The following is a 138,973-nucleotide window of genomic DNA, read 5'->3' on the forward strand; positions in this document are numbered from 1 at the left end:
TGTGCATGCATTCCATGGTTCTGCATTCTGCAGTCACAGAATCCTTCCTTCCTTCCTTCCTTCCTTCCTTCCTTCCTTCCTTCCTTCCTTCCTTCCTTCCTTCCTTCCTTCCTTCCTTCCTTCCTTCCTCTCTTCCCTGTTTCTCCTTCTGGCTACTAATCCTACTGGCTGTGTTCTGACTCCACCTGTCACCAGCTCTGGCTTTATCTACTCTTGACCTCCCTGCCTTCCACCCTACCAGTTCCAGTGGGCATCAGTCAGCTCTGCTCCTGCACTCAGAGGAAGGTCCAGTCTCTCCTATTTCCCCTCAGATACCCTTCCAATGACAATAGGATTGTGTCTAACAAAATATCCAGGAGGCAGGGATAAGTGTTTTTGAAACCCTCTTTTAACACACAATCAGGAGGGGAAGGAGGAGATGTTGCATCTCCTTTTCCTCTCCTCCCAAAGAGAGTACACATGAAATGAGCAGCAAGCAGCAACTGGAAACATGCAGGATCTGAGATTCCCACCCTGCACAGTGCTGCTTCAGGGGTGGGGAAGCCTAGGAGAAAAAGGGAGAGTTTGGAAGGTGAAGGTATCCACCTATACCTACATCTATCTTCTTCCCTGAAGATGTGGCCACCAGGTAGATCCCTCCTTTTCTGGTTTCTCCTTCTTCATGCTTGACACCACACCTTCTGACTATCCCCAGATCATTCTGAACTATCCCAGCCCGACTCAACTGCAACCCACATTCCTCCAATTGAACCCAATATGGTCCAGGATTTGGACCTCATTTGAATCCAGTGCACAACCCAAATACATATACCAGGCATGTCCAACAGGTAGATCGTGATCTACCAGTAGATCACTGGACATCTATGGTAGATCACTGGTAGATCACTGGCTCCCCCCAAAGCAGCTCAACAACTTTAGCTCCCCTAAAAAAAAGCTCAACATTTTTGCCCTGCACCCCCCAAAAATGTGGCTTCCTCCTCCCTAAAAGAAGGTCAACAACTTTGACCTGAACCCCCCAAAACAGGGCTTTCCTCCTCCCTAAAAAGCTCAACAACCTTGACCTGAACCCCCCAAAAGGGGGTAGATCACTGCCAGTTTTTAACTCTCTGAGTAGATTGCAGTCTCTTGGGAGTTGGCCACCCCTGACATATACCATTTCCATTCCCCAAGCTTTGCAACTGATCTTTTAAGATCTCAGGAATACTCAATGAATGGACGGCAGGTAAAAAAGAACAGCCTCTGAGAATAATGTGTGTAATCATACACATAAAAATGTGTGTAATAATGCACATGATATCCAATAATTGTTTCCATTCTTAGTAGAACTGGAAAAAAAATATTTGCTTCTTGTTGAGCTCAAGCAGCGAGGCAGCGAGACAGAAATGAAAAAAGACCTGTGCAGAAAAGCTTGGAATAGATATTTTCATTTGAAAATTTTCAAATTTTCATTTGATTCCTCATTATAAAATGAGCTTCATGTGGTGGATCTGGTCCTGACAGACATGGACTCAAGTGCCACCTCTACCTAGTGGTGTTGGGCAAGTCAGCTTATGGAACAGCTGGAGTTCAGTAGTCGAGCACCTGCTTTGCATGCAAAAGGTTCCAGATTCAATACCTGGTCTTGAAAGACTTGGTCTGAAAGCTTGGAGAGCCACTGCTATTCAGTGTAGGTGAGAGTTGGGGAACATGTGGCACCCCATGTGTTGTTGGACTACAACTCCCATCATCCCTTATCACTGGCCATGCTGAGAAAGGGTGATGGGAATTGTAGTCCAACATCATAGGTTGCCATCCCTGCTTGATAGGCAATACCGGGTTAGACAGACCAATGGTCTGACTCAGTTTAAAGCAGCTTCCTGTGTCTGAGTTTCCCACTGTAGCTTGATGCCAAGGCTACTTTCAGAGGTGTACCAGGGAGTAAGAACTAAGAAATGCCCCCAAACACAGAAGAGCCAGCTATTGATACTCCAAATCTCAGCCCAAACAAGAAAAACTTTATAGCTCCTACATGGGGAGGGCTGTAGGTCAGTGGTAGAGCTTTGAATGCAGGTCATGAATAAATAAATAAAAACAGCCCCCTCAAAAATTCATCAGCCATGTGAAAGAAGATACATTAAAACACATAAAGCCCTGGGTCCAGTCAGAGAGCCAAATAACCTTTTCCATCTGAAATCATTCCATGTGGCAGGAGTTAAGTTATTCTTTTGAATATTTTGCATTTACCTATCTAAAAGTACATAATGGTCCCTCCCAAGTAACAATCAACACTCATGCATTTCCAGAGTACACACAAAAGCCCCAGAACAGAACGTTGGCGGATTTCCTGGTGCTTACTCTTTAACCAAGGAGCTGCATTTTCTGTGGTCTACAGTTTATTTTCTTAAGCATTATTGATGTTCAATTATCACAGCACAAGATGTCATTTTCCTCTACAGGTTGTTGTTGTTGGGAAAGCCTGTTGGGGTCATCACAAAGCACTATGGAGGTCAAAGTTGAACTCAGTTGCATTGTACTCCAGATTTACCTCACTTCAGCAAATAATCTGCTGAAACGTACAGTTGTGCTGAGTAGACCCATTGAAATCAATGGGCAAAATAGTTGCAGCCATTGATTTCAGTGGGTCAATGCTTCATAGGACTTAGTTGGATAAAACCAAGTGTTATTTGGGGGGGGGGGACGACTGTTTTTAAAATTCTGGATAAGAAGCAGCAGAACTCCCACTACTTTTGTAATCGGATTTTAGCAGCAAAACTGTAATTTAAAATAAAAACCTATTGATGCTAAATTATTGATATGATTATTTAAATGGTTCTAATGATAGCTGGAAGTTTTTTTAACAGTGAAAGATGATGAATTTATACAAAGGAAGAGTCTGAGTGCTTCAGATGAAACTGTAATGAGTACAGCCAAGATCCTTTTATAATGCTACCTCCTCCATTGAAATACTCTTCTCAGAGCTGCTAATGCGTCTTGGAAAAACAGCTCTCAGTAACCAGGTGATCACTCAGGAGTGACAGGGGATGAAATTACTATGTCATTTTAGGGGTGGGGATCAGGAGTGGGCAGAATTGTTTGCTTAAAACCAGCACTTTTTTTCTAAAAAAATGTTTAGGGGGTACTCTCATTTTCCTACTCATATTGAAACACTGCCCCTCAATGAGGCCAAACTTAGATTCACAAAATGTTTAGGGCTATGCGTCCCCCTGCCCCCCCTCCCACAGAAAAAAGCACTGCTTAAAATGGGTAGGTACCCGTGGGCCAGATGCGGCCCAATCGCCTTCTCAATCCAGTCCACGAATCAGCGTGTTTTTACATGAGTAGAATGTGTGCTCCGTCCGCCATCTTGGATGCGGTTTAGATAGGATTTTTTCTACTTACGAATTTTTAGATAGGGTTGCTTCTACTTACGAATTTTTGCTCCCAATGCATTCCTATGGGATTCGACTTACAATTTTTTTCGACTTACGAATGTGCATTTGTAACGCATTAAATTCGCAAGTAGAGGTACCACTGTATTTGGCGTATGGTAGGGGTGGCCAACTCCCAGGAGACTGTGATCTACTCATAGTTAAAAACTGGCAGTGATCTACTCCCTTTTTGGGGGGTTCAGGCAGGTCAAAGTTGAGCTTTTTTAGGAAGGAGGAAGGCCCATTTTGGGGGGCTTCAGGTCAAAGTTGTTGAGTTTTTTCAGGGAGGAGGTAAATTTTTGAGCTTTTTTTAGGGGAGCCACAGTTGTTCAGCTTCTTTGGAGGGAGCCAATGATCTATCAGTGATCTACCACAGACGTTCAGTGATCTACCGGTAGATCATGATCTACCTGTTGGACATGCCTGGCATATGGGAGTGTACACTTCCCTCAATAAAGATCTCTTTGTTACTCAAATGTAAGAGCTTCTGTCTGAGTGTTTTGAGTGGGAGCCAGGATACTTTCCAGTAGAGGACCATCTTCTGCAAAGTAGGATACATGGCTCTGTCCCCCAACACCTCACTGCCACCACCCAGCATCTGCCACCTGATGCAGCCGCCTCACTCTGCCTAATGTTAGGGCCAGCTGCAATTTCTGTCTGCTACATAACTGTTAAAAGCAAATGTCCATTCACCAAAGAAAGCAGCAATCCTAACTTCACTTACATTAGTTATATCTTTTCGTGCCTTGCCTGTGTACCAATCTGATTCATGCATTCAAGCCTTTGGGAGGAAGCAAAGCTAGCTATTCAAGTTCTACATCTGGAGTGAGAGCCAGGACAGCTGATCTCACTCTTCTGTGGGATATTTTATACTTTGGTTTTGCTATGGCCATTTCCTTCTCACAAGCTTTCACTGCAACCTTTCATTGGACTTTTCTCTTGATCCTCATTTGTGCCCTGTAAGATCTGAAAGCAATTAAAATGGAATTGAGTCACCTGTGCCCTGGGAGGTACAGGTAAATCATTGACAGGTACCACAGAGAGGCTTTGCCAGCCACGCATTGACATCACTGGGGAACCCATTGATCCGGAACTGAAGGAATCATTCCCACCTCTTCTGGAACATGTTAAAAGGAATGTGAACACCAAGGCACTCATTCATTGAACAGTAAAGTCCCTTCATTAACTCAGAGTTCACGCACGTGGACTGTACGTTCTAATTTTTATTGTTTCCAAAAGGCATATATATTACTTTCAGCCTAGGTACCCAATGCATGGCCAGAATGTCTCTGGCGGTATAATTAGATTATTATTTACCAGCCATGGTAGGTAACCACCAGAAGCAGTTTGCTGGGTGTGGCAGAGGGTGGTAGCAGTAAACGTAAAATTCATTTCACTTAAAATAACCTGTGATTAAGCCAAAGTAAAAGATTGGAATGCTGTTAAAATTAGACTGGTCATTTCTCCTGAATGGCTGTACCTGGGGAGAGGGAGGGGTTCCTTGCCTGCCTGGGTATTGCTAGAACAGTTCTCCTGGATGAGGACACCTGCTTCCTGGCAGGTGGGTCACTGTTGCCTACCAAGGGGGAGAGGTAGAAGGCAAGGCAGTGGAGAAGATGGTGTGGTGCAGGCACATCAGCAGATTAGGACCCCAAGCTGTCTCTATGTCCCTTCACCACTCCCTACTGGTAGGCACTAGTGACCCACCTGTCATGGAGTTGGCACTGTGTCTTCCACCACCAAGCTGCTAGCATTTGATGGATGTATAAATATTTTCTTGGGCATTTTGAATGTTAACTGCACAGTGTGTTAAATGCACAACACGCACCCTTATGTGCCTGATCTTGTTCCTCTTAAAAAGAGGCAGTTCTTGTTATTTTTAATATATTATTGTGGATTACTACCTTTTTTTTTACTATTACTTATTATTTAAGTTTTCTATCCCACCCTCCCTCTTGAAGACAGCCAGTGTGGCATACCAGTTAAGAGTGTCATACTAGGAGACCAGGGTTCAAATCCCCCAGTTCTCTGGGTGACCTTGTGCCACCCACTGTCTCTCAACATAACTTATCTCACAGGGCTGTTATGAGGATATAAAACAAAGAGAGGGAGAATCAAATTCACCACCTTGAGCTCCTTGAAGAAAAAAGTGGGATATGAATGCAATCCATCCATCAAAGGAGCCTAGGACATCATACAGCAAAGCAGCATGACAAAATGATTAAAAATAAAATAATAAGTAAAAACATTAAAGGACCCTGACCGTTAGGTCCAGTCGTGACCGACTCTGGGGTTGCGCGCTCATCTCGCATTATTGGCCGAGGGAGCCGGCGTATAGCTTCCAGGTCATGTGGCCAGCATGACAAAGCCGCTTCTGGCAAACCAGAGCAGCACATGGAAACGCCATTTACCTTCCCGCTGTAGCGGTTCCTATTTATCTACTTGCATTTTGACGTGCTTTCGAACTGCTAGGTTGGCAGGAGCTGGGACCAAGCAACGGGAGCTCACAGGGATTCGAACCGCCGACCTTTTGATCAGCAAGCCCTAGGCTCAGTGGTTTAACCCAATCTAAAAACAAGCACATGTCCTCACAGTTAAGTGTGATTCCAAACATGCCAGTCTCTGGTTCTCTTTCTCACAAAGGTTCCCTGGATGTACGAGGGGCGTTCATTAAAGATTTCCCCTGACGTACATCCCGTGGACTGAAACAAACGAAACTGGGCACAGTTATTAGTCCTTTTTTACATAGCTACCAGCAAGAGCCAAACACTTCTCCCATTGCTTTATGAAGCTGTGGACACCTCGTCTGTAGATGTCGGCAGGTTGCGTCAGAAGCCACGACTTGACCTCAGAAATCAGCATTTTATCATCCGGAAAAAAGCTTGCCCTTCAATAATAATAATAATAATAATAATTTATTATTTATACCCCGCCCATCTGGCTGGGCTTCCCCAGCCACTCTGGGCGGCTTCCAACAGAAAAATGAAATAAAATAATCTATTAAACATTAAAAGCCTCCCTAAACAGGGCTGCCTTCAGATGTCTTCTAAAAATCTGGTAGCTGTTTTTCTCTTTGACATCTGATGCGAGGGCATTCCACAGGGCGGGTGCCACTACCGAGAAGGCCCTGTGCCTGGTTCCCTGCAACTTGGCTTCTCACAACGAGGGAACCGCCAGAAGGCCCTCAGTACTGGACCTCAGTGTCCAGGCAGAATGATGGGGGTGGAGATGCTCCTTCAGGTATACTGGACCGAGGCCATTTAGTGCTTTAAAGGTCAGCACCAACACTTTGAACTGTGCTCGGAAACGTACTGGGAGCCAATGTAGACCTTTAACGACTGGTGTTATGTGGTCTGGGCGGCCGCTCCCAGTCACCAGTCTAGCTGCCGCATTCTGGATTAGTTGTAGTTTCTGGGTCACCTTCAGAGGTAGCCCCACGTAGAGCGCATTGCAGTAGTCCAAGCGGGAGATAACTAGAGCATGCACCACTCTAGCGAGACAGACTGCAGGCAGGCAGGGTGTCAGCCTAGCCTGCGTACCAGATGGAGCTGATAGACAGCTGCCCTGGACACAGAATTGACCTGCGCTTCCATGGTCAGCTGTGAGTCCAGAATGACTCCCAGGCTGCACACCTGGTCCTTCAGGGGCACAGTTACCCCATTCAGGACCAGGGAGTCCTCCACACCTGCCCGCCTCCTGTCCCCCACAAACAGTACTTCTGTCTTGTCAGGATTCAACCTCAATCTGTTAGCCGCCATCCATCCTCCAACCGCCTCCAAACACTCACACAGGACCTTCACCGCCTTCACTGGTTCTGATTTGAAAGAGAGGTAGAGCTGGGTATCATCCGCATACTGATGAGCACCCAGCCCAAACCCCCTGATGATCCCTCCCAGCGGCTGCATGTAGATGTTAAAAAGCATGGGGGAGAGGACAAAACCCTGAGGCACCCCACAAGTGAGAGCCATGGGGTCCGAACACTCATCCCCCACCACCATTTTCTGAACACGGCCCAGGAGGAAGGAGTGGAACCACTGTATGACAGTGCCCCCAGCTCCCAACCCCTCTAGACGGTCCAGAAGGGTGTTATGGTCGATGGTGTCAAAAGCCACTGAGAGATCCAGCAGAACTAGGAAACAGCTCTCACCTTTGTCCCTAGCCCGCCGGAGATAATCAACCGACGATGCCAGCGCTTGACTACATCATACGATGGGGCATCCTCCCCATAAGTCCCTTTCATCTCATCAAACGTCTCCCATGGACTACACCATTTCAAGTGCAGGAACCTGATGACTGCTCTGCATTCAACTGGTTCCATTATCAGACGTTACTTCACGTTAGCACCTGTAGGAGAGAAAGTGTTAGGAGTTCAGAGCTACAAAAGCAATTTTACCTATGATAACCAGAAGTGAGTCAGGGGGAATAATGAACGACCCTCGTAATCACCTCAAGCTTTTGAAGGTGAGCATGCCCTTTTTTTAGTATACTCACTCTCACATTATAGAAGGTGTCTCCAGCTGCTCATTTCTGTGGTAACATATTGCCCTAAGTTTACATTACAAAGGGGATAACAGACCTGTTCATGACTATTAACATAAAAAGTTGGTATGGTCATTTTAACAGTCTTCTTCAAAGCTCAATCTTATGACTATAACAGTGTTTCTCAAACTTGGGTCGGCAGTTGTTGTTGGACTACAACTCCCATCATCCCTAGGTTGTAAGACCAGTGGTCAGGGATGATGAGAGTTGTAGTCCAACAACAGCTGGAGACTCAACTGTGAGAAACTGTGCATAGAATCACAAGGTTTAGGCATATGTAGTGGATTAAATCACAGCCATCTCCAGGTAGATCTGGGAAAGTCTTCTAGATGTAGTAAGAAGAATAATTTTATTATTTATACCCTGCCTATCTGGATGGGTTTCCCCAGGCACTCTGTAGAGGTGCCGCCACTCACTGTAAAAACAATACTGAATTAGATGGACCAAATGACCTAACTTTGCATCCTATGTTATTGCAAACAGTTAACTGCTGCATATGCAACAGCATAAAAATAACTACACTGTACTTACACAACTGCCATCTCAAATTGTGCTCCTTTAAGAAACTCTGCCAAATCTTCCTGAGACTCCACTCTACTTCCTAATTCATGAATTCCTCATAAGGGCACACAGAAGGATTTATAAATATTCAGAAAGCAATCATTTCTTCAGTGGTTAATTAAACAGAGCAGTTCATAGCTACCAAGACTATGTGTAATAATCTTTAAGACTCATTTACTGAATTTGCTGAAACCAAATGGTCATAATATCCATCTACCACAGGGGCCAGCAAACTTTTTCAGCAGGGGGCCGGTCCACTGTCCCTCAGACCTTGTGGGGGGCCAGACTATATTTTGAAAAAAATATATGAACGAATTCCTATGCCCCACAAATAACCCAGAGATGCATTTTAAATAAAAGGACACATTCTACTCATGTAAAAATACTAGGCAGGGACCACAAATAACCCAGAGATGCATTTTAAATAAAAGGACACATTCTACTCATGTAAAAACACGCTGATTCCTGGACCATCCGCAGGCCAGATTTAGAAGGCGATTGGGCCGCATCCGGCCCCCGGGCCTTAGTTTGGGGACCCCTGATCTACCAATTTATTTACTTAATTAGACTTACAGCCTGCCTTTTTTCATGGACTAGGAATGGGCAATGGTTCTAATGGCATTTTTTCCTGCCATGACCTTGTTTGGATCGCCCACATGCGGTTCCCAACTGTGGCCAGACATTTTGAGAATACCAAGACTTCCAGATCATAACGGCAGTAAGGGAAGGGCTATCACTCAGTGGTAACGCATCTGGCTTGCATGTATAAGGTCTTAGGTTCCATCCCCAGCATCTCCAAGCAGAGATTGGAAAAACTCCTGGACAGTTGCTGCCAGTTAGTGTACACAGTACTGAGCTAGATGATTCAATGGTACACGGCAGCTTCCTATGTTCTGCCAAATTCAGATGACAAAAGATTAATGGGTACCATCAACAGTGTGCTACATATCTACACAATTTCCCCCAGTGGTTTCATATACTAATTGATAGTTGTTTGAAGAACCACAACTCAGCAGTGGAGTGCATACTCAACTTACAGAAAGTTCCAAGTTCAATCCCCAGCATCTCTTACGGTATTTAAAAGGACCAGGGAGCAGGTGATTTGAAAAACCTCTGCCTGAGGGCATGGAGAGTTGTCAATCAGAACAGACAACACTCAGCCAGGACAGCTTTAAAGAAGCTTCCTATGTTCCTGTGTAATGGAAATGGGGCTGACCTTCTTAGAAACACTAGTAGCCCAAGATCATTTGCTACTTGAGCCCAAGCCAAAATTACCGGTACAGTATTATTAATTGCACTTATTAGATGCTTCCTTCTTTTCCTTCCTTCCTTCCTTCCTTCCTTCCTTCCTTCCTTCCTTCCTTCCTTCCTTCCTTCCTTCCTTCCTTCCTTCCTTCCTTCCTTCTTTCTTTCTTTGCATGATTTTTTATTAAGGTATTTTTGAGACAACAAAATCACCCCAGCCACTCCTCCCATTCTACATACAGAAACTAACCAGTATAGACGGGGCAGAAATTCAATTCAGTAGACATTTAAAGTCACATAAAAACAAAAACAAAGACAGACTTTCAGCAAAGTAAGCGGCTCACGTCTATGCCAAACAACAAAGCTTTAATAATAAAGAAAATTGTAGCAGAATATCATACTATTGGAGAGAAAGTAAAACATCATCATGAGGCAAGGAGCAAGAATGACAGTTGGTCTCTCTAACTGAACTGAACTAAACACCTGAAGGGAAGGACCGATTCTGGAGCACAACACAAAAGCCCCACCAGATGCCAGACATTCTACTGTTCGAATTAGGCTCCAGTGTTTTTCTAACAAAACAAAACAGTGTAGGAAGGGCTGGGAAAGACTCCTTGGTCTGAAACCCTGGAGCGCTGCTGCCAGTATGTATAGACTACACTAGATAGACCAAGAGTCTGAGTCCGCATAAGGCAGCTTCCTATGTGAAGTGTAGTTGGGATTGCATATATGACACTATGTACCAGGGTTGCCAGGTCAGAAGCATTCCAGACCCTAAGATTTCAGGGGCCAAACTCGAGACCTAGGGGCAGCACCATGTGATTCATCCTCTGCACTCCCTCCCACCATTGGGCCCTGGAGGCAGAGGTTATTTGGAAGAGGAGATGAGGGAGCATGGGAGGTTTGACCTTCACCCTGTCTCTAAGAGTCTAAGTAGTAATTTCCTGCTGGCTCCTGTCAGACTAAATGCAAACTAAATAGCCTTCTCTCTCTCTCTCTCTCTCTCTCTCTCTCTCTCCCCCCCCTTACAGATTCAAGCCTTATACCATGTGAAGGGGGCAAAGTAAAGCTGGAGACTTCAGGTCAGCCCTGGAAGTCTGGTAAGCCTACTATGTACCCTGGGATTCCACATAGTAGCTGTCCAAGAATGCCAGATACCATAGGTCCTCCTTTCCTCCAGCCAACATGAAAAGCAAAATTGTCTTCGTTACAAAGCAATCATCTTGAGTGTTTGTGGAAACTAACACTTTGCCTCAAAGATAAAGTCAGGGCCAGATGTAAGATACAGAATGTAGGATATACCTGAAAATATCCATCCTGTTTGTGCCATATGGTTCAGGAGGGCTCAAACTCTAGAGCAAGGCCTTGAGATGAATCATGAATCATATTCAAAGACAGCTTCAGGGGAAAAAAATATCCAATACAGTAATACCTTGGGTTACAGCTGCTTCACGTTGTGTCTTTTCGGGTTGTGCTCCGCAAAACCCAAAAGTACCAGAATGGGTTACTTCCAGCTTTCGGCGTGCGTGCGTGCGTGCGTGCGTGCATGCATGCATGCACAGAAGCGCTAAATTGCACTTTGTGCATGCGCAGAAGCACGGAATTGCGACCCGTGCGTGCGCAGGCATGGTTTGCGAACGCTGCTGGTTGCAAATGTGCATCTTGCACGGATCATGTTCGCAACCCGAGCGTCCACTGTATAGACAAAACATTTAAACAAGCTAAAGTGAAAATGCTGAGTCCCTGGAGTCAGTACACAGACAAAAGTGAATAAAAAGGCACACAGATAGAGTAAATAAAAAGTGCTGGTACTCACCATGAAGTTGTTACAGTAAGTGCCACTTTTAACCAGTGCTTCCCCCCCCCATAAAAGTGCCAGTACTGCGTACCCCTAAGGACCCCAGAAAAGAAAAGAAAAAGCACTGCAGGCAAACGATAAGCATTAGTAGCATTTGAGGACACATTCTAGGCAGGCAAAATTTAGGGAGGGTGAAAGCAGGGCTGGTGAGGGCATGTGACCTGGGGAGCATCTTGAGGGCCAGATACAGAGGTGTGAATGATTGCATTTGGTTCCCAGACCTGAGCTTTCCCATCCCTGTCTTGCAGAATAGTGGTATAAGTGACACCTGCCACAAAATGTTGCAGGGCATTCCCTGCAACCATTATAGACCAAGAAGAGCAGGAGGAAAAAGTAATCTTATTCCAAATTAAAGCCTCGATCCATACTGTATTGTCTACTTCTATCCTGAACCTGTTGTTATTCAATGTCTTTATAAATGACTTGAACAAAGGAGTTGAGGGGACGCTCATCAAATTTGCAGATGACACCAAACTGGGAGGGGTGGCTAATGTTGTAGAAGACAGAATCAGAATCAAAATGACCTTAACAGATTGGAGAACGGGGCCCAAGCTAACAAAATGAATTTCAATATAGACAAATGTAAAGTTCTTGCACTTGGGCAGGAAGAACCAGATGCACAAATATAGGATGGGGAAAACCTGGCTGACTAGCAGTACATGTGAAGAGGATCGAGGGGCTTGGTGGACCACAAACTTAACATGAGTAAACAGCAGCAGCAAAAAAAGAGCTAATGCTATTCTAGGCTGCATCAACAGAATCGGGACTCCACTCTGGATTTGTGTAGGTTTACTCCTTAGCCTTTTCTTCTCCTAAAGATATGCCCGCAAGGTTAGGGTTACCATATTTCAAGAAGTAAAAATCCAGACATTTTGCCATTTTTTAAAATTCCCCCCCCAATGGTAATTTCCCTGTCTATCATGCTCTGCAAGCTGCCCTGTCCCTCCTGCTTGCGGAAGGGACAGGGCAGTGGCATGAACAGGCAGAGCAGATGTGCAGAGAAGAAGCCTCTTTGCACACCAGCTCTCCAAAAGCCCTGTCTCTCCTGCTTGCATGCTCAGGGAAGAAGCTTCCCTGACCGTCAGCTCTGCTAGCTGCCCTGTCTTTCCTGCTTGCGCATGCTGAGCCACGTGTACCCAAGCCAAAGCCAGAGCTGCCTGAGCCCAAGCCTGAACCCGAACCACCAACGCACAAATACACACAAAAAAACACCCCATAACCCCCAAACCCTGACATTCACTTCTAAATTTAAAAATTTCCCAGTAGGCCCTCCCAAAAGAGGACATGTCCAGGATTTCCCAGACATATGGCAACGCCACGAAAGGTAGCAGAGGTTTAGGAGCATAGTTTTCCTTCTCCTAGATGGGCCACCTTCCCAGGCTGACAAGCCCCATCTGCTCCTCACTTCCCTCTACAACACGTGCAGAACTTGCTTTCTTGAGCGCTGTACCCACTATTGATCTCATTCGCTCCATCAGCCAGAGCCTGTCTCCACATGCCATAGGAGCCAACTCCTAGGGGCCATGGGGGCTTTGGCCCCCACAATAAAATATTTGAGGTGGCTGGGCCCCCACAAAATTGATGGGCATTCCCATTCAAATGGTGTGTGTGTGTGCACTGCGTCATGTGATTGATTATGCAGGGCGCGGCTTACCTGGAACTCCACAATATTACCTGGGACTGCCACATGCAGGGGAAGTCCCTAACTCACTAAGGGATTGAGACCCACCAGCTACCCTCACCTGGCTTAGCACAACATGTCTCCCATCAGAGGTACTACCTGTAAAATAGTGGGTAGACGACACAGCGATTCTTCAAAAGCAGCTCTTTATTTGGAAGCTGGAACAGAACTGAACTGAACTGCTGAGCCAGCCTGCTTTTATAGAAGGCTGGCTCAAACAATTTATCAAACATAATTCAAAGTTCCCTCCTAAAGTTCCCTCCTAAAACAACTGCTAAGGGCCTGAGGGAAAACTACAATACATAACACTACCTGTCCTGTAAACACCCCATGCACCCAAAATCCTTCAATTATCAGGTTGTTATAATTTTTGTCTGTTTGTTTTTCAAAAAAAAAGTCATAAGAGCCACAGGCTTTGTCGCTCTGGCTGAGGCCAATCCTTCAGAAAAACAAATCAATATTCCAATTATCACTGAGGTTAATCTGCACTCTGCAGGAAATTGGACTTACCGGTTGGTGACTAAGGATGGCTATAATGGCTCCAAGTACGCAAGACACTTCTGTGGTATCGTGGGTATGCATAATCTCAAAGCATCAGAAACCCTGAAAGAACAGAAATGGGACTGAAGTCTCTGTTGATTAAGATGTGCACAGAGGCAGTGGGGGCTGCTGCTTTTGGGAGAACTGGGCACTGCCCCACCAACTTCATCTTAGCCCCCCCCCTACAAAAAAGGGATACTCTAAACCTTATTTGCACAGTGGGTGGTATTTTTGGCAGTATTCTATCTACTCCTTAGTCTCAGTGTTTCCCTTTGTAAAGAGAATAGGAACAAACCAATAATTAGCTGGATTTGCCTGTCCTTGGCTCTAGCTCTAGCCTCCATGCCTTCCTCCCTACCAGTCCCAGTGTGCACCAGATCTGGAGCTGCTGAGCTCGGAGCTTTAGCTACGGGGACCTGTGAAAACCACAGCCCCTTCGAGTATAACCCAGTTTCCCCCTTTCCTCTTAATGTTCAGCTTTAATTGTTGGGGAAAACCTACATTTCTAGCACATTTGAATGCTCTAAATCATGAATGGATGTTGTTGGGACTCCAGCTTCCATGAGTCCCAGCAACATGGCCAGTGGTGAGGGATGATGAGAGTTGAGTTGCAGTAAAACCTTGGAAGGTCACAGGTTTCCCTGTCCTTGTGCTAAAACATTAATGAAATGCTAAGTACAATAATAACAGCACCAGGCAATATTTTGAAAGGCTATCACATGACCCAAGTTCATCTAATGGTATACAAGCATTAAAGTCAGTAAACAGGGGGGGGGGAGAGACTTGGTCAAACAGCCTCCATCAAGTTGACCAGGTATAATCCAACAGAAAATGCATTGCAGAACAGTAGTAAACATGACGTACATTGTCTATTTCCAGACACATTTATGAGATTTTGTTTTAAAGGTGAGATTGCTTTGCTGCCCTTTGGGTACACAATGAGCTACCCAGAGCCGCTCTATTCAACCAGTTGCGTGGGCTGAAACCAAGGAGACAGGGAATGCTCCATTACTACTGCTGATGACATAGTCAAGTGCAACAGAAAACAGCTAGGGAGAAATATGGATAATTAATAAAATCAGCAACGCCTACGAGCACTTAGGCCAAACTTTTCCAGAGTCAAGCAGCTAGACAGCACAGCTGTGGACCTCAGAAGCGTCCACCCTCCATAGGCAGGGAGAATTGACTGTGGCTCTACCCACCAGGAAGCCAGAAACCAAACTTCACACACTATTCTATAGGGGCAGCAAAACATATTAAAAAACCAAGGCCAGTATTAGGGACGGGGGAGAAGTTTTGTTCAGTTTGCATGTGAGCCTACCTAATTTGTTCTTTCTGACACAATAAGTGAATCATCTTTGGGAATTCACAATTCTCTGATTTTTGCAATGCAGTTGTCCAGCCAAGTAGTGTGCATAATGCATATACTAGGGTAAAAGTGTGCATAAAAGTGCAACAATTCGTTCTCTTAGGCCACAGGATCCCCATCAGTACTCACTTGACTTTATTATTGCTAACAGTAATGAAATCTAACATGTTCAACAGTTTGTGCCCAGAGGCTACTTTGAAGTGTCCCTAGTTGTCATAAACATCTGTGCTATAACAGGCATTTTTGTGGATGGGGGCTTTCCTCTGAGGCTCCCCACCCCCCCCCCAATAGTGGATGCCTTTGCATTTCATACTTATGGCAACAAATGAAATTAAATGGTAATTTCATTGCTGTTGCTATTGTTATTGCTGTTTCAATTGCCTTCAAAACAAGCATCTGAAGGCAATTTGCACCGGAAATAAATCAAAAGCAGCTAAAAACAAACACATCCAAAACAAGAATAAAACCATACAAAGTAGACATTCACAGTAAAGGGCCCACTTATTCAGCTGACAAAGTCTTTCAGAGCAAATATGTCTTCAATTGTTCCCGAAAAGTGCAAATAGTAGGTCCTGTCATAGCCATCTCTTTTCTACCCCACCTTCAAGATCAAAAGCTCTTTTAAAAAAAATGCTTCCTGTGACATGATGAGTTGGAAGCTATTTTGATCCAAGATTACTGCCTGGTGAGTATTTTGATGGAGAGAGGTGGATAAGCCCTAGCTTGTTTTAAAGAAGGACCCCTGGGAAATCTGCAAGCAAGCCTTACATAAGGTTGGTTTGTCTGCCCCCTCCGAAGCATCTTTGTCTGCCACTTTTTCCACACAGGTCATTCAACAGGCTAGTGTCTTAAGCAGAGATAGTAGAAGGGCCAAAGGCATTGAAATTCTTGTGATAATAGAGGGAGCTACTCTTGGGTCTGGGATTCATCTAATAATGGTGTGGCTAGACGGGTGATTAGAACAGGTTGACACCAACACATGACAGTGGTTTTAAAACACCTGTGCCCAGCGCAAAGTTGTTGGGGGGTGCAAAATTACAATACCTGGTGCTGCCTCAATATAGCTACACGCTTCCGTCACTGGGCTCCATTGAAAACAACTTCTCCATGCAGCATGCCCAACCTATGTCTCCATCCTGAAACACCTGCATATGATGAGTCAAATCCAGTCTGTCAATTTCTATGCAGTGGCAGCCAATTAAACACCACCACCTCCTGCACCAAAATTGCTCCCTTATCCTTCCTTAGGAACCCACCTGTGGCACCTCTGTTGTTGCCAGCAAGATGTTGCTACCGAATGTCTCAATCGGAGACCACCAAAGCATCTCTAGGAGCGCCTCAAGCTGGGGCTTGCTGATGAAAACACATCTCAGAAGTACATTACAGCTGCTCTTCATCTTGTTTCTGGAGGAGGATTCTGCTCTTCACAGTTTAGGACCAAAAGGGATTGTTCGGGCTGATCCACTGGCTGAGAGACCCCCTGTCAAGAGCACTTTAGCTCTCTTCCAGCTCACACCTCTGGGCAGTGGCTTCTGGCTACCCAAGGGCTGGGAGGAGCAAACACAAGGCTGAAGACTTTTGGGCTGAGGTGTCGTTTGTGGGGTCTTGTGGAGAGGGGGTTGCTGCTGCTGGGTTTTTGTGTCTTTATTTTAGATCTTGTTGCAATATATGTGGAAATTGTTCTGTTTGGTTTGTATTTTTTAATTGTTTAATTATTGTTTATGACTACTTTTGTTGTGTTGTAGTTATGTGCTGTATTTTTGTTTAAGCCACCTTGAGCATGGTTTGAACTGTGGAAAAGCAGCATACAAAAAAAATTTATGTATCTATGTATGTATTTCCCTGGGCGTTTTACTCTGGGATTTAGTTTTCTGAGAATGAGGTTACTGGAGAATGAATGGCATTGAGCAATATTTCTATTCATTTATCTAAAAACATCTAAATTCTGCTTAATGTTTCATAAATCTGCAAGTGGCGTACAGTCAAAAAGCAAAATACCATTAAAACAAAGGGTTGTAACCAACTAGAGTAAACCTACTGAAACCAATGGAACTACATTAGTCATTCACATTAACTTCAATGGGTCTACTCTGAATTGGAATAGCATTGGATGCCACCCAAAAACACAACCTAAAACCCAGTAAAACAGCAATATAAAAATGCATAAAAGCAAATGAATCAGAAATCCAGAGATTCAAATACAGTACATACATTTTATTTTATACAGTTATGCAGGTTGAGCAGAAGTGGAAATGAACAGCATTAGAACTGCAATGGATGTCTCAAAGTTCTCTCTAAAATAATCCTTTTACAGAGCCCAATTTGTCTCTCTTTTCAATCAATCAAAAACAGCCACTGGCTGCTTGCTCTGTTCTCTCTAACATTAGTACCATATTTGTTCCCTTTCAATGGCTAATTGGGGGAATAAGGATGAATCATTGCTGCTCATCACTTGGGCCTTCCTGGGTCATGTTGGTTTCCATTGACTTTCAAATCAGCTGAAAGTCAATGGCTATCCAAAATATTTTGTCTGAATTTTTAGCGATATATTGCTGCAGGTCACCAAACCCACTCACAAAAATATTAGATTTAAGAACCATCCAGGGAACCGCCCAGACCAAACACTCACACATGCTTACACCGTTCTAGTGCCATTTCATAAACAACAGTCACAGGCAGAGAAGAGGATAATTAAAACGACCTTCCAAAAAAAGGCTGCTAACTCAGATAGCTTTAAAAGGTTAGACAAATTCAAGGTTACCAAGCACAATACAGTAGCTATGGCAGAGGCAGAGGCAAAGGCAAAGGCACCATCTCCCAAAGAACATTGAGGAGACCCGACGCGATGTGCTGACATCGCACAACGTCCTGACATCACTCTGTGTCCATCTCTTCGTTCAGCCTCAACAATGGGAGGCCCTCTCAAAAAAGAAAAGAAAAAGAAGATCAGGGGGCCCAAAGAGCCTCTGCCCCCAGGAGCCAGTGCCTTTGGTCAGAGGTGTGGGTAATATTACCAGCCTCATATAACCAACATGCTTAAGTCTATTTAATGCAAGAAGGGATGCACTCGCGGAGGAAGGCGGGTGCGGGGGGTGCGGTGCGCACTGGGTGTCAGCCGTGAGGGCGGGTGGCATCGCCATGCCTCCCCCACCCCCCGCTCACTACGTAGGCAGTGGGGCATTAGGGACTATGCTGCCGCAGGCGGCTAGCAGCACTCTCCCCCCCCAATGCTCACCATGTGGGTGGCGGGTGGCTGGGGATGCTCGCCGTGCAGGGGGGTAGCCCTGCCCCCACGGGCCGGCTAGCCCCGCCCCCGCTGCTCCAGGTGCTTGGGGCAGGTAGCTCTTCCCCTGAAGGGATGAAACCAGGCTTAGCTATGTCCACTTCCCTTCACCTTGGGAGGAAATAGGTAATCAAGCCTGTTGTTGTACCTAGTGTACTCAGCCACATGGCTCTCACAAGCCTCTATTGAGTTCTATACCAATAATTTAAGAACTTTTATCACTTTGCAACTAGCTGAGTTTTACCTGCCTGTGCAACTTTTCTGAAACATGAACCTGACTTTTGAAGAGTATGTAAGTAAACCATTTTTTAAACTTACCAAATGTGGTCATTTTCCTATGCTGTGGGAAGAGGGAAACTTTGGAAAGAAACTTTTAAAAGGGATATTTTGGAGGGGCACATATTTTAAAGATCTAACAGCTTATATTTCCACCTTTTACTTTGCTGAATATTTTGTGATTTAAATCTCTGCTGGGGTTCTCTCACCAAAGATTATTTGCCCCAAATTTGGAATTCTCCTCCTCCCCCCCCCTTTCACGCCAATAAAAGAAACTATCCCATGGGTAGGCAAACTAAGGCCCGGAGGCTAGATCTGGCCCACCACCTTCTAAATCCGGCCTGCAGACGGTCCGGGAATCAGTGCGTTTTACATGAGTAGAATGTGTCCTTTTATTTAAAATGCATCTTTGGGTTATTTGTGGGGCAGAGGTCTGAGGGACAGTGGAACGGCCCCCTGCTGAAAAAGTTTGGTGACCTCTGAACTATGCCTTTGAATACCAGTTTCTGGGAACTGCAGGTGAGAAAAGTGCTGTTGCAATCAGGTCCTCCTTGCACACTTATCATAGGCATCTGGTTGGCCATTGCTGGAGTGGGATACTGTTCCAGGTGGGCCTTGGGCCTGATACAGGAGGGCTCTTCTTGTGTTCTTAAAATGGACAGGGGAAAGGGACATTGGGGTGTTCAAAATGCCATTTAAAAACAAAAAGCAAAAGAACACCCCATCTCTTCATTCTAAAGAAATTAATCTCCCTCCTATGCCTTTTCATTCCACTCCCATTCGGTTTGTGTAGCCAGAGTCGTAGGGTGGAACTACCTGTTATATCAGCAAAGGCTTGTTCCCAAACCAGTGGTTGGCTAAGAAAGCATAAAAGCAGTTATAGGGGTTGGGCACTGGAAAGGGTGATCCTGAAAGTGGCAGAATGGTGGAGGGATACTTAACCCTTTCAAATTTCTCTTTCACTCTCTCTTACACACAGGGAGAACATCCATTCTATGTGCCTTATCATCAGAAGTGTAGCAGAGAGACACACTTCTCTGTGGTGCTGAGATTGTGGAAGGCCCTCTCTAGGAATATCTGCTTGGCCACTTCTGAGCTTCCACTTAAGCAGCAAATTAGTAGGGCTGTGCTCCAACAGGCTTTAAGCTTTGGTGGTTGTGGTACACAGGGGAGTCTGGTCTATTAGGACAATCAGGGCACTGCCCCACCAACCTCAGCTGGCCCTCAGCCAGCCCCGTCCTACCTGCCTCCTTTTCTTACAACCAGTCCAGGAAGTTGCACCAATGTCAACTTCCTGTTCCCTGTTGAAAGCCAAGACCCAAATTTGGGGCAAGTACTCTTTGGTGAGAAAACCCCAGCAGAGATTTAGCATGGCAAAACAGGTAGGAAAGAAAAGTGTGGAAATGTAAGCTAGCAAAACCTTGAAAATGTGCCTTTCCAGTGAATTCCAAAGTACAGTGGTACCTTGGTTTTTGAGCATCTCAGAAGTACGGAAAACGTTTTGGTTTTCAAACGCTGAAAACCCGGAAGTAAATGCTTCCATTTTCGAATGCAGCTCGGTTTTTGAACAGCTTCCACTGAGGTACCACTGTATTTTTCTTAATTTTCTCTGTAAATTTGCAGACCGCCCTTTCCACCTTGGTTTACAAATGTTTCAGAAGTCAAACAGTGTTCCAGAATAATTACATTTGAAAACCGATGTACCACTGTATTCCACTTCCCTAGCACACAGACCACACGTGTGGTAAGTTATAAAATAGGTTACTTGGAAAACACTTCAAAGCTTCATGTGCTTTTTCCTACCAAGTTGCACAGGGAATAACACATTTCTTGGTTACAAAATGCTAAAAGTTCCTAAATTATTGGTTTAGGTTTTCAGACTCCATTCTTGTCTAGCACATTCTTTTGTGCTAGCCAGAGGCTGATTAAAGCCATGTTTCTAGAGGGAGCAGCTCAGAGCTCCTCACACAACACATTCAAATGTAGACTGAGTACAACAAAAGGTTTGCTTGCCCATTTCCTCCCAAGCTGAGGGGAAGTGACAGGAGAGCTTACTCTATGGCATTATCCCCTTCATGCTTTAGACCCATAGTTTCCAATGTGGGGCACATGCACCACAGGGGGGCAATTCGAGAATGAGTTATTAACAGTTAATGGCCTTTTAGGCTTCCTCCACGTGAATAGTTCACTTTATGAATAATAACAATTATAGTTCATGGGGGGAGGGGGCATCAGGATTCTAGAGATGCTTAGGTGGGACATGGCCAAAAAAGGTTAGAAACCACGCATGCTGGTTACCCTATACTCCCTGGTCTCAGTGTTACTTTTGTAGAACTTAGTAGGGAGAATGGGTGGCTCTGCCTGTCATTGACTCTGGCTACACCTACTTTTGGCATCCCTGCTTTCTGCCAAAACAGGCACAATGGGCACCAGCCACCACTATTATTTGTCTTCCTTTTCAATGTTTTATTGTGATTTTTAAGAAGTGGTTTTAAGCTTGCATTGAATTTAGTTTTTTAACTTGTTTTACTGACCACTTTGGATATGGTATGCAGAATAAAGGGACCCCTGACCATTAGGTCCAGTCATGACCGACTCTGGGGTTGCAGCGCTCATCTCGCTTTACTGGTTGAGGGAGCCGGTGTACAGCTTCCAGGTCATGTGGCTAGCATGTAAACTCTCAGCTCTTCTTGCTAAGAGGGAATAGATAGCTATAAAATCTGCCACTGTGAAGCTTACAAAAATAAAGTAATAATCATAATCATAATCCTTTTCCACAAACCTGTATTTGGGTTCACAACATATTACCAGGGAAATTATCCTGTGAGGGGAGTCCTTGTGCTGAATTTGTGATAGCACAATCAAGTCCTGTAGAGGTGGCAACCCTTGGCTGCGTAGGAGGAAATCCTTATTTCAATAGCGCTATCTGTGATATTTGGCAAGAGGGAAGCAAACTAAGAGGTAGAAAACAATATTATATTTGAAGCAGAAGTACACAAGGTATCCTTTAGAAGTGAGTACGCCAATTTATTTATCATGATGTGCTGTGTGAAAGACTCCTGCAATTCACACAATTATTTTGGTGCATCCTGGAATCATTCATAAAGACATCCAGCAATTACTTTGGCCAAGCAGTGATGACTCGCTAATTAAACCACATGGAAAGCCCTTCATTTGTAAAAAGCACAAGGCCATTGCCTCTGATCACAATACTTCAGTCAATAACAAAAACTACAAAGAAATTAAGCCTTTCATATGTGGGCTATTATTGAGACTGAACAAGGTGGATTAAGGGCTTCTTTTATGTGACCTAGTACTGGGCATCCTATTGTCACAAAATGTTAACAGCTTCCATGCTAGACCAGGCTGATGGTCCAACAGGTTTAACACTTTTCTCTCTTAGTAACCCCAGTACTGTATAAGCTTTCAGTAGGGAAAGCAAGAGCCTTTGTCCACTACTGACTCCCACCCAGCAACTGCTATATAGAGGTCTGCTGCTTCTGAACATGGAGATTCTGAGGCCAGCTCCCAAACTGTAGCTAAGTGGGTCATATGCAGGATTAAGCTTGAAAAGTGATATTTAATCATGTGCCAATCCTTTAGATTGTGTTGTTGTTGTTTAGTTGTTTAGTCGTGTCCGACTCTTCGTGACCCCATGGACCATAACACGCCAGGCACTCCTGTCTTGCACTGCCTCCCGCAGTTTGGTCAAACTCATGTTCGTAGCTTCGAGAACACTGTCCAACCATCTTGTCCTCTGTCGTCCCCTTCTCCTAGTGCCCTCAATCTTTCCCAACATCAGGGTCTTTTCCAAGGATTCTTCTCTTCTCATGAGGTGGCCAAAGTATTGGAGCCTCAGCTTCACAATCTGTCCTTCCAGGGAGCACTCAGGGCTGATTTCCTTAAGAATGGATAGGTTTGATCTTCTTGCAGTCCATGGGACTCTCAAGAGTCTCCTCCAGCACCATAATTCAAAAGCATAAATTGTGTACAAGGTGGCAAATGAACCCAACTTGGTGGCCAAAGGGGACAGGGAAATCAGGATATATATCCAGCTGCAAGTATCATTCTCCCCTGACCCAGAAACCACTTGCTGCTCTCGTAATGCTGTCTGCAAAATTGGGATAGTGTTGTGATGACAAGATGACTACTTTTAGACATTGCAGACGTCAAGAGGATATGCACTTAATTTGCACATTTTATGCCCACGGTTCCACCTAGCATGCAAAAAGGGAAACTTCTGTGAATTTCTGCTCTCATTGTCTTCTGGGTGACATTCTAGACTTTCCCTTTGGAAAGTAAACAGGGCCTCTCAAATAAGTTCCTCTCTAGAGGCAGGGGCTGCCCTCCTCCTAGACAGGACTGGAAGAGCAACCCCTTTACCCCCAAACTTCATGCAAGCAGAAACCTCTGTGAAGGAAAAACCTAGGTCACCTTCACACCATACATTTAAAGCACATTGCTTCCTATAAGAACCCTGGGAACTGTAGCTAAATATTCTGGGATTTGTAGCTTTGTGTAGGGTAGGCTACACTCGCCATGATTCTTTGAGAAGCCATGTGCTTTGAATGTGGGTGTTACCCCAGTGCAATAAGCACTTTTCCCAATAGGTAGAACAGAGGCAATTAAAGAAAGGTACAGTAACTTCCCCAAAGCTTTAGGTAGAAATGACTGAAAACTATGGGACAGGGAGAAACTGATCCAGGAGTCCCTATGTATCACCCACCCACCTACAATGTGTGGCGAGCCAGAAGCATGGGAAAAGGATCATTATTCACTGAAAACCAAAGTGTGGGTGGAATACCCTGCAGGAGACACTGACAACAGGAATTCAGTGGGAGAAACCTGTTTCTCCTGTGGCCACTGCAGAATGTTCCAGAACTTTGGAATGTGAAAAAGCAGTAACACCCCGGGGTGGGCCTTCAGTGGATGCAGATCCAACTGGTAAACCCTCCCTACAGCACATGCCTATCGAACTCCACATCTGCTAAAGAGAAAGCATCCAATATGGTGCCCCCCAGATGTTGTTGGACTACAGCTACCATCAGTCCAAGCAAGTATGGTCACTAGACAGGGTGATGAGAGTTTTAGTCCACATCTGGAGGGTATCAATAGCCTAGCAGCCAGGGCCTCCCACTCATGGGGCAGAGTGAGATTTCCCCAGAAGGGAGGTGTAGCAGTTGCTCCCCTGATGGATCTCCAGCTATAGCACTTTCCACATTGCATGGGAGGCTAAGGTTATGCAATCGTGTAGCCAGCAGGAGAGACCTTCTGCACTGTAGAGAAACAGTGAGCTGAGCTGGGCATGCAGGGGAGATCTACTGGAGAGGGTCATTCTCAAAAGGCAGCCTGCTGTCCAGGGGAAGTGACACCTTCAAACAGCCACAAGAGAACAGCTATTCACACTTTGCAAGATGCAGTACCTAGCAGCAGCACCTCTTGAACTTGTGCATCCTCTTTGCATTGTTTCACCATTATATCCAAACCTCCTTCTCTTGCTCACCAAGGAGGTTGAAAGCAGCTGATTAGGCTAACAGTTGCAAGCTTCTAGTTTAGGGTGGTTGTTGTTTTAAAGAACTTGATATAATTTCCCATCAATACATTTATTCTGTATATACAATAAAACACCAAAAAATAATAAAAAAAAATCATAGAATGAGTGGGGTTTTTTATTGAGATATCCCACAGCTGGAAAAAATGAAACATCCTAAATTACATTAAGTGACTTCCTTTCCCCTCCCTGCTCCCCCCAAAAAAAACCCTAAGAAAAAAAATCTTTACAAATTTACATTTTTTTACAATACAAAAAACTAATAGCTTGTTGCATATAAATATTACATTTGGTCTGCCAACGTCAAGTGGCATCAAAAATCCCTGAAGCATTTCATTTTAAAGGGACCTGAGATAGCAGATGTAAAGATATGAACACAGAGCACCCTCTGAAAACAAGATGAAAGCAAAACAGTATTAGTTTAAACCAATTTGTGTGCACCTTTTCTCTGCGGGGGGTGTTAACTGTGAAATACTTCACACTGTCAAGGACACAATATACAGGCATTAAGAGCTTTTAGATGACACTAAGATTCCATGTGTCTGAAGCTCAGTTTTTAAAACTAATAATCCTCAACAAAATTTGCTGTGATGTTTTAACAAAAAGGCAAAATAGGCCAGAAACACACACACACACACACACACACACACACACACATATCTACCTTGGAAATGGAAACATGCTTTCTGAATACCACTTAATTGTTAAAAAAGAAAAAGAAGTCTTGGCATGAGCTTGCCGATCAGCCTGGCAAAGCTTAAGACTACAAGTGTGTGTGTGTGTGCGTTTGGGGGGAGGAACAAACATATACTATAATCAAATACTGACAGCCACATTTCAAGCACTCCTACTCTCTTGCCTTGGGGAAGGAGGGAGGGGAAATAAGGAGGGCATGAAGTACAATCTTATAAAGACCGAGGCCTACTATTCTTAGTGTATACTTTAAATATTTGGGTGGAGAATGCCAAAATGGTATGGTGGGTATGCAGCAGGATTATTATAAAGTACCCATTTTGTTTAAAAACAAAGTCTGCTAATTACATACCCACATCCATGCATATACATGTATTCATAAAGCACCATCTGATATAATACTATAGGTTAAGGCTGTGACAGCGATTCTGCTGGAAAATAAGAGCACAATCCAGCAGAGAACTTTCCTACGCTTGTTCATTTAAAATAAAGAGGGTGTGCAAGGCAAACCTTATGAGCACTTCCTGTTCATTTTAATGGGCTTGCACAAGGGCTGATAAACATGCAGGGATCTGTAACACATGTATTTTGATGTGGGCCAACCTCTGATATACTGAGCTATACATGTCAAAGTGTTATTCTGTGTTTGAAGGGTCTTAAAAAATTCTAGAAACGCAGATTGATAATCACCATTGTGAAATTCTTTTAAAAATGTAAACATCTAGAGTAATATTAAAGGGGGGGGGAGATTCCTTGTAAATGTAGCCATTTAGAATACATCATTTTAAAGAACATAATGAAAACACCCAAGAGATTTCTAATAGAGCACCCTTAGGTGTTGAACAGTGCATTCTGCCCATAAATATTTAATTGTAGTTACAAATAGAAAAGTTATTCTATTTTGTAGCATATACTGTATTATGAAACCAGTATGCGCTAACTTTGCAATACAGAGAACTGCTTGCATTTGGTGTGTAAGTTAAGGTTGGTGAAATGTTCTTAGACTAAATCTAGTTTATCCTGCTTTGTGCCAATACATGATCAGCTGTGTTAGGTGAAGATAAATTACTCAGCTTAACCTTAGCCATGACCAACAGCTTTGTATGGTTTGGCTTAATGCTAAGAAATATTCTGCAACCAAGGGTTTCCAAGGCTGCCAAACAACAGAAGCAACATATGGTAGAGAATTAAGTTCCCTCCACAAAATGCAATAACACCTTAGCCTTTGATCCGGGGAAGGGGGGTATTGCTATTTTAGAATTTAAAGATTACATGTGCAATGAGAAGGAATAGGTTTATTTGAACAAGAAGTCAAGGTGGTTTGTGGGTCTTTGAAGGCTAGAACCTTTTGTTCCTATTATTAACAAATGGAAACCAGAAAATTTGTGATATGATAGAATGCAAAAAAAAAAAACCCAACTTCAGAAACCCTTTGCTTCTTGATGGTAGATGGAAGTGTTTGAGAGAGAGAGAGAGAGAGAGAGAGAGAGAGAGAGAGAGAGAGAGAGAGAGAGAATTGACTTAAAATTCAGTTGATATGACCATTTAAGATGTTGCCCAAACTTCAAAAGTTCAGCAAAGCATTAAATGCATTTCAGATAAACATTTCAGTATTGCTCTTGACTGGAACAGAAAGGTTTCATATATCATATGTAAAAATCCAAAGTTCTACCTCATCTTAAAGGAGGGAGGGTGAACCCGAAATCTGTGAAAATAGGTGTCCTGCATTTCCACATATACCACACTGGTTATTGCTAAAGATCATTGGTTACTGTTCTGTTTAGAATACCACTTCCAAAATGCATGTGGCAAATTGTGAAGGCAGCCTCAGGCAAACACTGAACAGCCTACAGCCAGGCACGATGGGCAATTCAGATAAAATGGAACAATTGTGTTTCACTGCAACAAAGTTTTCTGCAGTGAAACATAATCTAGTTTTGAATTTGAATGGCCAATTTAGAGAATACAGCTTTGGCCTCCTTGCAGAATCCCTTAAAGCAATTTTGCTCAGCTATTCAGTAGAATCCAGCACCATTTCCTTTCTAAATACTGTCCCTTTGGGAGGTTCATTGGTGAGCATAATTTGGCATAAATACAATGAAGATATTCAGTTATTGCCAGTTAGAATAACTGAGAGCAATACCAAGACACATAATGAGTTCACAGGACAAGATCCTAAGGCTTGCACAGTAAGAAACAAACAAAATTAAGAAGGGGCGATTTGGTGGTTTGTTCACTAAATTTCTACAATTTTGATCCTGAAACAGAATTGTAGATGGACCATTATACTGATTTAGTATGGCATTCTCTGGATTTTTCAAATCCCAAGCCTTTACAGTGAAAGTTCTTTTGTGGCGTTACACAAATTGAAGGGAAGCCCAAACTTCCGCATCTCCAAGGAGCTGCCTTCAATTGCGTGCATCTGATCCTCACTGAGGCTGCCAACAGCCTAGTGGGTTGATGTCCAGAAATTGAACATGTGGAGGATCCACAAGGCAAATGGTACAAAGGAACCAGCAGCACCTGAAAGGAGCAGGAAAAGGTGCAAGGAAGATAAGAATGGGGTAGAATGAAGTAGAGCCTTGGCAGTCCAAATCAGAGAGGTCCTGAGAGTGGTCTACTGAGGAATGGGTCCAATTTTGTTATTTCCAAGCCAATATTGCTACAGAGTCCTATACAATTTTAACTTTGGAAAGTAAACCCTGTCCAAATTAATTGCGTTTCAGGGTGGCCCACATCACCTGATATGCTCAAACAACAGATAAATGGGTACAATAAGGAATCCTCACTTGATAACTATCCCAACCACCAAACTAAATAAAACAACACCAGGTTATTTCTCACGTGCATAAGAAACCTCCATATCCTTTAGAATAGATGTTCTGTTGTTGCAGCACCATTGTAACCTAGTTTCTTGTCAGTAATGAACACATATCCTAAAAATATTTTCATCCTAGAAAAGTATTCTTGCTTTGCTATCATCTTCACAGTACATAATTAGTCCTAAATAAAAGAGAACACTGAAGGCATTTCTCCCAAATTGTAATGGTTGTTTCAAAGCACACAGCGCTCCTTAGGGCATAAGTCCCCACAGTAAATACTTGTAAACCAGTGAATACCTTCTCTGGGGACAGGATTTCAGTTCTTTAAAATAACACTATTTGTCCCCATTGTGGTTACAAGCAACCATGGTGACAGTATAGCTGGTCTATATAGTATAGCAGAAGGTATGCTTTTAAGCACACACCTGTCTCGTAGATCTGAAATACTACACTGAACCAAAAGATTCTATACTTGCACATACTGAGGCACAGCCTGCACACTCTCAGAAGCAAACTTGTATTAAAGGATTGTCCCACTAATTTCACTGAAGGGAGCAGACACACAGGATCAAAGCAGTTTTGAGAAAAGGATGCTCCAGGAACACTTCCAGGCTTTCAAGGGCAGAAAGGATCTGAATCAGGACAACTGTGTGTCTGACTCCTGGATTTGTAACCTGTGTGTATATAAATAAACGCTTGGTTTCTATATCACATAACTCAATAACATAATTCTTCTATTTTTGCCCTAATTGGCAAATGCCTTCCCATTTTACTGTTTTTAAAATCTATTTTTTATGCTAGATGATCCACAGCCACTTTTGTATGCATGTGTATATATGTATTTTATTACACGTTATATATAAATAATTATACAGTAATTCTGTGGAGATCCTGCAATGTTACTGACCAAGTGTGCCTAGCGAAAGAATTGCTTGCAGGCTAGATAGAAATAAAGTTATGAAATTTCACTCATTATTTTATTTGGCTTCCTGTTTCTCTTTCATATGCTCTGTCAACCCTTCTATTTTATCTCTGAGATGGTGAATTACACAAAATAGAAATATGAAACTCTTATTCAAGGGGGGGGGAGCACATTTCTGAAATTCACTTGCTACAGTGATGTGGGACAAACATGGTTCCCCAAGCCTAAATTTCCCTTACACTGATGCACTGTTCAACACTGTTACAAGCAGAGCCCTGTGCAAATTATTTCTCAGTATCAAACCAGATGGCATCACACCCAATGAGAAATCCATACATGCCAAAATTCACACGCAGATGTTCTGCATTTGTGGGGCTGTGTCCACTTCAACAGAAGGAGCTGATTAGCATGCACAAAAAAAAGTGAGTCTATCATGCCCTTCCACCAAAGTGAATAGGGACGCCCAGGGGGGGGGGGGGAGAGGGAAGGAGCTCAGTGGCTTGGAACTCCTTTGCCAATTAGCAATCTCTTAATCAAGGGTGTATGATTCCCCACCCTGGGAAGATTCAGAAGGTTGTCCATACTAAGTCGGCAAAGTTACTAAAGCATAAATAAGTTATGTTATAGTTGCAGGAATCAAATTAAAACATGTAAAGCATCGTGAGTATGATTGTCAGGTTGAAACCTGACAAATGGCTATTTTGTCATTTAATGACGGACTGTGCTAATGCCACGCGACCTACAGCAACCCCATAAATGAAGAAAAGGAAATGAATTCTCTCTGTAATGTTTCTATTATTTGCAAGTCTGGAGGCAGCTAAGCTACTAGAAAAACAGTGGCTGCGAAGGAGAGAAAATATCAATGCTGATGTTAACACCTTATTGGCAGTCTCAATTAATGCTATAACAATATGAGGGCATCAGAATGAATATAGAAGCAAGTTAACTTTTGTATTTGGCACCTGTGTGTCTATTCATAGTTCTCAAGTATCTCATTGTATATTATTATTAATGCATGCATCTGTTAATGCATGTCAAACGTTTGCTACGTATTTACAAGGCACCAAGCCCCACCCACCCCTTTCTCCCTCTCATTTTTAAAACATGAATTAAGAACCAACAAGAAAAGCATACCGAGATACCAAAGTATGAACATACTTCATGAAAGTTTGGCTTGGAAAGATTGAAATTATTCATATTATATGCACAATAGAGAAACTGTAAACATTTTATAGCTGCCTTTAAGATCGGTGAATTGTGCAAAAGTTATTACTGAATGTAAGGAATTCATGGCAGACAATTCAAAATCTCTGTAAGAAGGTGCTGTTTCTATAATGCACAAAACACACAAAACCAAAAAAAGAAAAACAAGGGGAGACATCAAAATCATGATTCCATTGCCACAGTCCTCCTGTGACAAACTCAAAGTGTAGTGTGGGAAAGTATTTCTGCAGATATAGAATGAATGGGCAAGGCTTCTTTTGGCCAAGAACATGTGGCAATCAGAAGTCTTTGAACATACATATGGGCAAAATGGAAAAAGCACCACAGAAAAATGTGAGCAGAGTCCCCACACAATTTGCGTTGTAGATTTTCTGGCAAAAATCCCTGCAGTAGAAGGCCTTAGATCGTCAAACACCATTGTTCACTTCCAGTTTCCCATTTGTCAATAATTCCATCCCATGAGATGGCTGACCCTGGCCTTTTCTGTCATTTTCCGCACCCTGCCTGACCTGGAAGTACCAAGGTTCAGGGGATCCTCAGTGTGCACAAAAGTGTCATTGTCTGAATCGTCATTATATAAAACGGTTCGCCTGCCCTCATTCCTAGTTTTAATCCGAGGTGGCCTGCTGAACCGCCCACCAAATGTGTTCTCGCTGAAGCGTCCCCCCAAAAGATTCTCAAATTCATCATCGGCAATTCGTGGGCGCTTGGCTCTGGAGGCTCCTCTGGAGGCTCCTCTCCCTCTCCCTCTTCTTCCTCCCCTGCCTCCTCTTCTTCCTCTGCCACAGCCTCTTCCCCTCCGGCTGCCTCGCCCCCCTCTGCTCCACCTACCCCATCGGCCCCATCTCCCTCTCTTTCCTGTCCCTCTACCCTGCCAATTTCTCTGCCCACTGGAGATGTTCCTTCGGATTTTTCTTTTCGGTTTCACTTGCACAGATTTGCTGTAATCATGGTCTCCATCTATGTAGTCCTGATCTGTTCTAGAGCTTGATTCAGAGTCAGAATCAGAGCCACATCCGCTTTCAGAACTTGAGCTTGATCGTGAATCTCCACTTTCTGAGGAGGATAAACCTGGCTTTTCTTTTTCTTCTCTCTTCTTCTTTTCACCAATGGGTTCATCCTCTTCTGATGCACTTGAGAGCTTCCGCTTGACTGTTGCTCGGGGCTCTCTCCCATCACCATTTGTCAGGGGCTTATCAGAAGGCTGATCTACAGAAATTCAAACAAATGTATTTGTCAATGATGCTGCTACAGAGCTAGATCTCAGTTTCCTGGAGAAAACAAAATATTTTTACTCATAGAACAAGCAGTCTTGTTTCAAAATTTCCCTGCCTACCAAGCTGAAAGTGGATTGTTCATTACACCTGCTCAAAAGCAAGCAATTTTAAACTGAAGCAAAGAGTTGGTTTTTAAACAAATACATGATTAAGTGCATTGCTGAATCAAGAGGCAGACACCTACCCATGAGATGCCCATGAGATTGGTACTGGGCCTCTGCAAGGCTGAGCCCACCACCCAGCAGATCACAAGGATAATGCAATGCTAGGGATGCCTCTGAGCCACAGTCGCAACAACAACAACCAATTTATTTATACCCCATCTTTTTCCCTGACAGGGACTCAAAGTGAGTTACAAAGAACAACCTCCTGCTTCTCCTCCTTTTTATCCTTGATTATGCCTGGCCTACATCCCCCGAAGGCCTTCATTTTGTAACCAATAACTAAACGTACGTTTGCTACATGACACCTATCCAATGGACCTTGGAACTGCCCACCATTTTCCTAAGCCAGTCTGTCAGGTATCTCCTACCAGTCCTCTTCAGATGTAAAAGGGCTACTTGAGAGACATGTGAGATACCTGACAACTGACGCTTATTGGTCAGAAGGAGTCAGGGGTCACTTGCCCAGGAGAGGGGAGAGAGACTTTATAAGGTTGAGTTTCACTTGCAGCTTGTTCCCTCCACTGTCAGGGATTTGGCTAGACTTGCTATGAAGATGGATTTTTAAGTAAATTAGAACCATTGTATTGTAGTGGCTAGTCTAGGATTAGTTTAGTTTGAAATCCACGGTACTCTGGCCTATCTTGTATTCTGTTTAACCTTCTGCTCGCTTTTCCTCTATCATTTCTTCATAACAAAGTTTTATAATTTGACCCCCAAAGTGTGTGTGATTGCCAAACCTCAGGGTTTCAGGATCCCCATGTGCCTAGATTCTTGAAATTCATGCCACTTGATGTTTAGGACTGGAGTTGTTAGTAACCAGCCTACTCTTCTGAGGTCAGAGAGTATGAGGGCTGCCTTTAGACTCAGAGCCACTCAGAAGGAAAGTTTGCAAAGTAATTGCTCTAGTGCATCCCAGATCCCCTCCCATCTGGACTGTTGAAGTAAGTGGGCGGGTGGTGGCAGCAGTTACTAGTAGCACTGCAGGGCTATTGTGTTGCAGTTGGGCAATGAAGGGGGTGTGAGAAGCTTCTATTCGCCTTCCCACCCTTCACCACACCCTAAACATGTGTGCTAGCTAATCAGTTTGTGGAAACCAGGAAAATGACATCTCTGCAAAGAGAGGATTAAAATAAAAAAGCTCAAAATTGCACAGCTGTTACAGACCACAAACCTTTCTAATGGTTTATTAGAGTAAGCACGGAACCAATCCACTACCCTGAACTAGCCCCCACCTGCCTGCCTGCCTACTTTACAACCATCAGACAATGGTGGCCCTGGCTGTCAGCCCCTTCTCCTTTATCTCAGCATTGTCTTGTAGAACTCAGCAGAGAGAAGAAGGATGGGGACAACTATAATTAACTGAGTCCACTTGTTATTGGCTCTGGCTCCACCTACTGCTGGCCTCCCTGCCAGCAGTCCCATTAAGCACAACCACCACTGTATTGATGTTAAAAATACCACACTTTGGGAGCTAGCCCATTAGGAATGTGCTCCCTCCCAGAGAGAACTCTGCCACATTGTTGCCCTGTGACTAGAAAAGGGAGAGGCACAGGGTGAATAGGCACACAATCTAACAGTACATTTGCTTCACAAAACACAAGAATCAGAATCACCCTGTAACCAAATAAAACCCTAGACCAGTGGTTTTCAAACAGTGTGCCATGGCATCCTGGGATGCCTTAAATAATTGTCAGAGGTGCCACAGGCAACACTGGCCTCTGCCCCTCTTTCCTTCCCTTCCTCTTCTGATGCCCTCTCACATCTCTGCTTCCCAAAGGCTTGCACAGCTGTTTGTCTCAGCAGCCCTGACTACAAGTTCCCCAGGTGAATGGTGCCTCTGGGGCTGGCCAGGGGGTCCTTCCCAGGCCCCTGTGAAGCAGTGGGAGGAGGTACCTCTCTTGGGAGTGGGAAGCTCAGAGACTAGAGGGGGCAGCAGCTATGGCTGCCCATAAGAGTTCCAAGGAGAGGGGAGAAGAAAGAGGCTGAGGGAACCCTCCACAAGCGAGGGGTGAGGGGCTGCCAGCTCTGCAGGCAAGGGGTGACATAACTGGGCCCCACAGAAATAATGTAGCTGGTCAAGGGAGCTGTGGACCCAAAAAGGTTGAAAACCTCTGACCTAGACACACACACCCAAAAGCAAGGGAGAGGGAGAGGGAGAGGGATATGTATATAGAGAGAGAATCTTTATTCCTCCAACTTCCCACCTTGTGTAACTGGTGTGGATTTATTTCTAACTAGCCTATTTTTCCCTGGTTCAGCATCATTTCCACTATGATTTTGGGTGTTCGAGCCAGATGAAGAAGGATGAGTGTCCATCTCTTCAGTAGCAACAGCAGAGCCAGCTGGTTCCTCAGTAGTATCTGAAAATTTAAACATGATGTCACAAGTTTCTCAATGGATGGAAAACATTAATGAAATTGAAAGTAGAAGCATTGCATTCATTTGCTTTAGTGGCATGTGAGTGTGTAGGCCTCAAATCCTTGATGACAGAGTGCATTCAGTGAAATTTCTTTGAGTTATGATCGCACTGCTTAGTGCAAAGTTCACTGGAGGTCACAGAAGATTGATTCCTTAAGACACCAGGCTTTTACTGATAGGAGTCGATTACTGACTTAGGAGAGGCTTCTGGCACACTAACACATTTCTCTAATGTAGGGGTGGGAAACTCGTGACTCTTCAGAATTTGTTTCACTCTCATCACCCCTAGGCAGCAAGGCCCAATGGTCATATGCATGAATTTACAAACATACGGTAAATATACACTTTCCAAATCCCTTAGTGGGGGGGGGGAGGAGGGAGAGAATCACATACATTTGGAATGAAAGAAGCAAAGATGGCAGTTGGACAGAAATGGGCAGTAACAGATATTGTGACTTGGTACGTGCTGTTTCATCTACATATTTTTGCATGTACAGGTGAAACTTGGAAAATTAGAGTATCGTCGAAAAGTGCATTTATTTCAGTAACGCAACTTAAAAGGTGAAACCAATATATGAGATAGATGCATGATATGCAAAGCAAGATATGTCAAGCCTTTATTTGTTGTAATTGTAATTATTTGTCATTAGGCGGGTAAATTATAAATGGAATGGAATGAAATGTAGTAGCGATGTTTATTTTTGTATTATTGTAACTATTTGTTTATTACTGTGGAATTTCCAAAAGAAAACATTTGTAAAAATTAAAATAAAAAATAATAAGTTGCATTACTGAAATAAATGCACTTTTCGACGATATTCTAATTTTCCGAGTTTCACCTGTAGGAAAACTATGAACATTCTTGAGGATGCTGAGGGCAGAACAGACTGGAGAAGAGATCTAGCACTCTGTGGCAAAGGGCAAAGTATGCAGTATAATTTGGGGGGGGGGGTGTATCAGCATCAAAGGAACATAAAGGGCAGAATGCTTTCCTCAGTGATTTAAAGATCAATTATAGCGTATGGGCAGGATGGTGTATCCTCTCTGTCTGCCTAGGCCCCTGGGGCTCAACTGGTACAGGCAAAAGCAAAGGGTCCTTATGGTGAAAGCAAGGTGGAAAAGTGGAGTGCAGAAGCGGAAAAGGCAATGGAAGGTTATTGCTTCGAAGTTCACTTACCATGAGATGAAACTGAAGAATTAGTCCTAGTTGAAGGCAGTGAGGTATTCAGGTTTGTTTTAGGCTGCATCGGTTGCTTTTGTTTTCCTTTGGGGCTATAAGCATGACAAAAAACAGCTATGCATTATTCTTAACAATGACCTCTGTGAAGTCTGAAAGGTCAGTTATGTCTACGTTGTGTCTTTCATTGCAACTCAGCATGCTTATAATTATATTGCATTTCCCCCACGAAAATCTGCTTTCACCCATTTTGTTGTGGTACATAAATTGCTGCACAGGCTGGATGTTGAGGCAGGGTGGACGGCAGTGGCATAAAACAAATGTACTACCAAATTTTTATTTATTTAAAACATTTTTTTATAGAATTGTAGAGTTGGAAAGGACCATGAGGGTCATCTAGTCCAACCCTCTGCAATGCAGGAATCTCAACTAGATCATACAGGACAGATGGCCATCCAACCCCCGCTTAAAACCCTCCAAGGAAGGACAGTCAGAGAGTTATGTTCCACTGTCGAACAGCTCTTACTGTCAAGAAAGTTCTTCCTGATGTTTAGTCAAAATTCCTTTCTTGTAACCTAAATCCCACCGCCCTCCCAGGGAAGTTTACACAACTTTTGAAATGCATGAAAATATAATTACAAGGCATGAACAGCGGTTAAAAATGTTACAGAGTGCAGCATGGCTTGTCCAAATGCAGACATGAATAAATGTGTCGTCAGAGGGTTTATTTATTTTAAAGGCCAAGGTGATGGGGCTTTATGTATCTCCCTGGGGAGGAGGTTCCAAAAGTATGGGGCTACTACTCAGAAAGCTGTATGCCTAGTAGTCCACACACAGTCCAGTAAACTCTCATTAAATGCACATCAATGTGTGATCATACATTTAGCAAGTATCAGAATTGTTACCTGGGTGACCTGCTGCTAGAGGAAGAACTGCTGCTGCTCCGCAGTTGTTTCTGGTACCGTAGCCGTGGCTTTCGCCTCTTCTGATATTGCACTGCTGACTTGTATTCAGAAATTATAGTTTTAATATGATTTTCAAATAAGGCAGATAGTCGGAGTGTCATACTGTAGATCTGGTAGGGGAGGAAAAGAGGGGCAGAATGATCACACCTGAGGGTGAATGTCTGTGCAGAAGACTAGCATGATTTAGGCTGAGGAGACCTGGATTCAAATCCCTGCTCAGTAACAAAGCTTGCTGGGTCTCTGGGCCAGTCACTACCTGTCAAAACGGGAGTCACAAAGCACCCCCAGCCTCCTTGGAGGGTGGAAATGATTAAAAAAATCAGTTGCTTTGTAGAGATGGCCATCTATTTTACAAAGTTAAGCAAAACCCCTGTGAATTTAACATAGAGGAGCAATTCTTTAACATAGAGGGTCAGCAATTCTTCAACATTCAACATGAGATGAAGAGTGATGTTTGGAGAGGCAGGCTGTGCAGCTGCTAAAAGTGAGGGGTACCAATAGCACTGCCGCTTGTCCAGCCAGTCCCTGCTCTCAGAGTTTCAGGATAGTTGGAGAAGCTCAGAACTTTCATACTCTGCAGCATAAACCTTGGGATTCCCAACCAAGGAGATGAATGTGTATTGGATATGGCACGATGGCGCATTTATAAGATAGTTGGCAGAGTCAGCCAAGTCTATCTGTTGGCAGTGCAGGGGACAAGTAGGAACATCTTTTCCACTGATACCATACATGCTCGGAGGCAGCTGCTTATTGGACAGTTACTATGAAACACATTCACACGATTACACACACAGCTTGAATCTAGAGTCTCTAGTAATCTTCCTTACATATACTGTATTAAAATATTATTATTAATAATAATCTGCCCTTTAATCTGAAGTTTCAGCAAGGTACACAATGTTTCATTAAAATACAACATAGCAAATACAATGTAAAACCTATAAAACTGATGACCCTCAAAAAAGCAGCAATCCAGCAGCGGATATACTTAAAACTAAGCATAAGAAATTCATATTGCATGTGGTTATTATGGTAAGAATGCTTTGTGCAAAACAACAAAGAACAGATCAAACATAAAATGAAGAAGAGTGGCAATGCACCTTGTTAAATTATGCTGTTACAGCTAAATGAACTGACAAAGCAAAGAGAAACAAAGCAACTATTTTAACTATGCATAAACCTTTTATTCGCCTATCGTGCGAAAAAACATAGGAAGCTACCTTGTAGCATATCAGGCTATTGGTTCATCTAACTGGCAATTCCCTCTTCCCTAGGCCCAGGCAGAGAAGTATTTCCCAGCCCTGCTATCCAATATCCTCATTGCGTCAAAGTGTGTTGGAGACTAAACCTGGAACAGACTGCATACTAAGCATGTGCTCAACCACTGAATTATGAACCAAACCATCCCTGGGTCTACTCAGGCTGCTGTCCGAGGACTACTGGGGTTACCGATGGCCCCAAAATTATGCACAAGCCACCAGAGAAGAAAGACCAAGGAATTTGCCTGGTACCCAAGTCAGCTTGTTTGTCAAACTAGATGATTGTTTCCTATACCGGTTGAGGGAGTTGGGTCTGTTTAGCCTGGGTAAGAGGAAACTGAGAGGATATGATGGTCATCTTCAGATATCTCAAAGATTGTAACATGGAAGCCTGTTTTCTCCTTCTCCAAAGGCTTGGACTCTCACCATGTGCATACTATCATGTGACCTGCATTAGAAGCCCATCAGGGCAACAGTCTTTAGTAAAGGCTTGTATTTTGGGACTATTATACTTTATTTGCATGTGTCAGGCTGGAGGCTTGCAGTCATAGGCACCACCACCACTTCTACATCTTACCCTTGATTTCTTATTAGGAGTGTATGCTTTGGAGTTGCAGAATATCAGACGAACATCTTTGTAGAACTCAAGGGGGTTCATGTAATTTCCTACTTCCAAAGTTTCTTTCACAGTGCTGAAGTCCATTGGAGTGTCCACTATATCACGATAATCCTACAAGCAACATTTTACATGTGTTAAGTGAGTAATATTGCCACATTACAGTGATATGGTTAGATATTGCACTTATTGAAGAATGGCTGCTTTCAAAGTTACGGTATTTCACAAAAACCAGCTATAAAACTTTTAACATTCTACAGACAATAAAACTTAAGGGATGGATGCACATTCAAAAGGCAGATTGCTTCAAGGCATGCATTCTCACTGTGATGATTTCTGAGGTGGAACTATTCTGAAGATACTACAAAGAAATAATCATGGAGTGAATGCATTTGCCGCTAGTCCATCTGCCAAATTTCACAGTGCTCTACAAGCAGGAAAGGAGAAAAGAGAAATATTGCATGGGGGAGGGGAAAGGAAATATTTTTACTATGTGGAATGTCCTTATGGGATATTACAGGAACTGATTTTTTTTATAAAAAAAACACCTAGAGATTTTAGTGCTAAAACTGGCAAAATTGAAATAGCAAACACAAGTACATCAGAGCTTTCCAAACTTTTCATGTTGGTGACATGCTTTTTAGACATGCATCATTTTGTGACACAGTAATTCAGTTTTACTAGCAAACCAGAGGTTAAACGGGAGGACTGCAGGGAGTGCTCACGTTACACCTACACACTGCAGCCAACACACTAACGTGTCACGACACACAGTTTGGAAAGCTCTGTAGTACATAGTCATACTTCAAATTAAGTAAGGGGCAGGACTGTTTATTTTACTGTGCAAGCTGTACAAGCACAGCTTCCAGAAGAAATACAGGATTCAGATACTAAGAACCTCAGGTTCTTTTCTTTTTTGTTTTTTTAAAAGCAAGCAATCACAGAGCTGGACATATGTGAGTAACGCCTAAGAAAACTGTGAATACCAAGAACATATGGAGGGCAGGGTTCCAGCACTTCACACAATTCTTTACTCCCCCTTTCTGAACAAAAGAAATGAAAGCAACTTACAGGGTAAGAAAAGAGATCAACAGGTTGTCGGAATGGCTCAGAATCTTCACGTTCGTAGATGAGGCTTAATAGCTGTTTGCACTTATCTTTCCAGGCATCAGCACGTGGCTTGGAAGGCTGCTTTTTTATCTGCTGCTTTATCTGAACCTTTTAAAAGGGGAACAACAGTAACGTATGTTTTATGACAAAATTCTCCCTCCATCTTGTTTAATTTATACCGATTCAGTTCCAGTTTGACAGAGGCAGGTGAAAGGTAACTCATTAGTGATTCATTCTGTATTGACAGATATATAGTTTTAAACTCTACATATAACTGGCTCTTTACAAACTGGCTGAAGAAGGGTGCTGTCAGATGCAGGTCAGTAGGAAAGACACAAGGCTCCATTGTCAGTGAAATTAACTCTTCATTTAAGGAAACGAACATGCCACTCAGCCTAGTGGTCTCAGCAACATTTCCCAGCAGGTCTTGCCCCTATGGAACAGTTGCCAGGACTAAAGGTCCCTGCCTTCCACCCTTTCTATAGCTCCTCCTCGCCCAGATGTTTCCCAAGCAGTCTCAAACTACGCCTGCACACTTCTGGTATCTGTTCTGCCCTCCTCATTCTGCACATTCTTGCAGACCAGGGGAAGGGGAGCTGGTCACAGCAGGTGAGGGAGAGTCCTTGGATGTTTTCAGCAGACCCTTGACCCCACCCCGCTTCAGCCTCCGAGTCTGAACTGCTCCGTCACCGGCTCTTCCTGCTCACTCTGTTGCCCCTTCAGCATTCAACCCTTCCTCTTCCTCTGACCTCCCCTCGGTATCCCTCCACTAGTTCCCTGGCTCTGATCCTTCCTTCCCCTTGGAGGTTCTCCACTACTCCTCATCAGCCAGCCAGTCCCTGACAGGTAACTAAGCAGCACTCACAGTTCTTTTCCCAGATGAGGTTCCTGGACCATCTGAATCAGCATACGTTTCTGTCACCTCTTCTTCATTTGCACTACTCAGGTCTTCGGCTTTCACTTTGTTATACATCTCCAGAATATCTGTGCAACTCTGATCCCTAAAGGGTAATATGATTATCAGCACTGGGGCCAACAGAGAGCTATGGACTTCTGGGACTGTAAAAGCAACATCATCCTTGCCCAGACGGATTAAAAATTAAGGGCTGATTTGTGTGTAATTGGCATACCATGCTCGCTGAACCAGCATGCCAGATACTATGCAACACCACTTTGAGTTTATAGCAGATGGTCAAATCATGTGGGAAGCAGGGCTTCTTCATGAAAAATTCCCATGGAGTCTGTCTCCATGGTCGGCAGGACAAAAGTGAAGGAAGAGGTGATGACAAAAGAAATTATTTGGTAGCATAAAGAAAGGGATGTGCAACACAGATGCACACAATGCAACTGCAACAGTTCAGGAAACACCTTGCTGATCAGAGAAGTTTTAGGGAAAGTATTTGGAAACTGTGGAAATGGTAGTTGGCAAGAAAAGTGACAGCTCACCCAATGTAGTGAAGTAAGACATCTGTTACTATTTTGGCTGCTTTAACTATAGGACTATCGGGCTCATTGAAAGTCCTAGCGTTATGTTCAATATATCGTACCTCCCACATTAGTGCTGATATTCTCCTGAAAAAGGAAGAGAACAAATTAATAAAATTAATAAAAACAAATTAATAAAAAAAGAAATATGTGCCATGCTCATCCTGTAACCTAAAACCATTTTTACAAAGCCTGCATGTGCTTTTCATAAACAATGAGTATAACTGTCATTAAAGGGAAGAAGAAAAATAAATATCTATGAAATCAGAACTGGGGGTTGGCAGGAGGCAGGGACTCTTGTGCTTGTTACCAATTGCTGAGTCAATCCAAGGCAATTAGAGGAGCAACTGTTCACTATTTTACTACTATAAATGTTGACACATTGAGATGAACCCAGCATGAGACTGTTGAACCTCTGTTATGGCTGCAACTCTCTGAAGTACCAATCTGGCAGAAGAACAAAATACAAGAAGCAGGGAAAACATCAACAATTCTTAAGAGCCAGGAAATAAAATCATGAGTGATTGGGAAACAGGGCAAAACTCACACATCCTGGCCTACATCAGAAAAATAGTTAACGGGAGAATCTTAGATGCTGCATGTAAGGTACAACTCTCCTGCAGCATTTTCCTGATTAAGCGGAGCGGGGGGGGGGGGTCACTAATGCTACAGCAGATACATTTTAGCAAAAGTTAGCAACTTTTTTTTTTTAGACAAGAGATACTAAACAATAGACAGTGGACAGAAATAATCAATCTGACCTGTAAAATCTGTTTTCAAGTCTTCTCCTTATTGTGGTGAGGTCAGTTGGGTAAGCAACAACAGTGCAATATAGAGGATAGGCACTAAGGTCCACTGGGACAGCAAAAGGGTTGGATATATCTTTTAAAAAAAGGTAGCAAAGAAAGCTGATTAAAGTCTACAAGCTCTGCCGGAAGTCAAATGGTGAAACTTAGAAGCTTAATTTTAAAATGACAGGCATATATAATAATAATAATCTTATTTATACCCCGCCCTCCCCAGTCAAAGCCAGGCTCAGAGAGGCTGACATCAATAAAATTACAATAAAACGTAAGAGAGAAAAAAAACAATTGATTAAAATGCGGATTAAAATGCAATTTAGATTTAAATTTTTTTTTTAATGCAGCCTCATTTTAAAATGGCCCAAATCAAAACATAAGGGAGGAAAAACATAGTGGTCAGACTGAGTCCAGCCCAAAGGCCAGGCGGAACAGCTCCGTCTTGCAGGCCCTGCGGAAAGATGTCATTCATATATGTGTGTGTGTGTGCTTTTTTAAAAACAACAACAACAACAACACCTGCCCAATAAGGTAATAAGATGATCAGCATAGTACTTAAAATTATTGTCGTCCTAACCACAGTATCACTTGAACAGCAGTGATGTCATGGAAAGTTCACAACCTTACAAACTGACAGCAACAGAATGTGTGCAAGAGCACGAGATGAAACCTGTAATGGATGCCTGATTAGAATGATACAGTGGTACCTTGGTTTAAGAACAGTCCTGTTTATGAACGATTCAGTTTACAAACTCCGCAAAACCAGAAGTAGTGTCTCGATTTGCAAACTTTACCTCGGTCTAAGAATGGAATCCGAACGGTGGAAGGGCACCAGCAGTGGGAGGCCTCATTAGGGAAAGTGTGCCTCAGTTTAAGAACAGTTTTGGTTTAAGAACAGACTTCTGGAACGGATTAAGTTCATAAACCGAGGTACAACTGTATATAATCAGGAAGAAGCGTCCATGGTTAGGTAGGGAGCGAGCATGGAAAAAGACAGAGACGTGCATGTTGGACAGAAAGAATCGGCTAGGGCAGTGAAATGAAAAGCAGGGACCTCGGGGAAGCATGGTGGATGGGGCAGAGGCCTAAGGTAAAGAGAGACCAAAGAAGCAAAAATGGATGTTGGCGGGGGCAGAGAAGAAAAACTCTGCATGGAGCATTAAATAAATTATTATTAATAATTGTTTACCGCCACCTGCCCTTCACCAGAAGGCCCCACAGTGGGTCACAACAATTTAAAATCCACTATTAAAATAGCTAAAACTAATTAGTCACAAGAGTAGGGTGGGCTCTGAAAACACATTATCTTAGGTGTCAAAGGCTAGGGGAGTGGTGTCTTCAGCATTTACTGAAAGCTGTACAGTGAAGAAGCCCGAGACTTCTCTGGCTTCTTATACAGCAAAGGGGCCACCACAGAGAACGCCCTGAAAAACAGTATTGCAGTTGCCCAAAGAGAGCCCTGGGAAACAAAGAAGCAGTGGTGCCAAAGTGCATGGGGTTGCGATGGGGACATGAATTTGAACTAAACAGGTAATAGAGATCTTCAGACACAAGTTCAGTTTGCTAGTATATCTGCTGCTGCACTTAAAAGCTGTATGCAAAGCAGTCAAACTAGTGTGCGTCTGTTGTAAGGTCCTTAATACCAAATACAGTGGTGCCTCACTAGACAAATTTAATTCGTTCTAGGACTCAATATGTCCTACGAAAAATTTGTCTAGCGAGTCGCGGTTTCCCATAGGAATGCACTGAAACTTAAACAATGCGTTCCTAAGGGCTCCGGGGGACTGGTGGCGGCATGGGACGGGGCTTCAGAGAAGGTCTCCGAAGCCCCGTCCGATGCCGGCTGTGTGCGAGGCGGCGGCGGGGAGAAGTGCTTCTCCCCGCCGCCGCCTCGCCTGCCTTCCCCGGCATGGAACGCGGCTTCGGAGGTCTCCGAAGCTGCGTCCAATGCCGGTTGTGCGCGGCGAGGCGGCGGGGGGAGAAGCTCTTCTCCCTGCCGCCGCCACCTCCCGCCTGCCTTCCCCGGCATGGGACACGGCTTCGGATGTTTCCGAAGCCGCGTCCCATTCCGACTGTGCGTGGCGAGGCGGCGGAGGGGGGAGAAGCGCTTCTCCCCGCCGCCGCCTTGCCTGCTCTCCCCCCACCCTGCCTGTCACACAGCGGGGATCGGACAGGCGGGGGGGGGTGCCATAGAAAATGTCGTCGTCTTGCGAGGCAACCTCCGATCGCAAAACCTATTCGTATAGCGAAAAATTCGTCTAACGGCATTCGTCTAGTGAGGCACCACTGTAAATGTTTACATACTTCCTTCTGGATTTTTGTTTACGCAAATCCTGGTTTCATATCAGCGACATGCCAGGAATCACTGTTATCAACATAATTTTTCCACTCCAGCTGGTGATTGCAAGAGTTCTGAAACTAAGAATAGTCCCTGCTCCCAATACCTTGTCCTCTTGTGTTATGTCTTTTAGTTTGAAAGCGTGAGGGCAAGAACTGTCTTATCATTGACATCTGCAAGCCACTCCAGGAGCATTCTTTAACTGAAGAGTGAGATAAGAATGCCTTAAAATAAGTAAACAGATATGCTAAGGGTGTTGCCATCTGTGTTTGTTGGTCCCTGGCATCATCTCCAAGTCTTCTTTCGAGGCCCACATACCTAAGGATAGAAGTTGATCAATACCACGAAGAACCCGCACACATTCTTCATCTCGCGAATGGGATCCCCATTCACCTTCCTGTGGTTTGTACAGCAAAGATGCCAGCTCCTCTGTTGTCACGGGAACGCCAGCCCCAACCTCCTCCGGATAAGCAGCTACAAAAAACCAGGGTCGGGGGGAGGGAGACAGACACAGAAAGACATACCCATTAGAGCCTCTGCCATTGTGCTTATTCACAAATTATTGATACCCAATGAAGGGGATGGGGGAACATATTTACTTCCTTCTGGAATTGGCTCCATGTCCCAGGGGCTCATCTTTTCTCTTTCATTATTGTCCCAGCTGTTAGAACAAAAATTGTATTTAAAGACATGAAACATACACAGATCTAGTGAAGAACAGTAGCAGTGGCCAGACAGCAGGGCCTCCATGACCAATTTCAGTGCCCAGAAATATTCATATGGGTGGAATGGAAGCAATCATTCAAGTAACTAGTATGAAGCTGATAAGGCATTTATTTCAACATTTTATCATACTGTGACTACTTGTGAAGTGACTGAAAGCTGCATCCAACCACGTGTTGCACGCAGCATTCAGCCATAAAGAGAATTAATTCTAAACCAATCACACAATGGTGTGTTATCAAGTGTTGCGACAAGATATAGTCTACATTTTTATTTTAAAGCATTGCTATTTTTTGCTTGAGAAGTCTCCAAGTAGTTTTATCAAAAACAAGCAACTGAATACTAATCCAAGTGAAACAACAAAAAACATTAAGTTTTAAATTCACACATATACAGACTACATCAATAAAAAGTTCTTTTTAAGTACTGTACAGTCATACCTCTAGGTACGAATGCTGTGGGTTGCGTGCAACAGGGGTTACGAACGCGCCAAACCCAGAAGTAACAGAATGGGTTACTTCCGGGTTTGGCGGTTCACAGATGCGCAAAAAAGCGTCAAATGACGACTTGTGCATGTGCAGAAGCACCGAATTGCGACCCGTGCGTGTGCAGAAGCACAGGTGCGGTTTGCGTACTGCTCATGTTGCAAATGGGGCTCTGGAACGCATCCTGTTCGCAACCAGAGGTACCAATGTATATAAAAGGTAAAGGACCCCTGACAGTTAAGTCTAGTCGCGAATGACTCTGGGGTTGCGCACTCATCTCGCTTTACTGGCTGAGGGAGCTGACGTTTGTCTGTCCACAGACAGTTTTTCCGGGTCATGCGGCCAGCATGACTAAGCCGCTTCTGGCGAAACCAGAGCACTGCACGGAAATGCCGTTTACCTTCCAGCCGGAGCGGTACCTATTTATCTACCTGCACTTTGACGTGCTTCTGAACTGCTAGGTGGGCAGGAGCTGGGACCGAACAACGGGAGATCACCCTGTCACGGGGATTTGAACCGCTGACCTTCTGATCAGCAAGCTCAAGGCTCAGTGGTTTACACCACGGCGCCAACCGGGTCCCTGTATATTCCTGCGTATAAGACTACTTTTTAACCCAGGAAAATCATCTCAAAATTTGGGGGTCGTTTTATATGCCGGGTCGTATTTCTTATACAGCGAGTGTATCCCAAACTCTATATTTTAACTGGAAAAGTTGGGAGTCGTCTTATATGCCCAGTCGTCTTCTACGCCGGAATATACGGTACACACACAAAACAGCAGAAGCATAAATGTCTTTAAATGTCTTGCAAAATAAAGAAGTCCAAAAGTGGATTACATTGGTGCCTCCAAAGCCTAAGGTTAATGGAACCACCACTAAAAAGGCCCCATCTGTGATTGACAAAGTAGAAGCCACTTGGAGAAAAGCTTCCAAAGGAAATTGCATGCTAAGAGGGGAGAAGTCCAGAAGCTACAAATTACCACCACCCTATAGTTATAGCATAATGATGTAAGAGGTTGCCTTATACCTGGGCCAGACAGCCCCAGATTGGCCCAAATCATCCCACCTAGAGCAACCCATGGCTATTGAAGGGAAGAGTGGTTAGGCACCAGGGAAGGAGGAGAGGCAGGCAGCCTCTGCCTCACTGCCATATATAACAAGCAAAAGCTTTGGGCTGTTTATCCCAAGGTGGCTCTTTGCACTAATGGAAACTATTTTTGCTCATGCAGTTAATGGAACCCAATTTTTGTCAACCCATCTCAATACCTCCTGTGCCATATCCCACACTTCCCCAGGAGGTCTCCCAACCCTTAAGAGCAGGTTTTTGGTGATATGGAAGGCTGTAGGAGGTAGAAGAGATGAGGAAAAACTAGGTGCCCCACCCTGTGTAAACTGGACACAACCTATTGCTTTTTTGTAAGCACTGTAGCTGACTGCTAAGTAGTTGCTAAGCGGTATAATGCTGCTGGCTCTTTGCTGTTGAGATATAATGTTTTGTCTTGTTTTGTTGCTGTTAAGTGTGTATTATGATTTTATGTTGCTAGCTGCCTTGTGGATCCTTATGGTTCAAGAGACAGGTACAGATACTGTATGTACATCATGATATCAATCAATGAGCATGTTTGCTTAATTCACTTAGAAATACAGGTTACAGAACTCAGCTTTTCTTGCAGCAGACTTTTAAAAAATGCATCAAAGTACACACAGCCCAAAGGGAACTGTACAGCCCAAATAGTCATTCTTACTGAACACTGTAGCACTGGAAGGAACTATCAGGATAATCGGACTGGAATGGTTGTTGACTCTCTACCGTTCCAAACCACCATGCATCATCTATTATGCTGCGGAATCTATCTCCTGCAACAGAAAAAGTTGGAATGAGCCAAGTGACATATGCAGAAAAGCACAAAAATGCTTATAGTGGTGTGCATTTTTAAGAGTGTTGTTTCTTTTTTCAATTTTTCTCATTAAAATATATACACTGCAATTAAAATATAGTGATTTACAAAATGTAAAAGATTACATCAAATAACAAACAAAAACTAAAATCAGAAAACATTTCATATGTTAAAATGGAGCTAGCACTCACCAATCTGCCAGTTCCTTTCTTTGGCTTCATTGTAAAACTGATGCAGCACAAGGAAATCAATAACATCTGGCATATCATGGTACCTGTGAAACAGAAGTGGAATAGCTCTTCAGAAGGAGGTAGTACAACCACAAACACAGCTTGAAGGTAATTATGATACTGATTCATATGTGTACTAGCAACTTTGTATTAATGTAACATTTTTATATGAAACAGTATTTTGGCAGCATTTTGTTTAAGTTGTCTGTTGCTGCTTCAGTTTTTTGTACATAGCTTAGAGATATTTTTAATATATTAAGCAGTACAGAAATTAAATAATCCATCCATCCATCAATCAAAGAAGCCAGGCTAAATATCGCAGGGTGATGGTGCACATTTTCCACCTTTTTGATAACATTTAAATCAGGGTCCCCAGACTACGGCCCCGGGGGCCAGATGCGGCCCAATTAGCCTGCCAATCCGGCCCGCGACGATCCCCGCCACCCGCCGCCCGCTCTTATGGCGCGCAGCGCGGCAGCGCTCTTCCGGGTTGGGAAAAAAGCGCCGAAAATCCTTTGTGCGCATGCGTATGGGCCTCTCCCGACCCGGAAGAAGTCATTTCTGGTGCACTTCCGGGTCGGGGGAGGCCCACGCGCATGCGCACAACGGATTTTCGGCGCTTTTCCCACCCTGGAAGCGCGCCGCCACGCCAGTAAGCGCCCGTGCGCACTCCCCCGCCCGCCGGCCCGCACAGGCGCGCGCTCCCCCGCCCTCCGGCCCACCGCGCGATCGGCGCGGTGGGAACCGGCCCAAACGCCGGTAAGTCTGGGGACCCCTGATTTAAATCATGTTCTGTGCTTCCCTGCCATGTGATCAAATACATTGTCCACATCTTGATGGCACAGGAAAATGCTCAAAGTGATGAGCATGCTTCTTTTCCTAAACATTATTAGGGAGACAAGCTTTTGGGGGGGTGGGGTGGGGAATGTGAGTTGGTGATGGACAAGCGCCCATTTAACCAGCCACTTACTTAATGGAAAATGATTCACCAGTCATTTTGCCTGAGGTTGGATAAAGAAAGGCAAGCTTCAAGCAGCAAAGTGTAGGTGGTCCAACTTCATACTTAATTCCCACAATCTTCACGAATTCTTGTTCCTGTTTGTCAAAACAGCACTAGAGGTCAAAGCTTAGTTGTGCGTGTACATTTTATTTGAAGCACATAGACAAAAGGGGGTTGTTTTAAACAAGTGTGAATTCCCAAATTGAGCACAAAAAACAAGCCCCCCCCAATGTCGCCACTTTTCATTTTATATTGACCCGTTTTTTATTCTGCATTAACCCATACATTCATGTCCACATTCTCACATGTACAGTGGTACCTCGACTTACGAATTTAATCTGTTCTGAACGGACCTTCGTAAGTCGAAAAAATCCTAAGTAGAAGCCTATGGGGGGGAATCGTAAGTGGAAAAAATCCTATTCGCACGGCATCCAAAATGGCAGACAAAGCTCCGTTCGTAACTCGAAACATCGAGGTACCACTATATGTTTATAACCTATCGCCTCCACACATCCATACTCCCTGTTACTACTTTGCATGTGTGTTGGTGGGATGGAGGGGAGAAGCTCAAGAATATGACGGCGGGGAGAAATTCAAGTTCACAAATGCAGGTGTGCGGTTTCTGATAATGCCCTCTACACAATGTGAAGTTGAATGTGAACTCCAAGCCAAGCCCCAAACTCCTGGATATCTGCTCTCTGCTTGTGACACAGCGTAATCTACACCAGGTGATTTAATCAGATAGATGCTTCTGCACAGGATTATTTTGCATCAAGTCTCCTCAAGTCTCTGTTGTTGGCAGAGTCTGTGACTCAGACAGGTAGAGTATATGATGTGCACATGGGAGATCCCAGGTTCAATCTCTGGCATCTCCAGGTAAGGTTGATTCCTTCCCCAAACCTTGGAGAGCTACTGTTGATTTGTGTAAGGCAAATCAATGCTCTAATTTTAATTAGTCAATGCTCTAATTTGGTATTAGGCAGGTTCACTGGGGTTCACTGGGTTTATTCAACCCAGTGATAAAAGACAACAATATAACTCTGAAGCTCCCCTTACCCTGAGTTCCATTTTATTCCATGGTTGTTTCTGCATGTTTACACTGTAGATCTTTGCCTTTCGAACTGCACGCACATAAGCTTCATGCCCTTGCCTAAAATAGATTACCTGAAAGGAAGAAAATTAAATGACATTCTGATTCACATACACCAAGCCTCAGCTTTCAGAACTTATCCTTAATTTGGAAATAAATATCCCAAAGTAAATAAATAATGATCTGCTTGGTTGATCCCAAACATGCATCATTTGTACATGCCGGGAGACACAATGGAACAGAAGAGCCCTCAAAGATGCAGAAAGATCAATGTATTAAGGTTCAATGTACGTATTTCAAGAAACAGGACTTCTGACTCTTCGGGGATTGCAAAAACAATCTTCTGTGCTACCTGACAGAGCAGACTTTGCCAACCTGATGTGGAAATTCCAGTAATTTTAAACTTGTCTTATTAAAACAATGTGTATAAAACTGTATTAAAATGAATTTTTAAAGATTTTTTAAAATAATTATTCCCAAGAGGTCTGAAGCATTTCTTCTGGGGATTATAGGGGCAGAGGTTCCAAAGGAAATAGTTACCGTATGTTGTTTATGTATGCTCCTACCGCAGCCAAAATCTTGTATGTGCAGAAATGGAAAGAAGAAGTCCCAATGAAAGAAGACTGGGCTTTAAAGTAAGGGGCTATGTAGAGATGGTGAAGTTGACAGCAAATATAAGAGATCAAAAAGATGAGAACTTTTGTCAAACTGTGGAGGTTCTTTTCAGGCTATCTGAGAATAAACCATAGCCAACTGAAATCACAAGCAGGATTTGAATAATAGGCAAGGGAAGGAGAATAAATAAATGACTGCAATATAAGTTATAATACAATAGAAAATAAATAGCAGCAGCTAAAGGCATACAGCAGGTACTGTACTGTATGGACAGACTGATGGGAAGTCAAAATGTAAGAAATTATTATATTGAAAGTGAATTTGTCAGCAGGGAAACTAATATAATTATTTTAAAAGATATATAATAAAATGAAATAAATTGCATAAAACAATAGCCAAGTACTTGCTGTTATCTTATATAGGCCTGAGCGTAACAGAAAAGTTAAAAAGTGAAGTGGCAAGGAGATGAGACAAGACAAGGTGGCTGGCTGAATCTAAGCAGAGAAGTATGAGGAAGACACCTTCCGTCAGCCCCAGTGCTTTGTCCTTGTTGGGAGCTGATCGATTGGTCTGACGAGGTTCATGAAGCTCCTTTTGCACGTCAACTTACTACAGCTGAAATAAAGAAGTTCATTGCCGAACTCATGCAAGTTCCACTGTGGCCCTGTCATGCTCAGTCTATGGAGAGGTGTGTGCAACAAGTCACAGAGGCAGCAGGCAGGGTTTATATACATGAGAGATGTGAGGGCTACATCAGAGGCCAAGTAGCAAGTTGGCAGCTCATGTCCAAGAACAAAGCAAAGCAAGACCTCATGAAACTTGTTTAAGTTTCTTATAAACTGATGTCATTCTTTTCTAACATTGCTTTATGTTGTACGCTTAGTAGGATATGCTTTATGCAGAAAAACTAAAAAATTTATAGCATTATCTGACATTTTCAGAAGGCAGAATTAAAATTAAGTTTTTTTTTCTAAAAGCAGTTTCTGTGCTACTGAATCAAATGGAGATTCGCCCAGCTAAATGTTGTCCAATCACAAAAAAAATATTAGCAGATTTTAATTCCTCACACCCCAAATTATATACAGTGGTACCTTGGTTTTTGAACATAATCCGTTCCGGAAGTGCATACTAGTTCTGAAATGTTTGAAAACTGAAAACGGAAAGCTGAAAGCCGAAGCCACAAACCCAGCCAGATGGGCAGGGTATAAATAATAATTTATTATTATTATTATTATTATCATTATCATCGTCATCAAAGTGGAAGCCTCAATATGGAAAACTCAAAACAGAAACTGCGTTTCCTGTTCAACTTCCGAGGCACGCTGGAAAACCAAGGCATTTACTTCTGGGTTTTCGGCATTCGAGTTCCGAAACGTTCGACTACGGAGGCGTTCGAAAACCGAGGTACCACTGTATTTAAGACACCTCACTGAAGATATTTTCAAAAATTAGGTTTCAACCCCTAAAATGACATGCCCTACTCCAGTTAAATGAACAAATAGCTACCTCATCCCCCATTTGTGGAACGAAGGGGGAACGCCGCGGTATGGTATCCAGTATCCAATGTGGAGCAAACCATTCTTCAGTGGGTTCACCATCCATCGAAAGCCGCCCACTAGGTTTCTTAAAACAAAAACATTACAGAGTTTAAACACAAGTAACTGATTTACCTTTCCCAAAAGGGGAGGGGGAGTGAAATTTTATTTAGTAAAGCCTATAGACCTTTTTCCTTGTCTGTTTGGGTTTTTTGCGTTTTTCTTCCTGTCCCTTCATATTTTTCATATTTTCATCTTCAGAACTGCTACACATTTTGCGAGTTGCCTGTCTCGTTTGTCTTTTCGGAGGCTGAAGGTTTATTCCGGCATCTGCAGTCCAGTCAGAATATTCACTGGATGAATCACTGAAAGATTCACACAACAAAATTCTTAGAAAACCCATTTTGTTCCTGGTGGGACATATTTTTAGGGCCACAAAGGGAAGATCAGAGCTTGTTGGTTGGGGGTGGGGAGGTGGAATTACTGATTACAGTGGTACCTCAGTTTACAAACTCAATTGGTTCCGGAAGTCTGTACTTAACCTGAAGTGAACTTGCCCATTGAAAGTAATGGAAAGTGGATTAATCCATTCCAGACAGTCCATGGAGTACTTAAACTGAAGCGTACTTAACCTGAAGTGAACTTTCCCATTGAGAGTAATGGAAAGTGGATTAATCTATTCCAGACGGGTCCACGGAGTACTCAACCTGAAGCATACTTAACCCGAGGTATGAGTGTAATTGGTTCTGGAAGTCCGTACTTAACCTGAAGCGTACTTAACCTGAAGTGAACTTTCCCATTGAAAGTAATGGAAAGTGGATTAATCCATTCCAAACAGGTCCGCGGAGTACTTAAACTGAAAATACTCAAACCGAAGCGTACTTAAACAGAGGTATGACTGTATACTGGATGAAAAACAAAAGGAAATAAAAACCCAACAACAGCCAAGTTAGGGTTTAGAATATATATAAACTAATACTATATTTCACAAATACCTTTCAAATTAATATATACCTATTTTTATAACCACCAAAATATAAAAGGAAGAAACTGATGTAGCTCTAGAGCACGGGTGTCAAACACAAGGCCCGGGGGCCAAATCCGGCCCGCCAGACCTCGTCATGTGGCCCGCCGAGCGCCCCAGCCAGCGGGACCCAGCAGCGGGACCTTGCTGCTGAAGTGCCGCGCCGACAAAGCGCCGACAAAGAGCTGGGGTCGGGGGGGGGTAGAAAGGCGGCCGGAGCAGCGCCGCACGGAGAGTCCCGAGCCTCTGGGACGCAGCAGTGCTCTGTAGCACTTTGAATCCTCCTCCTGCCACGGCTCGGCGCCTGGAAACGGCTGCTGCTGCTGCTGCTGCTGAAGCACAAACAAAGCACCCAGCAGCGCCGCGTGGAGGAGGAGGAGGATTCAAAGTGCTACAGAGCACTGCTGCGTCCCAGAGGCTCGGGACTCTCCGCACGGTGCTGCCGGGCACCGACCCAGCAAGCCTCCTCCTCTTGCCTCACCTCCTCCTCCTCCTGCCGCGGCTCAGCCTCACGAACGTGCAACTCTGAGGCTTTACGCACTTCTCCTAAAACGGACACCCACTGCCTCACGCTGCACAGGAAATGCTTTTTGCCCCTGGGTCCCTTCACGCACTTTTCTGGCGCTGAATCAAGGCGGCGACCCCCCCCTTCCCTTTCTTTCTTCCTCTCTCTCGTTCTTATTCTTTCTTTCCCTCTCCTTCCTTCCTTCTTTATCTCTGTCTTCTCTCCCTCTTTCTTTTTCTTTCCTTCTTTATTCCTTCTTTCCTACTCTTCTTTCTCTCACATCTTTCCTTCCTCTCTCCCTCCTGCTCCCTCTTTTCTTTCTTTCTTTCTTCCTTACTTCCTTCCGTCCTTCCCAACTTTCTTCCTCTCCCTCATTCTTATTCTTTCTTTCCCTCTACTTCCTTCCTTCTTTCTCCCTTTCCGTCTTCTCTCCCTCTTTCTTTTTCTTTCCTTCTTTATTCTCTTCCTTATTTCCTACTCTTCTTTCTCTCCCCTCTTTCCTTCCTCCCTTCCTCCCGCCCCTCCCCTCCCTCTCCCTCTCCTCAGAAACATAGGATGCTGCTTTATACTTCTGGCCCTTAAACCCTGGAACCAGGAGAGCAGCTCCAGTGAGTCAACCTCAGCCAGTCCCTTTGGTGAAGGGTGGTGGCTCACTGGCAGAACATCTGTCCTGCATGCAGAAGGACCCCAGCATCTCCAGGTACTAGTAGCTCTGCAAAGGTCCTGCATGAAACCCTAGCGAGCCTCCACCACCCAGTGCAGTTACCAAAAATCATTTTTCAATAAATTGTACAATAATTGTACATTTGAATATCTACTTGCCATTATTCTGACTATGTTTCTGCTTTCAGAGCTAGTTATTACTTACATTATTACAAAAAACAGTAATAATTGATTGCAGTGACAATAATTTATGATAATAAAGAGTGGACACATAGTCCTACAGATACAACCGGCCCTTTGAGGGTGACCAAACTGCTGATGCGGCCTCCGATGAATTTGAGTTTGACACCCCTGCTCTAGAGTATATGAAATCATTTGTAAATGGTGAACTCCATACGAAAGCAAACATAAAATCCTTCATTCATGACTAATATCAAAAGTGGTTTTATCAGGAACTAAGTATCATGAATACATTTGCACATGTCTGCCTGGCAGATCTACTGATATTAAAGGCCTATTCAATTTCTCAATGAGAGAAAAAGTAGTGTTTAATGAGTGCTGCCACTCTTCCTTCTTCCCAAACCATGGAAGACCCTCAACTCTATCTGTGCCACGTAGCATTGAGAAGAGAAATGGGGAGGACAGCAAATCCACCTCCAAATCTCTACCTAGCAGCGCTACTGTCCATGAGGCCTTTGAGCTTCATCAAGATAGAAAGGGTAGATAAACACCATCTGTTGGTTATTGCCACCTCCTTTTTGTTTTTTGCTCTGTTGTTATGGTGACCAAGGGACAGAAGTTTTTTGCTGTAGGTGTTTGTGGGCAACAATTTATATCAGTCAAGGTGACAGCATGCATAGTATGGAGAGTGGGGTTCAAAGGTGATAAGCTATTCAAAAGCCACAGAGTGAGTGCCAGTTGGCACATACTGTAGTAGGGTCCTCTTTGTGTTAGCGGCAGAGAGGAAGTAAATGGGCTGCCATAAATGAAAACTGTAGATTAAAAAACATAAGGGAAAACAAAGTTAAATAGATTCCCCTCCTTTAAACTATTTTAAAAGTTGTTGTTGTTGTTGTTGTTGTTGTTGTTCAGATCAACAAGGTAGACAAACCAGAGAAGAGAGAAGTTAGGGAAACCACTTTGCAGAGTGAACAAAAGGTAATATAGTTCTGTCTAGAACAGAGGACTCAGCCAACCCAACCTGGGAAGATCTGGGGAGCAGGATGGATCCTCCCCCCAGGAAGAGGAGGCAGAAGACTTGAAGGTCCTTGCCTATCCAGTCGAGTAGGAGGAGTCATCTTATTAACTGAATGTGCTTCAGTCCATTCTGGAAAACAACATTATCAAATGCTGCTGAGAGTGCAAAGAGAACGAGCAGGATTGCACTCCCCACATCTCTCTCCATATAAATGTTATCAAAAAGGATGGCCGAGTCCATACCATGACCATGTCTGAATGCATCCAAGTAATCAGCTTCCTTCAAGCATGCCTAAAGCTGGACTGCAACCACCTTCTGAAGCACCTTGCCAAGTAAGGGGATATTTGTCACTGGGTGATAATTGTTTAACATTTCTAGGTCCAGGGAGGTCTCCCCCACTTTACTTTTTACTGTATTTTCATACTACAACCAAAACAACAACAATAATATTGACAAGGCACAATGTTTACAGATAATGTTTACAGCTATGTTGAGTATATAATGGAGAGGTTTGTCAGTTTGGAAATGAAGATAAGATTTACCATTACAGCATAAAAGGGAGGAGATTACAACAGTGCCGTTGATTAATAGTAAGTACATTTATTCTGAGACAGTGTGGTGAATGTTATTTAGTTGTTTTATTTGTTAAATTATGTTATTTATAGTATAGAATGTTATTTATTTGTTAAATTTATTAAATGTAAGTATTCCACAATGTTACATGACCCGATGGGGGTTATATAACGAGTGTTCATTGGTGTGAATATATGCTATAAATGGCCACCAAACTATTTCAAATCCCCCCCCCCACTTTGAAAGGACCCTAATCACCCAGTTGTGGTATACTAGATATTCTGAAAGTGCTACATCCCATATTCTATCAAGCCACCCTTCATGGCGAATCCTCCTGATTTCCAGTGCCTCTCTATTTCTAAGTTGGCCACTGCCAGTCATAGAGCTACTAATATTGGATGTAATAAATGAGGACCTTTTGAAAGTGGAATCATTAAAAAGGGCTAAAGCAGGGTCAGGCGTTTTCTGTTGTTTCATAATATTCATAATAAATAGATATTTTATTGAATACAGTGATCCAAAAACAACACAAAACATCCACAAAACAACACTCTCACCACAACCCATCCAACATTCTGGAGAGATACTTGGACTGATTCTATTCAACTTAACTGGGATCCAATGCCATCTATGTATTGTTCTGAAGGTGGATTCTTGAATTATGCAGACATGGTTTTAAAAGGTGATCTAACCCATTTAGCATTCTATGCTTCATCCTGTAACTCCAGTCCCATGTCAGCCCCCGACACTCCCTTCAAACATAACATGTTACCAGTGCATTCCAAAATAAGTGCCTTATAAATACAAGATGTCACCACTTCTGAATTAGTGACTCCCTGTAAACCATGTTATTTTCAGAGCATGTTAGTGAATACCTAATTCAGACCCAAATTGCTGCTGAGCAAAAGATATGGCCCTTCATCATAAGATACCAAAGCTGTTCACAGAATAAAATATTTGAAACCTACTAGGACAGATATCATCCAAAAGTTGATACAGCTCCTCTTTTCTTAGTACAGTAGTTTATTATTTTTATAGGTACAGTATTGCATATTCTATACTCTTGCTCCCCCTACTGGCAAATTGATGGTATTTTTCTACATGTTTTAAAGTTTTCATGCCCCAATACCCATGTATAGGTGTTAAAGGAGAACTGTGAAATGCCAATGATTCAGTCCAGCTTCCCCTGGACCTGCATGGTTGCTTTAAGAAAGGCATTAGTTAGACCTGTAATCGTCATCTTATTAAGGTTTTGAAAAGGCAGTATTCTTAATCCAGAAGGGTCTGTGCAAAATTCTGCATCAACTCATGGAATAAACCGGTCTCTGAATGTGGACATTTTAAATGGCAGGCTTGATAATATGAGACAAGATGGAAAAAGCCCAACCCGCTACCCTACTTGTTAATCTCTATAATGTTTTACTAATTCTATTGCACTTACCTCCATGAATGTGTTTTTCTAAAAGGTTTTACCCTTTCTTGAACCAAGGCAATGAGATTTCGACTGGGAGCACTTGAAACAGGAAAAGGAACTTGAGCAGAACTAGCATTTTATTTGCTGCACCTCATCCAAACAGTGACACTGGTACATGTTTCCAAGACTACATTTATCTAACTACCTCTGCTGCTGCCCTATCCAAGTAGGAGCTTGCATAGGATAGCAGCAGGGAGGTTTTCTTAAGGAAGGGATGCACCACTGCCTCCTTCAAGGCAGGTGGCACCTCCCTACTCTCCAATGAAGCATTAATCACTACAGGGATCCACCCAGTCAATCTCCTATGGCTAGTTTTAAGAAGCCAATATGAGAAAGTGTAAAGGAGGCAAGTGGATGGTGGCAGCTCTTTAAGCAGTTTGTCCATATCCTCAGGATGCAGTAATCTAAACCAATCCAGTATAGATGGAACAGATGTTGCTCTATAAACTTCCATTGGACTTGGCATCCAAGTCTGTCTGAACCTGAGCAATTTTGTCTCCAAAGTATCTTTGCAAAGTTGTTACAGCACACCTCTGAAGGTGTCAGAGCATCCTTTATTGGCCAGATCATAAAATCCCATTCACTATTCCGAAAAGTTCTGCCAGACAGCGAATTGAAGGCGCAATGGTGGCAAAGGAGTAAGCTTTGTTTGCTCCCACCACTGCTACTTGGTAGGCATAATGGTGCTTCCTCACTCATGTTTAGTCAGGTTCGCACCAACTCATACATCAACTGTACTCTAGCCTCTACCCCTCCTGTTTCACCCCACACAAATCACTGGAATACCACGGTGATCTATGTGCTTGACAGCGAAGACCCTCAGGAGCAATTGTATCAATTGCTCTACGCATCTTACTGTTCCACAGTGAAACAAGAGCCTCAACAGGAGTGCCAGCCATATTTGCCAGAAAATCCTCCAAAAGCATTCAGGAATGCATCAGATTCCATCAGTATCCAAAGGCAGATCAACTCAATGAGTCCTTCAACCTTTGCAGAGTGGGAAAGCTACATTCAGCCCAAACCTTACCAGGAAATGATCCAGCCATGGCAAAAGACTCTTAGTGAGCCTGCCAATCAACAGAGACCCTCCCTGCTGCTACATGTAGGCAGGATATAATTTTCCATGCGTGTATATTAAAACTGTAACTGCTATGCTATCATTTATGCTATGATTGTTTAGGCATGTTACAGCAAACCAGCTTGTCTAATAAGGTAAAGGTAAAGGACCCCTGACAGTTAAGTCCAGTCACGAACAACTCTGGGGTTGCGACACTCATCTCACTTTACAAGCTAAAGGAGCTGGCATTTGTCTGCTCCACAGACAAATTTTTCCAGGTCATGTGGTCAGCATGACTAAGCCACCTCTGGTGCAACGGAACACTGAAACCAGAGCAGCGCACGGAAACACCATTTCCCGCTGGAGCGGTACCTATTTATCTACTTGTACTTTTGGGAGTACTTTCGAATTGCTAGGTTGGCAGGAGCTGCGACCGAGCAACGGGAGCTCACCCCGTCATGAGGATTCAAACCACCAACCTTCTGATCGGCAAGCCCAAGAGGCTCAGTGGTTTGGACCACGGTGCCACCCATGTCCCTTGTCTAATACAATGGTTTAATTGTGGACATGCCTCTCCACTGCTACATGGGCATAGGGCTAGGAGATATATTGATAATATTGTCCAATACCGGTTTCTAGACCGCAATACAATGACCCTTTAAAAATAATTGACGTGGCAATACATGGCAAATCACAGTTTGTGTGTGTGTGTGTGTGTGTGTGTCTGACTGAACTGACCACACGTCCTATCTTTACACTCCCCACCCACCCAATCTACATGCTCTTTTGCCCAGCCGCATGCCCAATCTTCACCCCCCACCTGCAGCAATCTCCAAAGACTGAGCCTTCGCCCGATCTTCACCCACCCTGCATAGTTCCATGTTTCAGACACTGTGATATATCACTAAATCACAATGTTTAGCTGGTGATATATCATGATGTTGAAAACCAGATATCACCCGGCCCTACATAAGTACCTGAGTAACTTCTCCCCCCTGGTTCAAACAAGCATACTGTGCCGTGTCCTATTTGAACCTGGGCTGCGCTTTACAAGTTGTAAGCCAGAAATAAGCCAAGGTTTATTATTGGTTTATTTCTGGCTTACTGCTTAGTTTGCATGAAACACACAAACTATGCTTTACATTCATACAATGTGACAGAGCATACTTGACTCATTTGAGCCAAGGTGGTGGTGGTGGTGGGGAGAATTGGGAGAAACTATTGTAATTAAAAACATGGTTTAAAATGTGCAATTGAGGCTTTACTCTAGAGACATGTCACTCTAGATACATGTGTGTTTAATTCTTGGGGCCATCAAATATGTTATATAAATTTATAAGTTATTTACTTTTTTCCTTTACATTTTTTACAGCTTGGCTGTTGATCTGCTGTGATTATCTGGTTCAGACTCTGCAGAGGATGAGACTAACAACAAGGGGAAGCAGGTAAACTAAAAGGAAGAAGTTAGCACTCACAAGTTTATTTGCTTTCAGTTTAGCAGAGAAAAATCTGTACTAATTTCTGTTACTTATACAAAATTCTGGTTGTTGAGCAGCAAAATGTTCCTATGTAGCCCTGTGCATATTGTGCCATCCTCGCATTAGGTGGCCTTGTATCAAGCACCACATTCATTGTGAAATATTCCCCTTTAAAACAGAGTAAGAGAAATTACCTAGAGCTGCTTTCACTTTGCCATGCAGCGACATTGTCGTCCACAGACACATCACTTGTGCCACCTGTGTCATCTTCCTAAGAGGGGAAGAAAAGAGAAAGCTTTGTCCATTTGCTCTATCAATTTGCTACAGTCAACAATTTGCTAGCAGAAAGACAAGTTCCCTCTCACATTGCACACCTTCTCCTGTAAAGTGTAAGTCTAACAGACACGGTCAATAACTAAACGGGGAAGGGCTGCAGCTCAGTGGTAAAGCATCTGTTTTTCATGCAGAAGGCCTCAACATCTTCAGGTAGGGCTGAGAGAGACTCCTGACTGAAATCCTGGAGAGCTGCTGTTGCCAGTCAGTGTAAGCAACACTGAGCTAGATGGACCGATGGCTACTTCTCTAACTGACTCAAAGGAGTGCAAAGAAAGCACCTGTGTCCGTCTTTTGTCACAAACTGTAAAATTCAAAGCTGACCGTTAAGCAAAGTTTTAGTTACTGCTTTTGACATACAGTGGGTGAGCAGAAAACTGCAAGGGAAAACATCTTCCTTCAACATCAAAGTGCAGAACTAGCAGAGTGCCAGACTCATAACAGCAGTCCTGCTAAGGGCAAACAGCCAGCATTTCTCCCTCCAGAATGTTTGCAGACCTGCAGATTGGACTCAAATAGCAATAAGGGGAGATAGCTGAATTAATAATTATACTTAGCATCTGTAAGCATTTTATAGCTGTGTTATAAGGATTACAGTTAGATAATGCAAGAGAAGAGCTGGAATTCTTAAAGCAACCCTATGAGGTCATACGATCACCCATATTCTCAGACAAGCATGCTTTGCATAAAGTCACCCAGTAAGTTCATGATAAAGGCAAGATTTGAATTGGGTGTTCCTGTTTCATAGCATCTTGGCCACTATGCTACACAAATTCCCTACCATAACGATTTGAGGGTGATCTATATAGCTGGTAGGGGTTTTCGTACTGACAAAACCAACCTGTTCACAGATCAGTGCCAGCTCCTAATTGTCCAACTGAATTTGTCTTGAACTCATTTCCAATCTTACTTCTGCTAATTGTGACAAAACTCTAACACCAGCATTTTGATCGTATTTGGTAATGGTTTCTGTTCTAAAGTTTAAAGTCCACTTTTCATTTTTAATGCTTTCCCCCACTAACACGATTTAATATAATAACCAGACACCTGACCTCAGAAGAGCTTTCAGAGTCTTCCTGAGTATGTGAGCTTCTTCTTACACCTTGTGAATGATGATCAAAGGTGGAGCGTGTTTGGTAAGCATGCTGACGCTTGCGCTGGTTTCTTCGCAAAGATCGCCCGCTGCCGGGTTGATAATCACACTTTCACAATACCAGGGAAAAACAGAAGACAGAAATTGAGATTATAGAGGAAAGTTTGCAGCATCAAACACCAAGATCAACCAAATCTATGCAATAATGTAGGGCTGGCTCATGCCTGTAATGCTGAACTACGGTTAAGCATTAAGTCCAAAACAGGTGAGCATTTTTATTCAAAACCTTGCTTGCAGTATTTGAAACATCTATTTTAGCCAGTAAAATGGATTGTTTCATTATTCCAGGCTTAAATGTTCATTGTGTAGATGAAGCTCTTTTCCTCACTGTACCCAAACCCAAACCACTAAGTGTTATGGGTGCATACTGCAGTATAAGCTATAATAAACCCACAACCAATGCAAATTAAACAACTGAGCTGAAAGCAGAAGTAGGGAACCTGTGCCCCCCCCCCAAAAAAATCTCAGACTCCAACTCCCATCAGAGGCCAGGGGTAATGGGATATTTATTCATTGGCAGGGAGGCTGTGAGTAGCACAGTGAACAGGACACCAGCAGAATCCTTAACCTGCCTCATGTGTTCAACACAAGTTACAAACACTTTAGATCTGTACAGAGGTGGGGGTGGGGTGGGGAGCAAGAAACTTTGGGGAAGAGACTGAATTCTTATAGACCAGGCATGTCCAACAGGTAGATCGTGATCTACGGATAGATCACTGGTAGATCACTGCCCCCCCCAAAGAAGCTCCCCTAAAAAAAGCTCAACAACTTTGACCTGAACCCAAAAGAAGGGGGGTGGATTACTGGCAGTTTTTAATTCTGTGAGTAGATCGCAGTCTCTTGGGAGTTGGCCACCCCTGTTATAGACTATACAGTGGCACCTTGATAGTCTAACAGCTTGGCTCCCGAACAAATCGGCTCCTGAACGCCGCAAACCTGGAAGTGAGTGTTCCGGTTTGTGAACGTTTTTTGGAACGTTTTTTGGAAAATGAATGTCCAACGCGGCTTCCGATTGAATGCAGGAAACTCCTTGCCGTGCCTTGGTTTTCGAACCGTTTCGGGAGTCAAACGGACTCCCGGAACAGATTAAATTCGAGAACCAAGGTACCACTGTACGGGGGAGGGGGGTGGAATCTGTTCTGATGCTGCCCTGAACACTTAGACAGGCAAAGATTTCTTTGGGGGGGGGGTGAGCACAAGTCTTCCCCTGGTGGCCCAAACTGTGGATGAGTGAGATTATATTTAAAACTGGTCTGATGTTTCTTCAGGCTTGAGGGCTGGGCTGACAGGACACTGATTCCCCAGTTGGAGGAGGAGTCAGCATGCAGCAGTCAACAACTAAGCATTCAACACCCTCTGTATCTGCCCTGTCTCATGCCCTACCTCCCACTACCTGCAACCACTATAATTGAGCCTCCTTGCTCTCCCAACCTAATCCCTTACTCTTAAAAAGGTAAAGGACCCCTGACAGTTAAGTCCAGTCACGAACGACTCTGGGGTTGCGACGCTCATCTCGCTTTACTGGCCAAGGGAGCAGACGTTTGTCCACAGACAATTTTTCTGGGTCATGTGGCCAGCATGACTAAACCACTTCTGGCAAAACCAGAGCGCACGGAAACACCGTTTACTTTCCTGCCAGAGTGGTACCTATTTATCTAATTGCACTTTGACATGCTTTCAAACTGCTAGGTTGGCAGGAGCTGGGACTGAGCAACGGGAGCTCACCCCGTCGCAGGGATTCAAACTGCCAACCTTCTGATCGGCAAGCCCTAGGCTCAGTGGTTTAGACCACAGCGCCACCTGCGTCCCCAATCTCTTACTCTCAATTTATTAATGTATATGAATATACATGGAGTTTATCCATTTATCTGTGTAGTCTGAGGACCTGAACCCACTTGCATCATTCTTCCTAAGAGATGAGGAGGCCCAACTGAGATACCCTCCTGTTCCCTGGCTCTCTCCTCAGAAGTCAAGTTCAAAGCTACACTGAGCTTATTCATCATTAAGCACCACCAGCCTCGTTCCCCTGCAATTTATGTGGAACTTTGCTCTTTTGCACAAGGTTGGATACTCCCTAAAAATCCTGGATGCCTGTGGTATTTCAGCCCTTCCTCCCAATAGCACTGCCCACCAAAGCATTAAGATCCTATATCTCTGCTTGGCTAGCTAGCTCTTAGCATGGAATACACAGGGTTTCTGAAAACAAGCAAAATTTCTCACCCTTTGTAACGTATGGGAAGGCTTTCTCTTCTTTTCAAGCGTATACAGATGAATTTCTAATTCGCCTTTTGCAGCTCGGCATTCCTCTTGAACTCTTAAGAAGATGGTAAGTTTGGGTTAATCTTTGAACCTTTAAACATGTTCTTAGATTTTCATCACCCTGGCTTCCAAGCTTTGGGGGGGGGGGCGGGTTCAGAATTTTTTCCCATCTATTGAAGCTAGTGTACTTCAATCTAGAATTCTATATGCACTCCTGCTATGTGTTCATTTCAACAGAGGGATTAGATCTGTATGTGCAAAAGGAAGACGCAACAGCCACCACTTAATTGAATGGGGAAACTGTTCTGGATGAGAAAATTTGATGCGCCAGCTAGAGCTTGCTCAGCCAGGATAGTTGGTGGAAAGTGTGGTCTTTATTTTGCACTTAAAGAACAGACAACGTCATTGCAGGGTGGCTAAAAATGTAATCCTGTGCAATTTCCTATGGCAGGCCACACTGAACACAGCAGAATTTATTCCTGAGTACAAATGTATAACATTCCATGCGCAAAACTACCATTTCTCAAAACTGCAAATATAATGGGATAAGAGAAAAATATTATGCTTTTAGGGACTTTTTAAGCAAATCAAAGGGTCTTTGATTAGAGCAGTGGTGGGAAACCTTTCCCAAATGGTGAGCTGGATCCTGAGCTCCCCCACCCCAGAAGGCCACTTTGACAGGTGATGAGGACTGCCCACCTATCAATCACCTGCCATCAGCATGACACCAAGCAGTCATTTTTTTTCCTTTGTAGCACAAACTGAGCTCAAGTTGTGCTTCAAGGAAAAACCCAATCCGAAGTCACCACTGATCAGCTGATAAGGCACTGTTCAAGCCTGGCTTTTGGCTGATTCCAACCAGCTTGCTGTTACTGCCAAGCAGCTGATCTGCAGCAACAGCAAGTCTCCCTTGCGAAAGAACAAGCAGTAGTGCACTTTAAGGCTCCAAACTGTTCACTGGCAGCTGCATCACAAGTGATGTCAGGTGTGGGGCAAGTGGGTGTGGTCGTGGAAAATGGCTTTGTGGAGCAAATTGAGACTTGTACTAGGTCTAATCAGGCCTGTGGGCTAGAGGTTCTTCATCTCCAGATTAGAGGGATCCTTACAGCAGTGTCTCTGGGAAGGGGTAATTTATCAAACCATGCCCCCTGCAATTCTACAAGGACACTGGAACAAAGGTGTATAGAGTGCTGTGTTTCCGCAACTGGTATATTCATGTTCCAAGTCCAGCAAAAGCAAGGGAACACTGGAGAAAGCAACACAGCTATGTAAACACTATACCTGGGGCCGTGTTGCTTAACCCACCAAACCACATCTCTCTCCTGCCTACGTCTGTCAATTTCAAGTATGAACTGGTGAAGAAACAGCCTTGATCTATGAAGTCGCTGTTGCAACATACTCCCTCAGTGAAGATGGAATAATTAAAGCTTGGTCACTCCCTTTCTAAAATAACCAAGAATTCAGATATTCTCTGTATGTGGTAGTGTATAATATAAACCTGCAGCAAGCCCTCTCGATACTGGGGAGTGCAGCGAAAACCTATTCCCCAAGCTAGGCAGAAATCAAAGCTGAGGCACGAAGGAGACGAAAACTGTGTTTCTATTAACATACATTCAAAAAGGATAAAGCTTGAAGGTTTCACTATTAAAGGCACAGTACTTATTTTCTCTCTGAAATGCTGTTTTAGGTTTAAACTTCACTTATAATTCTCTACAACAGAACTGTTTCTATTTAAATTATCTCCTCCTACAATTACTATTTGCTTTCCCTCTTCCTAAAGTATCTCTATCCTCTTTCTCAGTCTATTTCCTCCACCAGAGGAAATTAAACAGGCTTATCCTGCCAGACAGACCCCTAAGCAAACCTAGCTACTTTTGTAGCCAGGCCCTATCTGCCATGTAAACATTCAAATTATTTCTTCTCACACACTCCTGGTTGGCTGTTTCTCTTCCATGCCATGATTGGCTAAGGGTTTCCAAGATGATGACCCACTGGTATGTCCGTCATAGTTATAACTGAACCTCCTACTTTGGCTTGGGTTTAGAAAAGCTAAAGAAGAGAGTTGGTCATGACAGCAAAAAAGCAAGCAAATATACATACTCTGCTGATCTGTAACCTGGGTGAGTTCCTTAAAATGATTCCAGGAAGATCACAGCACAGACATGCATAAAGACAAAAACTGAAATAATTTTAAACATTGTTTTACCTGCTAACCCCAGGATGCAGCTCGTTCACCACCACTCTCCTACTCCATGCCATGAGATCCCTCTCCGTGGCCATCTGACTTCTAGGAGCATTGTGGTGCATCTGCCGAACACCTTCAATCTGACCACTCCGTCTGAGCCCAACATTTGGGGGGGAAGCTATATCCAAACTTGGACTTCTCAAAGCTACCAAAACAAACCACAAGGCTAATCAACTTCCCCCACCGTGTTTGTTGTATCAAAAGAAGACCAATGAACACTGAATCCTTCTACACTTGTCTAGAAGAATAACAGGAGATGACTCTTACTATTAGCAGGCTGCAATCTGTTTTGCAGAAGATTTGGAGTAGCTTCACTTCCATTAAGTCTTCTCTGATCTTGCTCTCGTTGTAGCTCCCTGATAATTCCATCAAGGATGCTCTCTTCTTGGTCATTAGTTTGCTGCCCAATCACCTGCTCCACAACTTCACCATCACCTTTGCAAGAAAAAGATCATCAAGTGAGCATTCCGAGATGTACAACAATACTTTATTAGAATGAATGCCAAAAGGTGTGCCATGGGAGACCCCGAAGCAGAAGGTTGCCATGTGCCCATCAAGAACCTTGTGCTAAGCAGTGAGCCCTCATGTTAGTACTGAACTGAACTCTTTTCCTTGACATACAGGTGAAAGAAGAGCCCCGTGCAACCAGAAGACTGCATTCTCCATTTTAAGTAAGAATTAAATGTAGGAACCGCTTGTTCATAACAAAAAAGTGATTGCCTGGCTAGGTGTTTATGTATGCACAATATTCATCTTGCCTGCAGGTTTAGGATCCTATCCAACGCAGAGCCTGGAGAGATCTCTTTGGAGGTCAAGGCTTGTGGTCCTGCAGATAAACCTTACTCCATCTGGACTGGAAGAATCTCACAGTAGTCTGAAAACAACCTGAAGAACCCTATCTCAGGGACAACTCACCTGTCCCCCCCCCACAATCCATCAAACCCTTCTTTCAGTTCCTGATTCCCACCCACCCCCAGGTCTCAAGAGCAAATGCAGCAACAGACCTGACAGGAAGTCCAAGGGACCAGAGGAGCACCTACTTGGCTCACAGTTCTATTGCTGCAAGTCTACATGGAAGGGTCTACTGGGGGGAGGGGGAGGCGATCCTGCTGCAAACAATGACCTAGCAGAGCAACGAACAGTGACTATAAGTCTTCTCTGAACCTGTACTGGGTTAACATATCATCATTGTCATCATCACCATTCCATTCCATAGTTAGAAACCATGACTCCAGCTCCAGCCTGGATCAGCACCAACTGGAAGCAGATCACACCTACAGATTCAATCTTTTACACCTTTGACCAGATCTCATTTGTGTTGTGTATTTGTTGATTTTTCCAAGTCTCTCTTGTATTGTGTAATTTTCTGGCCTCACTCTGCTAGATGATTAAACCTATCTATAAAGGTTAAAACGTAACGCACCTGATGAAATGGTATCTGGCCCACAGATACGCTACAATGTCTGTAGGTCTTTAAGGTGCCACTAGACACTGTTTTTCATTTTTCTTTATTTTATTCTAAAACAGACTAACACAGCTCCCACTCTGGAATTTGTTCCTAAAGGTATTATTGTCACACTTGTCCTAGGACAGTGCTACTCCAAGTGATAGTCTCTGGACTACTGCCAGTCCATGGGCCATCAGCTGCCAGTCCATGATGAGTTTCCTGCCCTCCTTACTGAATGTGTGGGTCTCCTGCAACAAGCAGCAGATCCTGCTGCCACTGCCACCTCTCTTTCTCCTTTTCACTGCTTCCCACCAACTTGAGCAGAGGTGAGTCTTTCATGGAGCACTAGGCCTTGCAGTCTTCCAGGCCTGACTGCCTGACTGGGCAGGTACAATGACAGTGACAGCTATTCTCTGACCAGTCAAGAGAGGGGTGAACGAGAAAGAGGAGAAGACCACCATCAGATCACCCTATAAGAGTTGTGGGGAGAGGAAGAAAAATATTATTTTGACTTCTTGGGGGGGGGGGGAGATTGGACTGCAGTCCCATGTGAGTTCACTTAAGCCCTGTATAACGAAGCTCCTACAGGCTGTTCTAATCTGAATCACAGGAACAGGAGTGTAGCCAGTGGTGGACCTACATTTTTGAGGCCTTGAAGCTTGAAATGTTGAGGGGGCCCTTCGCAACCAGCAACAAACCACTTCCTCACTAGGGTATTTCCACAACTGATCGGTTAAAAAAAATTAACTACTACATCTCAGATTTTGATTTAAATTGCTGTACTGAATTATCTCACATATAAAAAGTCACTGGTGTGAAAAAAAAATTCCTTTGCCTTTTAGTTTCCAAGCTACCTTAACACTCCACCTTTATAACATCTGAGCTACTGACTCAAACTTCAGGATTATTGAAATATATATAACAAAGAATTAATCAACTTGAGTTGTGTGACTCAAATTGGGTCTATTTTAAGCAATATGGGCTAAAGTCAGTACTAGGGCCCCTCCAAGATTAGGGGCCCTGAAGCTTAAGCTTCATTAGTTTCATAGGAGCGGATGCCCCCGAGTGTAGATGTAAACGGATCAGGATCCTGCCTCATGAGAGCCTTTTCTTTGGGAAATACTCAGCTGAATCCTGAACATCTCTGCACATTCATTCACAGAAGCTCCACTGCATTGGCTTGCTCCCAAATACAAGGAGTGTGCATGAGACCTTTCTTCCCCACTACTACCGGTAATCTTTGCAAGCATATCTATCAGATAAACAAGATCAGAATATTTTTCAAAATTACTTTTTTAAAAACATACATCTACACACACTTTCCCAGATTGATTGATTTATTATTCCTTTTCAATAGCTGGTAGTTAGATGTTGTGGGCCACCATGGATGGGGTAATGCAATGCAGATTTATCACAAATAATTCTAATTGTATCTGTATTATATCTGTTCTCTAAATCTACACTCTGGTGTTAACTTGCTTTCTATTGAAGTCCTTACGGAAAGTGACCACTCCCCCTTACTTCTGACTACATGCGACCCAGCAAATAAGATCTTGAAGCCTGGTAACTCAGATCAGGCCTCTGATAGTCCCCGCAATTTGTAGGGGTGATCGCCAAATTCCTGGACTCAAGACAAAATGTTACACTTAAGAACAACCCTTACTAACTCACATTCTATTAAGGTAGCAATAACAGCTTACTCCCAAGTAATAGACAACTGTGGTACAATAGCTAAGCCTGCATCTGTTACCCTCTCTAATCCCTCCCCTTGGTTTGACCAGGAATGCTATACAGAGAAAAGATTGCTCAGAATATCGTTCAGAGACCTTTGCAAAAAGGGTGACGATAAAACAAAAAAAAAACCCTATTTTACATGTAGGGAGTTATATGATGAACTTATTGCTAAGAAAAAGAAAGCATATCATCATAATAAATGGACACACTTAATAAATCAGTAAAAGTGAACGATCATAAAACCTTCTGGCAAATAACCTCTGGCTACCAGAGTACTAACTATCTTTTAATTGTACCTACCATTCCCTCCCAAACCTGGGTGGGCTACTATTTTAAAATGCTCAAAATCTCACCCTGCTTTCTTCCAAATGTTGATGAGCCTGTCCTCTCTACTATACCAAACTTGCCCCCAGTAAGCTCAGACAAAATTATGGAACTTATTGCAGAACTAAAACCTGGTAAGGCCCCTGGCTCTGATGGGATTTCTGCTGAGATTCTGGAAAAAAAAATGCAGCTGGGTGGGCATCACCACTTGCTAACCTTTTAACTCTTATATGGTTAACTTCTGTGGTTAACTTCTGTAATTATCCCAATTTATTTATTTATTTTAAAAAGGGTGATCCTGAGCAGCCGTGTAATTATCACCCTATTGGTCTCCTGTCCACTTTAAGTAAACTGTGTTCTAAACATTTACAGCGCTCTCTATTGGATTGGATTAAAAGGAATAGAATTATTGGTCTTTAACAGATCAGTTTTAAAAAACAGAAATCAACTAATGATCACTGTCTCTCACTTGCTTTCTAGCGGATAAGTATATGAAATCCGAAAGGATAAATTTATATGTATTCTTGCCCCACATCTATTTAATCTATTTTTGAATGATATGAAACAACATCTACTCGTTGTGAAGGACCACCCTCCTAGGTTAGGATCTAAGACAGTTCCTATACAGTGGTACTAAGAACTCCACAAACCCCAAAGTAGGTGTCCTGGGTTGCGAACATTGCAATCCGCTTTCGGGGCCACAGGAGGCCTATGTAGGGAATGCGCGCTTTGGGTTAAGAACGCTTCAGGTTAAGAACAGACTTCCGGAACGAATTAAGTTCGTAACCTGAGGTACCACTGTACATTTATATGCAATGACACTGTCCTCCTCTCCTGCAGGTGGCACTGTGGTCTAAACCACAGAACCTCTTGGGCTTGCCGATCAGGTCGGCAGTTCAAATCTTCAAGATGGAGTGAGCTCCTGTTGCTTTGTCCCAGCTCCTGCCAACCTAGCAGTTTGAAAGCATGCCAGTGTAAGTACATAAATTGGTACCACTGCGGCAGGAAGGTAAACAGCATTTCCGTGTGGTCTGGTTTCCATCACGGTGTTCCATTGCGCCAGAAGCGGTTTAGTCATGCTGGCCACACTACCCGGAAAGCTGTCTGTGAACAAACACCAGCTCCCTCGGCCTGAAAAAGATGAGCGCAGCACCCCACAGACACCTTTGATTGGACTTAACTGTCCAGGGGTCCTTTACTCTCTCTTTTTTTTTACTCCTCCTGCACCAGAGTTGGGCTCCAAAGTATCTAAAAGCATTCTTTCATTACTGTCAAGGAAATCACCTATCGATTACAGTAATTATTTTCAAAGAGTTGGCATCCATCTAAATTGTGTATTGGTGATCAAGAAATTGAACAAGTTAAAAGCTTTAAATACTTAGAGATTATCTTTTACAATCTAAAATAGGTGACCCTTTATGCTCTGGAGACCATTTGTGCTCTGCAGGACAAATGAAACAATTCTATTTTCCTGATGGTAAACAGAATGTGCCTGCAACGGTTAGGCATATAGAGAAAAAACTGTTTTGCAACTCCTTTATGGGATTCCCTTAAGGATAAATGACTTTAACAACAAAGTCGAGGGTGTAGAGGCATTCTTCCTCTGACAAATTCTAGGGGCTCCAAAATGTGCCTCCTATCTGGCTATGTGTTCAGAGTTAAGCCAGCATCTCCTAGAATCAAGGGGCTGGATTATGACTTTCAAATACTGGCTAAAAATTCATTTCAATACAGACCCGGAATGTTTACTAACTTCTTTATTGAGAGAAACACATAATTCTACATGGCTTTCTGATATTACTCTCAAACTCAGGCAAACAGGGATTGCAATAGATTCCGTTCTTTTATTGGGTGACTCACAAATCATCTCACTCATCAAGCAGAGGCTGCTAGACCATGTAATCCAAAAACTCTACCCCTCCCAGCCTTTTGTACGTTCACCTGCTTACTTAGAATTGCAGCCCCACCATGGAGTAATGCTTAATTACTTTTCTAATTTAGAAACTCCATCACATTGCAGAGCTTTTATGCTAGCTTGTCTAAATGCATTCCCCTCATCTGTATTGTTTGGAAGGTTTCAAAAAATAAAGGCTAGCTACAGCTACAACTTTATTTTGACATTTTTTATGTTGCTTAACATAGTTTCTAAATGGTGAACAATAAGGTCACAAAAAGAATGTATTAGAGACAAAATCTGCTAAAGTAAACCATAAAATCAGAAAAACCTTATTTAAATAATGTCTGATAAAATAAGGTTTTACTCCCCAAAACGTCTTCACTTAAAGTGAGCCCAAAATTGCATTCAGAAAGATTTACAGTGGCAAGCCTAACCATGTCTACACAGAAGTAAATCTTACTGAATTTAAAGGGGCTGGCTCGTGGGTAGGTGGGTTTAAGACTGCAGCTTTACTTCTGAGTAATAAAAAAAAACCCTTTGAAAATATTAAATTAGAGGAAGGACTGCTGGTCTGCATCATCAGGAGACCTATGTTATTACTAAGATTTTAATAGATTATTTCTAATGTATTATTTTCCCCCATGCAAGACAGAGAGGGACCCTCATTTCTTTACTTAACCCATATCATCAGCCTTACCCCAACCTGGTGCCATCAAGATGTTTTGGATTGCAATTTCCATCTGCTCCACCCAGCATATTTTGATAATCCAAACCACCTGAAGGCCAGCAGGATGATGAAGACTGCCATACCCAAACATAGAAACTTCATAATATGCATACTACATTTTAAGAAACACCTCTTTATTCATTTCAGACTCTGTAGTAGTAATAATAAAATAATAAATAAATAATAATAATAATAAATTATTTATACCCCGCCCAGGCTGGGTTTCCCCAGCCACTCTGGGCGGCTTCCAACAGAAAAATGAAATAAAATAATCTATTAAACATTAAAGGCCTCCCTAAACAGGACTGCCTGTTATATAAAGATCATGTACCGTTTGCCACATATCCCAGCTGAGGAATGAGTTGCTCATCGTTACAATTTTCCCGCCCTGGCACCAGTCGCTGGTATTTTGTGGGGTGAGGATTTCCATCCACATCAACCAAGAACGGGGGAGGCATGAGATGTGGGGCCTGTTGAGTTTGTTCATCTAGGACATAGTTATTCGCATCACGGATCAGAGGGCGGTAATCTGTGTGGAAGAACATCTGGTCTGGGATCTACATCAGAAACAAACTTAGAAATCAGTACAAATACACAAACATTTCTTAATTCTTCTCATACAATGCATACTCTGTTAACTGTCTTTCTGGCTAGAGATTATCTCTCAAATGGTAATTTTCACCTTGGTCCCATCAGAATATTCAGACTAGAGAAACAAACCTGCATGTGAACTATTTCTATGCACCACAAGAGTTTAGAATTAAGTGTCTTTTCTATGAGGTTTTCAATTTTTTTAAAGCAAGCACAGTTCTCACCCTTAGTACTACAAAGAAAAGCTTTAATGAAACATGAGGGTGGTATCCTTCAGAAACTACAGATATGAGATCCTAAGTGATCAACTCTTCAGGAGAAGGAGTTTAACAAACTTCTTTTTATAACCAATTCACTGCAAACTGTGTCATTTTCCAGTTTTCTTCCAAATTCAACACAAGGTTCTGGTTTTGACTCAGAGAACCTTTACAGAGTGCACATCTCCCTAACATACTTTCACATCCTTAAATATTATTAGGGCAGTCTTGCTCAAAAATTCTGCCATAATAGGGTAGGTTAAACCTCCTAGTGGGCAGAGCAGTTTCTTTAAATAGTGCCCATAACCTGTGAAATACACTGCCCCAGAGGAACACCCTTGGCTAAAACTTAATCATTTCTTAATCATTTTAAGTAATATTATTATTAATAATATTATTTATACCTCACCCATCTAGCTGGGTTTCCTCAGACACTCTGGGTGACTTCCAGCAAAATTTAAGAACATAATAAAATGTCAAACATTAAAAACTTCCCAATACAGGGGTTGCTTTTAGATGTCTTTTAAAAGTTGTGTAGTTCATTATCTCCCTGACATCTGATGGGAGGGTGTTCCACAAGGTGGATGCCACTGCCAAGAAGGCCCTCTACCTGGTACTTCACTTCTCGCTGTGAGGGAACCACCAGAAGACCATTGGCAGTGGAACCTCAGTGATCGATGGGGGTGGAGACACTCCTTCAGGTATACTGGGCTAAAGCCGTTTGGGGCTTCAAAGGTCAGTACCAACACTCTGAACTGTGCTTGTAAACATACTAGGAGTCACTAGCTGTTTATATATAATATATATATACTCTAGAAATCCTTCTTTCTTGTGAGTGCAAAGAAGCTGCGGTTTAAGACAAAGCATGATCATGTGCACACACACTTCTCACATTTTCTTAGCCTTTAAAAAAATCTGTCTCCTTTTCACACCATTATTAGCAGTTTATAAATCAAGGACTCAGTTCCTCCAGACATTATCAGTTAATCAGTCCTCAAACCAGCAGCTATACAATAAACCCCACTGAGTAGGATTACTCTAGAGTAATTAGTTCCAGTCTGAACGTCTCCCACAGAAGAACAGTACACACATTCCATTTGCAAAGCTAGGCACTTTTAACATCCCATTAACTTTAAGAGAGATTTAAGTATATCCTTACATTTTCCTTGCAATTCACAGGATTTTAAAAGTGATTCATTCTGGCTGGATGATGTCAAACACTGCTAAACACCGAAGGACATTAAGAGTCCACCAACTCACCTTTTCATAATTCTTATTGCATCCGAATCCAAACAATAGTAGGTGCCCATGGGAATCTGTACAGGCAAAGTGCTGACCATCAGGGGAGAATTTACAGTCAAACACTGCACCATGGCCTTGGCCCTCAATCTGTAAAACACACACAACACCCATTTGGATCTGCTTAACTTTTCTGGACAAATTTATAAGCTGAGTTTTCCTTTATTTTAGGGGTCTGTACCGACAACAAGATTTGGTTCTGACCCCGATTCAGCACTTCAAAAAAACAGCCATTCTCAGCTCAAAGCATTTCAGACACTGCCCAGTTCAGCCCAGGTTCAAATTCACTTTCGGGTAAAAAAAAAAAAAGGCTTTGTCGTCTTCCATTCAATTACATTGCTTGCAGATTTCATTCACAATTTTTGGCAGAAAATTGATGAAATTTGTAAGCAGAGCACCTCTTGCCAAATCTCAGGAGGTGAGCTACAACAGTTCCTACAAGGATAGCATTCAAAGTTTGAGGGAGGGTAAAAAAGAAATAATGAAGATGATGCTAGCAATTACTATGACAACAACTAAAGGCATACTATGGCTTGGCTGGAAATAAATAAGAATCACTTGACATACAATAAGTACATGCAAAAGTACACACAAAGGGACCCTAAGAATTTAAGACTGACAATGTATGAATAAAATCACTTGAGACAAACAGACCACTTAACTTAAAGAAACAGACCAGAACTGAGGGGGAGGGGAGGGTCCACTGACTGAAAGGAACAGGTAAGCAAGCACAGGAGTCAATGTAATCAGGAGCAAATTTATATCAACAGGAAAGAGAAAGAACTAGGATTCAAAAGTAAAGGGTGGGGAAAGGGAGGCACTGGGTTAAACTTAGGTTAAAAAACACCCCTTTGCTCTGAGTGTGCCACCAGAACTCTTTTAAAACATCCCTTCCACAAAGCACTTAGTTTTTGCCAGCACCTGGCAAAACCTTTGCTACTGATTACAAATTAGACCTGTTAATCACAGCAGAGCTCTCCCCCACCCCCTTCCCACCATGCATGGTTTTGTTATATTGTAAGTTTAAGGGACGTGGGTGGCACTGTGGTCTAAACCACTGAGCCTCTTGGGCTTTCCAATAAGAAGGTCGGCGGTTCAAATCCCCATGACAGGGTAAGCTCCTGTTGCCCGGTCCCAGCTCCTGCCAGCCTAGCAGTTTGAAAGCACACCCAAAAGTGCAAGTAGACAAATACAGTGGTACCTCTACTTACGAATTTAATGCGTTATGAACGCACATTCGTAAGTTGAAAAAAATTGTAAGTCAAATCCCACAGGAATGCATTGGGAGAAAAAATTCGTAAGTAGAAGCAACCCTAACTAAAAATTCATAAGTAGAAAAAATCCTATCTAAACCGCATCCAAGATGGCAGACGGAGCTCCATTCATAGAGTTATTCGTCAGTAGAGGTACCACTGTAGGTACCGCTCCAGTGGGAAGGTAAACGGCATTTCTGTGCGCTGCTCTGGTTTCAGTGTTCCGTTGCACCAGAAGCGGCTTAGTAATGCTGACCACATGACCCAGAAAAACTGTCTGCGGACAAACACTGGCTCCCTTGGCCTGTAAAGTGAGATGAGCGCCACAACCCCAGAGTCATTTGCGAGTGGACTTAACTGTCAGAGGTCCTTTACCTTTACCATTAAGCTTAAAGAGACATTACTTTTACTTTCAGCAAGATGTATTTTCACCAATGACACCGAGGGTGGGTTCTCTCTGCTTTGGTATGAGGTGCCTTATAAAGATCCTGCACCACCGCAGATAAATAAACACACAGTAATTCTCAGATCTGTGGCTCTTAATTATGGGGTCATGAGTTCCACCCCCATGTTGGGCAAAAGGTTTTCTATACTGCAGGGGGTTGTACTTCCAACTCTACAAGTCTATGATTCTAAGATCTGACCACTCATTCTGGCTGCCATACAGTACCATGTTAAAGTAATTGCGCATTTTTGCTCCTTTCTCAAGGTCCCAAATGAAAATATTCCCATCATGGCCTGCAGAAAGCATGATCCTTTGGTCAAATGGGTGAGCTTCCAAAACAAACACTTCATCATCATGGCCCTGCAACAAATGCAAAGAAAGTAGTATTTTAAGAAGTAATTACTGTTCCATATAAGCTTCATGTTACATCCCCCCACTCTGCTCACTACATACACACAGGTGACCAATGCCTCAATCTTATGAAGGTGGTCTACATGTTTCTGTGGTCTACCACCTCAGATTGAAGGCTTCAATGACAGAACATTCTTTCATACCAAAAAGGTGTGTCACCCAGACCATCAGATCCTTGTGAATTTTAAGGAATCCTATGTGTCCACCACTATGCTGTTGCTGAACTAATCCCTGGGTTGGGGGATTCTAATAGTATTGATGTTTTATTAGTTGTTTGCTATTGTGTATTTTATATTGTGCTTTGTAAACCACTTTGCATTTTTTTATGAAAACTGGTATATAAATGGAAAAATGAATACCCCTAATAGACACAAAACTAGCATGTCAGAAGGGTTTTAACATAGAAAACTACAATGTCAGGTAGAAGCCCATATTCAGGGACTTTTTAATATTTTGGAATTGAGAGAGAATGGAGGCACATCCACACTGACCTCCTGTTTAAAGACAAGGCAATTGTTTTAAACAGTGGGTAGGTAGTTGGAAATGCAAGCAACTCTGCTCAAATGGGAGCAATCCCAATTTGAAGTGGGGACAGGCTCCACAGATATTTGCTGCTGGGGAATGAAGGGCACACCAGCCTCCTGAGTGCAAGTGATAGCTCTACACCAGGGATGTCCAACAGGTCGATCGGGATCAACTGGTTGATCCCCGGGCGCTTCCGTTCGATCACTGTCAATCATGGGCTCCTTTTCCTTTGCTTTTGCCTAAGCACTTTGCCCCCTCGCCATGTCCTCCATTTTCGCTGGAACGGAAGACGGAGTTTTCGCTGTGAGGCAGATTGTTATCATAGCGATCTTTTGGTCAGCGACTAATCCCCTTTCCCCCTTACTTTTGCCAGAACCCCCTAAAACGGAACTGTCCTCCCTAAAAAAAGCTCAACAATTTTGACCTGAATCCCCCCATATTTTGTTTCTGTGAGTAGATCGCAGTTTCTTGGGAGTTGGACGTTCCTTCTCTACACAACCTAGAAGACAATTGTCCCACTTGCCTGCCCTCTGCTCCCAGTTCACCCAGGTCAGGATTTTGTTATTGGGAATAGTCACACAGGAACAAAGAAGACTGCTCTACTGTTCAACTTAACAATGGAGAATCTTACTGAGAATACTTGAACACAAGAGCAGCTTACTTTTTTGGCCAAGCAAGAATTCAGCTATCCCTGCTCTTCCTGGGATCAGACAGTGTGATATACCTGCCTGTCATAGCATTTTCCAACCCTGTGGGAAATGTTTGGACACAACAGCTATCTGGAAGGATATTCTAATATATATATATATATATATATATATATATATATATATATATATATGTGTGTGTGTGTGTGTGTGTGTGTGTGTGTGTGTGTGTGTGTAACTTAATGTTGGGGGGAGGAGGTTAGTCCCACTTATATTATGAAAATTATAATTGTATTATGAAACACAAGTAATCCCCTCCACAAACAGTAAGTGGTATCTTTTATTCATTCAATTGTAAACACGCTAACATTTTCTCAGAAGTGCCTCAGAAGGGTTCCTTCATTGAAGTTTTGGTAAAAAAAATAAATATATTTATAATTTCATTAGTTAATTGATCAGTTAGAAGGGAGATGGATAGTAAACAACAGGAAAATCTTATTTGATTAACCAACCAACCATCAATCAGTTAGAATGCAGGAAAAATGATAACAGCTTTCTTCTCCCATTAGGAAAATGAAGCTATTTATTTGATCTATTATTTTGTTTTCTATATATTTTTTTGACGTGCTTCTGATAAAGGACCACCAGTCCTTGGTCCGCACCACTCCTGGAATCATCTGATGTTGTTTGCAAGTTTCTCAGCTGTTCTCCACAAGCATGATCACAATCTTAATTCTTAAAGATGCCAAAGCTTAGTGCCAGACCCCAGTTCAGTGGCACACAACAGAGAGAGCACTAAATGCAGATCCTCTTAAAAAGCTAATCAACTGAAGGTCTAACTTACAGTTAGGTTGTGAAGAAGCTGCCCAGTAGAAGAGTTCCACACTTTCAAAAGGAAATTGTTGACTGCTGTAATAACAGTAGTATCATAACGATCCCAAGCTACCATAGTCACCTTCAACTTGGACACCTTGTCTTCCCCAGACACTTGGCTATTTCTGAGAAAATGTAGACGTTAAAGAAGAATCTAGTCAAATGAAACTTTAAGTACCAACTTAGAGCCAAACTAAATGTGACACTGGGAAATCTTTGATCAGATTGTTTTTTGAAGATGTTAAAAGCAGCCATGGGATACATTGTGGCTGTGATACTAGGAACTTACCCTTCCCCATCCACCGTTTGTGCAGCTGCCCCAGAGGAAGAAACTACAGGTTCCAAAAAGGTTACTATTCCCACCCACCTGTCAAAGTGGCCTGCCAGGTGGGAGTGAGGAGCTGAAGATTTGGCCCACATGCTAGATCCTGTTTCCCACCCCTTTTTTTAAACAAACAAACTCTTCCAGTTATACATCATACTTGGCCTTAATTTCCAGATGTTGGAAACTGATTATCATCACTAAACCATTGTCAGTAAAAAGCTGGCCAGATCAAAACAATAGAGTCACACCTCGGCTCCCAAACACCTCCATTTTGGAATGTTTTGGCTCCTAAAAGCAGAAAACTCAGAAGTAAATGCTTCAGTTTTCGAACATTTTTCAGAAGCTGAAGGTCCAACACAACTTCTGCTTGAGTGCAGGAAGCTGTTGCAGCCAATCTGAAGCCGTGCCTCGGTTGTCAAACATTTCAGAAGCCGAACCGACTTCCGGGATGGATTACATTCAATAACCGAGGTTTAACTGTACATGCAAACAGTAGTATAAAGGAATTAACTTATTTAAACCTAACATTTTTCAGCCGCAAGAGAATACATGTAGAAAATGCAAGTTCTGTGAGCATTACACATTCAATTTTTGCTGAATCTTGAGAGGAAACAAGAAATGTAGCATAAGTAGCTTATAAAATAACCAAATGCTCTCTGAAAAGATCTGCCTCTGATATTCCTGATAATTATCCTGTTTGGTTTAATGCTCAACACAGACTACAAAGTTCCTTTCTGTGGAAACTCTGTCAGATTCTAATGCAAAAAAGAGCTCCCTCCAGTGCAACTCAATGTATCTCAACCAGGTACAGCTAGTTCAGAAAGTAGGCCAGTGCTCCCCTCTAGAGAAATGCATGTGCCCAATATTATGTACTGTAGCTCCACAAATTTTTAACAGCAAGCCGCATGCGCCACACATAACATGATGATGGGAAGCAACCAGAAGGGTACAGCTTATTGCTACTATGAATACCATGACAAAACCTTCCATAGGTAACAAGATGGTTTGGTTTCCCCAGAAACCCTGAGTTACACAAAAGCCACAACAGGAAAATTGCTAGAAGGGAGAGATGCTGAAACAGGTGAAGAAAACAAACATTTCTGGATTTCAACCACAGAAATAAATATTACTGTGTTTTGAACATTTGAATTCCTTTGTCTATTGAGGTTAAATTATAAACATTTTTCTGCCTTTTACCCAGTCATCTTAGTCGCCATCTCCAACACTATACTCTTCCATTCTTGCTGCTGATATTGCCAGATTCTGGCTGTTCCATCTCTGCTTCCACTGACAAATCTTAGTCTGTATTTCCGAGTAAAAAAGGAAAAGGAAAAAAAGTTACATGTGTAGGGCTCTGAAGCCCCTCTGCTTTGCTCTCCAACCTGCTTTCCCCCATCCCTTTTCAGAATTTGGTCTATGGGTACCCTGAACTCCTTCATAATAATATTTCCACTTTGTTTGTTTTTTAAGGGCCACTATCTTGTGATTGACCCTTCACTGGTACCCACAAAAAACACTTAACACAAAATGCAGCACAAGGGGGCAAGGCTTGCATGTGCCTTTGTTTTAGGGTAGCTTCACATGCACGTTCTAGATGACAGCAACATCTAGAAACAGCTTTCATGGCTGAACAAGCTAACCCTGGAACTCTTCTAACTCTTCAAAATGCAATGCTTTATACCATGTGGTCAGTTCACAGGCTCACTAACCAGATATTAAACATTTAGTAAGCATCGGAACAAAACTCAAGTGAACTGGCTTCTAGTTGCTTATCGGACGTTTTAATATAGTGGCTAGTTAACAGGTAATATTTTCATTAATTTCCTTTAATTAAAGTCACTTAGTGAATTAAAGTGGGATATAAAGGTTTTTTAAAAAAGTATAACACTGAACAACTATCCACTACACTTAACAGTGCAATTCAGAACACCTTGTCCCAGCTGAGATGTCACAGCCTAACCACAGTTTGGCCACTGGTGCCATTTTTCAGCTTTGCCTATTCAACCCATCACATGCTCTAGTTAACTATTTCCTGATTGCAGCAAACCATAGTACGCTGTTCAATCCAAGCCAAAACTGGAAGCACAATTTAGACTACTGTTTTCAGTTTTGCTTTGAATCAGAAGTCCAGAGAGATAGAAAGTTGCAATTGATCACTTTAAGATGAATCCCTTATTTTAATTTAGAAAATGTATATACTGCTTGACTGTAATAAAGCAGTTTACAATATGTTTGTAAATGACTCTTTATATCTCACAAGCGGTGTAAGAATTTTAAAAAAAAAAATTATGGAAAATCAAATGCAGCAATAACATCGTGGGAGAAGAACAAAAGAAATGCTTACCTGCCTCCACTGTTGCAGAACTGAACAGCAACTACTTTGTCCTAAAAAAATAGAAAATAATTGTTTTCATCAATACTTTTCTCTCCAGTCAACTTATGTACAACCCTGCTCTCCCCTATCCACATCTATTTCTAGAGTGTCCAAAACATCTTAGCAGCAAGTGTCAAGAAACATGCATCAGCCCTTTCTCTGACTCACCTGTCTTTTGCCCCAGTGTATGTCCAGCAGCATGTACTGAAGTCTATGAAGTCACAGGCTAGTGTTAACTGAACAAGAAGGCCAGCCCTATGCCCATCGGCCCCTGAAGATCATAATGTATCTTGTGTACCTATTGAACCCTGAGGTTACTGGCATACGACTTCCAGCCACCACGTTTCATTTGGATACCATGCATGCACAAATTAAAACCGGTAAGCATTGGCACTCTATGGAGGGGCACCTTCCTATTTGCTATCCCAAAACACTGGTGCTTTGATCATCCACCACTCCACATAACCATGACATTGGCTCAGAGCACCATGTACTTTGGTCATGGCATCCCATGGCCATGCTGCTTCTGTCAAAAACCAAACAGACACATATCACTTTACAGCAAAATATATTTGACAGAGAAAGAAACTACATGCCGTAATATTTTTGCCAAAACTAATTCCACCATTATAAGTGCACTGTATCAATCTTAACACCATTTCTGCTTATTGCAGAAGATCATGGTCAACTAACATGAAAGTTTTGTTACCCAACCATAGATTAGTCTCAGAACAGCTGTCGTTGCAGCCACAAAACTTCATGGAAAGCACCATGTTCCCTAAGACTCCCTTGTTTGTTTCAAAAGAGAAACAATTTTTCTTGCACATGCCATGAAGCAGCCTCTTCCACAAAAGATAATGAAGATGTTTTCCAGGCAAGATCTTTTATCAGGGTAGGCCTGTGTTGAAGTGCACATCCTAAACTTCTGAGCAGGTATTTTTAAAAAATAAAAAAAGCAAGTGCGATTTCCTGCTTCAGTCTTACCGTATGAGATTCTAATTCAGCAGTTTTCTCTGGAGACTCAGAACCCAAGTAATATATTCTTATCACATGGTCAGTGCTCCCTGTTGCAACAAACATACCACCTAAAAAGCAGGAGTGGAGCAGGAGACAAAGAAGACAAGAGGAAAAAATCAAGAAACATTACATATTTCATTCAACAAATCATAATTGTTGTTCAAATGGTAATGCCAGATTTGAAAAATAACATTTCAAGGGAGCAAAACGTGAACCAAGTGATGAATTTTTCCGTCAGGAGCTGTGAATTCTGAAAGTGTTTTATTATTCAAAGAACACTGACATCTATATTTGGCAATCTAAACAGATAAAATGCACACAATTATCCAAAACATTACCCTAGAATTACTGCACCATGGAATGTCAGGCTGAACCCTGCTTTGCCCCCTCAATTTGGCACAATACAAGATCATGCTAAAGGTCCCCAAAAATGGCATTAAGAACCTCAAGTGTTTTGCTGAAATACTTTTATAAAAAACCTAAACAATAAGGAATGTGTAACAGTAATTCACTTTATTTCAGGTTTCAAGAGAAATACTCAAGGGTGGAAATCCTAGTAAGAAAAACTGCCTACAAAGTAAAGCTGCTAACAAAATCAACCTGTACTAGGACTCAATATAGATTTAATGACATAATGCTGTGAAAAGTTAATGCTTGTGCCTGAAGCTGAAAGTTCCATCAATTATATTTTCCAAGAGCAACCAATGTCCTAGATCTCAATCATTTCCTAGATATTTTTGTAAACTAATATTGGCTCTGGTTAGAATCTTCCTGAAGTCTGCATTCTCCTGAAAAATTTAGTTGTGTTTTCTGAATCAGTTAGCTCTTTCAAGAACAAGCACCAACAATTTTTTACGGAAAACCATTCCCTACGTGGTTTCTGTTCCTGAAATATATATACATACCAGAGCTGAAAGAAGAACAAGATATCTGAACGCCAGGCCTTGACCTCTCAGCAAATTTGATTGGACGATCCCTGAAATGTAAATATGAAGCACTTTAATTACTGTACCTTAAGTGGTGCAAAGGTTATTATATAAACCTGTTAAGAAAACAATTTATGTTTGTACAATACGCAGTTGCTAGAACTGCAGCAGTCCATAGAGTATGATCATGGCTACTAACATGCTGAGAAAGTGCAAAATAAAAATTGGTAAGGTGTTTTGTAAGGTCTGTGCCCTGTCAAAACTAAACCAAACCTGGATAAAGTTTGTGAATACAGATATATAGAATCAGTTATAGTTTTCCTAAAAAGGGTTGATCTTCTGCTTTTCCCCAAAGGCTATGCATCTACTGGAGCCACTCGACAAAAAGAAAAGCCTCTTTTTAGAAAACTATTTTTAAAAATCCCAGTTCACCTGAATACAAAAATTGGTGTGCTAGAAGTTTCAATGGAGGGGAACCTCAGAACTGCAGGCTAAATGTCTGCCAGCCCTCTCTATCGAGCTATTCTTAATGTTCTTTTACATATGGAGGGGGGAGAAACATCTGACGTGTGGCTGGGATGTAGCCTACTGCATAAAGAGTTACATGTGTACTTCCACCCACTTTGCCTTTGACCACACCCATTTCTTCCTCTGGTGCTGCCCGCTGCCGGCATGTGGGGCCCCCAGAAGATTGCTCAGGAGAGAATGGAGCTTACAGGCTGGAAAAGGTTCCTCACCACTGGTTTAGGAAAAGACCAGTGAGCAAATTATGCCCACAGTACCCATCAGATTACAGTCTACCTCTTCACCCCCACCTGAAACTACAAATGTCTCAGCTGTGGGACAAAATCTCCTGGCTGAGTCAGAAGACTGAGGTTGCAATTTCCTGGGAGTGCTTTTTAGTAGAAATGTATAGAATTGCACTGTTAGGAATACTTTTCACTGTGCTTGTAGGGAGATTCAGCGGCTCTCCCAAAGGACTGAAGATTTCAATGAGGATATACAATGGTATGAATCTACAAAGTTTTGTTAAAACATTTGACTTAGCAAGAATTTAATTCATCTCTTTTCATGGCCATATCAAGCTGCACCCTAGAATTCCATTCTTTTACATAAAATTCTTAAAGTGGGGAGGTTCTGGGAGCTTAATCTGAAGAGACAGCATGGACAGAGCCATGCCAAAGTTCCGGGGGTGATGCTATCCCTGATGGCATTATATAGTCCTGCTTTGCAGTAGTATAAAAATTTAGGCAAAATCAATCAATAGAATAAATCTCTAGGTTGGGAAATATCTCTGCCTCAGCTTCCACTCAGTTTAGGATAGGAACGGAAACTTTTTCCAGCCCAAGGGTCACATTGCCTGAGGGACAACCTTCTAGGGACAGCATGCCAGCATTGAGCAGGTCCAAAGACAGAAGTAGGCAGTGCAACAGGTGTGACTCTTAGCATGGTATAGCAGACTGTATCCCCATCATGCAAAAGTCACAGGGTTTACATACACGCACCTCCATTGAGGCACTCAAGAAGCATCATCACAGCTCAATCTCATATTTGTCAAGCAAAAGCACTCAAGGAGGCCACAGAGCATGGCTGGTGGGGGATGTGACCCCAAGAGTGTCTTGAGAACCAGACAAAAAGGCCAAGAGAGCTGCAACTGTCCCCTGGGTCTGAGGTTGCACATCCCTCATTTAGACCATGTTGAACAAAATAGAACAACAGTTCAGCTCAATGAAAAGGAGCTTCTAGGAAATACAGGATTGCCATAGTTCTGTATTCTCCATCCAAAACATCAAGCCTCAACAGTAATGTGGCCCTTGAGGCCTTTTTTGTGGCCTTTCACAACATCTGACCCCCCCCCCCGGCCCTCACACTGGGCTCTGACAGGATCCTAGAGTCCTCCTGCCTCCTTCCCAAAGCCTAGTTAGCACTCTTCCAGCTTTGGGAAGGGGGTGGGAGGGCTCTAGGACCCCACCAGAGCCTTGCACCTCCTTCCCAAAGCCTGGCACCTAGCTTAGCCAGCTTTGGAAAAGCAACGCAAGGGCTGGAGGTGTTACAGATTTTGGGCTCACTTCCACCCAGTGGAACAACAGTGTGCTGCCCGTGTTGAATTACTCTTGCAGCCCACTTGGTAGAAAACTTGGAACAGCCCTGGTTTAGACCCTACAATGCTCTACAGTGACCCAAGGTACATATAGTGACGTTTATAGCACAGCAGAAGCTAAGTCATATTGTGGCAAGCTGACCTAAGAAAATACTGATGTGTCCAAAGGCAGAAAAATTAGCTAAAATAATAAATCTAATGTAATATACGTACTTAAATTTCATTGTATCTGAATGCCATTGCCAGAAGCAGATAGTTCCATCAGCACCTGTAGAAGTGAGGTATCGAGTTGTTCCTTTTCTTGCTGGAGAAAACTAAAGATTTTAGAAAAAGATACTGTAAATTGGTTTTAGGATTCCCCCTCATTCTTCCAGCTTAAAAAAAAACAACAACTTTTTTGCCAGGCATATGAAACACACTCACTTAATAAATATTGTTCTGAACTGCTTTTGGCCACAATAAAGTAAACAAAAAATAATAAAGGCTAATCAATAAAATAGGCCATCACAAAATTGTTTGATGGATGAAACTTTCAAATCATTTGAGGTGGATTTAACATGCATTTGGTCAAGCAAATGTAGTCTTGCATCTCAGTGCTAAACAAAAGCAAAGGAAACAACAACAGTGTTCACCCACTTTACCTGTATAGAGGTTATTGAAGCTGTGTGGCCAAGCAGCACTGCAACTGGTGCACAGGTTCGAAGACACCAGACTCTGACTACTTTGTCACAGCTGCCTGCAGCAAGGAGGGTGTTATCATAACTAACAGCCATGTCAGAAATTTCAGCCGAATGTCCTCGGAGTGTTGAGAGCAAACGTCCATTATCTGTAGCCCAAATTTTCACCAAGCAATCATCCGAACCCTAATGTTTCACACAAAAAACAACATCCAAAGTATAACATGGAGAAGTGCCACTGTTTTCACTATGACCCTAGAGATGTATGTATCCCTTCTTTTTGCTAACTGCCTGAGTGCCATTAGGTTTAGTAGTAGTAGTTTATCCCTGGCCTTCCTCCAAGGAGTGAAAAAGCGTAAACAATTTCCTGCACCCACCCGCCCTTTATCCTCACAACAATCCTGTGAGCACAATAGTGAATGTGTTTTGGTCTTGGATATTTGACACAACTTCATCAATAGCAGGTCAACCCCTGTTGCTTGACCATTTCTTAGCACTGCTGCCGCTGGAAAATTACCTTAATCCAACAATTAAGCATAATTATATTGTATTGCTTATGGTGGTGGCTCATATGGTCATTGCTCAACAATTGAAATCATGTATACAGTAATACTATTTAGAGATAGCATTCAATAATGTCTGGGATATAGCCCTGTCTTAATGTCATACACAACACAGACAAGTGATGAGTGTTGCAGTGAAGAAAGACTGGTTCAAGAGGGTGGATGGGCTATACTGAAGCATAATAATCACATAAAACTGGTAATGATTCTTCTAAGGTAATTTATTTATTTTCTGTGATCTATTCTGAGTCATAAATAAATATTAAATACCTTTATTGGTATCACAGTATAAAACATTTAAAATCACTGGGATAATTTAAAAGACAAGGGTGAAGCTGTTGAAGGTCAAAGGTCACACTGAGTGTCTGAGTCTATACTAATTATTTTACAATCTGCAACTGGGTTCTGTTATGTTTACTCAAAGTTTCTGTTTTGTTTCCTTGAAGTCAATAAAAATTATTTTTAAAAACCAGCCAAGGACCCTGTGATGTTGGACCGAGAGAATGAAATTGACCCAAGGTCCACTAGTGATTATAGGGATTAGAACTCAGAACTCTCTGATGACTTAGTCCATTACTCTAACCACTACAACAGAATGCTTTCATGCCCTGTTTGAGAGTGCCCCAGAGTCGTGTTTTGACTGTTGTGAGAAGCAAAACATATAGCTAGATGGACCTTGAGTCTGGTCCATCCTAACTTGGAGTGCTTCGTGCTGTCCTGCAAAGAAAATGCTAAGGTTGTATGAAGGACTAGCAGCTTGTGTAACATTCCCGTAAGTTATTTTTGAGCTATAAAAGAAAAGTAGCGAACACGAAACCAAGAGCATTACTCAACATTCCTCTTGGAAAAAGTGGGGTTTCTAGATGATTGACTATAAACCAAATATAAAACCTTTTCATTTTCTTTTTGAAGGATACATGCATTCTTTCTTTTCTTTCTTTCTTTTAGTAAAAATCACATAGTCTTCAACTGGTGGGTTGGGAGCCACTGCCACAGAGGTATGGAACCTCCGGACATCAGTTTAATTGGGTCGTCAGGTCTCATCATTTGTCCTAAAGACTACTTCAGCCAAGCCCATTTCAGCCAAATACCCAATACCATATAGATATGACAGCAGGTGTGGGCAGGTAACATCAGGACTTGGATGAAAGAGTGCCTGCAAAGCCCCCTGCACAGGGCTGTTGGTGCTTGGGAAGCATAGTACAGGCATTTTTGCAGAAGTTTTATTTCAAACCACATAGGCAAAAATGGGCCAACAAGTGATTTACGGCTTTACAACTGGACTGCCCCATCCAACTGCCAAGCTTGACCCACAAATGTGTGTGGAGATAAAGATCTAGCCCCCTGGTCAGATCCAGTTCCCCATGTCCAGATCTAAGGTAGATCACAACAGAAGCATTACCTACCACTATACAGATATATGCAAAAATATATGAGGGGTAAATAAGAAATGAAGCCTCAGGTGTGCTTGATTTAAAGGAGGTTCCTAGGTCTAAAAAGAGTATTATGACAGAGCAAAACAAACCAACAAACTAAGTCAAGCAATGTTTTGAAATATTGCAGTTTTCTTCAACTCACTGTGAAAATTCGCCTCCCAGTGCGATCAAAGGCTACACAATACACAGAGGATAGATGCCCAAGAATTCTCTTGTGCATCTTGATGTGCTGGTAGAAGGACGAGGGGAACAAATGGCTGAAACGCCCATATCCAGTTGTTTGCCTGGCACAGATTATATTTACTAAAAGCGAGGGAGAAGGGAAAAACACAGTTATCCCTATGACTTAAATTGCTGTAAATCTACTTATCCACCAATAAAACAGAGGTTCGCATGGCAACCATTAGAGCAGTATCAGGTGTAACAACAGGTCTGGCCTACTTATTGCTAATATTAGTTGAAAACATGTAAGGCCATCTCGGAAGCAGTCAGGGTGGATGCAAGGGGACTACAGAAGCTCCACCCTCCCACTGAAAAGCCCCTACACAGTATAAGGGCTGGTACAATGTGTTGGTATCAGTAGTACAGTATAGGCCTGGCAGTGCCAGATTTATGGTTTGCAGGGCCCTGTGTATGGTCCTCTATATTCTTGTGCTCAAAGGTGATTTCACCAAAACATGCTGGGTATTTCACTATTTTATTAAACATATTTAATGCTATTTTGAACACTGCCTCTCTTTTTTCCACTCTTGCTTATTTTGTTAAGCCTCCTGCTACTGCCATTTAAAACGGTTCCTTTCAAAGTCTCTGTTTTTTTAAAATAAGCATTTTTTTAAACCTAGGCTTCACATTCCATCACTGTTATACACATACATACTCAAAGTTGGGTTTTGAGATTTTTTTCTGTTTATAAACAAAATTTAAAATTATTTATTTTTACTAATGTTTCAGGGTTTTATTTTTGCTCAGTAGAATCATGAAGTGTTATCTACTCCCACCATATGATCTTTAAAAGAGGTCATCTAGATGGTGCTTCAGTGGATACAGTTTGCTCACAATCAGGATTTCATTTACTGCCATATTTTATCATCTACAAATTTCTTCCCAGGGTAGATTTAAAATTAAACAAATTCCCCCAGACAAACATGTCAACAACAGAATGAATAGTCCTGCATTTACAGCAATAGATTAGATCAGGCATCCCCAAACTGTGGCCCTCCAGATGTTTTGGCCTACAACTCCCATGATCCCTAGCTAACAGGACCAGTGGTCGGGGAAGATGGGAATTGTAGTCCAAAACATCTGGAGGGCCGAAGTTTGGGGATGCCTGCACTAGATAGATGTATTTTTGTCTTTTCCATTTTTTTTATAAAACAATTTTTTCTTACAGGCAAAATAAGTGCATATTTTGATGCATTCTACATGTATGATGGCAGGAATTGCTGATGATACTAATAATGTTCTAGCTGGGGAAAAATTACTTGCCCCATTATATTAATGCTCTTTCTATGATGCCATAAACCTAAGTTAACTTTTGGGCTAAAGAAAAATTTCCAACACAAAAAGCCACTCCACAAATAATAAACATGCACTTAAACACTGTAAGTTATTCCTTACCCACATTTGGTGATTTCGAATAGTTTGAAGGTAGTTCAGGGGGCCTTCCTCTGTAGAGAGCTGCAAATGCTGATACTTTCCAAGGTGTGTGCCTACAGTCTGTGTGAATAAGATTCAAAGCTGGTAAAAATCTTGAGTTGAATGCTTGAGCTCTACAACCAATCCTGCTTTGTTTTGCCGGAACTATGGAAGCCGTGACTTCTCTGAGCTTGTTCTCATCCCTCCCTTCTCTGCAAAGCTATTTCTGGGAAATGCTTGTACGTATTCAAAAAGGAAAGAAATTTCAGAAAAAAGCTTTCATGAGATGCAATGTTGCCTGTTTCAACGTTTCATTACTTTCTTTCTGCCTATTTGCCCATTTATTTTCAATGTTAACCAGAAGTGCAATTTATGTAAAAAACACAAAATAACATGTTATTTTTATTGCTTGCTTTATGTATGGTAAGTTTTTTTTATAGAAAGTTAGGCCACTTTCAGGGCCTTTGTAAAATGGTACTAGAGGTTTTAAAATATGACGAAGGAAAAATGCCACATATCTTACCTTTGGCTGACCTTAGTAATGACTGCCGTCCCACTCCCAGCAAAGTCTGCACCCCAAGCACACTCTGTGGGATCTCCTTATCCAATAAAGGTCCAATGCGTTCACAGATTTTGAGAAGATAGTCTGGAGAGATGTGAGCATTGGCTGCCACCTAAATTATTTTTTAAAAAGATAATTAATGTTAGAGCTTTTCTTCTATTTCCCCAACATATCAGCATTTTTCAGTTTATTGAGTGCCAAGCTCCTGTTTCCTGTTTATCTGACTACAAGGTGGAGGGAAATGTCCTCTATCCCACACCTAGCACAGACAGTACCTCAAAATACAATGCAGTAAAAGATGAAAAGAAGCAGCACATCTGCACCAGCAGTGATGTAGGTACAGCCTTTATATTCACTGCAATTGGGGAGGCACTTGTTTCCAAAGTGCCTAACTTCCCAAGACTGTTAGGAATATTTTCATTTAAAAAAATAAGCTAGAAAGCTTAAGAGGAAAAGCACACACAAACAAACAAAAACAAACCCAGAACTGTGCTCAGTTCCTAAACTAATGTGAATAGCAGTCTCCTTTGAACTAGTGCTCTAAACCCCACCATTCTCAGGTGAAGAAGCTGCAAACACAGAGGACATCTTGGAACAGAAGGAGGGTTTGCTCTCAGAATCAGTCTTAAATATCCCTATCTCTTTGGGAGTTCCAGTATCAGAGACGCCTGTGATGCCAGTGCCTCTCTGGCTTGCATTCCTCAGACTCCAAGGAATCTAATTTGGAGGCCACCTAGAACTTTGGCCTCCCTCATGCCTTTTAAGAGTTGAGACTGTTCATGGAGCAAGGAATGTTGCTCAGAGGAAGCTGCAATCCTCTTTAAGGCTGTCTAGGTTTTCTGCTTGTTGGAGCAACATTCAAGCCTGCCCTGTCCAACCACCACTCAGAACTGCCCAACTTGCTTGTTGCCTTTTGAATTTTGATCCCTGCTTTGCCTATTCTTACTTAAATTGAATGACCCTCTGCTTGTCTGCCAACCAACCTTTCATTGACCTGACTTTGCTTCCTAGTTTTAGAACCAGTGCTGGCAGTATGTGGCATATTGTTCCTAGACTCTGTGCCAAGCACAAAGGCCACACTTGGGCAAGAACCCAATTCCACAGCTGGTGCCACTGCCTAGGACACAACACAGTAATTGAGCTAATACAGTAAGCCTGCAACTTATGCACATTAAACTTGTGTACATTCAGGTTTACACACATGGCAATAAATAAATAAATGAATAAAAATAGAAAGGAAACAGAAAGGGGCAGAGTGCTAGGAAAAATGGCATTGGCAATCCCAGCCCCCATTGAACCCAATGGGTTTCAACTACACACAATTCTGGCTTTAGGCACGATCTGCGGAATATAACTACATAAGTTGAAAACTTACCATACAAGATTCTCTGAACGTGCAGCAAGTCCCAATAAAGCATCAACCCTCCTCCCCCAACAAGTCTCCGACAATGTCTATGTCTTGATTCAGGCATTACACCAAACTGCAACTTGTGCTTCCAAATGAATAGGTGAATAGGAATTTGGCATCTGCTTATCTGCTTTCATAGAAATCTGCCTCACACCAGATCAGACCATTTGTCCGTCTAACCCTATGGCCTGGTACACACTTAAAAAGCCATGATTAATAGTTTATCAAGGTCAAAAACCGTGCCAGAGCTCCTCCCCTGGTGATCATAAAACCACAGTTTGTTCTTGGCTTGATTATCATAGTTTCTTGGGGAGAAAGAAACTACAATCCTGCTTCAGATGTAACTACAAGTCAAGGCTTCATGGCTTGTTGCTTCTGTCTGTGCCAGTGGAGAAGCAAAGTGGGAGTACCCTGGCAGCAGGCACAAGCAGTACTGCTCAATCCTGCAAAGCCATTGGCCATGGCTTATCATTATGTGTGAACTAAGTTTCTGACTAGCACTGACTACTTCTTCTTGGGCAGAAATCCTTTCCCAGCTCTGCTACATGAGCTTCTTTTTAACCAGAGTTGACAGAGAGTGAACCCAGAAGCTCGTTAAATTCAAAGTACATGTCACCAAACTTTCACTTTTAATCTGCTCAGAAGTCCCAATTCAATGGTATGATCAACTCCAGAAGATGGAACAATGTTCATAGCTATGATTGGACAATTCAGGTATCAGCTCAAATGATAATTAAACCAAAACAAAATTTGATATTAAATAAATTTATACAAAGGAACCAGCTGGTTGAGAATATCTGAACCATATTTAAAAGATTACAAATGTTCCCCCTATTGCACTGCACACACCAAACTAAATTGCATTTAAATGTCACTGTTAATACTAACCAGGGCTTGAGACAGGTTTTGAAGAAGTGGTATCTGCATATCATTTCACCTGTTTAAAAACTTACTTTTTACCATCCCTAACACCAATAAGTAGCATTTCTGTTCAAGCTGTAAAGTAAATGAAGTTTGGAAAGACAGTATATATAGTGTCTGCCAATAATTATAAACTTTACAGCCCTCAATTTCCCTGCCAGGATACCCTGAGTAGACACAACATAGAGAAAGCCAATCAATCTCTACTACTAAACAGATTTTTTATAACGGTGAATTAAACATTGAGTTACACATATAATTCTTCTCTGTGCAGACAAAATAGAAAAGGGAGTCAATTCTTACTTACAGCTATTTCACATAAAAATGGTTGCTTTTGCCTCTATGTGATCCTTCCTCAGGCAGGGAATTATGTGGGGAAATGTACTTTGCTAAAATATCCATAATTTTGGAAACTCGAAATGCAACAATAAGGGTAATCACACAAGCAGAATGAAACAGGCTTGTTGTAAGAGTCACAGAGCAAATATGCAACTAACATACTACTAACAACAACAACAACAACAATGTAATAATAATAATAATAAATTTCTTATACCCTGCCCATCTGACTGGGTTGCCCCAGTCCAGTCCAGAGAAAAAACAACAACAGCAAGAACACCAAACATTAAAAACTTCCTAAAACAGAGCTACCTTCAGATGTCTACCCAAAATTATATAGTTGTTTAACTCTTTGAAATCTTCTGAGGACATTCCACAGGGCAGGTGTGACAACTGAAAGTGGCTTCTGATGTTTCCCTGTAGCTTCACTTCTCACACTGAACCGACAGACAGAAGGCCCTTGGAGCTGGAACTCAGTGTCTGGGCTGAATAATGGGGATGGAGATGCTCCTTCAAGTACAGGCAACGGCCAATTTATGCACGGCCAATAGCTGCGTGATCCCACACAAGTGCATGGTGCCAAACCCAATGTGACCCTAAAATGTCACTAAAAGAGCGGAACGGGGAAAGCAATGGGTTGGGGTAGAACGCTTTACACGGGCCCTGCAAGCACAAGCAGGGCTCCATGCAAAACATGTACAGTGGTGCCTCGCTTAACGAATGCCCTGCTTAACGAAATTTCCGCTTAACGAAAGGATTTTTCGAGCGGAGCTTGTCTCGCTAGACGAATGCGTTTTACGAAAAATTCGTCTAGCGAATCGCGGTTTCCCATAGGAATGCATTGAAATTCAATTAATGCGTTCCTATGGGCAAAAAAAAAGTCGAAAAAAATTCAGTACATTCCTATGGGATTCGCTAGACGAATTTTTCGCTATAAGAAAAGACCCGTGGAACGAATTAATTTCGTCTAGCGAGGCACCACTGTAGTCCTGTACTCCTTTGAGCACATGAAAACCAGTAGAAAATATTACCATGATATGCAGAATTTAAAATAAGGGTTTTTTATTTTTAAAAAAATGGTCTTAAGTACAAACATAAAACCTAAGCTGACAATAATATTTGTATATTTATTTACTGTAATCTCAGTCCACGTTAACATTTGCACATTGCAGAAATACTACAAAAGACGCTACTTAGTGTTTCTTATTAAAAAAAAAGACAATATTGTCATAGACATCTTGCAGTTGGGGGAGAGGAGGGATGTACCACTCCCTGTTTATCTGTTTGCTTTGTAACACAAAAAACCTCAATAATTTTTTTTACAAAGACAATATTGTGGGCTTTCTTTTGCTTCTCAGGACATGGGATGACCACAATGTCTAATTTACAGATTAATTTGCAAAGGGTCTCTATGCATAGAGGACACCAGAGGCCCTTGCAATATACAAGTGTTGTACTTTTTCCCACGTACACATATGGCTGCCAATTTTTATTAGGAGTATTTTGGGGAATACTGCAAAAGGAAAAGGAAAACATGTCCTCCACCCATGATGCTGAGTTGCCTGGCTCTTGATGTTGGGGATCCTGCAGGCCCACCTTCTCCACAACACAAATACACATTTGAAATCGATGGTAGTAGTTAAACTGAAGACTCAACGCAACTGAGTTGCCTGCATTCTAAAAAAGTTAGCTGATCATCTTCCAAACACAAGGAAACATTCTGAACATAAGTAGTTTCCAACTATCTCATTCTGAAATCATGTTTCCCTCCCTTGCTCATATTAACAGTTGTACCTTGGTTTTTGAACAATATAGTTCTCAAAAGTTTGGGCTCCTGAACACTGCAAACCCAGAAGTGACTGTTCCAGATTGCGAACTATTTTTGGAAGCCGAACAGCTTCCGCTTGACTGCAGGAGCTTCCTGCAACCAATCAGAAGCCATGCTTTGGTTTTCGAACGTTTTGGAAGTCGAACGGACTTCCAGAACAGTTTCCGTTTGACTTCCAAGGTACAACTGTATTAGGAACATTTGGATATTCTCTTCACACAAATTAAAATACATTGCGTAATCAAATTTTGCATTTTAATGTTATTCCAAAATCTAACATTTATAGCTTTTTAAAATTCATATAAAATGAGGGTTCTCATAATTCTCAAAAGATTATGTAATTTAGCAGTGAAGTTTCTTACTATTTATTGTTAATTCACCAAAGAACTAATGGTGGCATACATACGGTAGGTCTCCCATTTTTCCCTTCACAACACCCCTATGAGCTTAGGGTGAGAGAGTGCTGCTTGCCCAGGAAGGAATTTAAACCAACTAAGTAAGGAGGCAGTGAGAGATTTTACTTTCTTGGGTTCCATGATCACTGCAGATGGTGAAAGCAGTCACGAAATTAAAAGGCGCCTGCTTCTTGGGAGAAAAGCAGTGACAAACCTAGACAGCATCTTAAAAAGCAGAGACATCACCTTGCTGACAAAGGTCCGTATAGTAGTTTGGTTAGTATAGTATGGTTTTCCCATTAGTGATGTATGGAAGTGAGAGCTGGACCACAAAGAAGTCTGATCGCCGAAGAATTGATGCTTTTGAAATATGGTGCTAGAGGAGACTCTTGAGAGTCCCATGGACTGCAACAGCAGCAAACCTATCCATTCTGAAGCAAACCAGCCCTGAGTGCTCACTGGAAGGAGTGGCTCCAATACTTTGGCCACCTCATGAGAAGAGAATACTCCCTGGAAAAGACCCTGATGTTGGGAATAATAATAATAATAATAATTTATTATTTATACCCCGCCCATCTGGCCGGGTTCCCCCAGCCTCTCTGGGCAGCTTCCAACAAAACAGAAATTCTAAAATACAGATGGAGGGCACAAGGAGAAGGGGACGACAGAGGACGAGATGGTTGGACAGTGTTCTCGAAGCCACCAACATGCGTCTGACCAAACTGTGGGAGGCAGTGGAAGACAGGAGTGCCTGGCATGCTCTGGTCCATGGAATCACAAAGAGTCGGACACGACTAAACAACAACAACAAGTCAGAAATGGAGAACCCTTTTCAGTCTGAGGGCTGCATTTCTTCCTGGGCAACCTTCTGGGAACCACATGCCAGTGGTGGGCAGGTTCACAGGCAAAAGTGGGTGCAGCAATGAATAGAAGCTAAATTCTACACACACTCCTCCATATCCTCCATCCAGGCAAGTAAAAGTCATCATCGTTCAAGGCAAAACCACTCGAGGAGGATGTGAAGCAGGGCCCGTGATGGATGTGGCCTGAGGATAGCCCCAAGAGCCAGACAAAGAGGACTAGAGGGCTGCATTTGGCCCAAAGGCCTGAGGTTCTCAACCCCTGGTCTAAGGCAGACATTCTCTAGCAACTTTGCCATACCAGCTCTCTTGCAGACAAGGGAGAGGGCAGGGATAACAGATTTAGAAAAGCAACTTGCCTAAGGTTACCAAGTGAATCCTGCGGCTAAGGTAAAATTTGAACTACACACTTCACAACTTACAAACTGCATTAAACCAGATCTCAGTAAGTATCTAGCAATTTATATCCCACCTTCCCAATCGTAACAAATGCCCAAAGTAGCTTATACCATGTTCCTTAAAATCCAAAAGCTACATAAAAAGCTACAGTAAATAAGGAACAGCAGTAAAGCCCAGGGCTCAGTGGGCACATTTACACCAAATCTTGGATTAATAGCAAGCAGTGGACAGCTGCTCACAGCCCCTTTCTTGTGCCCAGATGAGAAGACCCCATTCTCGGCCTGACTGATGTGATCCAAAAGAAAGCAGAGCACTACGTTTGGTACCAGCTTGGCTGCAGGAGTTGCCAGAAGGAGGTTATAAGGCACCATCCAAGCATGTGTGTGCAGGATTTACTGCTTTTCTTCTCCCAAGGTTTAGGTTCAGATTTTCCTTCTCCTAGATGGGCTACTTTCCCAGATTGACAAGCCCCATCTGCCCCTCACTTCTGTCTACAGCATGTGCAGAAACCATCTTCTTGATCATTGGACTTACTATTGGTCCCATCCACTCAATCTGCCACAGCCTGTCTTTGCATACAAGCGAAGTCCCTAATTCACCAAAGGTTTGAGAGACCCATTGGCTACCCTCACCTGGTTTAGCTAGTCAGTCGAAGCAGTTTCCCAGGTGTAGCCAGTTTTGCATGCTGACAGCTTCTAGGAACCACAGGTGAGAGCTGAGTGCAGGGTGGAGACCAAATGTGGACAAACTACCCTGCAAGAAGCACAAAGTGTTCCCCACCAGAGGTACTACTTCACATAAGATCATTATTGTATAATAAAAAACATCAGAGCACTAGCCCATTCCTTAAAAACAGTGGGTTCCCAAGGATTTCTTTAACTTTTAAAGCTACAATGTAAATTTGTGACTCATGGCAATATTTTTAAAAAAAATAAATGCTGCTTGTTAAGTAACAGCCACAGCGAAACACATTCAAATCAAAGGCTGGGAAAATACTACATAGTAGCACCGTTTTCGAAGAAAGATTTTTATGCAGGTAAAAATGATTTCCAGTTGTGAAAAACAACAACAATAATTCCCCAGAGCACTAAAGCTGACAGATTCCTTACCTAAGGTATTTCTTTTATCTTGTTGATTTTTATTGGCATATCTGAATTGACATATTCACAAGGAGAGATAATTTGCACACACACAAAATGCAAAAAAAATCCTCTTTTTAAAGAACCATCTACACAGATATAACACTGATACCTGAACAAATAAAATTATCTGGCATAGAAATAACTTTTTTGATTTTTCAATACCTGGCCTGAAAAACAATATAACGTTCAAAGGGATAGAATAAAATAGCTCTATCAGTACACATTTGTGTGTGTGCTCTAGGCTTGCCATACGCCCAGAAAATTCCAGACATGTATGGAAATTGGATGCCTAAAATGGCATCTGGGGGAATATTTTTCCAGGCTTTTTCCCCAGGGTGTTTTTGTGGGGCGCATGGCGAGGGCTCCAGCTGCCCATGGTGCCACTGCTGTTGCCACTGGCCACTGCCTGCTTCGCTTGCCCATGCATGGCCACCCTGTTGGAGAACCGCTTCTCCGAGATACGGGTGGCATGCTAGGTAGCAGTGGTGCTTCAGCATGTGGTGGCGGTGCAGTGTCCTAAGCGCGGCAGGCTCTTGCTGCGGCCACAGTGCCAGCACCTGGCATGCCTTTCCTAGGCAAGCTTTTCCAAGCCTGCCTGCCCAGCCACAAGGTGCGAGCACTCCTGCCCGATGGTTCCCACCATTTCCTGCAGGTAAAAGAGGAAACGTGGGCTCGTGTGTGTGTGTGTGAAAGAGAGAGAGAGAGTGCTATACAATTGCAGCTCTTTTGGCGTTTTTCTAAAAAGAGCTCAATAATTTTAGGGGTGTCCAGGTTTATACTTTTTGAAATATGAGAAGCCTAGTATGCTCTCCCCCCCCCCCACACACACACAGGTTAAGCTAGATCAGGGATAGCCGACATGGTACTTTCCGGAAATTTTGGATTAAAAACTGTTAGCCCAAGTCATCATGGCTGATGGTTAGGCATCATGGGAATTATAAGTCGAAAACATCTGGAGGTCACCATGTTGACCACCCGTGAAGCTAGATGAGCAGTAGATAATCCTACCCCCAACATTCTAAAAAGCAGGAGAGATGTAGATTTCTACTGCCAAAGGAACACCTGTGTTCTACTATTCAATAAGAAGGTTGTTTGTCTAGCTAAGTGTCACATGTCTATGCACCAGGCATGCAAGTTACTCCCCTCAGAAAGTTCAGTGCTCCCTACTTCACAAATAAGGACTTAAGATGAACCCTGCTGCACCAGGGAGAGTGTTGTTGTGCCAGGTCCTGGTTGCAAGCTCCCCACAGGGATTTAGTTGTCCACTAAAAGAACAGGAAGTTTGACTAGATGGGTCTATGGCCTGATCCATCAGAGCTCTTCTTATGTTCCTATCAGGCCAAAGGTCCGTCAAGTCCACCACACTGCTTGGTACATTGATCAACCTGATCCATCTAGGAAGCTCACAAATTGGAGAATGAAGCAAATAATGGCATACACACACCCAATTCAATCAACTGGTATTCAGAATCATACTGCCTCTGAAGCTCCAAGTTTGTTTCATCTGTGTTGGCTACAAACGATTAATCTATCTGTCAAAAAGCTATCAAAGCCCTTTTAAAGATAATTTAAGATAGTGGCCATAATAATATTTTATGACAGGGAATCCCATATATTAATTACATCAGTGTAACCTATACAAGTGATCCCTCTTTTTTATTATTATTCTTTTGTCCTGATGGAATTGTCATAGATAACTGCCTAGGTGGCCAGTTGCAGAATGGGACAGGCAGGAGAATAAAAACCAAATTAACCAAGGTCAGAACAAAAGATAGCTGGATTCTGGTGGCTCAGTAAATTTAATGCAGTGCTGCAAATCAATAGTTACCTTAACCATTTGCAAAGTGAACAACTAAATAGTGCAATTTGTTTTCACCCTTGGTATGAAACCCTGAAAGGGTAGACCAGAGGACAATTAATCGGTAAATAAAAAGCCACTTGATTCTAGCAAACAGGTATGATTGGAGAGACATTTGGAGTCCTGGGTATGTCAAGATAAGGAAGAAACAAAACAGTGAAGCTGCTTTGTTTTGTAAAAACAGCTGCCAGTAAAGAGAATGGGGACAATATCCATGCATCTTAAACAGGATTTGTTGTTATGCTATTCTGTAGTTCATAAGCAGAACCCAGGGGTCCCACCTTGAATAAAATATTGGGGATCCCAAGTAAGCCCTGCCCCCACATACTGGTAATCAAATGATGCAGTGCATGGACACCATCTGAATGACAATGCCTATTAATTTTTTTTTGAGGTGGCTAGGAGTTGGCTCCTATGGCAGAACCCCATCACCACTAATAGCTTGGGGGCAGCTTTGCCTCTAGTCTTCTGAACTAGAGGAAAAGCTGAAACCATTCAAGTTTTACTCAAAGTAGACCCACTGAAATTAGAGGACCTAGGTTTGTCACGTTCATTAATTTTAATAAGTCTACTCTGAGCAGGGCTCACATAGCTGGACTTTACCACTGTCTGGCCTTTCTGGCACTTGTAGCTAATGAATTATATGACAACATGACCATCTAGACTTTTTGCTATAATTTACATATTATTAAGATACATACACTCTTTATCTGCATTATGAAGGAAATAATATTAACCTCCCTTACCTGGTGCCTGAAAAAACAACTGAGACAATGTATGCATGTAAAACATTTTTCGCACTGGAAATGTGCTACAAAAATATTTAATCCATGATTGTATCTGCACTTGCTCTGCGGTCTTCCTCCAGAGGTACCTTTGGTCTCTTTTCAGGGCAAGTTACCCTGTTTCTCATATTTTAAGACATACCCATAAAATAAGCCATAGCAGGATTTTTAAGCATTCAAGGAATATAAGCCATACCCCGAAAATAAGACATAGTGATAGGCACAGCAGCAATGCTGGCCGCGGCAGGAGGAGGAGGAGGAAAAAAATAAGACATCCCTTGAAAATAAGCCATAGTGTGTTTTTTTGAGGAAAAAATAAATATAAGACGTGTCTTATAATATGAGAAACACGGTAATTATTTCAGCCTTGTTTGTCTTCTGCTGGTCTGTGAGAATTATATTTTATCTTGCTGTTTTGATTTTATTTACAAAATTGCCTTTTATTACACATTTTAAATTTAGATCACTACTTGGAGAGGGGCTTCAGTCTGAAAAGCAGTTGAGACTTATTAGATCATGCACATTGTATTGTTATTGTGCTTCTTTGCATAAATACTCCAGACTACACTAGCAGGAAACTAGTTTAATTCTCAAATGGCAATGTATTAGGGGCTTTATCTAAAGCAAGAGCATCTGCTCCAGTTTAGTTACAAAAAAGTAATAGTAGCTCAGTGAAAAGCATCTGCTTGCCTGCAGAAGGTCTCTTGTTCAATCGTTGCATCTCCAGGCAGGGCTGATAATGTTCCCTGTCTGAAATCCTGGAGAGTCACCAACAGCCATTGTAGACATTGTAGAGCATGATGAATCAATTGTCTAAGGGTATAAAGCAGCTAACTAGGATCCCAAGTATGAAAATGACTATGCTGATGCTGTGCTTGTTTTCCAAAATAACACTATTTACCCTAAGGCTCAAGGCCAGTTCTGACACTATCCTTTGCATCTTCAGAATAGGTCATGAGTAGTTTGGTAGATGCCTTTTAAGTAGAACTGCAGATTTAGAAGAATCATATCTAGTCAGTCAGTCTAGTCTTCCAGTATGCATGGAATCCAGTACTAGCTTTGCATGGTAAGTCACAAAGACATGCCATGTAAAATAGGTATCACAAGTACTGGTAGCAATTACTATAGTATTTGCTTGTGTAAATATACCAGCCAGTTATTAACAACAATACTCCTATGTAAGTACTGTATATTCCTGTGTATAAGACTACTTTTTAACCCAGGAAAATCTTCTCAAAAGTCAGGGGTCGTCTTATACGCTGGGTCGTATTTCTTATACGGCGAGTATATCCCAAACTTTATAGTTTAACTGGAAAGGTTGGGGGGGTCGTCTTATACGCCAGAATATACCTATAAAGCTTGATCATTCACTCACAATCAAAGGTTTCCTGAAATGAATGTTAGAAATATTTAAGTACCTTGAAAAGTCACAGAGAAGACTTAAGAGCAATTAATTAATCTGTGATCTCCTGAAATTCACTTTATTCCCAGTCATAAGATCAGCAAAAGAAGAAGAAATGCAACTTCTTGCTTATAAGAAATTACAAATCTCCTGCCACACAATTCTTTACATGGTTTTGCATCAGTTGTTTTTCATATTCTAATTGTACTGGCTTGTTTCTGTTTTGCCTCTGCTGGTTTAATTTTCCTGCTGGCGTTAAAAAGACAGCGGGTCGGGGAAGAAGCTTGACCTCAAATGGTGGAAAAATTAAACTGGGCGAGGACAGAAGGGTCGATTCAAACCAACTAAATCATATTCTAAAGTTTCATCTTGCCTGCTTACATGAGTTTTTCTCTCATACCTAATTTCAAAAGCCACACTCAGCAACCTGGAAATATGGAGAAATGTTTATATTACCCAGTGAGATAAAATGTGTTGCTAAAGACCAGCAGCCCATCCTTATTAGCTTCCAAAAAATAAAGTGTTAGGTATAGGTTAAGAACTAAGGCAAGGATGAGGAACCCGTATCACCCCAGGTGTTGTTAGAATAAAACTCCCATTATTCCTGATCACTGGCCATGCAAGTGGACCGTTCCCCATACATGAACTAAGGGATGGAATTAGCCCCAGTAAGCAGCTTCAGATAATCATTTATAATATATTACAATCTGAAGTGAAGAAGTACCCACTAAACAGTTGAACATGCCCAGTGGCCAATATCAGGGGTCCTCAAAATGTCATAGGTAGACAGTGGTCAATGAGTTTCATTCCGCTAGTCCACAATATGGCCGCATTAAATATGCATATTTTATTGCTTCCTTTTTCCTTATATTTTATTGTACTGCAATATGAATTCTATGGAATGTAAATTGTAATAAAAGAATACAATCTATAAGAAGCAAAAAAGCAATAAAAATAACATCATACAGCATCTAGCACAGTGCATTAGTACAAGGCTAAAAGCAAAAGGAGCAAAATTTTCAGAACTACAAATTTTCTGCAAAAAAAAAACAACCTATGGAATCAAGGTGACAGAAGACACATCAGTAGTGTTTAGACCAGAGGTGTAACAATAGTCTTCCTTTCCTCAGATGCCTCTAAATTAAACAGGAGTATCAGACATAAGAGAATAATTCAAAAAAAGTACTGAGCAATTACACTAACTGTGCTACAGTACCAGCAGAAGCAACCATACAATGTTGACTTTAACATCATATCCCATATAATGATCGGCACACACAGCAACTAGCATACTCCAGCATTTGACTGCATAGCCCATTTTAGAATCAAAACCAGAAGTGTATTCTAAAAATATGTAATATTTTATACTCTGTAAATCAGTTCGCACTAATACACTTCTCACAACTCATAACTTGATGTGCCACATTATCATCTCACCAGCACAAATTGTTAAAATGAAATGAATCCAAGGTTTGCTCAAGGATTGCCTTCCAATAAACTTTCAGCCCATCTCCCTCTTTACATTCCCTTTTTAGTCAGCAAGAATTACCATTCCTTTATTTCTCAAGCAAATATGAATGTTTCCCATGTTTAAAGCAATGTACTTCCATACTGATCTTCACCATTCATAAGCAAAACTTAACATAAAATGACTCACTTTATAATTTGATTACATTCTACATTTTGATCTAAAGTATAAAATAAATATCTGTATCAGCAAATGCTCTGTTTCTACATAATATGGCTATGCAGTGAGAGTAGTATTTTTCTTTCAAATGCTGCAAAAAAAACACCCCTCTTCAGTTCCTATCTTTAAAGCTGCAACCAATCAGCAAGCAACTCTCATTTGCAAACAAGGAACTCCAGCTTGGTAGGTGAAGAATCATTGGCCTGGGCTTTGTACGTGCCCTCAGATAACCCTCCCCGTTCAGATTCACACAAAAATTAAACCAGGAATCACTTCCCAAGTGACTAATATTAACATTACTTTTCCTTTCTCCCTCAGCTGGAGTAGAAAAGAAGGGGAAAGGCAATAACTCTGTCATATATTCCATAGCTGAAACAACCCCTACCCCCACCTGCAAGTTTAAAAGCCAGCCTTCACTCACCAAATCCTCAAAACTTCTTCGATGCTCTTTGCCTTGCCAATCCAGGCGCCTTGGGATCAACTGAGTGGGGCAGGGAAGGGGGTGCAAGGAAGAAATACAGGTCTTGCAATTAAAAGCGTGTGCGAAATGGAGAAAACAAATGATTCCCTTATCTCCCAACAACTCCCCCACTGATTCTTACAGCTGCATGCCATGTCACTTACACTCAGCAGATGGGTGTAAAGAAAAAAACTTCTGAAGATAAAGGAAAATAGGTTTACATGTAAAAGCTGTCCTACTTAGTGGTGGGAGAGCCCTTTACATTTCATGCAGCTTCTCCTTTGTTGGCCTGGAACAGTTCTTCAGAAAAGAAAGCCTATCTGGCCCTTCCACAAAGCCACTACTAGCTCCTTGACCAAAATATACCCACTCTCTCACTCATTTGCCACCCCAGGGTGTCCCATAAGCAAGCACTACAGGGGGAAATAATGCTCCTTTCCTGAGCAGATAAAAACTGCATGTCCTGTGTTGTCACATTTGGGAGGGGAGGGGGGGTAAGAAAGCAGCATTGATTACTATCACAATCCCTCTTTCCTTCTTTCTTTCTTTCTTTCTTTTTAAGAGCCAAATGAAAGGTCACCAAAAGCAAGCACGGTTTCTTTTTTAATTTGAGACAGCTGCTCCGTGAATAAATATAATTTAAAAACAAAATAAAGAGGGGGTGGAGACGGAGGCTTCGTTGCAAAGGTGTGCAATTAATACCTATCCCAACAAGTTCTTCATTGATAGCAAGATTTGTGGGAAGGGGTTAAGAACCAAGAGGGCATTTGCACAGCTACTGAAGTGAGGATAAGGGTCAAGAGGAGGCATATATTAATTCGGAATTAATTAATCCCACAGACACACACTCTCTCCCAAAAAACCCCACTCAGACCACATGCTGGGACATTACCTGGTGTTCTTCCAGCTCCTCCACCAGCACCTGAGGAAAAAGACATACAGATACACACACAAAGAGGTGAGGGGAGGCAATAGAGGTCCCTTCCCCACAACCCCGACTTACAAAAACACCAGCCCCATTCTAGAATAAGGCCGCCGCCGCCACCGCCCCCATACCGGCCACCACCACCACCAACCACGCTAGGTTTTGCCCACAAACGCTTCACACCTGAGCAGATTGCTTGCACGGTCCGGACTGGAGAAAGCGGGCAATCAGGTAGTACAGCTCTGAGGAGGAAGAGAAGAAGAAGCCAGGTTAAAGCAGGGTGAGGGAAGCCCAAGGAGGCAGCCTCCGCCTCAGCCCCCGCGGCACCCGAGACTCACCGGCTTCCAGCTGGGTCGGGGCGGCCTCCGCCATCCCTCCTCTTTCCTCAGAAGAAGGCCCGTCAGGAAGGAGCGCCGGGGGAGAAGGGAAAGGCGCCGGGGGCGCCGCCGTCGCTACCGCTGGTGGGGATGGTCTCTGTCCCAGGAAAGGGCGGACGGGCGAGCTGCCTGCCTGCCTGCCTGCGGAGCGGCTCCTGTTACGACCGCCCGGAACAGCCCCAGCGGCGGGGTATATATGCTGCCGCTGCTGCTGCCGCACGCCGCCTCATTAGCGCCTCGCCTGCTCCATGGAGCCCCCGCCGCGGAGGAGGGACCGAGCCCGTGCCGGCGCTCAGACGGGCTGCTCGCCTGAAGGGGAATGGAGGAGGACGGAGAGAGGGGAGAGACAGCGGCGGCTCCGTAATTACGGGTTGGGGGGCGGGGGGAGGGAGAGAGAGAGAGAGAGAAGGGAAGCAGGCAGGAAGGCTGTTCCGTAGCCGAGGGAGCCTCCGGCCGCGTGGGGGCGGTGGAACGGGCTGGCCTGTGGGAGGCGGCCGAGGCGGCGGTCGGAAGAGGCAGGGAAGGCGGAAAAGGGGACTTGGGCCTAGCGGAGCCTGAGGCCTGCGCGCCCCGAGGGCATTGGGCGGCCCCCAGATTCCGCCCCTCGGCTTCCGCGGCTTGATCTTTGCCCCAGATTGGGAAGAGGTGGCCATGGTCGTCGGCACATTCAGAAATGTGGGCTGCTTGCTTGCTGCGTTTAATTTGTTGATTTTTTTTCCATATACAAAATAAAATAAAAGATTATTATTTAAAACCCCATCCATTGTTGTTGCTTTCAGGAGTGCAGGGATGCGTTTCCGAGCTCCCGATCCTCCTGCCCCACAATTATCCTAACGCAGGTTGTAGGTAGGCTGAAAGCCTCTTGAGGTAGGTTAGGGCAGGCATCCCCAAACTTCGGCCCTCTAGATTTTTGGACTACAATTCCCATCTTCCCCGACCACTGATCCTGTTAGCTAGGGATCATGGGAGTTGTAGGCCAAAACATCTGGAGGGCCGCAGTTTGGGGATGCCTGGGTTAGGGTAAAAGAAAGAGCCCAGTAAGCGTCGTGGTGGAATGGGGGTTTGAACTTGGACGCCCCCCCCCCATTCGGTCTAGGCAGGGCATGTATGGTGGTGGTGTCAGCGATGTGAAGATCACTTGTCAGAGCTGTTGACGTTTCATGCAAGGGAGTTTAAAAACTAGGTGTAAAGGTAAAATGGATGGTTCAGCCCAGTTAAAGGCGACTATGGGGTTGCGGCTCTCATCTCACTTTCAGGCTGAGGGAGCTGGTGTTTGTCCACAGACAGCTTTTTGGGTCATGTGGCCAGCATGCCTAAACCGCTTCTGGCACAACAGAACACCATGACAGAAACCAGAGTGCATGGGAACACTGTTTACCTTCCCGCACAACAGTACCTATCTACTTGCACTGGCATGCTTTCGAACTGCTAGTCCAAAATAAAACAAGCAGCACGCAAAGGCACCAAATTCAATCCAGTTTCAATCAAGTATTATTAATCCAAAGAGAAAACAATAAGAGAACCATATACAAGTGCTGACACAAGAGCCAAAATCAAACGTTAAACAGATAGCATGTACAAATTAAAGGCAAACCAGTCTTTATAGTCTTTGAGGCTATCTAGCGGTCAGCAAGTGGCAGCAGGTCGAACGAGGTGTCAATGGTAGTAGACAGGCTGCCGGCGTTTTTTTGCCTGTTTCGCCCATATGACGGGCTTCTTCAGTAGTTCTCCTTGTACTTTTATGTTTAGTGCATTCACTGGTGGTATAAACCAGGTCTTATTAGTATTCGAATTAAGACACTAATATACATATAAACAGAACAAATATCAAAAACAGTACTTACAATTTGTATGAAACCACTTATCTTGGCTTAGGCCACAATGCTCAGGTGTTTTTTCAAAAGGTTCTCTCATTTACATATTCACTGGTAATACAAATCAAATTCTAATTATTGTTTGAAATAATACAGTAATACAATTTCTAAAATACATGTACACAAAAAGAGATACTTACATTTCTTGTATTCAGAGTATTTTTGGTTTGAGCATGTATTGACTAAGCAAATATCCTGTGTTTGGAGCACACTTATATACAAAAAGTTGGTTCACAGGTGATAATAATTAAAGATGACAATTAGGAGGGGGCAGAAGAATGTGAGTACTGATAACACTTACAGTATCTCTATGATTACTGTATGTTATACTGCTAGTGTGTTCGTTTAAATGAATACAGAAAGGTCAAGATCTGAGTTTAAACCGTCCGGTTGTAATGTCTTAAACATAAAAATCAATTTAGTTTCTTGTTGTCTCAATATTTTTAGGATATCCTGCTTGTGGTATTTCTTGGGTGTGTACTGCCATAAGCCAAAAAACATTAAATCGGAGTCACTGTGTTTCATTTGTAAAAAATGAGGTGTAAGAGGGGCTTCCATCACTTTATTGCGGATGCGTGATCTGTGTTCTCCTATACGTACCTTTAGTGCCCGCGTGGTGCTGCCTATATACAGTTTGTTGCAAGGGCACCGTATGCAATAAACTACGTTCTTGGAGTTGCATGTGGTCATGGAGTTGATTTTAAAAGTGAACTGCATATGTTCACTTTTTATTTCTTTTACTTGTAAACTGTAGGGGCACATATTGCATGAGCCGCATCTATAGTGGCCTTTAGTGACAATGGATGGTGATTCCAAACAATCAGCTTTGACCAATTGATTGCGCAAAGTTCCTTTCTTCCTCAACCCTAAAAGGGGGGGATCTTTACAGCCAGGTATGTCTTCCACAATATGCCAATGTTTATATATAATATTTCTAATGTGGCTGGCCAGGGGTGTGAAATCCATCCCCATGACCAGGCGGCTGGGTTTTCTGTTTTTAATGCTATCAGACCGTGTTTCAAGCAAATTTTTTCGATTGCGACCGTCTACACGTCTGTATGCGTCCTGTATGATACAATTAGGGTAGCCCCGGTTAACGAGAGCTTTTTCTAGCTGATGAGCCGCATTTCTATAGTCTCTCTTGTCTTGTTTTTTGTGTACATGTATTTTAGAAATTGTATTACTGTATTATTTCAAACAATAATTAGAATTTGATTTGTATTACCAGTGAATATGTAAATGAGAGAACCTTTTGAAAAAACACCTGAGCATTGTGGCCTAAGCCAAGATAAGTGGTTTCATACAAATTGTAAGTACTGTTTTTGATATTTGTTCTGTTTATATGTATATTAGTGTCTTAATTCGAATACTAATAAGACCTGGTTTATACCACCAGTGAATGCACTAAACATAAAAGTACAAGGAGAACTACTGAAGAAGCCCGTCATATGGGCGAAACAGGCAAAAAAACGCCGGCAGCCTGTCTACTACCATTGACACCTCGTTCGACCTGCTGCCACTTGCTGACCGCTAGATAGCCTCAAAGACTATAAAGACTGGTTTGCCTTTAATTTGTACATGCTATCTGTTTAACGTTTGATTTTGGCTCTTGTGTCAGCACTTGTATATGGTTCTCTTATTGTTTTCTCTTTGGATTAATAATACTTGATTGAAACTGGATTGAATTTGGTGCCTTTGCGTGCTGCTTGTTTTATTTTGGACTTTTGAAGAAATTGGCAGCATTAGCCCATCATCTTTGTTTTTCGAACTGCTAGTGGCAGGAGCTGGGACAGAGGAATGGGAGCTCACCCCGTCGCGGAGATTCGAACCACCAACCTTCCAATCAGCAAGCCCAAGAGGCTCAGTGGTTTAGACCAGTGGTCCTCAACCTTGGGCCTCCAGATGTTTTGAGACTACAATTCCCATCATCCCTGACCACTGGTCCTACTAGCTAGGGATCATGGGAGTTGTAGGCCAAAAACATCTAGAGGCCCAAGGTTGAGGACCACTGGTTTAGACCACAGCGCCAACACACTATGTTGTTGGCATCCATCTACCGGTATCTCTAGAGACAATGGGAGTGCTACAGTGGTACCTCAGGTTAAGTACCCAATCTGTTCCAGGGTGCCGTTCACACCCTGAAAAGTACTTAACCTGAGCAGCGCTTTAGTGCATGCGCAAAGCGCCAATAGAGCACTTCTGTGCATGTGCGCACGGCGGAACCGGGAAGTAAACACTTCTGGGTCCACTGAGTATGCAACCTGAAAGTACGCAACCTGCAGCGTACACAACCCAAGGTATGACTGTACTGTTAGTAGCAATGTTAGTAGCATTGAAGCAACCTCTTCAAGGCGCAAGCCTGGGCAGTGTGTGTGGACGTCCTGGGCTGCCCAGATGACAAGACACACCCTCGGCCTCGCTGATGTGGTTCAAAAGAAAGACCAGTATGTTTGGCACCAGTTTGGCAGCAGGAGCCTTAGGGACTCCACGTATGTGTAGGTAGGGCTTACTCCTTAGCCTTTTCTCCAAAAGATGTCACACGAGGCAGCAGAGGTTTAGGATCAGAGTTTTCCTTCTCCAAGATGCATGGGCGTAGCCAGGATTTTTGTTAGAGGGACATAACCTCAGATTTGTAATGATTTTTATTGTTTTGGGGAGCAGTTCCCCTCCCCCTCGGCTATGCCCATGCCTAGATGGGCTACCTTCCCAGTTGACAGGCCCCATCTGTCGCTCACTACAGCACATGCAGAAACCACCTTGTTGACAGTCCACTCAATCCACCAGAGCCTGTCTTCACATGCAGGGGAAGTCCCTAACCAAGGGTTTGAGAGCTATTGGCTACCCTCACCTGCCTTAGCCAGCCAGTCAAAGCAGTTTCCTGGGATGTAGAAGAAGAGAAGTTTGGATTTGATATCCCGCTTTATTACTACCCGAAGGAGTCTCAAAGCGGCTAACATTCTCCTTTTCCTTCCTCTCATAACAAACACTCTGTGAGGTGAGTGGGGCTGAGAGATTTCAGAGAAGTGTGACTAGCCCAAGGTCACCCAGCAGCTGCATGTGGAGGAGCGGAGACACGAACCCAAACCCGGTTCCCCAGATTACGAGTCTCCCGCTCTTAACCATTATACCACACTGTAGTCACTGTTGCATGCTGACAGCATTTAGGAGCCATGGGTGAGAGCTGAGTACAGGGGCGTAGTCGGGATCAAAATTAGGCGGGGCAAGGGGCAGGGCCAAGGCATGGGGGAGGGGCCACAGTGGAGCAAGGAAAGCCATGGTCGTTCAGGGGCGAGGGGGCGCCAGGATCAGCCCAAAATCGGGATGTTCCGACCCCCTCCTCCCCCTTCGCGATCGGCAGGGGCAAGGGGGCGCCAAGATCAGCCCGAAATCGGGCTGTTTTGATCCCCTCCTCCCCCTCCACGATTGCCGGGGCGGGTGGAGGGAAAGCTGGCTTTCCCTCCACCCGCCCCACAGCCAGCAAGGGAGAAGGGAGACATCCCTTCTAGCCGGCTGGCTGTGGGGCGGGTGGAGGGAAAGCCCCAGAGCCTCGCAAACCGTTTGGCTGGCTTTCCCTCCACCCGCCCCACAGCCAGCCAGCTAGAATGGACGTCTCCCTTCTCCCTGGCTGGCTGTGGGGCGGGCGGATGGAAAGCCAGCCAAACACTTTGTGCGGCTCTGGGGCTTTCCCTCCACCCGCCCCACAGCCAGCCAGGGAGAAGGGAGACCGCACCGGGCAGCGGGGCAGGCTGGCCAGCGGCCCTGCTTCTAGGGGGGGCAACTGCCCCCCCTGCCTATGCCCATGGGTGAGTACACACTGGGGACCAAAGGTGGGCAAACTACCCCAGAAGGAACACAATGTGTCCACCACCAGAGATATCACCCACCCTATACTATAGGCATTGTACAATTGAGATATGAGTGGGCTTTATTTTGGGAAATACTGGTTCCTGTGTATGCATTGGGTTTGTATGTGTGTCTGCTCATGCACAAATAAATGATATTGGGTAGGCAGTTAGGCCCCGTGCTTAAGAAATGTTCTAATTTCAAGCAGAAGGGTGGTTTTGTTGCCTTTTGAGGGGTCTGTTATGAATATTCAGAGAACATGGCTGTTTCTTCATGGCAAAAATTCTGAAGCGGGGTTTCTTAGCTTTCCATTTCTAGATATATTTTTGGTGCAGTAGTTGCTAATATATTATTCTAAGAGCAAATGAGGATGGGAGGTGCTGTCTTGATTGAAGTATACTCTTGCGAATTGGGGGGGGGCATGGGCATAGCAGGGATTTTTGTTAGAGGGGCAGAAGCTCAAATTTGTATTGTTTTTTATTGATATTGATTGATTTGTGGGGCAGCTGCCCCTTCTTGGTTATGCCCATGGGATGGGGTGTTACGTCTGAATACCTGGGCACTCCTAATTCCTGGATCAGCCAGGCCTGATCCTGGGAGATCAGCCAGTAACAAAGACAAGGGGAAGATAATGGGCCATTAAAAAAGACAAATGGGAGGGGCCCATCCCTCAACCCAGAATTCACTGAAGACAAAAGACAGTTTTGAAGTAGAGTTTCAAGCATTGAGATTAGGACTGGAATTTTTGCATGATGTGAGCTGAGTAGGGGTTGGGGCGAGAGGTAAAGTGGGAGTCTGTAAAACACAACAAGTTGGAGAGGGAGAGTCAGAGCCATGGCTGAGGTCAGTTTGAAGCCAAGGTTGCAGCTATGGGAAAAGCAGGACCTTCTTATTTGTTCTTTGCTTCTAATTTTCCCCACCCATTCCTTTATTTTGAATATTTTCTTCTTTCGCTTCTTTTTCACTTTCCTTCTTTAAATTTGAAAACTTCCAGCAAATTTCGAGCAAAAATATGACAGTTGTTCTGATTCAGGTCAAATATGGCAGCATCCACTTTGCTCCTCAGGGCACCACCCCCATTTTCTTGCCCACTGTTGAAAGGTAGACACCACTTCTCTGCCTGGTGCCACATCAAAAGATGCACCATCCCATCAAGTTAACAGCTGAATATTTTTCATTTGCAAAGTAACAACAAAGCTGATTTGTGGTGAATGTGGAATAGTAGGAAATGAGGTATCAAGAAATATCAAAAGGAAAGGAAGTGGGTTTAGAAAGAAGGAAGTTAAAGTTGTTGTGTATTGAGTCAAAGGATTTTATATCTGTATTATTATTGTCTGTATTTGCATTAGGATAAAGTAACTGCCTTTTGGTCCCAGAGGGTACAGCTACTATTGGTTCATTTAAGCTGCTGTATTTGGATCCTCTGTCTTATTGGTTTCCTCCAAAAGGCAGCACTGTGATTGCGTGATATTGTTCCCTCCAAAATGTATCCCTTCCTAGCTAGTCCCCTGTCCCTATAAATGTAGCTTTCCTCTCCTCAGTCTTCAGTCTTGTTCACTTTAATAAAGAGCTGTTACTAGAGGACTGTCTCCAGCATGTTTTGTCAAGACAGCTGAAATCACAAACCCCACGTCACAACAACTGGCGACGAGGTTGGGATCCGGAATGCTGAGGAGCGGTTAAACACAACCCTGCCTCAGAGTCCGGATTGCAGCTGAGAACAAGACTCACTGGCCAGCTGAGAAGACGACCCTGCCCGCTAGGACAATGGAGAGTCCAAGGGTATTGGAGCCCTTCCAGCCATCAGAGCCCCACACCTGGGAAGACTACGTCGAACGCTTCGAGTTCTTCACAGTGGCTCAAGGGATCACCGATGCCAGCAAAAGAAGGGCCACATTCCTGAGCTACTGTGGGCCCGAGACCTTCAAGCTAGCCAAGGCATTACTTGCTCCAGCTAAGCTGAGTGAGACATCTCTCCAAGATATTCTTGCCTGCCTAACAAGCCACTTGGCGCCTACTGAGACCAAGATGGCCCGGCGGATGGAGTTCCATAAGAGGCAGCAGCGTGCTGGGGAGTCTGTATCCACATTTCTGGCTGAACTCCGGAAGCTCGCTCAGCACTGCGGCTTCCAAAATCTGGAAGAGACTCTCCTGGATCGGTTTATTGGGGGTCTGAGCAGCAAGAAAGCCAGAAGACGCATCGTGGCTAAAGAAGAGGTTACCCTTGCTTCAGCCTTGAAGGAGGCCACCGCCACGGAGAATTATGAAAGAGAGGAGCTTGATGCCAGTCGCAAGGCCACTAAACCACAGATAGAAGTTGCGCATGCCATGGACGAGCTAGAGGCTACTCCAAGCCAGAGCCCAGTCCGTGGGGTTGAGTCGGTGCGTCAGGCCTGCACAGTGCACAGAGATCGCCGAGGCAGTTGCCCAGGTTGTGGCGGAAACCATGAAAGGAAGAGTTGTCGTTTCAGGGATGCTATCTGCCGGACGTGCGGAAAGACGGGTCACATCGCCAGGGTCTGTAGATCGGCGGCGTCGGGAGTGACAGGAGCACCTAGACTGGAGCATCGCAGACCGCCCACAGCAACTTGTTTTCTAAAGGACTGCCACTACGTAACGGAGATCAATGGGAGGGCCGTGCAGTTTCCAGCGCAAGGCAAGGCACACGTCAAGGTGAAGATTGAGGGTCAGCAGTGCGACATGGAGGTGGACTCCGGATCTGCATTCACCATCGTGTCAGACCAGACTGCGAAGACATTCTTCCCCAGGGGTAAGTTGCCCCCTCTGGAGCCCTTTCCGGCAACCTTGCAGTCGTACTCAGCAGGCCGCATCCATGTTATGGGAATGTGTGCCGTGAGAGTACAGTTCCGGGACAAACAGGCTGTACTCAAACTGGTGATTGCGAAGGGCAGTCGCCCCAGTCTCCTGGGCACTGACTGGTTCCCTGCCCTGGGACTGAGTATCTCAGGGCTTAATTCAATCCAAACCTGCCCTGAGATGAGCGAGGTATTATGCAAGGAATTTGCTGGTCTCTTTAATGGAAAACTGGGTTGTTATAAAGGGCCCCCAGTTGACTTCGAGTTGGACCCCGGGGTGGCTCCAATCCGACTCAAACCAAGGCGAGTGCCATTTGCACTGCAACCCAAGATCGAGGCAGAGCTGGATAAATTGGTCAAGCAGGGAGTTCTCTCACCCGTGGACTCTGCTAAGTGGGAGACTCCAATCGTCACGCCCCTTAAAGCAAATGGGGAAGTCAGGATATGTGCAGATTACAAATGTACTATCAATAAGGCACTCAGGGGAAACTCATACCCCATTCCAGTTGTATCACATCTGTTGGCTAAACTGGCTGGGGGCAAGGTGTTCGCCAAAATTGACCTGGCACAAGCTTACCAACAGCTGCCAGTAACCCCACAATCAGCGGAAGCACAGACTATTGTCACACATAAAGGGGCGTTCAGAGTTAACAGATTACAGTTCGGAGTTTGTGTGGCCCCAGGGATTTTTCAAGGGCTCATGGAACGCCTGTTAAGAGGTCTGCCGGGGGTCTTGCCATTTTTTGATGACGTTTTGATTGCTGGAAAAGACCCACAGGAACTGGTTGCGCGTGTCCGTGCAGTGTTGCTCAAGTTCAAGGAGGTGGGGTTGCAACTGAAAAAGGAAAAATGCAGTTTTGGGGTGCCAACGGTGGATTTCTTGGGGTTTAAAATTGATGCATCAGGCATCCACCCCACAGATGCTAAGATTAAGGCCATCATCGAGGCACCACGACCACAGAACAAGACGGAGTTGCAGTCATTCCTGGGACTTATTAACTTTTATCATTCGTTCTTACCCCAGAAAGCTTCGGTAGCTGAACCATTACATAGACTATTGCAGAAAAAGAATGTGTGGCGATGGGGGCGGGAGCAGCAGAAGGCTTTTGACTCCTTGCGAGGAATGCTGAGTAGCAGGAGCGTCCTTGCTCATTATGATGAGTCAAAGCCGCTGGTCCTGGCATGTGATGCCTCTCAATACGGTCTGGGGGCTGTGCTGAGTCATAGGGAACCGGATGGGTCGGAAAAGCCCATCTCTTTCTATTCCCGTACGTTGTCGCCCACGGAGCGCAACTATGCTCAAATTGATAAAGAGGCACTGGCTATTGTGTCCGGAATCAAAAGGTTCTATGATTATTTGTACGGTCGCAAATTCTCCATTGAAACGGACCACAAACCACTGTTAGGGTTGTTCAACCCAAACAAACAAACGCCACAAATTCTCTCCCCCAGAATGTTGCGTTGGTCAATATTCCTGAATGGGTTCCAGTACACCTTGACCCATGTGCCGGGGAAACAATTGTGCCATGCTGATGCGCTGAGTCGCTTGCCCCTTCCTGGCGGGAGCAATGAGGATCCTGCTCCGGCGGAGCACGTTATGATGCTAGAAACACTTCCGGGGGCTCCTGTAACAGCTACGGATATAGCTGAGAAAACGAGGAAAGATGCTGTTCTCTCCCGTGTGCTCACTTGGGTGGGGAGGGGGTGGCCAGGTGGTCCGCATGAAGAAAAATTCAGGCCTTATGCGACAAGGCAGCACGAATTGTCCATGCATAAGGGTTGTCTCCTATGGGGAGATAGGGTGATCATCCCAGCACCACTGAGAAACAGGGTTCTTGAGACGCTTCACATGGGACACCCGGGAATGGTCAGGATGAAGTCGCTAGCCCGATGTTATGTGTGGTGGCCTGGAATGGACCAGAACATAGAACAATGGGTACGAACATGCAAGGCATGCCAAGAGGTGCGGCCAGAAGTGGCCAGAGCACCAGTCCACTGGTGGGAGCAGTCCAGGACTCCCTGGAGCCGGCTGCACATAGATTTTGCGGGGCCATTCCAAGGGAAGGTCTTTTTGGTTATCGTTGATGCATATTCCAAATGGTTAGAAGTGGCGATGGTCCCTAGCATGGCATCAGCTGCCGTAATCAAGGTGTTGAGGCAGCTGTTTGCTACCCACGGGTTACCTGAGACCATTGTATCAGATAATGGGGCAGCTTTTGTATCCCAAGAATTCAGGGCATTCTTGGCTGATAACTTCATAAGAGGGGTCACATCCGCGCCCTTTCACCCATCCTCCAATGGGCAGGCTGAGCGCATGGTAAGAACAGCCAAAGAATCCATTGCGCGCTTAATGGAGGGTAACTGGTCGGCTCGCATTGCGCGAATGTTATTTTTGCAGCATGCGACGCCGTGTACTGCGACGGGCAAGTCGCCAGCCGAGCTGCTCTTAGGTAGAAGACTGGTAACGGTGCTGGATTATGTCCACCCAGATAAAATGCCAAACCGTAATTCAAGAGCAACCCCCCAGGCTGAGACTGACACAACAAGGTATCTCGCCCCTGAAGATCTGGTCTGGGTGAGGAACTATTCACGAGGTCCGCGGTGGGTGGCTGGTGTGATCACCCGGGCTAGTGGACCTGTGTCCTATTATGTGACCTTGGAAAATGGGCAAGTTTGGAAGAGACATATAGATCAGCTGAGGCGCCGGGCGCTCAGCAGGGAGGAGTCAGATAATTCATCCCTGGCTAATGACGCACAGCTGCAAGACCAGAGTGAAAATGGTCCAGAGGTACAGTCACCAGGGGCTTCAGCAAATGAACCAGGGTCTGCTAGTCCTCATGATGACGAGGTACAGGTCGGGGACCCTGAGATGTCTGGGACTCCATCTGTTCCTGATGAAACCCCTATAGCAGCCCCTCCACCACAGGTAACACCCAATCCAGAACCTGCAACACCTGTTGTCAGGAGATCAGGTAGAAGTTGTAGGACCCCACAGTACCTGAGGGATTACGTCTGCTGTGCTCACTAGGGGGGGAGGGGTGTTGTGTATTGAGTCAAAGGATTTTATATCTGTATTATTATTGTCTGTATTTGCATTAGGATAAAGTAACTGCCTTTTGGTCCCAGAGGGTACAGCTACTATTGGTTCATTTAAGCTGCTGTATTTGGATCCTCTGTCTTATTGGTTTCCTCCAAAAGGCAGCACTGTGATTGCGTGATATTGTTCCCTCCAAAATGTATCCCTTCCTAGCTAGTCCCCTGTCCCTATAAATGTAGCTTTCCTCTCCTCAGTCTTCAGTCTTGTTCACTTTAATAAAGAGCTGTTACTAGAGGACTGTCTCCAGCATGTTTTGTCAAGACAGCTGAAATCACAAACCCCACGTCACAACAAAAGTAAGGGAGTGTTCATTCAAAGGATTACATAAATATTTTTTTTTAAAAAAAACCACACACACCCCAATTCCTTCTCATAATCTAGACTATTTCTTCAGTTGGTTTGCCACATACTTCCTGTGCATGGTGATCATATTGCTAAATATGCCAGACCCTCCAAGTGTCCCTGTTTTCCAGGGACGTCCCTGATTTAGAGAAGCTGTCCTAGTTTCTGATTTGAGCCTGAAATGTCCCACTTTTCTTTGGGATGTCTGTATTGTATTATCATTGGAGAAAGGTTGGAGGGTATGGTAGGATGTCCCTTTTTTCATGAAAGAAATGTTGGAGGGTATAGAGTTATCCAACCCCCAAGCCGCCTGAAGGCAATCTTGTATAGTTTTTTAATGTTTGATGTTTTATTATGTTTTTAAATGTGTTGGAAGCTGCCCAGAGTGATGGGGCAATCCAATAAGATGTGTGGAGTATACATAGTAGAAATATTATGGAATGGGGCGTCCCTATTTTCATCAGAGAAATGTTGGAGGGTATGTTTTGACTATTATTTCTCCCTTTTTCATGCTTCATACACTAACAAATTAGCCTGTATCTGTTATTATGTTGGTTTTTCATTATATTTCCAGTTTACTTATAACATTGTTCTGATTATTAAGGTTTCATGTAAAATCTCTTTTCCCCCCCCCCTGCCCTAAATCTTGGGACCCATAATACAGAAATGCTGTGAAGCAGTTGTTTATGAAGAAGACGCTAATAGCAAATTGCTTATTCTACTGGAAGGAATTTTTTTTATTTTGTTTTGACTACGTCAGACCAACACGGCTACCTACCTGTAACTGCTTATTCTATGACATTCAATAATTTCAAAATATAAACCATATCCCCAGGAGCTAGGTTTGATGCTCTAGCTGTACAAGTTGTGCATTTTATACTCAATAGGTTGCATGGCATCCATTTTTATTATTATTATTGATACCTACTCTACAGACCGCCCCCCGCCCCCCTGACAGCCCCGTTTTGTGTGACAACCCCTCTTTTTGTACAAGTGCCCCGGGGTTCGGGCGTTCTGTTTTTTTTTCTCCGGCTGCGGCAGCTGCATTAGGAAGGAGACGAGTTAGTGGTTCCTAAGCTTTGTGAAGAAGACGGGTGGACTCTAAGACCCTGCAGAGCCCACCTGCCTGAAGCCAGGCAAGCCCATCCTCTCCCAGCTTACGCTTCCATAGAAGGATCATCGGGATCTCTGCCATCCCTTCCCTTCCTGACTTGGAAAGGCACCCTTACCACAGGAAACCTTCAGGAAGCGACATCCTCAGTGACTTCTTTCCTCTACGACCCCTCCAACGGTGCCGCTTCTTTCTTTTTCTTTGACTCTCTCTCACACACACACACGCTTAAGCAAATTGATGTTTATTTTATTTTATTTCTCCTCCACCACCATATCACTCAATGTAGAGGGCTTGCGGCTTGTTATTTGTTTTTCGCTCCAGAAAGTAAAAAGGGATGGGGGAGGGGGAGACAAAAATCCTCTTGCAAATCCAGCCTTCCAAAAATAATCCCCGCATTTGGCTACCTGAGCAATGCATGGATGGAGCAAGGGTGGATATGCTTGCCAATTGATTCTTTGGGGTGCTTTAATTCAGTGCCTGCTTGGGGGGTGGGGTGGCGCGCGAACAATTTGCAGTTATTTTTTGTTTGTCTGCCTGTCTATTGAAACCCATCCCCAGTCATATTTGCAAATTTACTTTGAAGTAAGTACCGTAACCTTAACTGGAGTTAAGGTTTTGCTCCCAGGCAAATGCGCAGGACTGCGTTCCGAATCTTTTGCATGCTCACATGAGAGTAAACCATTGATCTCAAGAGTCTTTGCAATAAAAGCATACAGAATTGGGCTGCTGATCTTTTTGGCCCTGGCCTTTCCTACTCCCTCTTTCGGCTCCTGCAAACGAAAGGTGACTTTGAGACGCCTTCCCTCTTTCAGCCTAACTGGCAAATATATGTAGAATACAGTATATGCATTTGGAAATTAAGATGCAGATTATGTTGATGATTGGGTTGCTGTCAGTGCAAATTACAATTGCTGGGTTTAGATACATTGTGATGTATTTTAAGTATTGCTTTTAACCAGCTTGTTTTTGTTGTTCTTTATTTTATAACTGATTTTTAAAATGTTATAAGCCGCCTTGAATCCCAATTTGGCAGGATAGAAATATATTGCATAATTAATAAAATAAAATAATATGAGAGACAGTGGGTTGGAATCCATGTACATTACTTTAGAGTTTCTTGGAGGATAAACAATATACAGATTAAGTAAGAAAAACATAATTTGACATCTCACTTATATTAGTGTGGCTCAATATTAAAAGTACATATTTTTAGATGTGTGGTTTTTAAAGCACAAGAAATATATCTACAATAAATTATAGAGGAGTAGTGAGCAGAGCTTCATACACACAGAACTGCATATACGCAAGAATGAATTCCAATAGGGACAAATGTAAGGTTCTACACTTAGGCAGGAAGAATCAACTAAACAAACGTTAAGGTAAGAGAAGCCTGGCTTACCAGAAGTACACGTTAAAAGGATGTAGAGCAGTGGTTCCCAATTAGAGGTCCGGGAACCCTTGGGGGTCCTTGGAATGCACCCAGGGGGTCCATAGCCACATCCCTTGCCTCCCCCCACTAATTTTTTGTCATTTTTGCATGGTGATATCACAAATTTTATGGTCTGTTTTAGCACTAAAACAACAATATACTGGCCAAAATTGGTTTTGAAATCACACTGCGATAACAATTTTGACTCTGCAATATGCAGCAATATATCACTCCTCATGGGGCTTGCCGATCCGAAGGTCGGTGGTTCGAATCCCCGCGACGGGGTGAGCTCCCATTGTTCGGTCCCTGCTCCTGCCAACCTAGCAGTTCGAAAGCATGTCACAGTGCAAGTAGATAAATAGGTACCGCTCCGGCGGGAAGGTAAACGGCATTTCCGTGCAGTGTTCTGGTTCGCCAGAAGTGGGTTAGTCATGCTGGCCACCTGACCTGGAAGCTGTACACCGGCTCCCTCAGCAAGTAAAGCAAGATGGGCACTGCAACCCCAGAGTTGTTCACGACTGGACCTAATGGTCAGGGGTCCCTTTACCTTTACCTTTATCACTCCTCATGTGAGGGAGGGCAGTCGATTAAGGCACCACTGATACGATGATAAACAGGGCAGTTGATGACCCTCACTTCAAGGCACCATAGCACTATCTTCCCCTGGCATTGAGGTGGAGCAGCTTTTCTCGAGCCAGCAGGAAAGCAGCAGCAGCCACAGTGGAGGTACATACCCCCCTATCCCAATCCCTTCCTACTCAACCCATGCAGTGGAGGTGACTGCTTCCTTTCCTCCCTCCACCCATCCAATCTCTGCAGCTCCTTCCCTCATCCCCACACCTGATCTCCAATTTCAGACACTGTGGCATATTGGAATATTGTGATGTTTAATTGCTGATATATCATGATGTTGGAAACCAGACATCTCTCAGCCCTAGTCTGTTTTTTTAGCGTACCTAAAATCCTTTGGTTATTAGGAGCTACCCCACATTTTGTTCAAAAAATTGCTTTGCAGAGGTTTGCATTGAGTTATCAAAGTTTTCAAAAGTAGGGGCTCCGTGGCTTGACTTCTGAAAAATAGGGGGTCCTCAGTAATTAGCTAATTGGGAACCACTGATCTAGAGGTCTTAGTAGACCACAAGCTGAACATGAGTCAACAATGTGATGCAGCAGCAGCAGCAGCAGCAGCAGCAGCAAAAAAAGAAGATAACGCTGTTCTAGGCTGCATCAACAGAAGTTTAGTGTCCAGATCAAGGGAAGTAATAGCACCACTCTATTCTGCCCTGGTCAGACCACACCTGGAATACTGTGTCTAATTTTGGGCACCACAATTTAAGAGGGATGTTGACCAGCTGGAACGTGTGCAGAGGAGGGCAACCAAGATGATCACGGATCTGGAAACCAAGCCTTATGAAGAACGGTTGAGGGAATTTGGTATGTTTAGCCTGGAAAAGAGGAGTCTGAGAGGAGATAGGATAGCCATCTTCAAATTAGTGTTTGGCATTAGCTGGGTGCCAGGCAACCAAGTGAAGGTGCCTGGGCTCCAGGACAGCACCTGACTTCACCATATAGAGGTGAACAATGTTATAGTTAATTGTTGTAGCTTGTCTTCACTTATCGCAGCCCACTGCCCTGCTCACAGTTGTGAAGAATATTCTTACATTATGAATGGTTTGTGTCACCATTAAGAAAGGAGATTCCCACCAAACATCAGGAATAACTTTCTGGCAGCAAGAGCTGTTCCCTTGACAGTGGACTCTATTTCCTTGGAGGTTTTTAAGCAGAGGTTGGATGGCCATTGGTCATGGATGCTTTTGTTGAGATTTCTGCATTGCAAGTAGTTGGACTACATAACCCTCAGAATCTATTCCAATTCTACAACTACAGTACAGTATATGATTCTAAGTCCCCCAACCACCACACACACACACACACAAAAATCAGTAGCCTGCTCCAGAGTACAGTGGTACCTCGGTTTAAGTACACAATTGGTTCCGGAAGTCTGTACTTGACCTGAAGCGTACTTAACCTGAAGCGAACTTTCCCATTGAAAGTAATGGAAAGTGGATTAATCCGTTCCAGACAGGTCCACAGAGTACTTAAACTGAAAGTACTCAAACCGAGGCATACTTAAACCGAGGTATGACTGTAATTTGGAGCACAGCTTTCAGGGAGGAGGTCCCTGTTTTGTGGCAAAACAGTATTGCTGTTGAGATATGGTGGCCAGCCACTCTTTGTACTTAATGGAAACAGTGGGACTTCTTTTTTCTTCTTCTTCCAACAAGCTTTACCAGCTGGATGAAAATAGATTTCTTTCTCATTTGTTCGTTTTGTATTGCTTAAATATTGTTTTTGTATTGTTTAGTACTGTTTTTAAAGTAGCTATTTTTGTGGTATAGTTGTAAATTACAGAACTGGAAGGGATCCCGATGGTCATCTAGTCCAACCTCCTGTGATGCAGGAACGTAAACTAAATCTTACATGGCAGAAGGCCATCCAACACATGTAAAACACAATTCAGTAATTAATGCTAGTAGTGGAGTAATATTATGAAGCTGCTTATATACCGAGTTCAGCCTCTGGCCCATTGAGTCTAGGACAATGTATGTCATGATGTAGAGCAGGCATCCCCAAACTTCGGCCCTCCAGATGTTTTGGACTACAATTCCCATCTTCCCCGACCACTGGTCCTGTTAGCTAGGGATCATGGGAGTTGTAGGCCAAAACATCTGGAGGGCCGCAGTTTGGGGATGCCTGATGTAGAGTATCTCTATGGCTGTGCTCTCTGACTCTTTTTTTCAGTGGGTGAAGCGGGAAGTCATGGCAAACCCCACCACGTGCACTTGGGGTGTGTGTGTCGTAGTTCTGTCACTCTTAAAAATGACTCTATGTGTTCATACCCTCCAACATTCCTCAGATGAAAATGTCCCTATTTTCATTGTCAGAATGCTGGAGGGTATGACTCTAGGGTCACAAAAGGGATGAAGGGCAGGATATAAATCTACACCGTTAATAAAGGAATAGCGTTATATCCAATACAGTATTTAGCATTTTATCTTAGTTGATAATGCCTCTTACATATATGGATGGAGGGGTGTGGGGGGGGGGGAACCTGTGACTTTTGTGTGGCTGGAATTGAACCTATTATAGTAAGTCACATTTGCCATTCCACCCATTTTTGCCTCTGGATTGCCTATCACTGCCATGTGGCCCCATCCCTGGCCAAGATTCAGTTTGATGTACAGTCACTACATCATGTGTGGCCGCATGCCAGCTGACTGGCACTTTCAGAGCTAAATGCTGAGTGAAATTCTCTCAATTAAGGGTGGAGGATATGCCCTACTGTAATAATAGCAATAAGCAATAAGCAGATAATATAACATGCTGACAAAGAGACCGAGCTTGTGAACCAGGAGCTTCCCTGGTTCAGATCTCACCCCATCTCTCACCTTTGACTTCCCATCTTCTATATGAAGTTTATTATTCTAGATAACTATTGATTTGTTTTTATCAGCATTTGGCCTGTGAGTTCCTTGCACTCAATGAGGGTTGCACTCCAAAAATGTTGCCTTGTTGAGAAATAGTTTAGTTGTATTCTTGAAAAATCTTAAGGCTACCATAACAGTGAGACATGGGAGGAGTAATGTGGCTGGGAGATGTGGAGTAGGAGAGATGGGAGTTAACAAATGGGTGATTGGGGTGTGTGCAAATGTCATGTCACACTGGCTGTTTAGCAGGGGGGGGGCAGATGTAGAAAGTGAGTGCCATTTAAGAAGGTCTACCTGGCCTAGATGGGCACATATTGGGTGGGTGGGTGGGTGGGGTACAGTGAACAGACTTGCTCTCCCTCCATGATGTCCTGGTCTTCCCTTAGCTCTTAATATAGTGCTTTGTATAAGTACTTTATATGTCTATCCATAGCAGTGACCAGAGGAGGAATGACCCCTGGGAGGAGCACAGAAAGAAGAAATGCCGTGGTGCATCTGCAGCAGCACAATTGGATGCCTATCTGCACCAGCTGCAACAAAACATGTCTCTCCCATATCAGTCTCTACAGCAACAGCAGGCAACCTTCCAGCAGTTTGATCTCACCCCCAAAGGCACACTCCTCCATTGTCTCCTGAGACAGATGGATGGCAACCAACCACCTTCTCTTGTAATCCTTAAACAGCTGTGCAAAACAGGTAATTCAGTGTTATCTTCTCCATGTTTCAGAAGGCAACATGGAAACTTGGTGAAACTGGTGGTCTTTGGAAGTTTTGGACTACAATTTCCATCTGCACGTGCAGGCTAGGATTCATGAGAGTTGTAGTCCAAAACATCTGGAGGGCACTAGATTAACAAATGGCTAACCCAGCAACATTGTGAGCAGAGTCTTAGCCGCTTCTTCTGGCCATTTCTCCTTTAGCTTCATATTCTTCCTCTACCGTTATCCCAGAGCTACACAATGCTCAGTAATGTAACTGCCATTACTATCTCCTAAATTCTTGTCCTGGGGTTTGCTCTTTCCCACCACAGCTATTTGCCTTGTTTTAAATCTGATACCAATTCATTACCATCCTGCTTTATACAAATACTTCCCCTAGATGGAGCTCCATAACCAACAATTGCTTTTACTACTACAGCACAAGGCTGAGTTCAAAGGACTGCTTATTCAAGGAGGCTTTTCTTTGTACCACCGGTATCTGTTCTGTTTCCAAATCAGCCTGCTTATGCAGAAACATAGGCTGGGGAGTCCATAAAATACAGATTTATTACTGTAAATTATAAAAGCTGTTCATATGATTGGTGGGGAAACAATTTCATATAAGGCACAGTATACCGTAATCTGTTCTACTGTGGACTGATTTATAATCTTATAGCTGCTAGGCAGCTGTTACGTTCTATGTTCTGGTGTTCTACAGGATGGTACACACTTTATAGCTGCAATATATTTGATTCTTATAAATCAGACAATTCTTTATCAACTGTAATTGTATGTGTTTTATGAATGATACATATTATATAATATGTGACTAAGTACGGAAAAATATGGAAAAATAATGTAAAAGGTAATGGCGATTCAGTGATGTGGAAATGGATACTGTCTTTTCTCTTTTTTCTTTAGAATTCTTCACTTTTTTTACCTTTTGTTTTAGAACCCCACCCCCAAGACCGTTCCATTGTAACTAACCAACCTCCCATAATTTCTACACCCCTTGACTCCTTTCTGTCTTAACAGAACAATTCTACAAATCACCCTCCATATCTCCTCAAAATCGTTTCTCCTACCTTTCCCCTTCTTTCCTTAATGACACATGTTAATTTATCATTAATAGCTATATCCCACACCTCCTTATACCATTCTTCCATTTTATATTCTGCTTGCCCCTTCCACTTCCTAGCTATATTCATGCAGCTGGCAATAAATTAGACTTCTTCTCCAGGTCAGTGATCTGGCCCTGAACCCTGGTTTAACTGTTATTCAAACCCACCTACTTTCATGCAGCATGCATTTTCCATACATAAAATTATTATCCATGCACCCCACATGTAGTCTCTTGCAAGAGGTATTTCTCTCCCTCCCCCAACTTAGATTAGGAATTGAGCTGTTGGGTTTTCTTCAGCTTACTCTTTTCGAACTTCTCAACTTCAGAGTGGTCATGTTTGTCCTGCATCTTGGCCACGGGAAAACAAGACACCTCAAGGATTGCAGGCTCTCAGATGTTCAAGCTCCCTGGGCTTTGCACTATCTGCTAGTCCAGAGCTTTCCAAACTTTTCATGTTGGTGATACACTTTTTTAGGCATACATCATTTTGCAACATGGTAATTCAGTTTTACTAGCAAACGGGAGGTTAAACTAAGGTTACCAGATTTTTTTTCTTCAATGAATCCGGGGACACTTTTCAACATCAATGGATTTTGTATGGTGACTGATTTGTAAATCCAGGGACTGTCCCCGGGAAACGGGGACATCTGGTAACCTTAGGTTAAACAAACCCCTTTCCAGCCCTGGGAGGAGTGTGGGAAGCATTCACACGACACACCTACACACTGCAGCAGACACACTAATGTGTCACGACACACAGTTTGGAAATCTCTGTGCTAGTTGGTTCACTTAAAAATCAACATTCTTCTCCATCTCTACTCTTAGGTGTTTTTAACATAGTCAACTGTTTTTGAGTACTTCATCAGGTTTAATTTAAACAAGTTTTCTATTTAAAGCTATTCAAATAAAACATCTTAACTATTAAAAAGAAACTTCTCTGTGCTAATATCATCCTGTTTGGGGGGTAATGCTTAAAATTAAGTTCAGTGTGGTGTTTTACATCTTTATGGAGGCAGTCGGAATGGGAAGAAGTATGCATTATGTTGATGTGATACAACCATTCATATTAATGTGATAGCTTATTGGCTATATTTCAGATGGTTTTCTGGGACAGGAATGCATTTCTGTATAGTATTGAGACTCAAAGCATGACTGCAGCTGCTAATACACAGGGAAGGATATGACAATTGCTGTACTCTGTGATCTTGTTTACACAGTTTGTCTTCCTGGTGTAAAGACCTGGATTTGCTTCAGTGTCTGATTTATGTACAGTTTAGGAATGATGAAAGGGAAGCTTGAAGTAGGTGTTTTATTCTCTCAAGAGAGACTAGGTGGCTTACTGCTTTTGGTGGTGGAACTCTTCAACCAAGTCTTTGGCTAACATCCTATACCCTTTTAAATGTCTTTGTGGGATAGTGTGGGAGGGAGGAGATTATTGATTTATTTTGCTCTTGTTTTTATTATGTATTTTAGTTTTTTATCTAGTCTTTTTTGCTGTGAACCGCCCCGAGATCTACTGATGAAAGTCAGTATACAAATTTAATAAATAAAATAAAGCCTCACCAGTTCAGAGAGAGATCCATGTCCAAATTAGGCAGCCAGGTAAGTTTTCTGCCACTGATTTTGTGTGGACATCTGTACTGATGAAACTGTGCTTTTCTTTCTTTCTTTCTTTCTTTCTTTCTTTCTTTCTTTCTTTCTTTCTTTCTTTTTGCCACCCATTCTAATGTGTGATAAAGATGGACAATCTATGGCCCTTCAAGGCATTCATTGCATTGTGAGAGCCTGTATGTGTGCCCAAGGCAACCCTGCCACAGAATTCCTCCAGTCTTTACCATCACCAATTTGTTCTGCTGTCGGTGGAGGGCATGACTGCAATAGGCATTAAGCAACTGGAGTTGTTTTCTCCAGTTGTTTTAGGTTGCTTAATTGTTGCTTTATTTTTTACTTTAATTTTTAAAAATCTGAAGAAATTTTTAAAGAGAGTGTGTGTGTGTGTGTGTGTGTGCGCGCACACACACATATGCAGTGCTTTGTTTTGAGTTCACGACAGCATATTCTCTAACTTTGCCACAGAAAATGTTGTTAGGATGCTGCAACTGCATCTGTTGAGCTGTCAGTTCATGAACTGCAGAAAAAGGTTGAAGGAGCAACAAACATGTAGCTTGGAGAAGAGAAGACTGAGTGGGGTCATGATGGCATTCATCAAATAATTGAAGGGCCCTTGATTATAAGAGGGAAATGGCTTGTCCTTTGCTTCCCCAGGATTAGTTCTAATGGGCTTGAGTTAGGTAGATTTCAGTGGAACTCCAGAAGCAGTCTCTTAATGGAAAGAGAAGTTCAATAATGAAACCAATTACCAGAACGCACCGCTCTCAGGGTTGATTTATATGAACAACTCGACATAATTGTTTGCTCTGGAACTATCATGACTCAGTCTCTGCATTGTAGACAGAATCTGCTGATCCAGAGGCTCTAAGTGCAGAAGGCTTTTTCTTTTATATTTCTCCCTTCCAACCTCCACATGCCTCTCATAAGTATTTTTACCCATCTATTGTAATTTCTTCTCCCATTCTCCTTTCACGCTCAACTTGAACCTTATGCCTTGCTCCTTTTCATCCCTCCTTCCAGGTCCCTTTTACATTCACTTCTTCATCACTGGTCAGCTGCTGGATTCTGCCTCTTTTAGCTGGAAAAGAAAGAACCTACTCATCTGACTTAATTTACTAGAATTCTTTACTTTAGCAACTGAAATAAATCAGCCTATTAACATCATCAAGTAGCAGATGTAGACTGTGCTGCAGAAACCAGAAACTTGCCCACACACTACTCTCCCATCTGCTGTATTCTGCTAAATTCATATTCTCATTACGTGTGAAGAGCTCTCATTTTATCCTCAGTTTTGTCTTACTTACATAGAAAATTGAAGCACATCAATACTGCAGTGATAAGTGTAATTTTTCCTAGTTGTGATTAGTACATATTTACTATACAGTCATACTACTTTGTGGAGGGCAGACCTCTGTTTGAAAGGCTATCCAGTCTAAATCCGGTTGAAAGATAAAGAACTATAAGAGCAGGAAGGGCCTTTGAAGTGGCCCATCAACCTGGAGAAGGAGGCTGGTCAGGTGCTCAAGGTCACTGGGCCCAGTCTTCCCCACTATGGTGAGATGTAAAAGGTAAAAGAAGATAAAGGACCCCTCAACAGTAAAGTCCAGTCAAAGGCAGCTATGGGGTTGCGGTGCTCATCTCGCTTTCAGGCCGAAGGAGCCGGTGTTTGTCTACAGACAGCTTTCCGGGTCATGTGGCCAGCATGACTAAACCACTTCTGGCGCAATGGAACGCTGTGACGGAAACCAGAGTGCATGGAAACATCATTTACCTTCTCGCCTCAGTGATACCTATTTATCTACTTGCACTGGCATGCTTTCGAACTGCTAGGTAGGCAGGAACTGGGACAGAGCAACAGGAGCTCACTCCATCGCAGGGATTCAAACCGCCAACCTGATTGACAAGCCCAAGAGGCTCAGTGGTTTAGACCACAGCATACATTTTATTTAAATTATAAGTGAATATTTTTTAATTGGAATCTATACATATGCATTAGCTGATGCAAACTTTATGTGAAAGTCTTTTGTCAGTCTTTTTGGTGATGAATCTAAGTTAGCCAAGTCTGCTAACTTCAGTGGGCACACTGTGTGAGTAGGGCTAGCAGTGGACGCCACTCATGTATTCATGTCAGCTGTAGTGATGGCACTGAGGATTCAGCTTTTGGCCCAAGATGAACAGATCAAAAAGCAATATGCCACAGGCAGACTGCTGGCTGAAGTGGGCTCTCACAGCTGACAAGGATCCAGTGTGGTACAGCTGAAACCGTGCCACCTTGGGCCTTTTTTCTCCTGCAGTTCAGCTTGATTAGCCAAATTGTTGCTTATAAATTTGGCAGATGGAAAAAAGACTGGGTGTTTTGGGGATGCACATCGTCCTGATACTGTACCTTAAATTACCAGGAGCAAACACAGCCCCCTCTAAAAGCTTTAAATAGATGTGAATAGGAGCCTCCCTCAGGGATGCAGAAAGCTACTGGTATCCTATGGAGCTTCCCTCCTCTCCATATACTTGACTAGGATAGATGGGGCAGTCCATTGGTTGGCTGTGTTTTCAATCTACCCACTCCACCCCTATTTCCCTTTTGGGGTGGGTTGCAACCTGAATGATATTTAATTGGCACTGTGGCAGCCTAGAACACATCCCTTGTTTTACACAGTCCTATTTGGCTTCTGAGAATGCGCCTTGTGCGTTTTCTCTTTTTTTCCTCTGGCAGTCACCTTCAGCTTTCATTCCTTCCAAATCCATTCTTTTAAATCATTCCTCTTCCTATTAAAAATGGCAGAGGAAAGGATTCAAAGTGCAAACCTCCTCACAGAACTTGACAGTGGATGGAATGAACTTGGCCACAAAGGCTGAAAGTTAACAGTAAGCAGAAGTCTAATGAAGTTAAATATTATAACAGTGAGATGCAGTGGTGTTTTTTAAAAAATTTTTAAAAACCCCTAACTTTAGAATTCAGGCGCCCCCTGGAACCCATTTCCTTTCCACATGCTTCTCATTTAATTCAGCCTTGTGCCTCTATTTTCTGTTCTGCACAAAATAAAACCCAAGCTGGTAAAATGTACAGCTGTCGGTCATTTCCCCTGTGAATGCTAGAGTTTTGATTAAACTACTCAAAATGGAAGTGTTATTTCAAGGTGCTGGCACTATCAGACATGCTGGGGGTTGAAGGCAGAAATCTCTTCTTCACTAAATGTGAAATATGTGAAATATTCGTATTATATAAAGCCCCAGACACTCAACCAGAGGGAACAGGATGCAAGCCACTAGCACTCCATCCCATTTGTCTGCAAATAAATAAATTGCTGGCACTCTAAATCAGCTAGTTGAGGAAAAGCACTCATTTCCCTTACCATCAGTTTAATTGCACACTTCTTTTGGGCTAATTAGGACCATGCTTGTTCTGAGGTCAGAAATGGAACAAACATTTCTGAGTCTGACCCATGTCATTCTTTTTTTTAATACCATCTGCCATTACTATGACAGTGTGCTTTGCTTTTCATGCTTCACTAAAGTAACTAGAAGATATGCAGGGTAATGGGGCTATTTCTTCCCCTTAGGTCTTTTTTATGGGAAATCAAGAGAGAAAGGATAAAACTGCTTTATTCTGTTCCTTCCCTTTGCCCTCCTCCAGAAGCTCTTTAGCATACAGTTCTCAGCAATTTACAGAGAAAATTGCCCTGGAAGAATGAAACAGCAAAAAATAATAATGTTTTATTTAAAAATAATTATGATACTTACCCAAATCCCTATCTCACCGTACAAGCAGCTGCAAAGTCTTTCTGTTCCAAATGGGTGATGTAATGGACTCTTTGTCAGCCAATGCTGTAATAATGAATGAAAACCCTAGATCCTAAGCTCAAGCCAAGACTCTGATGAAACTCATAAGGTTTCTGGTGCAAAGAGATGGGGCAAAATGAATTCAGGCTTGATACAGTGCAATGCAGATCTTCAGGTTAAAATAAAACGGGTTGAATCAAGGGACTGAAATGTTGTTATGAGAGAGCTGTGCAACCTGATAGGCCTTTTCCTATTATTCATTCAAGCAGGAGAATTGGATGCACAGTTGTACGAATACCATCACACCCCAAACCTTTATGCAAATACAGTGCTTTTAACCTGTCCTTTCACTGCATATTTAACCTAATGTAGTTCCTTGTTCTGCTCTATTTACTTGAAATGTTTAATTTCATTTAGTCAATCATTAGGATTTATTTATTTGCTTGCTTGCTTGCTTTCTATACCATCCCTTTATCCAAGGATCAAAGGGTGATTTACAATATAAAAACACAAAAATACAAAACATAGTAACAAACTATAACAATAATACCCCTCCCCCTCTCACACACACTGTTTAAAAGGCCATAGATTGTTTAATTAGCCAAAAGGTCTGGGAGAAAAGGCATGTTTTTGCCAGGTGCCTAAAGATATGCAATGAAGGTACCAAGTGAGCCTCCCTGGGCAGATCTTTCCATAAACAGGGAGCCACCACAGAAAAGGCCCACCCAGAACATGAAGAAGGGCCTCAGGTGATGGCCAAAGGTCCAAGATAGGTTCCTGAGGTATTGTGGTCCTCAGCTGTTTAAGGCCTTATAGGTCACTTTGTATTGGGCCCAGAATGTAATTGGCAGCCAGTGCAGCCAGTTGAGCCAGGATTGGCATTACATATTCAAACCGTTTTGCCCTAGTGAGCAATATGGCCGCTAAAATCTGCACCAGCAGAAGTTTCCCAGCTGTCTTCAGAGGCAGCCCCATGTATAACACGTAGTAGTAATCTAACCTAGAGGTTACCAGAGCATAATCAACAGAAGCTAGGCCATCCCTGTCCAGATCAGGGCACAGTTGGGCCAGCTGCCAAACTGATGGAAGGCACACTGTGCCACCAAGGCCACAGCAAAAGTACCCCAAGCTACATATCTGCATCTTCAGATGAAGTGCATCAAGAACAGGCAACCTCTCATCCATCTGGTCTAGGGCAGTGTTTCTCAACCTTTTTTGGGCCACGGCACACTTGTTCCGTGAAAAAAATCACGAGGCACACCACCATTAAAAAAGTTAAAAAATGTAACTCTGTGCCGCCCTATATTATAATTATGACTGTAAGAAACACTTGCCAAATATTGGGTTAGTGATGCGTATTGGCGGCCGCCAGGCTCGTTTGCACTGAGCTTTGGGAAAGAGGAGGAGAAAGATTGCTTTCCGGTGGGCGTTTGCACTGAGCTTTGGGAAAGAGGAGGAGAAATATTGCTTTCCGGCGGGTCAGCGTTGGTTATTGGCGGCCGCCAGGCACGTGACAATGCAAATCGCCCTTCTCGTCGCCGCACGTCACGGCACACCAGCCAGCGTCTCGCGGCACACTAGTGTGCCGCGGAACAGCGGTTGAGAAACGCTGGTCTGGGGAACCACCCACTAAGAGTGCCTCAATCTTATCTGGTTTGGGATTCAGTTTGTTGGCTCTTCTTTAGTCCATTACTGAGGCAACACAACAGCCTAGCACAGTGGTTCCCAGTTGGGTGGTTCCCCCTGGCTACCCTCACTTAGCCAGTGGATCTCAAACCATCTCCCTAACTCACCAAGGGTTTAAGACGCAATGGCTACCCTCACCTGGTTTAGCCGGCCAGTCAAAGCTGTTCCTGGGGTATACGGTAGCACTATTTCAAACTGACATCTTCTAGGAGCCACTAGTGAGAGCTAAGTGCAAACTGGGGACCAAAGGTAGACAAACTATTTCAGTAGGAAATGCGTCCCCCACCAGAGGTACCACCCCATGCCTAACAACCCCTACACATCAAACCGTACAATGAGAACCATAAAAAGTTTTTTTTATAAAACAGGCATCAATTAACCATTGTGTAATGTTAATTGCCTGCATAGGCCTGGCAGAATATTAAAGATTTCAGCAGGTGTTTAAAAATTGGTATTGCACAGGACTGGACCAATCATGTTGCCAGTTAAGCCTCGATAACCTGGGGAATGACCAATGACACTCCTGCAGATGATCTCAGTGATCAAGCTGGGTATAAGGATTGAGGCAATTGCTGGGCCTAAGTTGTTCAGGGCTTTGTAAATTAATACAAGAACCTTGAACCTGGCTGGGTAGTAACTGGGCAACCCATGCAGCTGTTTTGGCAACTGTGTCATTGTTCTCAACCACCAGCACTTGCCAGCAGTCTGGCCACCACATTCTGCACCAGCTGGAACTTCTGAACCAGGCTCAAGGGCATACAAGGACTTAATTAAACAGAAAAATGACCAATAGTATTAAGTAACACTAATATAACAGCAGTAAATGAAACCATTATTATATACAGTGCCGTATAATAACTCAAAATCACTTCAAAAAACCAAGAAACAATCATGTTAATCCATAGACGGTCTTACGGCTATCCCTGGCATTAATTATCCTAATACTGTAGTTCCGTTTGCCCATCTTAAGGCTAATGTCATGGCTCTGCATTTCCTTTATTTGGAACATATTGGGTTCCACAATCACATCTCGCTTATGCCACTGTGATCCTTCCTCTGCACACAGGAAAGTAGTATGTTAGGAAGGGTTCCTGACATGCTGGTTTACTGGGTTTCTTCAAGATGTGCAAGCTATTCTTGGGTTATTGTTTTTAAATATGTGAGAACACATGATTCTGTAGTTCTTGGGAATCTTTGGTACCTAAGGATAGCTTCTGATTTAACGTTTCCCCCTCCACTGCAGAATACAGCTAGAGGAAGTCACATAAAAATAGTAAACATAAAATTCAGTTTGGTTTTGCTGATTGGGTAAACTGATGCCACGTGAAGGGCACAAGATATATTGTGTAGAGCGTGACTTTGAACATACTGATGGCCCTATTCATGCTTATGCTGCCACTGGGCTTCAAGAAGCCTTCAGGGGTGTGAGAGAGATGCTGTGATTGTAGGAATATGAAGCTGGCAATACAAGGAAAGAGCATAAGTGTAGGAAAGGGTTCGAGTATCAGACTAGGACCCAGGACCTGCGAGAACTCCCTCCCCCCCTCCCCCCACCAACATAAAACTCACTGAGTAAACTTGGGCCAGTCATCTCTCAGCCTAATCTACCTCCACAGGGTTGTTGTGAGGATAACATGTGGAAGGGCAGGGTCATATTATGTCCCCTGCTGTTCCTTGGAAGAAACACAGGAATATAAATAAAATAACATTCATGTGCACCCAGCCTAATGCCATGCAGATAGGAAAAGCCTAAAGGAAAAGAAAGGCAGAAGGGGGGAGGAGAGAGAGAAATAGGCGAAGGCCAAAACTGATGGAGTGGTGGAAGGAAGAGTAAGAGGAAAGTCCTCTGCAAGTGATCTTTGGAGACCTCTTACAAGCACAAGAGAAACGTGGGTGACCCCCCCCACACACACTTTTTGATCTGACTTTGACCACCTCGTTATGTGGCCTATAACAGCTTGTCATCCCCCATAGATAGCCCTGGCCTAGTTGTACAAAAAGCACTATACAAATTGTGAAAGACAACATTGCATTTCAAGTGATGGCTTGCTGAAAATGCACTAGATGTGATACAGGCTCTAGAAAAATGATTCCTTTTCATTTCACTATCACATGCACCAAAAACCATACAGATGCCTGGTACAATTAATAAAGTTTTGGCTTCTGAACACTACTGCTCTTTGTTCAGATGTGCTGATGTTTCTGAAGGTGCTGGGATGAATAAATGATAGGAGTTTTCGTCGATTATCTTCACAGGGGCAGCAGCTGTCTGCTCAGAAACAGATGGTTGGAATGATCTGAACAAGCCTGATCTTGCCTTCTCTCTTTTTTTTCCAAATAATTTTTTTTTCAATTTTCCAAATAGACAAACAACACATAAACAAAACAAATACAAAACCTCTTATCTCCTTCTCTCACTTCAATTCGCTCTGCCGAGCTATGACTTCCCTTCCTCCCGCCATTTAGTTTTATTGTTCAGTCTTATCTCGCAGTTCCTTTTTACCCACATTGTAAACCAGTTGGTAGGATTTATTTCAGTCCTGCAACTGTCTTTAAACTTCTACAGTTCTTCTCCATATAGTCAATGAATTTACTCCATTCTCTTTGGTACTTTGTCTCTCCCTGATCACGGATCCCGCAGGTCAACTTTGCTAACTCTGCATAGTCTATCGTTTTCGTCTGGCACTCCTCAATCGTCGGTATCTCTTGTGATTTCCATTTTTGGGCTAATAAAGTCCTGGCCATGATTGTAGCATACATAAATAGTCTCTGGTCTCATTTTACTATTTCCTCTCCTATCAATCCCAATAGAAAAGATTCAGGTTTTTTTGGGGAAGTGTACCTAAAAATCTTTTTCAGTTCGTTATATATCATTTCCCAAAATCTTTTTACTTTTTCGCATGTCCACCACATATGATAAAATTCACCATCTTTATCTTTACATTTCCAGCAAACTTTACTACTCGTTCTATACATTTTAGCTAGTTTAACTGGTGTTAAATACCATCTATACATCATTTTCATTACATTTTCTTTCAAAGCAGTACATGCAGTAAACGTCAATGTTTCATTCCACAATTTCAACCACGCATCATATTCAATATTGTACCCAAAATCTTTTGCCCATTTTATCATCACATCTTTTGTCAACTCATCTTTCGTATACCATTCTAACAAAAGAATTATACATCTTTGACAACAATTTCGCTCTGCCTTCCAACAATTCTATTTGAAATTTGGACCTTTTCTCCTCAAAACCTAATTTCCTGTCCATTAACAGTACATCATTCACCTGGTGGGATCTTGCCTTCTCAAAGTAAAGCAGATTTGAGGTTGTGTGTGCTTTTTGCATGCTGTTGATACCAAAGGTTACTCATCCTGCATTAATCTATAGGCTTGTTTATGGAAATATGCATACATTTGGAAACTGTAAATGCAAAGATCAGCTGTTAGAGCTTCATTTCAGAAACATAATATGAAAGAGATTAACATAGCCCAACATAAGTTCTTCAATTTAATAAATAAATAAAAAGATGTTTTCATGAAAGTACATGAAATAAAAAGATATTTACATGAAAGTACAGGCACATGTCTGAAGCAGCACAGGAAGACAGGCCTGACTGACACCATTTTGACTCTCTGACCAGAATCACACACACATTTCCACATGACTATCAACTTGAAAGCCATAATCCTGTAAGCCGGAGGCTCTGCCAACTGGACATTTCCCCATCAATTGTGCCAGACTGCTAGCCATCTCTTTCACAATGGAAGACTCCTCAGAACAAAAGATAGTGATCAACTTTTAGGAAACTGTTAATTTCTCTTTGTGTTTAGGAATTCACACCTGGGAGGGGTGAGAGGACTAGGAGAGGTGTCAAAGGTGCTCAGATTTCTACCTTGAACCCTCCCTTTTTGTGAGGTATTGATTACGTAGCTGTGATGTAGGAATGATGTATTTTGGGGGTGTCTCTTGGTGATGGGAAAACTGATAAAAGTGGAGGTTCTCTTTTGTTCTGGGTTCCTTCCTTGCTCTCCTGCGTGAGGGGAAGGACCCTGTTGCAACAGCAAAAATAAAGGCTTTGCTTCTCAAAATTCTCTGGTTGGCCTCTGTTATATTCTCTGACCGATGGAGAACCCAATAAGGGAATAAGAGCACATTTTTGCTTATACCACCACCAACATGAGTTTGACCGAACTGCGGGAGGCAGTGGAAGACAGGAGAGCCTGGCGTGCATGCAATCTGCAATCCTACTGTACATTTTCCTGCTGTGGTTCTATCTCCCTGGCTGCCACTAGAGGGTGTCAGGAAGCACACAGCACAGTGACATCAGGTTGAAGTGAACATTGTGAAAGGAGTGATATCAGCCTTGTATTTTTTATGAAGCGTTTCTGACTGAGGGACACCTGTTGAGTTGGCTGAGGTGAGATTTGAAGCAAAAGAATTGCAAGTTCACAGCTTATATTCTTAACCCTACTTTGCATTTGCTCTCATGAGACACCTTACGAAGAATGGCTCTTTGCTTTGTAGATGCCATTACTTAGTTACGTAAGTTAGATGCTCTCTGGTTATATAAACATTAACATTGTGGAAATATGCAGTGGAATAAAAGAAAAAGGGAGAGCTACTCACAGCCGCTATTCTAGCCGATAGTCTCAGTGGCTGCAGAAAAGAAAAACAATTTGCTAAAAAGAAACTTTCACAGAAATATGACATAGAACAGGCACGTCCAACAGGTAGATCGTGGTAGATCACTGGCTCCCCCCCCCCATAGAAGCGCAACCACTTCGGCTTGGCTAAAAAAAGCTCAAGTTTTTCTCCCTGCACCCCCCCAAAATGGGGCTTTCCCCTCCCTAAAAAAGAGCTCAACAACTCTTTTACCTGAAACCCCCCAAACAGGGCTTTCATTTCTAAAAAAAAAAGTTCAACAACTTTGACCTGAACCCCCCCCCCCAAAAAAGGGGGGTAGATCACTGCCAGTTTTTAACTCTGTAAGTAGATCACAGTCACTTGAGTTGGCCACGGCTGATATAGAAAATTAAAGCTGGCATAGGCTTGGGCTTTACCATAGTGCAGAGGGCAAAGGTTGCAATACTGTATAGCACTAACTGCATGCTGAGACTGTGGACTGGTTCACATATAATTATTTCAGTCCAATGAACTATGGTTTGCTGGATGAAGAACCCCTTTTTGTATGCCATAATGCAAAACCTGTTTTCCATTATGCATGAATCAGAAAACTGTGGTTTAATCTCCCAACTACAAATCAGGTCATGAAACCAGGATCTTCACAAACCTCATAATTTTTATGTTACAGTTGTGAAAGAAAGAGCAGATGGATACAGTGCTAAATCTCAGTCCAATTACACATAGTTTACTGGACTGAGACTGCTATATGAGAAATAAATAATTTACCTGGTTCAGATGTAAGTAATGGGAAACAGTGATTTCCCAGAATAAGAATGAGCTACAGCAAGCTTCGGGCCTACACATATAGACATTCTTCTGTCCCCTACATCTGTGAGTAGTAACTGATTTTTATTAAAAACTAACCACAATTATTTGTGACAACTGAACTCATTGTTTAAACTATAGTTTGGGAATGAATGAATTATCCTGTACTTTACATTCTGCAACATATCCCAATAACCATAGAATTACACATGTGTTGCACAATGGCACGGTAGGTGTCGCTCTAGCCCAGGGGTCAGCAAACTACAATCTGGGGGCCGGATGCAGCCCAGCAAGCTCGTAAATCCAGCCCGCGGACCCTGCCACCCATTCAGTCAGTCCCTGCTGAGCTAAACTGGTGTGGCATTTCCCTGAAAAGAAGCCGCGGGTGACTCACCAAGAGGGGACTGACTTCCACGAAGCTGCACTGCTTTGGACTGGCTGCAGGAAGCTCCTGCAGCCAATCTAAAACCTCACTGCTCTTGCACTGAGGTAAACCTGGCGCAGTCATGGACGGAGAGGCTGGTGGGCAAGCGGCGGGTCTGGGCCGCACCATGATTATCGTGACAGGCATGTTGCGGGGCTTCAGTCGGAGCTTGTTGCGCCTGCTGGCCCCACACCTGGCTTGGCGCTGCTGGTGCTGGTGCGCTGGGCAGCTGCGCGTGTGTGTGGCCTGCCTGCCAACCTGGCCTTGGACAATGGGCCACAGCACGTGGTGCATGCCACCTGGGAGCTCTGCGGGGACAGGCCGATGGAGCGCCTGCTGCTCATCAACAATGCCAGTGAGCGGGTACCGCCGAGATGTGCTCCTGAGTGCGTGCAGAGTGCGTTCCTCTTCCAGGTCCAGGGGCAGCTGTGGGACCAGCTTGCAGAATATTTATATTTTTAAAAATATAATCCGGCCCCCCACAAGGTCTGAGGGACAGTGGACCGGCTGAAAAAGTCTTGGTGACCCCTGCTCTAGCCTAATTTTCCACTTCTATTTCTATTTTGCTGAAGGGCAGTGCAAAGGGCTGAGAAAAGGCAGCAAATAACTACAGCAGTGGGTTTTCACACTCCAGGCTCCATGGCTGCTAAATATTGCTGGGGAAATTGGTGTGAGAGCTTAGTCCCACATCAATCCCACTCCTGTGTATCACCTATGCAAAACAAAAAAAAAGGAAAATCTGTGTCACAATGTCAAGCTTTTGGAAGAGGTCCCTGAGAAGAGGCTCAGTTACAAAATAAGAGGGTGTGAAATTTTTATAAGAATATGGTGTTTAAAAAAGCATACCTGCATTGCCTCATCTTCAGTAGCAAGCTATTACACTTGCTTTCATTTCATTTTATTAAAAGGCAGAAGACTTGGGGACTAGTCATATTCCTCCAAACTATAATGACCTCTTAGACATTGAGTGTTTAGTCCAAAAGTAACAAGCCATGCCAGCTCCAATTTAGTCTGCAACACAGTATGAAACATAGAAGAAAGCAGACACAAGTCCAGAATCAATCAGACTTGTGGCAAATCTGATCACAGATACAACCCACCCCACTTATTCTGCCATTTAGTTAGGCAGACTAGACTTCTCTATCCCTTCTGCGAGCGGTGGACAGCGGAAGCAACAACAACAATTCCAGTCCCTACTAGATATTGCACGAACCAAATCAATAAAACAGGTCTGCTGCTGCTTTCCCTCACAACTGCATTTCTGATGCAGGTCAGGTCTTCCCTGTTCTCAGATCATCTCAAACTCCTAGACTACAGTTCCCACAATACACCAGGAAGCAGATTTTTTTTTCTGCACGTCATTACGTCAAATGCGTCCCAGCTTTTATTCTTTTTTTAAAATTGGAGAATTCCTGCCAAATTACCTGCGACAGGGTCCTGGCGAGCTTTTTTGCAAGGGCACATTTAGCATTATCTCGCGCTTGACGCAGCAGACAAGCTCCAGAGAGGCACAAACGTGTTTGCAAAACGGGCGCTTATGTTTTACAAATGCAGGCAAAGCATCGCCTGAGTGACAATTCCCCTGCGAACTATAAAGCCACCCCGCTCACAGATCTATATACCAATTGCACAAATGAATCAAAATACTGTACAAGCGGCTTAACAACTTGCTACTGGGTGTTTTTAAAGCGCCTTTCTGCATAGAAACTGCGCCGCCTAATGGCTCCCAATCACCATTGCACAACCATCTGGTACAATATGACAAGAAGTTGGAGGAAGGATCTGGAGGTGAGGGATAGGAAAATAAAAAGAACAAAAGGCAAACGCAAGAGACTCCAAATATTTCAAAGCCGCGTTGCCAAGGTCCCGGGCCCCATCTCCTTACTAATAATTTTTGCAAGCTTAGATCGGAGGCATTTGGCTTCTAAATTATTTTTAGAAAGGCGGGGTTAAGGCAGCAGAGGGCTTTCTGCGTCTTACTTGCGAGCTCCGTTGGGGCGTGACACTGAAGTGCCTTCGTTTTCCAAACAAGCAGCCCTAAACTCAACTGAGTTTGGTCCTGGGCTTACCTAGTTTGTCTTTCCCCCTCCCGCCTTCTTCCCCATCACATTTCTCATCCAGCTCAGCTTTATGGCGTGCACAGACATTTTAGGGACACAATAAGCAAAATAATACAAATCCTAAAATACACCCGCGTGCGCCCGCCGTATTCAGACCACTCTATTCCATTTCCCCCGCACCCCG

At 43.2% G+C, this 138,973-nt stretch overlaps 2 protein-coding genes across 2 annotated transcripts; one reads left to right on the forward strand and one right to left on the reverse strand.

Annotated features, from left to right (window-relative positions):
• Positions 1–23,808: 23,808 nt before the first annotated feature.
• Positions 23,809–104,428, reverse strand: BRWD3 (bromodomain and WD repeat domain containing 3). Its single transcript, XM_035132474.2, has 39 exons — positions 103,911–104,428; positions 103,756–103,814; positions 103,540–103,569; positions 102,609–102,668; positions 89,125–89,275; positions 88,584–88,682; positions 87,109–87,269; positions 84,932–85,153; positions 84,504–84,604; positions 82,169–82,239; positions 81,231–81,331; positions 80,217–80,257; positions 79,070–79,174; positions 77,519–77,672; positions 75,317–75,451; positions 73,355–73,483; positions 71,578–71,803; positions 65,385–65,552; positions 65,079–65,262; positions 62,834–62,927; positions 60,513–60,662; positions 59,322–59,398; positions 51,343–51,520; positions 51,127–51,243; positions 48,972–49,079; positions 47,886–48,010; positions 46,877–46,959; positions 46,533–46,644; positions 44,180–44,241; positions 43,899–44,054; positions 41,204–41,324; positions 40,404–40,529; positions 39,823–39,958; positions 38,919–39,065; positions 37,809–37,961; positions 35,913–36,082; positions 35,008–35,102; positions 33,617–33,772; positions 23,809–31,180 (listed from the first exon to the last, which is right to left on the reverse strand). Exons 1-39 carry the CDS (start codon positions 103,942–103,944, stop codon positions 30,414–30,416), a joined length of 5,364 nt encoding a protein of 1,787 aa, XP_034988365.1. The 5' UTR covers positions 103,945–104,428; the 3' UTR covers positions 23,809–30,413.
• A 5,102-nt stretch (positions 104,429–109,530) lies between these two features.
• On the forward strand, positions 109,531–114,793 carry LOC132591500 (uncharacterized protein K02A2.6-like; the record flags this gene model as incomplete). The annotated part of the gene is made up of 1 exon (XM_060270252.1): positions 109,531–114,793. A coding segment is annotated over exon 1 (3,360 nt), but the record flags the coding sequence as incomplete, so codon positions are not given.
• Positions 114,794–138,973: the final 24,180 nt, after the last annotated feature.

This window comes from Zootoca vivipara, chromosome Z (genome assembly GCF_963506605.1).
Source record: "Zootoca vivipara chromosome Z, rZooViv1.1, whole genome shotgun sequence".
Lineage (NCBI taxonomy): Eukaryota > Metazoa > Chordata > Lepidosauria > Squamata > Lacertidae > Zootoca > Zootoca vivipara.

Bases quoted from the DNA above. Each gene is read 5' to 3' on its own strand.
- BRWD3 (XM_035132474.2), bottom strand. From the start codon at position 103,944: ATGGCGGAGGCCGCCCCGACCCAGCTGGAAGCCG. The intron at 75,452-77,518 runs GTAAGTTAGACC...CATTTGTTGCAG, and splicing joins AGCTTCTTCACAACCTAACT to GGCCATGATGATGAAGTGTT. The intron at 46,960-47,885 runs GTAAGTGGCTGG...TCTGTTTCACAG, and splicing joins GGTGAATCATTTTCCATTAA to GTACCATGATATGCCAGATG.